General features: G+C 40.7%; 3 protein-coding genes across 3 annotated transcripts; all 3 read left to right on the forward strand.

The window, feature by feature from the left end:
* Positions 1 to 12,877: 12,877 nt before the first annotated feature.
* LOC111228637 (protein piccolo-like) lies at positions 12,878 to 41,124 on the forward strand. Its single transcript, XM_022754630.1, has 30 exons — positions 12,878 to 14,469; positions 14,601 to 14,705; positions 15,805 to 16,681; positions 18,227 to 19,478; positions 19,986 to 20,738; positions 20,883 to 21,553; positions 21,775 to 22,040; positions 22,425 to 23,235; positions 23,613 to 24,663; positions 26,718 to 26,786; positions 28,793 to 28,881; positions 29,027 to 29,102; positions 29,207 to 29,332; positions 30,720 to 30,828; positions 31,029 to 31,096; positions 31,199 to 31,276; positions 31,331 to 31,437; positions 32,366 to 32,413; positions 32,518 to 32,648; positions 33,649 to 33,675; positions 34,118 to 34,211; positions 35,194 to 35,265; positions 35,599 to 35,743; positions 35,780 to 35,911; positions 36,294 to 36,488; positions 38,690 to 38,831; positions 38,931 to 38,989; positions 39,747 to 39,884; positions 39,987 to 40,132; positions 40,919 to 41,124. Exons 1-30 carry the CDS (start codon positions 12,878 to 12,880, stop codon positions 41,060 to 41,062), a joined length of 9,573 nt encoding a protein of 3,190 aa, XP_022610351.1. The 3' UTR covers positions 41,063 to 41,124.
* Positions 41,125 to 48,551: 7,427 nt separating this feature from the next.
* Positions 48,552 to 104,972, forward strand: cacna2d1 (calcium voltage-gated channel auxiliary subunit alpha2delta 1). Its single transcript, XM_022754220.1, has 38 exons — positions 48,552 to 48,617; positions 54,978 to 55,059; positions 55,343 to 55,459; positions 69,378 to 69,437; positions 70,175 to 70,210; positions 71,132 to 71,261; positions 76,606 to 76,737; positions 77,675 to 77,744; positions 78,383 to 78,433; positions 78,652 to 78,751; positions 82,531 to 82,689; positions 83,587 to 83,691; positions 84,358 to 84,436; positions 84,726 to 84,775; positions 84,895 to 84,984; positions 85,094 to 85,168; positions 85,282 to 85,356; positions 85,734 to 85,808; positions 89,775 to 89,846; positions 90,084 to 90,155; positions 90,891 to 90,952; positions 91,415 to 91,491; positions 94,145 to 94,205; positions 94,299 to 94,390; positions 95,488 to 95,569; positions 96,119 to 96,181; positions 96,793 to 96,900; positions 97,437 to 97,519; positions 97,633 to 97,700; positions 97,799 to 97,837; positions 98,030 to 98,101; positions 99,224 to 99,376; positions 99,740 to 99,792; positions 100,191 to 100,246; positions 100,408 to 100,537; positions 101,281 to 101,393; positions 102,260 to 102,342; positions 104,643 to 104,972. Exons 1-38 carry the CDS (start codon positions 48,583 to 48,585, stop codon positions 104,712 to 104,714), a joined length of 3,132 nt encoding a protein of 1,043 aa, XP_022609941.1. The 5' UTR covers positions 48,552 to 48,582; the 3' UTR covers positions 104,715 to 104,972.
* Positions 104,973 to 118,583: 13,611 nt separating this feature from the next.
* Positions 118,584 to 137,277, forward strand: hgf (hepatocyte growth factor). Its single transcript, XM_022754374.1, has 18 exons — positions 118,584 to 118,721; positions 120,355 to 120,514; positions 120,815 to 120,927; positions 121,568 to 121,682; positions 123,469 to 123,617; positions 125,100 to 125,220; positions 126,290 to 126,408; positions 128,886 to 129,051; positions 129,150 to 129,283; positions 130,081 to 130,174; positions 131,429 to 131,559; positions 132,343 to 132,372; positions 132,957 to 133,062; positions 133,662 to 133,736; positions 133,984 to 134,133; positions 134,251 to 134,357; positions 134,869 to 135,011; positions 135,531 to 137,277. Exons 1-18 carry the CDS (start codon positions 118,673 to 118,675, stop codon positions 135,708 to 135,710), a joined length of 2,142 nt encoding a protein of 713 aa, XP_022610095.1. The 5' UTR covers positions 118,584 to 118,672; the 3' UTR covers positions 135,711 to 137,277.
* Positions 137,278 to 144,179: the final 6,902 nt, after the last annotated feature.

Consider the following 144,179-nt stretch of genomic DNA (forward strand, 5'->3'; position numbering starts at 1 on the left):
AAAAATTACAAGATTGTATCTTTACAGTAGGCATGATTAGAGTTTATATAAACCAGTGATCCATGAAAAAATACATGTGATGTGAGGATAAGCTCAGTGATGAAATAGCTCTAAATATATCCTGTAAAATATTTGCCCCTTGTAGTGATGTACGGATGGAAGTTATATCCGCAGGCACTGTGGTTAATCCCTGGATCGGGTGGGCTGGGTTATAAAAATTTAAATTCTGATTAACAGCGGATGGGTGAAATAATATAAGTGAATGAGGAAAATATGAATTACATTTTCTAACATGAACATATTTTAAGCTTGATTTATAGAATTAGACTCTGTGTTTGACCTGCTGAACTGCTTATGATTTATTATTTATTTTGGGCAGCAGCCAAACTTAAATGTGAACTTTTAAATGGTTTGTGTTTGGGAAGTAACAGTGACATTCAGAATTTTAGCTTGAATAGATTAAAATTGTCAGCCTTTGTTCAGGCTATTGTGGTAATACCTGTTACCAGCCTACTCCAGTGTAATGTTACTATATCATCATCATGCATAATATCCCTCTGACAAATAATCGTAATGTGTGATCGAATACAAGTGGCTAAATCATGGAAAATAATTCATTTGGGTGGGGGGTGGGTGGATTATTTATACATACACGTGGATTTGGACTATATTAGAGTCCGCACATCACTAGCTCCTTGGTTTGTCGATGAAAGCACAGTGATGTTCTTTTATAATTTTCATTGTCCCTCTTTTCAGGTAAAGGAGTGGCTTTGTCTGAACTGCCAGATGCAGAGAGCTCTAGGAGCATCTGAGCCCACTGGACCTCCTGTAGTTAAACCACAGCCTTCCCCAAGCAAGGTTGAACAGAAGGATATGCCAATATTAGCCCCTAAGGAGAAATCTACAGAACTTACAGCAGTCAAAAAACAGGTCACTGAACCAACTCCACCCAAAAAAGAAACCCCAAAAGTTGAGGCCCCAAAGCCAACTGCAGTCCAAGAAACAGACACATCACGAAAAGGTTCTATGCAAAAGACACAGGTCATTTCAGGTACTGAAAAAGGACAGGCCCAAGGTGTAGCCGGTCAGCAGCAGCCTGTTGGAAAATCCCCACAAGGGCAGCTTTCTCAAATTACAAAGCCAGAAGTGAAGGCCAGTCCAGCAAAACAAGAAGTTGTGAAACCACCATTACAGCCCCCAAAATCTCCAACTGCTCCAGCCAAATCTGCACCACCACCAGCTCAGCCTGGTAAACAGGAGTCAGGTGGCTTCTTTGGCTTTGGTGGTCCTAAAACACAGCCTGCTGCAGCAAAGCCTGCTGAGTCAGTGACAGGAAAGATGTTTGGTTTTGGGTCATCTTTCTTAAGCTCTGCATCCACTTTGATAACCTCAGCTGTCCAGGATGAACCGAAACCTACACCACCAACTCCACGTAAGATGTCCACTATAGCCCATGTCTCTCCTACAACTACACCTCCAGTATCTCCCAAGCTGCCCCCAGCAAAGGAGACCAAACCACCTCCTGCACAGAAATCAGAGCCACCTCAACAGGCCAAGCCTGCTGCATCAGCACAGGCCAAAGTGGAGAAAGCTCTACCTGAGCCTTCAAAGTCCACAGAAGTGACCCAAGCTGCTCCTAAAGCAGATCTGTCCACCTGTCCACTCTGTAAAGTTGAACTCAACATGGGCTCCAAAGATCCTCCCAACTACAACACCTGCACAGAATGCAAGAACACTGTGTGCAATCTTTGTGGATTTAACCCCATGCCTCATACAGGAGCGGTAAGTGCTATAAATACTTACAAGTGTCATTTTCACATGCTTTATGTTATGTGCACATTTCCACATCATTTAGAGCTTAAGTATAGCAACATTTACTTTGTATAATTCATCACATGTAGCAAACATATTGACAATGTTATCAAATACACATGACAGAGGGCATACAGTAGCAGTTATTTGAAGATAAAGTATTGGAGATTGGAGGTATAGATCAATGAACTGGTGAATATTTAAAAGAATGAAAAATCATCATTAATAATTATAGGTTTCATAGTGTCTAATGTCTACAAAGCTCCTCACTGGCGTTTACTCCATTCTACAAATTTCATATTCACCTGGACAAATTTGAACATGTTCAATTTCAGTAAATCAAAATGTTGTGGCTGATACATGGTTTTCTTTCATGTCAAAAGTAAAGCCTATCAAAGCTCTGTATATTAATAATATTAATAATCAACTGCAATATGTCCTGTAATACGTAATGCAAGACCTTTGCTTGCCCGTCCATAAGCAATGCCACATGGGCATTTGAGCATATGATTGACATTAGTAGCATTACAGTTTATGAATGCTTATTTTTTTTTTTTTTAAAGTATATTTTTTTGGGCTTTTATGCCTTTAATGGACAGCACAGTGGAGAGTGACAGGAAACGGGGAGGCAGAGAGAGGGGGAATGACATGCAGTGAAAGGCCGTCCGATGCGGGATTCGAACCGGGGCCGACTGCAGCGAGGACTGTAGCCTCTACACATGGGGCGCCTGCTTAAACCACTACGCTACACAACGCCCCTATGAATGCTTATTTAATAGTTCAAGAGCAATATTTATTTTATTATCAGGTTACAACTGTATACTTGTTATTGTTCTCACTGTTTATTGTTGATTCTTGTGCAGTCAAGCACACCATCTTTCGGGTTGGAGTGTGCGAGCTACACAATTGAGTTTGAGGACTTTTTTGTCTTTCTTGCTTGTCTTTTGACTCTGTGGAATATTCTTCTGCAGTGTAAAGGGTGGGAAACTGAGGGACTGGCTGTCTAACATCCTTTTGTTTCTATTGAAAATACAGCACACAATAGGCAAAATCTTGCTCCGTTGCTGACTTGATTTTCTTGACAAAGAATATGAATTACAAGTGTGATGGAATAATAGATGAAGGTGCCACAGCAGAAAAACCTAAGGAGAGTGTGCTTGAATTGATTTTCAGACTGTGACTTTGAACAGTACTTTGTGTGCATTTAATTAACATCATCTATTATTGACTTACTTTGAGAGAGCTCGAATAAAATTCAAAATATACTAAAATGCTGGCTATGTGGTGGCGTGGCTCTCTCCACTCAAGTGGCCCGAGTTATTACATAACAGCTCATGAGAAGAGTGCTCTGGCAGACCAGCAGCACTGAAAATGTATTAAAGTGATTGAGGGTTGTGCAACAGTATTAGTGGGATGGGATCTGCTGCCACGGCAGACCAGGGACCAGGGAATCTCCAGTCCCTGTGAGGGATCTGAGATGGCAAAGCCCTGTGATATGCCAATAAGAAGAGGTGAAATGGATTAAGTCCAACACAACACGGTGCAGTACATTAAAGCAGCAGACATTTCCTTTCAGGCCATCTGCTATCTCACAGATCAGTGGCTCCACATAATTCAACAATTTCCCCTTCATTTTATGTGGGTGGTCATAATACACGTGTACCTGCTTTGTGACGTACCCACACATGCAGGTCATTGTTGAATACAAGGCTGTGAAACCTTGCCTTTTTAAGATCCTATATGTTAGGTGTGTTATTACTTCCCTCCCTACACCCCCCTTTTTCGGCTGAACAGCTCACATTTCCATGTGGGGTTAGTTCTATGGCAACAGTATCAACAGTTAATACCTGAAATAATTTGTTTGTTTTTTTTGCCAGACCTGTCTAGAAAGATTTGGTGAAACTATTTAAAGCTTTTATTCTGCTCTCATAGTTATTTCAGTTGTTAGTTTAAAGAAGTTCAAATGATACAACACTGTACTGGAAGTGTTTAAAATGTGGGTATAATTCAAAAATGTGCCATGTCAGTCCACAGTGTAAATCATTTTACTGGAGGTTTTTGAATAAGGTCATCTTCGATGGTAGTGCTTTTATAATGTGAGAGCCTATTAAACAGGAAAAACATTTGGTTCCATTAAATCATAAGAATACGTAACAGATGCATTAATCAAAATGATGTGAGCCTTTATTCAATTGGTGGTAATAGTAAAGTCTTTCTAGGAAAGACAAAGTATTTGTGGCTGACAGTTGTTTGCATGAGAATAGGGACAATCTCATTTCTTTATTTCTGCCTTCAGTCTGGTTTCCAAGAGACACTTGAAGGGGGGAAGGGACAAGTATGGATGACTGCTGCGGTGTGTACAATTCATTCCTCATAATAGCTGAGGAAAACAGAAATAGCTTGGCCTTAACACAACGGGATAGGATGAGTCTCCATACTTATTGTTGTCCTATAACATGCTTTACCCAAAGGGGCTGTGCCTGCCTTGAATGTGTGTGGCTTTTTAGTCGAAGGCCAGAAATGCCTCCTTTTAAAATATGAAAAGCACTTGTAAGGTTTAAAAGAAGGGGAGGCCACTTTAGGTAAAGTGAGTGCTAGCAGCAAGTCTATCCATTTTTCCTTTTGCCTGTTCTGCTTCAGCTGATGCCATCAAAAGCCTGGGAGTGACTGTTGTCTGATAAGTAGGACACACGTGTTCTGTGCTTTGCCAGCTGAAGCTTTGTGTGTGACAGCTGAAAAAGTATAAATGATTTTTTTTAATAGAAATGTTTTCTTTAGTGTTTCTGATGCAAAGCAGTTGGCTTATATGTAAATTTCATTATATATTTTCTTAAAATATTAGTGTATTATTGTAACCTCCACTGGAATTGTACCTACCAATTAAAGGTAAAAAAACAACTGACAAACACATTGTAAAGCTTCCATGAGAGACTGATTTATGATGAGATGCATTATCTCTGACACACAGGCAGCAGAAATTCACCAGCATTAGCATTAACAACTGTTTACTAGCAGTCTTAGCAAGAGTTTCAGTCATTGTTGCATTTATAAGACAAGAGGTTTAGCATTTGGTCAGAGCAGTATTACCTTTTCAGGGCAGAATGGATGCTACTGCAACTCGCTTTTCAGAAAGTGATGTGAGATGGTCTGGCCAGACCGGGACTAGCTTGTTAGCATGCTAACTTCAGTAGAAGAAAAGAAGTGATAGAAATTGAAGCAAAAAATAATTAACAGTGACGTCACTTTCCTGCGCTGGAGACAGCTCTTAGGAAGTAAAGGAATGAAATTTGATGCTGAACAAGCAACATTTCTTTAGACTGGTAAGAAAACAGCTGTTAACACTAATGTTGGCTATGCAGCAATAGCTCCTTTAGACCTGCAATGTAACACTTTTTAAGTCTTTTAATCTAAGGTTTTGATATTCTTCACACACATCAGGTCTATGTGTAAGACGTTTTCTGCTGTAGGCCGGCAGCCACAGATTGTTGACACCCCCTTAGTGCACTTACACACCTAGGAGAGACCAAGCACAACCTACCTCCTGCATCCTTGCTCTGTACTACTCTTTTCACAGCCTCCTTTAAAAGTTTCAACGAGGTTAGCAGTGCAGGAATCAAGGATGCTTTGGTCTTTACGCTGCATTAAAACTTGAAATAGTCAAACCTAAGTGAACAAAGAAGTCATTGCCATTTATTGCCACTGCTCTCAGTAAAGATTATTATATTGCTCTATTTGCTTTTGACAGGATAGAGTATGCTTGATGTGTCATGACATTTTAAAGGCTGTGACACTTATCCCTCAAGCTACATTGAGTTCACTGAACACAAGAAAGGGATCTATGTTGCCATTTAATACATGCTGTGGTTTTCTGTCAGAGGAAAAGGAATAAGACCTCCCCTAAGAGGTTCAGCTTTGTCAGAGTACCTCCCAGTCTTCATTTTCTGTGTATTTGCTTTCTATTTGCCACACCCTCTTACTCCCTCGTCTTCTCCAATCTTTGCCCCATTGCATGCTGCCAACGAATGAAAGTTTGCTGATGCCCTATTTGTCGGACTGAAAAAAGCAGGGGGTGTATTTCCTTGTCTTTATAATGAAGCACTCTGCTTATTAGAGATTAGTAGGTCAACATTCTCTATTATCAGAGGGCTTGATTTATGAGGAGTTCTTCTCTGTGGGGGCTCCTGAAAGCCAAGTATATTAGCCAGCTACAGCTTGTGCCAAAGGCTTTTGCCAGAAAATCAATAAGAAACTTACCAGCTCCAGTATCAACAGCAGGAAAGCACTGAAGAGAGGCTGAGAAATAGTGATGTAGTCCACGGCTCCAAGGCCATCCCCTCAGTGTAGCTATCATAAAATGTAAATTAGAGGACCACTTTGATCCCCAGTTACTGTGTCTCATAAGAAGATGTGAGTTAGTGCAAAGAATACAAACTCAAATTACTGGATTGATTCATTTGGGTGGAAATGCAAGAGTGACAGGTCTTTACTGATAATTTTACATTTGACTTACAATGTCTTTGTGGAACCACACACCTGTCATACCTAATGCTGATAGTGAACAAGATTTATTCCCCTTGTCAGTTATCCATAATACATGGTGGAATGTACCTAATGTGTATGTGGGAGATGAATACCAATATACACATTTGTGTAATTTGAATGAAAGTAAGCCTGATGTGGGTTCTTCTACTAAGGTGTTCCATAAATGCAGAATGTCTTTAGCTGTGAATAAAGTGAACTGGGCAGTTCGTTATAAAGCTTAGCAGATCCAGCCTAATGCAGCGCGCCTGTGTGTCAAGAGTATAATTTCCTGACTGCTGTCATTGTGAAGGTCTGGTAATCCAGCTCACAGGCTAATCGTGGGGAGCAGTCTCTCCCACAGCTCTCTGCTTGGGGCTCCTGCTCTTTACTCATAAAATAGATTTAATTAGACAAAAGGGTGATGGCGACTTTCCAAACCCTGTGGCTCTGATGCATGGCTTGGAGACTGTGTGGCTGTGACTGGCTCTGGAAGGGAGTGTGATGGGATTAGGTCTTTTTGATGACTGAGATGTTTTTTTTGTTGTTTTTTTTTGCACTTTGGTTTAAACAGACACATCTTTGCTGATTTGCTTGGCATTAATTTGGCTTATGATATACAGTGCAGATGCAAAAGTACAACCCCTCCCTCATTTGCATACTTTTGTAATTGCTCTGTCCATCTGGTCTCCACTTGGGTTAAAAAAGGTCAGTTATCATGCTGAGACATGGACTTGTGCAATACCAGCACCTGGAGAGGTGTGAGGGGCAGGGCCATATTTAGATTGGAGGACAGGGAGAATACAGTAGACCAGCAGAAAGATCAGGAATGCACTGCCATGGCTCAGCCATCTGTGAACACTGCTGTTTCATCCTTGGTTGTATGTCTTAAATGATAGGTCCTTTCAAGTTTGTCCTGTCAGGGGGAAGTAGAATTAAAATGGGGACTACACCACAATATAAGTGGTTTAATGAATTATGCAAACATGTTTTTGACAATCCTGCTGTTTATTGTTGATATGTGTTAATTTCATTGTACAATTATCCAGTTTTTTATATAAAGTACAAGCTAGGACGCAACTGATGTTAGGAATGTGAAAGTCCTCTGTAATTATGTTTATTTACACACCACTATCTCTAGAGGAGAAAAAATGATCTTGTTTGTCATTCAAGTGTATTTCTAAGTAAAATTGAATGATGAGTTGTTCATTTCATGCTTTTTTATATTTTCATATTGTCCCAAATTCAGACAGCTCAGGATTTCATCTACAGACAGAGGAATATATTTTTAAACATCTTTTCCATTTTACAGTTATAACTTAATTTCTTTCCATAGATATAAATCGGTCCATATGAGCTGCCTCTGATGAGGCCTTTGTGCTGGGTCTATAAGATGATCAGAAAAATAGGAAGAGCTGAAGTATGTGATACTAATTTATCACCTGAATGGCCTCGGTAGTGACATGATTTTGCTGATTAGCATATGCATGCGACAGGAGTGCATTCCTTGTTAGCTGTGATTACATCCTGCAAGCGTGACAGAGGAGAAGAAAGAGAAGTGGAGGGATGTGTGGGAATTATAGCTTCGACAGATGTTTAAGGCAGAATCCTTGCACATAATAATCAACTCTATTTTATCAACTCTATTTATTTAAGAAGTACTGATTTATGAGATATTCTGTACTCTAGATGAGCGAAGTGCTATAAACGGCAGTGTATTAAGTTTTTACAAAGAAAAATAAATTACCCTCTTTAAGATTTTATGCGAACCCATATAACTTAGTAACTTCAAAGTTAACGTCAGTGAGGCTGGGCTTGCAACAGATCCCAGGAAATTGAGGTTTAAGTGATTTATTGGTTTACGTGATTATCAGCATCATGCACTATGCTGATGAGGCTTTGTTTGATACTGTAGGGAACAAATAGGATTATCATATTCCTGACTGAACCCACAACTGACTGAACAAAAGCATATCAGTATCAATCAAGCTGGATGCATCAGTATCACTTTTCTCCAAAGTCAAGTGATGTTTTGCATTAATTATGACTTTAAGACTATATGTATTATGTTTTCATTAGCTCTAAGCTGTCAGTGAAAGCATTTTACAGCAATGCAGTTACCCATGCTTTTCTTGCAGTGTTGTTGCTGCACACAGTCTCAGGGTAGGATAGGAGAATTTATATTTTCAACGATGCTCTATTTGCAGCAGATCTATGTAAACATACTTTCTAAATATCTATTCTCTGTAAAGCAACTGCTTGGAAACAGAGACAATAATAATAACCATTAGTAGGACAAAAAAGTTACACATTAATTAAAGTGAACATATTTAAGTGTTCCCTCTAGTCTTGTCTATATGTTTAGGAGTATGATCACAACAGGTCTTAGCAGTGTGATAATTTAGGCTTGTTTATGCGAACAAAGATGAAATGTCCGGCACAGCTGGATTGTAAGAGCAAGATTAAGCCAGGGTATGACTGAGGGCAAATTACATCACTTGCTAAAGCTCAACTCAGCACATGAGCCCATGAACTATGTTATTCATTACGTCACTGCATCCTGAACCAGTGCTAATCTCCTAGACAATGTGTGTGTTTGGAGACACATCCTAATACTTCTCTGGTTTATAAAGTGCATCAACATTAGTGGTTACATGTGCCCATTGCTGTTCCATATTTAAGTATTTTGTTAAATGCGTACAGGTTAAAATACTTTATCTTATGCCTAAAGCAATTAACACTTACTGGTGTTTCACAAATAGGGTATGTGTGCGATATAATCTCCTCCTTTGCCCTGTGTATCTGAACTGCTCTCCCTGGCTCTGCAGAGGTAGGCGCATTGCTGTGATTTGGTCTGCTCGGCTGCTACAGACACACTGCTTTATCTGTTGACAGCTTACGCCTTTCCTCTCCTCCTTAACTGTTCATTAATGGAGCTTAGATGTGATAAGAAATGTGTCTTCAGAGGATTAAAATTTGAAAGTAGTAGCATTGCTTGTAAAATGTGATTAGTTCTTTTGGCAAGGTAAGCATTTTTATTGCTATCTTACAAGTGTCGTAAGTTCTAGTACAACAGCAGCAAGCATGATAATGTTAGAGACCAGAAGATTCTATTGAAAATGTTATGTTGAATATCCCCGTGTAAATGCTTTGGTTGTTTGAATTGTCCAGCAATTTAAGTGTGTGGTTAAGGTTGTATTTATTTTACTTTGAGTGCTCTGGTATTACTCAGCATAAGAGATCGTTGTATTGTACTATGTTTATATTTTCAACAAATCAAAGATGTCTTTCATAGTTGAAAATGTGAAAACTATGAGTTATTATCCACTGCAACACACGGCAGTACATCATGTAGTTAGTGTGTTTTTTTTTAACTAATATTTCACCTCCATATCATTTCAACTCTCAAGTTACAGTCTGAGACCTAAATGTGTCCCCACATAATTGGAGCCTGCTCTTACTCACAAATTTAATGATAGGCATTTTAATACTAGACACTAAACAACTCGGTATAAATTTGCAATGTTTTTGCTGTATGTTTGTTTGTTTATGTAGTATTTATAAAAACTAGAGTAGAATTTAGAGGTATGTGACAAAGGGTTAAGGCAGTATGTAAGGCTTGTTTTCAGAAAGTCCCATCCACAAAGCCAGTTTTAGAAAACTAGAGCTATGTTAGAATGGCTATCATTACAGTTTTAAATGAGGCTTTACCAGTGTAACAAACAGTTAGACTAAAATGCTGGTTCTGTGTGAAAGTTGAGCTTCAGCCCTGCTACTCCCTCAGTGCTGTTATTATGGTCATAAATCAAAATAAAATGCAAAGTTAAAAAAAAGTTAAAAATACTGCACTGCAACAAATACATAAACTGTATTGGTTTAATGTATTTCAATTAAAAAAACATTTGCCCCATGTGGAGGATTTCACTAGTACAAAATAAATAGCACATGCACTTGCTTTTGTTCTCAATCAGAGCTTACAAAAATTCTGCAAGGACTACAAATCCACCCTTAACAAATACATACCAGTTAGTCAACAACACCAAACTTACAATATGAGGAGGGGGGTTGTAACAGTGGAGGGAGCTGCAGCAGCTAATGGCACTGGTATAAGTGTATCAGCTTTGTAATAGTGAAAAGTTGCGGGTTACAAAGCCACAGCTGTGCTGTTCACCTGTACGAATATAATTGTATGCTACTAGTTAGCTGATAGCCAAGCAGCTGATGAATGAGCCACTGATGGTAAAGCATGAATGAAGCAGCTGATGCTAATCATGCAAGCATGACTTCAGTGCGCTACAATGCTAACACAATACTTAAGTTATCTTGCAAAACAAATAAATTGCTTCAATAAAGGCTATAATAAGTCTGATGACATTATATCACATTCACATTTGCCTTTGTGGAATAGCTTAATGCTGGATCAGTTAGCTGAATTAGGGTCACTCAAGCCAATTGTCAGTTGGATATGTGATAGTCCACAAGGCTAAAACAAAATAATTGAGTCTGTAAGATGTTTTTATGTTAATATTGGTATAGTGTTTCCTAATCATATAGTGTGTTTGCTTGTTTGATTACAGAAGGAATGGCTGTGTCTGAACTGCCAGACTCAAAGGGCTTTGTTGGGACAGCTGGGAGACTCAGAAAAAATGCCGAAGCCTTCACCTGTGTCTGCCAAGCCAGAGACCCAGGCCACACCTACAACCAAAACAGCAGAGCCCAAAACTGCCCCTCCAAAGGCAGAGCCCACACCTGCGGCCCCAAAAACACAGCCCACACCTGCAGCCATCAAGGCAGTACCAACAGATACAACCCCAAAGGTGGAACCTACATCTGTGAAGATGGAAACCACACCTACAGCAGCTTCCACACAAATCGAGCTCGAGACCGCACTTATACCCACAACAGCAAAGATTACACCTGTTACAGAAGAAAAAGAGCCTCAAACAGCATCCACAGCACAACCCACTATACCCACTATGGCCCCTGTGCAAAAGACAGTAGCACCACCAAAGGCTGACATGTTGAACACAGACGTTCCCAAAACTGTGACAGTGGAAACTAAAGAAGAGGCTGTGAAAATGGAGCACAGTGTGGCAGAAGTTCTTACAGCTGAAGAGTCTAAACCTGACCTTCCAAAAGTCAAAGTTGAAGCCGGTGTAGCTGTAGCTTCATCTGTCTCAGTGACAGAGGCACCAGTTGAACCCACCGCCCCTATTGCTGCAGAGGATGCTCTGGCTGGAGTTGTTCCAGGGACTGAAACAATGCCAGAGTTGTCTGCTCAAGAGATGATTATTAAAGAAGTGCAGCCCGATAATTACATCGAACTTAAAGAAGCAACAAAATCTTTACAGCAAGAAGAGGTGCAACCAAAGACACAAGAAACACAGCTGGCATTGGAGATAGAACCAGTGATAGAAGCAGACAGCAAAGTGGAAGTGGCTGATAAGTTGGTTGAAAAGATTATTGATGCCACCTCACCTCCAGAGACACAAACAGTATCTACAGAGAGCATCATCATAAAAGTAAGAATGGCTCCTCTCTCTAAAAATTATTAATGTAATGACAAATATTCAATTAAACATGATAAAATCAAAATTGTATATAAAAACTATATGCTAGGATGATCCTTCTGTTATCCCTTAAAGATTAAATTGTGCTTCAAGAGTAAATATGAATGTTGTTGAAACATGTAGGCACCTAATTCCTAGCTGTGCTGAAATTAATGTTTGGCTACAAAAATACTTGTAGTCTTCATATATTTCCTCTAACAGTGTTGGAAAAATGGCATTCGCTGCTTCATTAAATGCAAATGTGAAGCATTTGAAGTAATGACTTGTATTTATTAGTCATTACTATCTTATTGCATTGCATTGCAGATTTTTGTTAATGTCACTTTCATTATTTGCTCACCCATTATTAATTAGTTACTTTGTCCCTCATTTTCAACTTATGATGACATTAGTGTGGTAACACCGAAAACTATTGATGGAATTTTTATGACTGCTGTGGAAAGATGTGTCTTACAACTACACTCAGAGGTTTCAATGACACCAGTTAACACGATACGTTCCGTTGAGCTTGTTTATGTGTCTTCTATAATATGTTGACCACATTGATTATTAATAGTTGTTACGATTTGGGTGAATGATACATCTTCCCACTGTATTACAAGTAAAAACAAGGTAAAATATCTGGCAGTTTGTCTATTTTGGCCATTTCATCAAGAATGTATTTACTATTATCTTGTCTTTTTTTGTTTGTTTGTTGTTTTTTCACATTTTAGGACCAAGATGAGACCAGAAAAGAGCCAATGAAAGAAAGAAAGGTTTCCTTACCTACTGGGCAGGTTTTCCCTGTGACAGCTACAGAGCCTAAATCCAAAGGAGAGGAGCATGAAGAAGATCAACCTCAGATTTTACCTATATCACGGGAATTAAAGGATGAGCAGGTGGTTAGTGATACAAGGAAAAATGATATAAAGACAGAACCATCCATGCCAGTAAAAGAGGAACTCAAAGCTGAGAGAAGGCGCCTAAGTTTCCAAGCAATGAATGACAGCAGTGAAAGTGAGCTCACACCTTCACCCTCGCCTAAAGTCCAGAGAAGGAAGCTGGAGGTGACAAATATTTCATCCAGCAGTGAGGACATCAAAACTGAAAGCGCTGGCTCCTCTGTTGAAGATGAAGAGTTCATCCGCAAACAGATAATGGGTATGGGTGATGAAGAAGAAATGTCTCTTTCAGAAGATGAGAAAGAAAGGAATTTGGCCAATGAGGAAGCTATCAAGGAGGCTGAGCTTGATAATGCTTCAGTGACAGCCAAACCTCTATCTAGAAAAGGTAGCACGGACAATGAAGACAGCCCAGCCAGGAAAAAAGACCTCCCAAAAACTGGCACTGCAACTGCTCAAGATGCTCCTGAAACAATGCCCAGCACTACTTTCAGGAAAGCCATTCCAGTCACAAGACAGAGACAAAGCACAGATGAAGAAGTAGAGAGCATCACAGAATCCGTATCAAAGGGATCATCTAGTGTTCAGGCATCTAGCTTTACCCCAGGATCTTCACCTACATCAGCTTCATCTCTGGAGGAGGACAGTGATAGTAGTCCCAGTCACAGGAAAGTCAGTGGGGACAAACAGCATCGCAAAGGTAAGCACAGGCAGCCAACCCAGCCTCTCCCAACTATTGAAGACTCTTCTGAGGATGAGAAGAGAAAGGAAGAAGACAAGCCTAGGAAAGACAAAGATGAACTTAGAGCCCGTGGCCAACCACTGTCTCCAGCTGAAGATGCTTCCTCCACAGAGGATGTGAGACAGGTCACTGTAATGGATGAAACCAGTGGAACATCTGGCTCTGAGTACTCTGCCAGTATAGAATCAGAACCAGAGGCTAGGCAAGCTGTACAGAGAGGAGACAAGCCTTCACCAACAGTGATACCATACACTCCTACTGATCCATTTAAAGAAAAAGATACTGTGACAAAATCACTGAAGAGTGCCGAAGAAGCATATGAGGAAATAATTCAGAAGACAAAAGCTATTCCTGGGGAGAGTCCTCCTGATGTTGAGCCGCTCTATGGGGGAATGGCAATCGAGGACTATCTTTATGAATCCTTGGTTGAGGAGCCTGAAATTAAAATGAGTGAATGTCAAGTGGAAGAACCCAAACATGATACTGGCTCTGAATCTCTCAAGAAACTTAGGTCACCAGAGGAGGTTTATGAGGAGATGATGCAAAAAAAGAGAGAACTGATGATGATAGAGCAAGAGTTTCAGCAGGCTCAGACTGCCATGGAATCTTCCTCACCAGGGGCTTCAGTCACTGAGACCTGTGTGGTAACCATGCCCATGGAGGAGACTTTCCTCACTGGGCAAAGTGATATGCCTCTTACAGAGACTGAAACTTCCAGTGAAGTGCCAGTAAAGAAAAAGAAACGTCCAGCTCCACCACGCCCTTCTGAACCCCCTAAGCGACCGGAGGTGACTATTGTTCCAAGTACTCCTAGTGGATCTATAGGTTTTGTTAGGCCTATGGTTCCTCAAGATCCTGCACTCAGAAAAGCATTGTTCCCCATACCAGACCTCAAAATTACCCAGTGTTCATCTGGGGAGGAAGAGGATGACAGTCTTGCGGATGAGTATGGTGTTGGTATTTCCTCTGACATTACCCCCAGTGATGACTCTGAGACTAAAGAAGATCCATCCATAAGCCCACCTTCGTCGGAAACTACTGAAATGGAGCCTATATGTGTGGTCTGTGAAATTCCAGAGCCAAAACCCATTCCAACTCCAATATCAGCCCCAGAACTCACTACTACACCTTCCCCTGTATCACCTATGTCCCCTCCAACGTCACCGGCCACTCCAGATTCCAGTTTGGCTTCTAATGCTACATCTTCATTCTCATTTCAGGCTCAAACCCCTCTGTCATCAGATTCAACTCCACTGTCTACACCCACACCTCCAACTAAATTTGTAACCCAATCACCTCCAGAGGTCTCACCACCATCGCCCACCACAATTGCAGCAGTACCGTCAAGTGTGGGCTCAGTCTCTCATCCCTCTCCAACCACAGTTATAGTTACAATACCAGATGTGGTTTCCGACCCATCCAAAGCTCAAACAACTGCAGTAGTTCAGGTTAAGCCTTCTACAGCTGAATCCCCAAGTCAAGCCCCAGTGGAGATGTCTACTGCACCTGTTGTGGTCCAAATGCCAGACTTGGTTTCATCTCCATCTCAGGTGCCTATTGAGGCTCCAGCTGTTATACAGGTCTCAGCACCAAGTGCAGCACCTGCTGTTGTCTCAGCTCAACCTACAACCCTAGTTACAGCAACACCTGTTGTGGTCTCCACTCCAGCTTCAGCTCATGTTGTTTCTGCTTCTGTCACTCTGGCCTCATGCCCTGGGCCAGTCATAGTCCAGATGCCAGACCTGGTTTCAACTACATCTCCAATCTCTGCACAAACCCCACCATCGGTCTCAGCACTTGTAACAACCCCAGCTCAAGCCCAAGCCAAAGTGGTACATTCAGTCGCTGTACAGCCAGCTGTCCCATCAGTGACCCCAGTGGTAGTTCCAATTCCAGCTCAAACAGCCCAGTTGCCTGCTCCAGCTCCGGCATCAACTACTATAGTCAAAAAGAAGGTTCCACCCCCTCCTCCACCTCGGTCTACTTCAGTGTCATTACCTGAGCCGAACACCGAACTGCCACTTGAAAGAACTGTTCAGCATGTCACCCCTACTATGACCACTACCAAAGCTGTGGGAACCACAGTATCTGGCCAACCAATGCAGTCTGTAGTTGTGGATATACAGCCAAGAATGGAAGATATGCAACCAGATAGCATGGCTGTACCTCATATAGTGACCCCAACCAGACAAGGGCATGTAGTCATTATAGTGCCGAGTGGGGAAAATATATCATTGCTTGGTACTCAAATAGCCACACACATTGCTTCCGATATACCCAGCCCAGATACAGCTTCACTACCCACTAAGGTGTCAGCAGTGCCCGTAGCTTCAGCTCCACCACTTCAGCCTAAACCTATAACAGAGACAAAAGCTGCAGATACAGTAGAAATACCTGTGGCAGATACACCTCCACCACCTCCTCCTACATTACCCAAGACAATGTCACCAATTCCCACTGCAGTAACAATTGCCGCAGTAACAATTGCCACAGCAACAGTAGCACAAGTTTCTGTTACAACAACTGGCCCTTGTCAAACCACCAAGCCTCCGCCACCTATACCACCTAAGCCTATATCAATTCCAGCTGGACTGGTTTTCAGCCACAAGCCAGGAGAGACTGTCAAACCACCACCTCCTCCAGTGGCCCCTAAAGCTGCAACACTACCCAGGACTAAAGAACCTCCAAATGCTCTGACACTTAGCCTGACACGACCTGTGGAGTCAAAATTAGGTGCCTCATCTCCTAAGTCACCTTTGTCTCCTAGACATGCCAAATGTTTGCAAACCTATGTGGTGATAACCCTTCCATCTGAGCCTGGCTCACCAACAGAGGGCATAACAGTCCAGGCACCTGTAAGACGAGGGTCTATCCCATCTACCAAAGTGTCAGGGGTACGGACCACACCTTCAGAGCAGAAAACACCTACTGAGGCATTCTCAGCACAGGCTACAGTTAGGAGAGCCTCTGTCCCCACAGTAAGGCATCCACCTCCAATACCTGTACCTCCAACTGTGGCAGTAGAACAGGTCACACCCTCTGAGGTAATAGCTCCCAAAGTGCAAACCAGGAGAGACTCTGTGCCTTCTGTAGTGCAACCACCACCATCTGTGGCTGATGTCATCACAGTGTCATCAGGCCAGGACACATCCATTCAGGTACACAGTGTACCGCTTCCAATTAAGAAACCATATGTGCAACAACAACAATCAATTGTGCCACCACGACCACCACCACCTAAAACAATGTCTGAGGTCATCACAATGCCCTCAGAGCCAAAGGTTCTTATTCAACCACTAACAGTCCAAGCCACAGTAAAGACACAGTCTATACCATCTCCTGCTCAGCATCCGTATATAGCAGGAGAGGTCATAACAGCTCCACCAGAGGTTATGACTGAACCACTAGCTCATCAGGCCCCAATACCAACTGTACATGTGCAGCCACAGCCACAGCCACTGACAGAAGTTGTTGTTGTACCACTGCATCTACCACCATTAGATGCACTAGTTCTCCAAGATAGACCTGCTGCAGTCCCCTCAACTATTTTTTATCCACAAGCTACAACTCAAATAGAAATGCTACAAAAAGAACAGGATATGCCTACTGATGTCATTGTCACTGAGGCAGTTATAACATCATTGATACCAGAAGTGAGTCAGCAAATTCCTGTTCAAGAGCAATTTGCAGAAGCTGAAGCACTGACTCACTCTACAGAGCAAGAATTTTCAACAGATACTCACACCATTGGTGAACTTCCATCAGTACTACAAAAAGTTCAGCCTTTTGAAGTTCTGCCTATAGTGACACAGAGGCTATCTACACAGCAACCACAACTCATAGCTGAAGTGGTAACTTTCCCTACAAAGTTTGAATTACCTACTGAGGTTATTACAACTGACGCTGCTGTTAGAATACCAACAACAGTATCTCCAGTACCACATCCTCTACCTGTAGCAACTGAAGTTACCCCAACACCTGAAGTAGTTCAGTTAACGCTACTACCTACAGTTGATAAGATGACAACTCCTACAGTTTCTGAAGTAACACGAACACTTCCTGTGATGCAAGTCCAACAAATGGCAGTGCAGCCAGAAGTCCCTCCTGTTACTTATATACCACAGGTCTATGGAGCAATTACATCTTCAGTCAGTTCACATTCAATGCTTCCACTGGAAGTTATAGCATTGCAGCCTGAACGTGAGACACCCACAGAGATTATTACAAAGGATGCTGATGTAAGCAGAGCTACAATACCATCGTCAGTAATGCAGCCTCAGGGAGTAACTGTGATGCCAGTTGGGGTTATTACAACTGAGGAAACCAGAAGTAGGAGAAGGACATCTATATCATCCGTAGTACAGCCAGCATACACAACAAGTGAGATATTTACTTATCCCAAAGAGTATGAAATGCCCACACAGGTTGTTACAACTGAGGCCTTTGCTGCCACCAGGAGAGAATCCATAACCATGCAGCAAACATTACCACTGGCACAGGTAGTAAGCATGCCAGCTGAAAAAGACATTCCTATCGATGGTTATGGTGTTCAGGTCCCCTACAGGAGAGGATCTATTCCTTCAACAGAACAACAACCACAGGTGTTAAGTTATTCATCGGAATATGATCAGCCTCTGGAGATAATAACCACGGAAGCATACACCAGGAGAACCTCAGTGCCTGCTGCACAGGATATTCCACAGTGTGTGTCTGTGGCTCCAGTCACCATCACTAAAATTCAGCAAGAGTCTATTGAGAGCCAAGAGATTCGGGGACCAGAAAAGGTGGTCTCCAGTATGAGTCACATGTATTCTTCTTCAATTTCCACCTCAGGTCAACCCCCTGAAAGCCTGCCTAGTCTGGTCACTCAGGTGGTCACCACTGAGGTCCAGAGGACCACTGTTTCTGTTGTCCATGAAAGACTTCCACAGGTTCCTCCACCCAGTGTAGCAATCACTATACAACCAGATGTAGCTAAAGTACAACCTCTGCCAAAACAGAATGGGAAGATAATATATCCTGGTGATGTTATCGATTTACGTACTATGAAGGTTGGCGTAAGGATGACTGAACAAGGCATGGACCTAACACCACCTGAGTCATGTCGACAGTCTTTTTCAAGTGACTCTAGTGGGCGTCAAATCACAGCAGTGCAGCCTGAGATAGTAAATCTCAGTGCAGAGATCACCCCTGCAACCACACTGTCTGTTGTCACTGACAGCATCACAATAGTCACATGCACAGCCACCATTGCTTCATATAAGAACACTCCAGCAGAGAAACCACTCGATTTGCAGGGCCCTGTTACATCCTTACCTCTGCCTCTCACCACATGCAAACCATTCGAACCACTAGCACAGATTGTATACAGACCTGTGAACTCTCAGCCCATAGTCAGTGCTGTAGGATCCACAGCTCAGGACATACCCATTAATCTTTCCTTTGGAGCTCTCGTACCCTCAGGAGTCAAAGAGCCATCAGCAGCCATCAGCAGTGGAGGTCCTGTCCTTTCTCTAGAAACCACAGGGGCCATGGATCTGTCAAACTACAGACCAGTGAGAGCTATGGTAGCTTTATCTGGCACAAGCCCAGGAGTGGTGACCACTGTTGTGGAAGAAGATGGGACACCAGTCGACCTTACAGCTGGTAGGAGGAGTGTGTGCTGTGATGTCATTTACAAGCTACCATTTACAGGAAGCTGCAGAACACAGCCTCCGGTTACAACCCAGCCTGACAACCGTTTTGGCTACAGAGATGACCACTACCAATATGATAATGCTGGAATTTATGGTATCAAAGGCATGAATGGTATAAAAGCATCAATGTCTGAGACCAACCTGACGGAGGCAGGACTTTTCTCCTATGATCCCAAGAATGATTATGACTATCTCAGTGGATCTTCAGATGGCGCTATAGACCTCACTGCTGCCAAACTTTCTGCTGGTGAGTATTGGGGTATTTCAGCATGTTTACTGCCATGCTCTGTTTGGTTTTTGGGCTTGCATTTGATTGATTTAATAAATTGTAAACTTTTATTTACAGAGTGTCTTTACTCTTTTTCTTATACTGTAACAGTTCAATACTTTGCTTGCTGAAGATATACATGATAGTTAATGTTTTCCCCCTTAAATTAGTTTTCTTCTTAAATTCATGTTTTCTTTAACTGTTACATTTGTTTTGGTGTTTAATTTGCATGTTTTCATCAAATATTAACACTTGCTTGTTTTTTTTTCTGTTTTTTTTTTTTGTCTTGTTACAGATGCATGTGTGTGCCTGCGTGTGCTCCCTCAGTATTTTGGTTTTGCTTCTTGCTAGCGAAAATTACTGCAGATATGCATGTGCAATAGGAGTCTTTTTAAATCCAAGCTGCATGACCTTCAACTTATAGAACAGTATGATTGTTTGTGAAACTATAACGTATTTGATAAAGTAAAATCTATACCTCTGGACTTGTTATGACAGGTAAAGCTCTAGACTACACTAGCAAAGCTACTGGAGTCTACCCTGGGATGACTACTGCTCCATACTCCCAGGTCCCTGCTGCTGGGTTTGGTGTAAATAGTGTTCTAAGAACCTCAGATGGAATAGTTTACTCCTCTGTTTCTGCTCCAGTTCCATCTACATATGCAATTACAACTCAGCCAGGCTCCATCTTTAGCACTACCTTAACACCTACATCAACAGTCCAGAACCAGTCATTGCCACATCCATACGGCTTCATTCCCACAACAGACCCAGGACAGATAATTCCTTATGACACTGGGCTACCTAAGGAGCTTCTACCCACAGCTTTGGCTGACATTATAACAGGCTACCCAGACATGTACTCAGACACCACCCTGGAAGCAATTGCTGCCTCTTTGGATGCCTTGGCTTCTTCCCCAATATTCCCTGGCTTAGACAACACCAAGATGGCCCAGTATCAGATGGAGAGGGAGTTTTTAGAGCTAGAGAAGCTTAAGCAACTATGTCTTGCTGAGGAGCTGGAGTGGGAGAGGCAGGAGATCCAGCGTTACCGTGAACAGGAGCAGCTTATGGTCCAAAGGGAGCTTGAGGAACTTCAGGCTCTGAAACAGCAGCTTCTCCTGCAGCAAGAGGAAGAGCACCATGCCCACATGGTGGCCCAGCAGGAAACCTATGCCCAACAGAAAGAACAGCTGCAGCAAATCCAACAACTCCAACTGCAACTCCAACGCCAGCTAGACGAGCACTATGGTAGCACTGGTACCACAGGAAACCTCTTAGATGCTAAATATGCAGGTGTCGGGGACAGTGGCCAGTACTGGCCTGTTAAAGATGAGTCTACAACTCCATCTACTGGGATACAGTTAGAGGAAAGTCGGGACCAGCTTAGCTTAGTAAAGAAGCTTCAACCTGATCAGGACACAGGCAAAAAAATAATTGATAGTGGAGTACAGACAGATGATGAAGATTCAGCAGAGAAGCAGCATGTAGGAAGGAGAAAGAAGAATAAGAGAAATGTTGATAGCTCAGCTCAAACTGATGATGAGGACCAAGATGAATGGGATGCTCCCACAAAAGCTCGACGACGCTCTCGAAAACATAGCAGTGATGGGAAACATAGCTCCAAGGTCTCTAGCATTGCTATCCAGACAGTAGCGGAGATATCTGTCCAGACTGACCACTCTGGAACGATCAAACGACCCAATGTCCAGATGGACACTAAGGTGGAAATCATCAAGCATATCTCAGCTCCAGAAAACTCTCAGAGAGGTGGCAGTCTTAGCTGTCAGACAGACTCAGATAGAAGGCACACACCTATTGAGGTGGGATACAGCACACACCTAACAGCAGATGCCCCCTCTAAGTCTAAAAGCTTCTATACTGTAGTCTCCCCCCTGTCCCCGGAAAAGTCACTTGGAGGTCAGAGAATGTTGACTGCTGACCCAACCAGATTTTCTTCTGGCCCTCGGATATTAAAGGCTGGCCATAAGTCTCTGTCTGATCCTAAATCCCTTAGTCCTACCACAGAAGACAGGATGGGTGGATACAACGCAGACAGCTATTCTGTAAGTTATAGCAGAATATAAGTGGAAAAAAATGTCTTATCATTGCTGATAACGATAATTTCTGTGCTTATTATATCAGAATTATGAAAATGCGTTATATACAAAAATGATAGTAAAGTATGCAGCTGTAGTGAATAGTGAATTGCAATTCAAATTCATTCTAAAGTGTTTTAATCATCATTCAATGATAGACAGATTTATGATTTGTTTTTATGTTCTAGGGCCGCGGCTCTCCCTCTGGCACAGGTAAGAAGGTAAAACGGACACTACCAGACCCCCCTCCTGAGGATGACTCTCTGACAGGACGATCAGGCTACAGCACCAATTCTGCTCGTCGCCGTCTTGCCCGCAGTACAACAATGGCTCGGGCAAAGATCCTGCAGGACATTGATAAGGAGCTTGATCTGGTGGAGAGAGAATCCTCTAAACTTCGCAAGAAACAGGCTGAACTAGATGAAGAGGAAAAAGAGATTGACGCCAAGCTACGGTGAGATGCTACAGATTTAACATTAACAACACAGGATATATGCATTTGTTAGGGCCCTATGACATTAGTTCATTAACAAATAATTTTAGTAACTAAGTAATATGCCATAAATAGATTACAACCATTATCATTGCATTCGTCCCTCTCATGCCATCACTATTCCTAATTCATCTGCATGATTCCCCTCTTACCTTGATAGCTTATGGGCTAAAAGGCTGCCTTGACATCACTCAGTGAGACCTCTCCACACTCACACATAGTAAAAGGTACTAATGTGTGCGAACCTGGAACATTATTTGCCTCTTTGGTTGTAATGTTAAGTGTTAGTGTTGTTAGTGGTTAAATTGTAAAACAATATGTGTCTTTTTTTTGCTATCACTGTAGGTACCTGGAGATGGGTATCAACCGGCGTAAGGAGGCCCTGCTGAAGGAGAGAGAGAAGAGAGAGAGGGCCTATCTACAGGGGGTGGCAGAGGAAAGAGATTATATGTCAGACAGCGAGGTTAGCAACATCAGAGAGGCTAGGGGTGATGGCCTGGAAAGACCACGGACGGCTCCACAATCAGAGTTTGACCAATTCATCCCCCCACAGACAGAAGCTGATTCCCAGTACAACACACTAACTAGTCCCTACTCTCACTATGCCCAGTATGTTCCCCAGACCCAAACCACCAGCCACTATACCCAACAGAACCTATATCAGCAGCAGTCCCTTTACCACCAACAGGTGTCTCCTTACCCAACTCTGTCCCTCTCCCATGCTCAGGCTCAGTCTAACAGCTACCAACATGCTCTGCTCTTGCAGCAGGGAAAGCAGCGACAAACCACCCTGTCTGATTTAGAGCCTAAGATCACCACCAACTATGAAGTGATACGCAACCAGCCTCTGCTCATTGTACCAGCCTCCACTGAAAGTGGCTATGGAGTGGCTCACCTGGGGGGCAAATATGGCAACTTGGACTTGAGACTAGGACTAGAGGAGAGGAGCATGGCTTCAAGCCCCATGTCTAGTATTTCTGCTGATTCCTTCTATGCCGACATTGACCACCACAATGCCAGGAACTACGTGTTGATAGAGGACATAGGGGAGCTCACCAAGGCTTCAACGGGGCTGGGCAACACTGGCTTGGGTTCTGGATTCAACCTGCCTGATAAGGAGCTGTCCAAGGCAGACAGACTACTCAGGGCAGCAGAAGTTAGGCGCACAGCAGAGGTAAATACTTATTTATATACAGTACAGTATGTATATTTTTTGGTTGCTTTTTAGTTTCACTAATCTGTCACTGAACAGCCAGAATTTCAAAATATTAGAACATTACTATGAATATATATACTATGCATTTTATAGCCTGTTAAAAATGAAACAAAATGTATGACAGCAAAATAGTGCTTTAGCTGTTGAGCTTATACTACACTTCTCACAAAAAAAATGTAGACACAATGGATCTGTCTGGTCACTTCTATACGCCATTAATCACCTATTCTGGAGCTATATGTAACACATAGTGTTTACTACTAAGTCGCATTACTATTCAGGAAACACTAAATGTGTGTCATATTTCTCCCTTTTAGGTGGCAGATTTTTTAGGTTCATCTCGGCTTCAGGGTTATGGTAAAGGAGAAGACGACACTATGGAGGAGCCTTATGAGCTGAAACTATTGAAGCAGCAAATCAAGCAGGAGTTTAGGCGAGGAACCGAGGGGCTAGAACACTTAACAGGTCTGGGCCTACCCCAGTATCTCCCCAGTGACAGCAGTTTTCGCCACTTTCCTAAAGGAGAGAAATATAGCATTGGCAGGCTCACCCTTGAAAAACAGGCTGCGAAGCAACTCCCAGCAGCTGTGTTGTACCAGAAACAAATGAAAAACAAAAAGGCCCTAATAGACCCGAAGGCCGTCACTAAATTTTCTCCAATTCAGGAAAGTAGGGACCTGGAGCCTGACTTTGGCAGCTACATGGGATCTGGGGCCTCCTCTGTGACCAATCTGGCTGCTAGAGCTAGGTTGCTACAGGATGAGATTACATTTGGGCTAAGAAAGAACTTGTCAGAGCAGCAAAAATATTTAGGTTCCTCACTGGGGGCCAACCTAGCTGGTTCTCTTAACCTTGGACAGTCCCTTGGACTGGGATCCACTATCAGGGCCACTGGCCAGGATGATGGCACCTACCCAAGTGGTACTCGTTCCCGACCTTCATCACGACCCTCCTCCCGCCCCTCTTCTGTCTATGGCTTGGATCTATCCATCAAACGGGACCTATCCAGCTCTTCACTCAGACTTAAAACAGAGGGAGAGGTCCTGGATGCAGCATTTGCCCCTGGGGTGGCCAGAGCAAAGCCCACTAGTTTACCTATCAGCCAAAGCCGGGGCCGTATCCCCATTGTGGCTCAGAACTCTGAGGAAGAGAGCCCTCTGAGCCCAGTGGGGCAGCCTATGGGCATGGCTCGAGCCTCAGCTGGACCTCTCCCTCCCATTTCTGCTGACTCCAGGGACCAGTTTGGGTCTAGCCATTCCCTGCCAGAGGTGCAGCAACATATGAGGGAGGAATCACGGACACGTGGCTATGATCGAGACATTGCGTTCATCATGGATGACTTGCAAGGTGCCATGTCTGACAGCGAAGGTAAATGGAGCCTCAGACTGTTTCAGCAACTCGACTGTGTGGACCTGCTTGTTATGCATGCTAATGCTGAGTGGTCTTACTGACTTTGTGCACTAACTGGTTCTTTCTCAATCATGATCGCTCTATATACTTGTTGTTGGTTGTTCGTCACTATATATTTTCCTCTGTCACAGTAAATGTCACATTAGATGTTTGCATGCTATTTCTTTTCTTTTTAATTTGTTACTCACCGATACATAACACTCCTGGCCTGAGTTTATGTATGGCACTTATCAGTTCTATCCATGTTTGTTCTGTTATTTCATCAGCATGCTTTGTCTTTTTATTTTGCTAAAGCTTTAGTCCTTCACAGTAAAATGATGATCCTTAATATTAAAACTCAGTGGTGACAGAATTGCTTTGCAAAAACTCTATGGGCTTGAATACATGTTGTCCACGTTATAGCTGCCTTATTCTTAGTGAGTCCAAAATTAACTGAAAATCCATAATTATGGTTATGATTATTATTATTATTGAAAAATCATATTTTGCAGTCACCCTAAACAGAATATCATTATCGCGCTGGGCATATAATGCATGGCAGATGAAACGCAGTTATTGAGGATTCACTCCTGCATAAATATTCAGTTATGAGAGGTTGTGGCATATAGTGGCAGACACTGTTGCAGAGTTGTTTTTTCAGAAACTTACTGACAGAATGAATGAATGGTAGATTCTAATAAGAGTATTTTTTAATCTTTAAAAATGAGATACCAACTTTTAGTATTTTTTAGTAAGCTTTGTGTTATGAAAAAGCCCTAAAATGTGTAATGTGTAAGTCATTGTTAAATAGCAGAAACAATCTTAAAACATAACAATGTAATATTTAATCATCTTCTCATATGCGAAGTGCCTCATAAACAGAAATAAAATGTTTGGTTAATGGAATTTAGAATGTCGGACGTGCTGTATAGACCATCTGGAAGCTGTGTTAGCTGCAGAGACCTGTGGTAGCAGACTTTTACATGAAGGTATGACAAGGAGTGTCTGGGGATTCTCAGCCCTCCTCCAACAATCTGCAGAGCAAAATAGTGGCTTTTCAAGAAGTAGGTCAACTCCTCAGAAAGATGTATATATTTACTTTTCTAAGTCACCCTTCCTGCTATTTTGGAGAACAACTAGCAGCAGTAAGTTTAAAGGAATACTGCTGAATCATGGTGTGGTGTGAGTGTACTTTAGTATTCTGCACAATCAAGGCAATCACTTTGTGTAGATATTGCTCTTTAATTCTTGGCAAGTCAGTGATGAATCTACCAATTTAAGAATAATCCAATTTGCAGGGTTTTTTTTCCACATGTCAACCCTCACTGCAATGCAATGACCTTCTCTCATGGACTGTCATGCAGTTATGCGCACTATTAAAATTTACATTTTGCATCATATTATTATGTCTCATTTGTGTTGTGTTGACTGTATGTCTTTGTTTCAATATGTCTTTAATTTTCTATCTGTATCTGATTTTGCATCCTTGCATGTTGTGCAACACATGTTCTCCATTTCCATCTAAATAAAAGTGAATGTTTTCTGCTTGTTGGTTGTTGCTGTGGATGTCTCATTGCTATGTGAGATGTCCATGTCCCCTCGTAATTAACAGAAAATATTGACATATATTATCTCCATCTTCGTAAGTGTGGAATTGGCAGTGTTCCATTAGGTTAGATAAATCAATTTCTGTAGATATCAATATGCAGTATGAAAAGTTAGGCAATTAGATACAGTGTGTTTTTCATTTCGTAGAAACAAGTAAACTTAGACTCTGCAAAAAATACAATATTAAGGCCAGTGGCCCAAAAGTGAAAAGCACCTGCCTGATTAGGGATAAGTTTGAGAGGGTTTAATGTGATCCACATTGATTATCAGACAAGAATCACTATGCATAATAGTAACAACTATGTCTTGTCGACTTTAGCTTTATTCCTGGACCATTTACGAAGGATCAGTGTAGTTGAATTCTTGATGAGAAGGTGATATTTGTCCTGACCCCACATAAAAGTGTCCATCTGCCTTGATTACAGCACTAAGTGAGTCCATGCTGGCTCTGAACAGAGATGATGCCAGAATCTTTCATGAAAGTATCAGACACGGTAGAGTATCTTACAGTACAAGTTAAGAACCCCTTACACTCATGGTACTACTGTGGCTCAATCTTACATTAATTGATAGATGGCTTTTTCCCCCCTTAAACTGTATCATATATGTTTTTCATAATGCTTCTGCTTAAATTTGTAAACATCCGACAGTCTTCTAATGTCAGACTTGCAGTAATTTCAAGCATGCCTCTTACATTGACTGCTTTCAGTGCATGTGCTGAAGTATACTCACAATACATATCTAGTCTGAGCACAGTTCCTGTAGTTTGTTAGTTTAATGAACGTATGTTGACGCATTTCTAAAAACAAATATACAACTTTGTACCCCAGCTGGAGGCCCAAACTGGAATATAGAAGGTGAGACAGCATTCAATTCCCATGTAGTTACATAGAGACTGTATGCCTCCATGCCGCACATCATGGTTCTGAATGATCCACTTCTCTGATTGATTTCTGTAAACATACCAGACTCATTCTGGAATGACCCATATCTCAATAGTATACAATACATGTCATTTAGCAGATCTCTAGTAGCTGACATGTCAGATCCATTCTGGAATGAAACCCATCTTAATGGCACTAGATGACTTTTATGTGTCACATATTGTAGTGATTTGAGTTACACATCATTTGGAATGACTGTGGTTCTGTAAGCATATCAGACCCATTTCCAGTATTCATGTTCATGCACTTTTGCAAAAAAAAAAAAGAAAAAAGAAAATCACGTGTATATTGTGTGATCATGCTTAAGTGTTACGACAAAAATATGTTTAAATTGCTTTTCATATACATGTACGGTATGTTAAGGCATATTATCCAAAATTCTGAAGGTCGATGCTGCCACTGTTTAATGATTCTAGATCAGAAAACTCTAACTCTGACAAGAACTGATAAGTGCTTTCTAACCCAAAATCACATGGGTAACAGGCAACATTTACCTTCAGCATAAATGGCCATCAGGCCATTTCTCTTCATCATTATTGGTGCATCTTCTTGGAGAAATTAGATCACTGATAATACAAAGAGACATTTGGCAAACCTGTGCACATTCTATCCTTAGTGACAATCTATTACATTGGACACCAAAGTGATGATGACTCATATATCTAATGTAGAACATTAACCACCAACCTGACTTGTTACCATGGCTTCAATTGAGCTGAAAGTTGAAAGTTTTCTGAGATTTGCAAAGATGCTGGTAAAATGTGGCACAAGGCATCCAAAATCTTTCAGATGTCACATATCATTGTTAAAGTTTGACAGCACACTGCACTTACAGTACTTACTAAATATATTTACATAGTACAATACCACTTAATTTAGAGTTATATGATTTTTGATCCTAAACTACAGTGGAAGGTAAAGAATTAGATACATGTAGATATATCTTCCCCTTGTCCGCTTAATTATTTTGTTAAGAAAAATTACATTACAAACAAGTGTTTGGAGATGGCTACATAAATTAGGTTTATCATCATTATTATTATTATTATTATTATCACTGGAGTAAAAACATACAATGGGACAACTCCAATCCACAGTGTTTTGATTGAAATTATTAAATATCGTAATAAATAATTTCCAAGGGCTTCTTTCAGTAACAATGTTTCATATACAGCAGCTATGAAAATGTGGACCAAAAAGAGCCCTCACACTCAGACGAGGAGCACTGCATGGGATCAAAAGCATGCCGAACTTAAAATGCTCTTGAAATGTATTCATCCTTCATTCAGTGCTTGCAGTGATCATTTGATCTCACAGACGGTATGGATATGATGGAGCAGAGTTTATATACCTATCCAGTCAGGACAGATCAGTGATCTTCCTGCATTTGGGCAAATGGGAGGATGGACAAACTCTGTGATGCATACTAGAAAAGATTCTCCAAAAGATTGATCTCTGCCCAAGTTGCCCAAGCAGAGATTTATTACACTATCAGGGGCACAGAGGATTTGTGATTGTGCTTATGTGACTTTTAACCTCCACCTCTCCCTGCCTAGCGTACCACCTGAGGAGAGAGGAGACAGATTGGTTTGATAAGCCAAGAGAAGGGCATCCGCAGGGTGGAAACATTTCAGACCGGAGACAGGTGAGATCTAAACTAACAACATTCAACTCAACACCACATCTTCTGTGTGGTTTTCTTACTGAAAATCTCTGGTATGTAGACCTTTCTTTTTTATGAAAGGAAACCTATTTTCTTCATGCTGTAAATTCTTTAAAATCTCTCTCAGATGAAACTGGTCCCTTACGCCTTCCCTCACACTCGCATCAGGCTTAAGAGAGACCTGAAGGACACCAGTGTGTCAGGTATAAGGCAAACACGGAGCACACAGACATACAAGAACTATGCACACAATCATTATTATCACTGTTTTGCTAATCAGGATTTGGTGTGTTTATTTTCCCCTCAGGGAATGGACTTGGGATCCGTGTAGTAGGTGGGAAGGACATTCCAGGGAGCAGAGGAGAGATTGGAGCCTACATTGCCAAGGTCATCCCTGGTGGTGTGGCAGAACAAACAGGAAAAGTTGTAGAAGGTGAGAGGAGAATAAGAAAAGGAAGTGATAAAAGTGCTCCTGTGGGCAGTCCCATGACTATTATCATAATTGGCCATCAGTGAATGTAAATCTTTAAACTATTATTAGCAAACTATTCTTATTCAGTGAAAATCCCTGCCTGAATCACTGAATTCCAGATGGAGATGCGAGAGGCTGCTGTAGCCTTCTGTGTTGTGGTCTGTCATGTCTCATTCTCTGAGACATCACTTCCAAACACAGAAAAAGCCTGTCAACTCACCCTCCGCAGCACTGGGATGTGTTAGTCATTAGGCTATATTTAGCATCGCTATAGACACACGAATACATAAAAGCAGGCATACTCAAACACACACACAATAATTAGCTTTACAACCCTTCAAAAAAAAAAATCCTATCCAATTTGTATCTTAAATTATTTGAAATGACTGAAATTATTGATTTAACTGAGAAGAAATGGAATATTCATGGAAATTCCCACAGTTTGAAGATATTTTTAGGACAAAATTGTTTCTAGTTTCTCTCTTCACTGGCAACTCCACATTAGGGACTGCCATGACTTTGCTTATTTGCACAAGGGAGGGGCTGAAAGTCAGATCAGCGAATGTATTTTCTCTTCGTCTCATATATTTCATTCTTTTGTTTGTGTGTTTGTTCGTTTTCCATTGAAAGACTAAAAGAGACGAGGTTAGATTGGGTCCCTTCATGGCATTGTTAGTTGTAATGGAGGAATAGTAACAGTGGTCAGGCTGGAAATGTTTACTTTCTAGCGTATGCCGAATTGTAATTATACAAATGCGATGCTTATGTTTCACTTGAAGAGAATAGCAGCAGAACATGGCTTTAGGTGTAAAGAGAAATAAAGCGGGGGAGGATACGGAGAATTATACAGAGAGAGCGGAGGGAATAATCTAAATGTGCACTGGCTCATGCAGAAGGCTATGGAGTTATTAATTCAAGCCTTTATTGTCACAGCAGCTGGTGAGTTGCTTCATAAGCAGAAGTCTAATCTGAAGACCAGTTTTCATTAATGTAAGTGAGGCCTCATACAGCTCTGGCCTTGGGGTGGACGTTTGAGTTTGCTGTGCACTGACTTTTGTCTATAGTATATCATTAATATACTGGTTGCTGTGCTGTGTGTGTAATAATAGGGTGTCATGTCAACACAAAAACTAAATAGAAAATACATTTTCCCCTATGTGTGCTACAAATTGAAGTGTTGCTTCTGTCACATAAGCATGTACGTTGCTGCACTATCCAGACTGTAACATGTTTCATATGTAGAAATGGGGTGAAATGCATTTGGCCACCAGGCCATAACATACTATCCAGGAATTGATAACACCTCTTTTGTCTCTGAATCTGCCTGCTTGCCTTCCTCACACCACAGGAATGCAGGTGTTGGAGTGGAATGGGGTCCCTCTGACAGGAAAGACTTATGAAGAGGTGCAGTGCATCATGGGCCAGCCATGTGCAGAGGCGGAGCTCTGCGTGAGACTGTGAGTTACATCTGTCATCATTTATCCCCCCGTCCCACTGAAACTCCTACATGTTTAGTCGCAATATGGTGACTCCGCACACCTTCTCTCCTCCCTCTATTCATTCCACACCCCTTCATCTGACAAATATCACTCGATGATTACTGCTAAGATACACTGGTTGATATTCCATTATAAATTTCCTGTATGGATCCAAACAGTGACCTTAACATGCTGTCTGACCCTGAGCACCCACAAGCCCTGGAGCACCATGTCCAGCTTAAGGCTGGTATGTACAAGGATTTGCTGTTATGTCTGCATGCATGCATGTATCTGTGTACCTATATCACAGAAACACAATGTGCATTACTATACACATTTGTCTCAATAGGCGGGCAGCGTTCCCCTGGTGTGGATCCTAAGCAGTTGGCTGCAGAGTTGCAGAAGGTGTCCCAGCAGCAGGCTCCTGGTGTGGCTGGGACAGGAATCGGGCCTGGAGGTTTGGGGGTCCTCTCTGCACTAGAGCGTTCGGCCCTCCTCCACTCGGGGACTGGATCGGCTGCCTCCAGCGGTGTGCCGAGCCCTGGTCAGCCTGCATCCCCTGCCATAAACAAAAAACAGCGACACAAGGTAGTGGATTTGACTTCTTTGCATACTTTCTGCTCAGACACACTCCTCAATTGTGAAGAGTACAGTTTACAACGTGACTAGAAGAAAAAATATAAATAGTCTATAACTATTTCATATGTCAGAGGTTGGTATTTTACGTAAAATAAAGTCTAGACTGAATAAATAAAAAGATGGATCTGTATTAAGCAGCTGTCTCTGGAACCCTGTGTGATCTGTCATACACCCTGGCTGCTGTGATTCCATCAGTATTACATCACACAACACTACAAAGGGGGAGGTTGCATGGGAAGGTCAAATGGTGTGACTGTGTTCATCAGAGAGTGACAGACCAATTATAATGGATCAATAACACAGCGTGACAGAGTGCATGGCCCCGGCTGCAGGTGTGCTTTACACATGACATGGGCAATATGTGCATAAGTGCATCATTATGAACAAATGTTTAAATGTTTGATTTCTTGAAACACATTTCACATTGACAGAAAAAAGAAGATGCATTATGTTACACAAATGGTGATGAATACCTAGTATAAAACATGAAATAGAAAGTAAAAATACATTTGTACTTTGAAAATGTTCTAAACTGAATTAGACTTTTTTTTCTATTAATGTTTAAGAAGCTCAAATAATTGATTAACCTTCTCAAACTTCACTGGAGGACTTTTCCAGTCAATTACACTGCAGACATAGTCAAATCTCTCCTGAGGCTCATAGATCTAGTGAGAAATCTTTACTCTGCATCTCAGCAAGGACAACCCTTTCATCTGTTAGCTGACAGCACATTATATATTTCAAGAGAGCACTATTTACTGCAAGCTATTGGCTGAAGTCTGTTAGGAACTTTTCTTTGTATATCAGGTCAGCGTCTATTTAACTAATCATGAAACAATCAATTCATAACCATCGCATGTATTCTTTCCTGTTTCAGCCAACAGAGATTATGAAGATGCCTCATCCCATCACTGGAGACATTCAGGTAAAAGAACACTTTCAAAAAGCACTAGAGCAATTTTGGACAGCGACAAAATAAAGATGCAGCCCAGTAGTTTGGTCCCCACAACCGCTCTCTTTTCCCCTCAGCTCCAGATCAATTATGACAGGAACCTAGGAAACCTGATCGTCCACGTCCTGCAGGCTAGAAACCTAGCCCCAAGGGACAACGACGGCTACTCTGACCCTTTTGTCAAGGTCTACCTCTTACCAGGGAGAGGGTGAGTTCTGAGTGTGTTCGAGTGTTCAGTGATGTCTGGTCTGTGTCTGCCTTTTTGCTTCTGTGTCTGTCTTATCCCCCCCACCCCACCCCCCCACCCCCCTCTATTTCTTTCTGACGTTGTACTGACTGTGCTGTATGGAACTGACTAACTACTGCAGTTTGTATAAGAGAGTGAGGCAGGACATGATGGTATGAGGCAGTCATTTGTAGTGTCATTTGATTCAGTCTCTATGAATCAATGGATGGGTGTTTTTGACGCAGTAACAAAGCAGTGAGAGGAGATCCTTTGCCATATTGCTACATTATAAAGTGTCAGATTACCTGGTCATACACAGCCTACATGTGTAAACATATACGCTGAATTCACAAGCCCTTCTTTCTCTTCCCACGTTTGACTAGAGGGAATACTTCAGCATTGTCCCCTTGTATTACAACCCAGGCTTCCTCCTCTTATCCCTATCTGCTCCACTGTCTACCCAGGAGCCGAGTGAATAGCGAGAAAGGAGAAAGGATCGATACAGCCTTTATCTGCTCTGTAGCAGTATCTGCTCTTGGATAATGACCCTATCAGACCTGTTTATGAGATTATAAACCCTTTCTACTTCTGCTCTATAGGTTAGAAATGAAAGCTCTGCAGGAGAGCACATTTGTTCCGCTGCTGTTTCATTTGAAGAATATTTTGAAATCCATTTGTCTGACATTAGCAGTGAAGTGCACAGCCAACAGTTCAGAATAGTGAATTATAAATTCACCCACGAGCCGATTGTAATCATTGTGAGTTTTTTTTTTCTTTCTTTTTTTTTTTTTTGGTCTTGCGTCACATACATTGCTCCGGCACAAAAACAGTGATACACCCTGCATAGAATATTGATTGCCTCAGCTCTCTATCCTCTACTGGCTTTTCTTTGAGCTCTCTGGGCTTCTCTGACTGTTTTTTGTGTTTTTGCTTTTCTTGTTTGTGATATCTGCCCTCCTCTTCCTCTTCTGGACTCCCTCAGCCAAGTCATGGTTGTCCAGAATGCAAGGTAGTGTGGTGCTGATCTTTGCTTTTTAGTTGGTGTTATGTTTTTTCTTTCTGTAAATTACGTCTCCAAAGTGGTTTTTCCATCCTTTTGTTGTGGCCTTTGTTGTTTGTCCAATTATCTGCTGTATTTCATGGTGTTTAAGAACACTCCTATCATTGCTTTTTCTCTCTGTGCCTCTCACTTTTAACGTTCCTCAGCTCCTATCTCTGAAGTAATGTGTGATTTTGTATCTTAGTCAAAACGGAAAAATTAAAAAAAAAAGAAAATTTGAATTAGTTTCTTTTGTCTCCACAAAAGGACTGTGACCATTTTTACGAACATTTATTCAGTCCACATTTATTGAGTATATCACAGTTTGGTGAATGTTTGCCATGGGGTCAAGCAGGGAAGAGAATTTTTTAATTTATTACTGATAATCATTCTGAATATCATGACTTATCAGTGCTGATAACAAGAGAAGGACCAAGTACGCCCAGAAGACCATGAACCCGGAATGGAACCAGACTGTAATCTACAAGAACATTCATTTGGAGCAGGTACTGTGCAGAATAACATTAACACACCCACACACCCACCCACCCACACACAGACACCCACACACGCACGCACGCACGCATGCACGCATAAACGCACGCACGCACGCACGCACACAGTCCTTCACTCTGTCTTCCTTGTGCAGTTACTGTATGTGCTGCGGGCCGCTTTAGGGCAAAGTGGATGTCTTATACTCTTATTACGATTCTGACCACATGCGTTGTCCCGTGGTTCAGCTCAACAGCCATAATTTCTGCTCTCACACACTCTCAACACAGAAAGCCTAACTGAGTGTTGTTTTAACTAAAAGAGTTACAGAAACTTGGTAATCATACACCTGTGTGCTCATCTGTCACTGTGCAAGCGTTACTGTGTATTTGGGTGTATGTGTTTTTTTTTATTCTTGGGCCTCTGTGTTTGTCGGGAGCAGTGTTGTTTATGACAGAGACACCACCCAGACACTAATTACAGCTGTGAGGGATGAATGCAGATGCAGTGGCTTTTGTGGTCCGAGGAAAGAGGCCTTCTGTGAAGGCAATGGATTCATCAGTTCCTCTGGGGCTGGCTTCTGTTAATCATGACTCACTGCTGGCTTTAAAAATGCTGCTGCATCGCTCATTCACCCACTCCCCAACCCTTGAGATATGTGTCCGTCTCTTCCCACACAGTCCTATACAGACATACAGTATATAAACATTCCCAGGTATGTGCCCACATGCATGTACATATATTTGAACAAACCAAATCGAGTGTAACCCCTCGCTTCTTTGCCCATTACAGTATCCCTCCTAGATTTGCGTTCATTCATGCACTGCACACAGTGTGCCTGAGCTGTTTTCTTTCACACTTCTTCCACCCACATACACACAAACACAGGCACTCTCACACACTTATACACATTGCTCTCTCACACATACATATTCACACAAGATCCCTCATCTTAATCCGTGCCCCTTTCTCCTCTTCTTCATTCTTTCTCTCCAGTTAAAGAAAAAGACGCTCGAGGTGACAGTGTGGGACTATGACAGATCCTCCTCCAATGACTTTCTTGGAGAAGTGAGTGCTTTTGGAATTTGAATCCTGTGTGTGAAAATGTCAAATGCATTTTGTATTTAAATTGCACAAAAGGTTTCTGGTGCTTTATTTTCTGTCCTTAAAACAACCTAATAATATTAGCCTGGTGTCTCTCCTCTCACAAACTCTCATAAGCTCTGCTTCATGCCTGTAAATCTGTATAGTGAGCTGTTCTATTTATCTTGTGCTAAATACATTCCTTTCCTTATTCCCTTGTATCATTTAATATTTATCTAGCTGATGTAGCTGATTGCTGGGCTTGGACTGAGGGTCATATATTTTCATCTTTGTGTGTGTATGTTCATTGTGTCTCAGGTGTTGATTGACTTGTCGAACACTGCCCAGCTGGACAACACTCCTCGCTGGCTGCCTCTGAAGGAGCAGAGTGAGAGTATTGAGCACAGCAGAACCCACCATGCTACTCAAGGCCCACCAGGGTCTGGGTCAGGTCAGGGTCATGGTCAGGGACACGGCCAAAGCCTGGGCCATATGTCAGGGCCTGGGATGGGGCCTGGGCATGGTATGGGACAGGGTCAAGTGCCAGGACAGGGAGATGGGAGTCATGATTCACCTAAAAACTCTGTAATCAAGAGCAGAAGTCATGGAATCTTCCCTGATCCAGGCAAAGGTAAAAGAGTCCACCACACAAATCTGTTTTCAGCTTCATACACATCCTCAATTTCCATGAATCAGTTTATTCTATGAGACTATTCTGAATCATGACACTGATAGCATTATTCTCAGCTGTTTTTCATTTGTTAGAAAACCCATCATTTATAAGGTGGTCACTCGGTTGGCATAGAGCTAGAGGCTGTTGCCACAGAAACTGAAATGCTAATAATTTCTTGAGACCTGTAAATGAACTCCATGTGCTTGTCAACTGCAACACGGCACAATCAGGGCTGCAACAGAGCAGAAAATATTAACTACACTTAACAGCAGATTAAATTCATGTACAGTTTGCTGTTGTCTCCTTAGCAGCCATAAACCCACATTATGTCTTCCTCCAGACATGCAGATGTTGCCTTTGGAAAAGTCACACAGCAGCCCAGGCAGCTCCAAGTCTTCCTCTGACGGCCAACTGCGCTCCCACGGCCCCTCCCGAAGCCAAAGCAAGAGCAGCGTCACTCAGGCTCACCTTGAGGATGCTGGGATAGCCATTGCCGCCGCCGAGGCTGCCGTGCAACAGTCCCGCCTGCAACCAAGTAAATGCTGCCCCTACCCATGATTCAATTCCTCTGACATGCTTCCTTTTTTTTCCTGCGCATGCAACGAGATTGTTTGACGAAAACCTGAACTGCTGTGAGATCACCTCCTTAACATTTTACCTCTGCCTTCTGCTCTCCTCGTCTTACGTTTCTCTCTGACCACAAATTGATTTGATTTTATCAACGATCTTATTTTAATTCAGCCTTCTCCAAGTTAGATCAGACTTAAAAATATAATCACTACACAAAAAATCCAAGGCATATGAATAATGCAATTAACTGAGGTACTGTATGTCAAAACCTAACTTGCTGTAAAAATCTAAAATCTAAAATTAAATATTTATGAATCTGGAATTCAGTGCACTAAATATTCCAAATATGGTATTTGACATTTTCCATTAACAATTTGCTACCTATTTGTTACTTACTTAAGTAGGATATAAAGTTGATATATTACTGTGAGTTACTAACACAGTTGAACAATTAATAACCAAACTAAGGAATAAATATATTTAATTAGCTCCAAAATTAGAGCCGCTAACCCCCTCTGTTTCTACATGGAGTGTGCATGTGCCAGTCCCAAGCATATGGTTTCTACAGACCCTGAGTGTGGAGACCTCCAATCCCGATATAGAAACCAAGCTGGGATGGCAATCCCTTACATGTCTTGCACCAGATTAAAATGATTTAAACAATATCTATTCATGTTTAGGCGTAGTCTTTAGTGTGATGTCCTCAAGATGAAGGATTACAGTATGCTGTCGTCCCTCTCTGGGATAAGTTAGCCCAGTGTCAAGAGCTATTTCAGCATGCAGTTGCAGCTTCCCTGGCTACTGCTCCCTGGCCACTGAGGACTTTGTGATGCTGCTGTCTGTCTGTGTGTGTGCATGCGTGTGCCATATGAATGAACCCTTAGAAAAAGTCACAAAATACACACACAGACACGCACAGGTATGGCACACAGTCTCCCCTCCCTACCCGGTCCTTTCCCATTCCTGCCACTTAAAACAAAGGAGACTCAAATGTGAGACTGAACCAGTCAAACCAGGAAACACAGAAACACCAAGAGGTTCAAAAGTCAACAGGAGGCTCACTCTGCACTCACCGGCCATTGAGAGTAAAGCGGTCAGCTAACCATGAGAGGAACAGAAGTGTCAAGGGAAGGTGAGACAACATAGGAAAAATGTAATAAATATTACTAATCCTACCTTATTAACCCTAATGCAATACATCTAAAAACTAAAAAACAGATAAGAAACAAAATTAAGTCCATATAACCAAATGTGTAAATAAGTGAAGTAATAAATTAATTCAGTTATCTCTCATTTAATGATTTCCATGTATGTAAGTCTGTCAATGTCTGCGTGTGCATATGCAAGTGTGCTTTTTTTTTTTTTTTTTTGCCTATAGGAACAGAATTCCCAGCTTTTGCTTTTGAGTCACAGATTATTTTTCAAACCTAACCACACATTTTTTTTTTTTTATTATTGTAAAGCAGATGAGCATTGGACACTGTGACCATGAAGGCAAAGAATGTTTCTAATCTTAGTCTAGACAGAAACACTTCACATATTCCCTGAACTAATCTCACTCTTTCATACTGTACAGTATGAGCATAACTCAACAGCAGCCAAGAGCCAAGAACAAATAATTATTACAAGTCTACAAAAGGACATTGATATTGTCTCATACTAAATTCATTTTCATGTGTGAATTAAACTTGGTGACCTTTATTTCGAGTAAAGGGATTTGCCGTGTGTTAAATGAGGTCTCACACACACACACTCACACTCACACTCTCACACACACACACACACACACACACACACACACACACACACACACACACACACACACACAGCACTGCTAAATTCAAGGACAAACTGTCATCTATGCTGATCTGTTCCTCCCTTGATATGCTGTTATGTGATGCTCAGTCAGTTATGTGTGACAGACAGCGTCACTGGCAATGAGTGATAGCTGAGTGTGAAGTGTTTCAGCTTATCTGTTGGACATGCATGTGTGTGTGGTCAACGCTGTGTCAGTGGAGGTGCTCTGTGTTCGTGCACAAACAATTTCCTAAAATAATTTTTTATAAGATAGATAGATAGATAGATAGATAGATAGATAGATAGATAGATAGATAGATAGATAGATATATATTTCCTCACCTGCATACTTGCTCTTCTTACCCTCAGGACCAGGACACCGGCTGGCTGATGTCTCAGGTTCAGTGGTGCTGTCTGCCCCAAGTCTTGTAGGAGACGCCTACGGAGGTCTGGATGGGGAAGAGGGGGCGGGCACTGGAGTGGACAGTGCCATTTTCCAAGTGCCACGCATGTAAGACCATTTAATGACTGATTTCTAGCACAGATGTGATGTCTTACAAATAAAGCAACGCTTATATGTTTGTCTTTTTTTTTTTTTTTTGTGCCGCAGTGGTAAGACTATTCCCAACGGCACCGAAAAAAACCAACTAGGGACCCCAGAAAATGAAGGCAAGTTCCAGAAATGTCCTCCTTTACAGTAAAAATCTTGAGGCTATGTCCTGATGTTTTCTTACGTGGTTGTAGGTCTCCACCTGCTGGGTACATTGTGTCATGACACTTTTTTTTTTTTTCTTTTTAATGTACTTATTTACCCAGCCACTACTGAACTATCTCTATACTGCATTTTGATAATGGCACTATTCAATTGTGGAGTCAAATGCTGAGTTAAGTGCTTATTATAAATTAACAATTTTTACCCAACATAATGACTTAATGCTTGGCTAGAATAGTGGATGAGATGTGGATGTCACACTATCCTACCCGCTGTCATAACTATATCTACGTTTCATGTAGCTCAGGTGTCATGATGCCTCGCTTCCATCTCTAGTTTCAATTTGTAACAAAGAGCCCAAGGACATTTTAGGCTGTGGCCTGAGAGCTGTTACACAGATGAGGGTCATGAGGTCATTTCCATGGTGCCTGACGAGTCATTTAACACATTTTACCATTTTAACACTGTCTTAGTAAAATGATTTAACTTACAATAAAATTACGATAAGACCCATGTGAAGCTGAAGGGATGTTCTCTGACCTGGTTCCATTCTGCTGTGAGCCCAGGTTAAGTGATGCATCATTGTTAAATAATTCAAATAGGTTTGAGTGACACTAGGAGGAAATGCTTCTCTGTGCAACTGTAGGAATCTGCCTACAGGTACTTAGTGCACCCACCCACTCACCCTTGTCTCTCTTTCATTGTTGCTTTTAGCTGGTAAAACACAAGTGATGGGGGAGATCAAGGTCGCTCTCAAGAAGGAGGTGAAGACAGAAGGGGACCAACTGGTCTTGGAGATCCTTCAATGCAGAAACATCACGTACAAGTTCAAGAGCCCAGACCACCTACCAGGTCTGGAAGTAGTGTGTATTTGTGCACACCAAAATAGTTTGCATTTTCACCAACTTATATTCATATCTATTTATACTTCTAATCTATCTAATTTGCCTTCAGATCTGTATGTGAAGTTGTATGTGGTGAATGTGGCCACTCAGAAGAGGATCATCAAGAAGAAGACCAGAGTTTGTCGACATGACAGGGAGCCCTCTTTCAATGAGACCTTCAGATTCCCTCTCAACCCAACTGGACACGCCATACAGGTACAACAGACACCCGACACTACGGATGTGGCTCCGTCTAACTGTCACACAGGATTTGTCATACTGCTCAAATTTTATCACATTAAATTCATTTTTTTCAGATATTTTGGTGTTAAAATATACTTATTAATCTAATAATCATAGCATATAAATGGTTCTTCCCTTATGGTTGACAGAAACAACCTTAAATCTCTTAAATGGCTCATTGCAGTTAATTAAAGCTGGAGGCTTGTAACGTCTGACAAAACAAGCCTTAAACCTCATTAAGGGAAGATTTATAAACTGGTCCGCTGCCTCATGTAGCAGCTGGGAGACTGAAACACCTCCTGTGGGCTGCAGGATATGAACATCTAAAAGTAGCTGGTAGTGTCTTTAAAAAGATAATTCTACACAGACAGTTGTAGTTTAATAAATACTTACAAATTGCACAATTTCATGCTTACTAACTTCTTTCTCAGTCGGTGTTAAATGGAAAATGAATGGAAATGTGTAACAAATATAAATGCATTTATTTATAGTTGTATATGTAATAAAGGATCGCACAAATAAATCTATATTTTTTCATCAAGATTTAAAGGTTAAACTTGCTTATTTCTTTCTAGATTGGTATATATCGATCAATAGGCCACACCCTGTCGCTTGGCCCAGTGGTGCTTGCATTATTCATGCTGGATAACATGCTTTTAAGGGTGCACTTTTCAAGATGGAATGGGTGCACGAGCTAACACTCACAAAGCAACAGAGTGAGCGATGACAAATGTGTTCCTCTCTCCACTGTATTTCCAGCTTTTCTTGGTGTCTAATGGAGGGAAGTTCATGAAGAAGACCCTGATAGGGGAAGCATACATCTGGCTGGACAAGGTGGACATGAGGAAGAGAGTGGTCAGTTGGCACAAGCTGTTCGTCAGCTCGACACAGACCAACCCCTGAATACTGCACCAAAAAAAGGATTAGCGGGAGATCAACGAAAGGTGAAGCCAGACTGTATTAGTTCAGAGATCCAACTTGACTAAAATGGATGAGGAAAAAAAAATGTTCAAGAAGGGGAAATAAAAAGATCCATTTAATTTACTTCCTCAGTTTATAAGTTAAAAGAAGGAGGGAATTATGTGCTAATACCATAATAAATGTATCAGTCCAACACTGCCAGCACATGTCCACCTCTTCCCATGTTCAGTCTCTGTTGGTTGTGGACTTTACTTGTAGGATGCAAATGTGCAAATGCCACAGCAGGCACTGAAACAGACTCAGCAGCCACATGGCTTTGAGAGCAGAGACGTCGTTCTTACCTTAGTTCCACTTCCATGATCCACATGAGACATTGTTGTTTTGGTGTCCAACTGAGCTAACATATCTATCAAAGGGAAAGATGGGGATACAAAAAAAAAAGAAGGTGAATTTCACTTTGATCACAAAACCATCAACTGAAATAGCATTGTGTTTTTTTTGTCATGTGACAGTCATCGTCGTAATGCCTGAATGACGGTAGTGATGTGTGTGAACATCAGATGTTATGAATATTTAAAGATGAAGGAATGCATAATGTTTGTATGATAGTCAATAAAGAAAAATCATATAACAAAGCCTTTATGTAGAACTGAGTCAGACAGCTGACCTTTGCCATGGGATGGAGATAAAATGTACAGCACTTCAGATGTAGATATCACACATGCAGATTACAGAACATATCAGAGTCACATTGTACAGTGTGATGTTTATGTAGTATACAAAGATTATCAGATTCAGAATATATCTAAAGACAATATGCTGTATAAGAGTTGTTCTCTTGTCATTAGATTATATATAGTAAAATATACACATACGAACTCTGTTAGACTGAGGCTGTGGGTGGCGCACTGACAATCCAGTAGGCTACTTTAGTCTATGGTGTAGGCAGTCTTAATAATTGTTATGTGAATATGGACCTATGTGAGCTCAAGGATCTTGTTGAAAAATGGCTCCTTTGGTCCACTGATCACACTGACGCACCACTAGATATTCAACAGGGCTGTGAAGGATCAAAATAAAGGTCAAGGTCAACATCCAGTGACATATTGGTATTTCACTGGCATGCTATTGTGTAGGGAAGATTAGAATTACAATAAAATGAACAGCATCTCGTGCTCTGAGGCCCAAAGCACATGCTGCGTGTTGAATGTCACAAACCCAACTGTAGAGGATGACAAGAGTTTATCACATCCGTGTCACGTGTACAGCGTTTTACTTTAAGGCTGTTGTAGTTGCTCAGAGTATGCTGATTTCTCTTTCTGCGTAGCCCACCATGTCATTACACTGTTGGAATGGACATGTAATTCACACAAATTGTGTCAAAAATCATACGTAGATCTGCAACTGTCATCACTTCAGTATGACAGCTCTGCTTTCTGTGTATTAGTGAAGCCCCCTGGTCTGAGTTTCAACTAAAAATAAAAAGAAGAAAAAAAACAAAACGTTCTTTTGTCCAGTCACATGTCAAGGTTCCTCTGTGTGTCTGGCTGTGCTGTAAAACTCATTGTTTTGTGACAGTAACTCCCTTTTGCAACACCAGTGAACCAGCCTCTTTCACTGCCTGTGACCAAAACACTCACTCAGGCCCACTGGGGTTCAGTCATATTTAAGGTTTAGAAGAATGCATGGGACCGAGTCTCAGCACTAACGTGTGAGCAGGTGACCCATGTATACATCATGTTTTGCCACCATATCTACAGAATGACAAAAAAAAACAAAAAAAAAAACATGTACACTATCAAGTGACCCTTTGTCGGTGTATTTAGGCATATCACAGGGCTGATGCAATTTTTTTTTAGAAATAAATATATATCAGAGGAAACAACAAATACACTTAGAACAAGATGTCACTTGAATCAAAAAAAAAGAGGATATATAAAGGAAGGGAACATGGCTGATTTTTCAGATAATTATTTTGCTGTGCCAACCCTAATTTTTTTTTTTTTTTTTTAGACCCATTGGTTCTTTTGAAGTACTTCTATGCAACATAGATGTGTTTGAATGCATTTGTTTTTTGGAATTAAATGTTGTCTGTGAACATATGGTCTTCTAGAAAATGACTTTAATTTGTACATCACTGAGAGAAAATATTAAATAGAAATTAAATATATGATTTTTTTACTGATTTTAATATATATTGATGTTAACAGCCGTTAACATCTACATGGAGCTTGTGCACTTTATTATTACATTATTTATTTTCTTGTCTCATTTTAAACTCTCATGACATGCAAGACTATGTGTTTTGTGTTTCTGCACTGAAATGAACTGACTCATGGTGTATGTGGTGGCAGAAAATATTGTGGTGTACATTTTGTATCTATGTGGCAAAAGAAAAACATGCAGACATGTTGGGGTTCCTAAACACAATGCACAATCTGGGGAGAAATCACCCTTACTACATCATGCTTATAGTCCACTGAACAGTTGGTGTAAAAAAGACATATTCCCTCAATGCTCAGTCATGACTGTTTAGCCCCCCGTGTTTCATTAGACTTCCTTCAAGCTAATTACTGTTTGTTCAGATCAGCTGTTGCCTGTAATTGTGAAACCATCCATTTGTTGTCGTTCTGAGGGGTGTGAATGTGACTCAAGTCCTTTGACATGTGTACATAAAGTGTTTATTTTCTACAAAGATTGAATGTTTATATTGTCCGAAGTTTGAGCATGTGAGTGTCGAAAAAAATCACAAAAGACTTAATAACTGTACAGCAATGCGTGTCTATAGTTGTATAAGGGGAGTTGACTGTGTAATCAAAACATGTGCTGTCAACCAATGACTATCTGTGCAACCACGTCCTGTAAACGGCTGAAACAACACAAAGGGAAAAAAAAAAAATCTATTCAACTTCAATAGTTGTCTGAGACTTTATGTTTTGGATGTTGCATGTTTTGTTGATGGTTTGTCAGTATATTTTGCTTACAGATTATGTTTAAAAAGAGACAGAGTATGTATAGATTTATCTGTATGCTGACTGTAAAGAAATATGCTTGTAAAATTGTCTTGTTTTTCACTCAGTGTAAAAACAAAGAATCTAATGTTATGGTTTTGTGGTTGTACACAGGATGTGTTGAGATATTATGCAAATTGTGCTGTAAAAAATCAGCTGTTTCCCCTGAGTCTAAAGAATAAATATTAAGAAGAGCTATATTACACATGCAGAGCTGAGCTTGGTTTCATTTGTCATGCTAATAGGTCTTGTTCAGACATTTTGGCTTGTCATAGCAAGAACAGCAACAAAGCTTTCTTTGATGCTGCCACCAGATGGTGCCAAAGTCATGCACTCTGTGGTTTTAATTTAAGAACATATTTGCAATAAGAAAGTAACCCCTTCTCAAAACCATTTATTATTGTCATACTTACTATTATTACAGTCTATTTTTTGTAACTGGCCATTTTCTTTTTTCATCACCTTTTTTGACGAAATTATCCTCCACATTACCATCTCTATCTGGTTTAACTGAGAGTTTGTGCCAACATACTCTGTCTTCCTTTTTCTTGAGTTTAAAGTCAGGGTATTTACTGCAGCATATCAGAACCCGGGACTAGTACATCCCAGATTTTATCTCTGCAACAACAGGCTTGGTCATGTCTTTGATGCTTTATTTAGCTGCAATATGAAGACATGGCCACGGTGAGGCAGCACTGACTCAGTGTGTGGGGCAGAGCAGCTCTCCTGGTTCTACGGGTTCTAGAAGAAGTGCATGGTATTATACTACAAAATTAAAAAAAAATTCATTTATGATGTTTATCATGATCTTTGGGCTTTTCATGAGGAAATATCAAAGAAATTCTAAAAATATTTTTACATTAACAATTCTGTTATACAGAATACAACAGTAAGACTCACATTGTTTAATCAGTGACATCAGTGTCAAGCAAATCTGCCAAAGAAGTGACCATTGTTGGAATTCATTGATTATTTTTCCTGATCCTGATTTAACAAATGAGGGATGGATAAACCTTAAAAAAGGATGGGCCAAAGGCAGATAAAGTATATGTAATAATCATTTTAAACTAACTCTTACATTAGTTTTTTTTTTTTATAGAGTTGAATAAATGTAAATATGATACATTTTTTGTAACTTTTGTAACCAGCCAAGAGCTTCTGTTCTTGTAGGTCATTGTAATAAATAGTGAAATATACTATTCCATTAAGTAGGAATTTAATGGAAATAAATAACAAATGGAACAGAAATAAGAACAAATAACACTTTAGCAGTTACACAACACTGATGTGTAGCATCTTAAAGTCATCATATAATGCAGGCCCATGAAGATAATGTAAGACGTAAAACAGGTTCCCCCAACTTGGATTAGTTATACTTATTCATAATTATGTCAGATTGATTATTTAGCACTTTTTCTAAAGGTCCTTTTGTTTGCTGTTTATTTGAACAGATGATGAGTCTAATGAATTGCTCCAGTTCACTGTCATTGCACCACATTGGTCGTATCACAATTTTATATCTTAAAAGTGCTTGTGTGTGGTTTGGAGTTTGCTACTGCTACGTTATGCTACAATTTCACAACAAAGCAACCAACTAGGCCTATTATACATCTTATAGGACAGACATAAAATTTGTTCTGCATTGATGAAAGTGAATTTGATTCCAATGAGTCTGTTGGGAAGAATGTGCCTTCTCCTGCTCATATGCTTTCTGGGGCCACTGAGGGCTCAATACTTTGAATCTAATGTAATTTGGCTTCTGCTCCCGCTGGGTATCATCTGTTATGCTGATGACAAAAATGAATGCTTCCTACTTTTCTCTATCAATAATTGGATATTTTTAATTTTGTTTCATTATTACATGCTTGATGTTGAGAGGTAAAAGCTCCATCATGGTTAGATAAATTCAGAGGAATAAAGAAGCAGATACTTGGCAGTTCCTGACTCTAAATATTTTTATTTTTTTAGCTTTTGATTTTGTTTATTACACAGGTTTCCTGCTTTCAAGTCAGGTCTTTGGATAGATATCTAAAGAAGTCTCTAGTTCCTGTTCTAAAAAGTATTTATTTATGTTTATATAAGCTTAGTAGATTCTATCTAACCAACACAAACACAGTTTAGAGTCATAGTGGGTCATGCCAAAAAAAGGTTTTTAATCAAGACTCATGTGGCTGGGGTTTTGGAGATTGAAAAGGACTATTTAGTACTTCACAGGCACTATATATAATTATTTACATTTGGAGTATTGGTTTACATTGCTTGTTATACTGTTATTACGGGTATTCAGGTATGAATATGTACAATATGTAAATGTACAACACGTGTGCATGGATATGGGCATCTTTTATAAATATACATTGTTTATGTTTGTGAATTTTGAATATTGTTATTGTACGTGCACTCTTCGTACAGAAAATGAACACAGCAAACTAAGGACTATGTAAAAAGACTATGTCCCAAATTAATAGTGCATTTGCTTTTAAGTATCATTTTTGTGATTTTAATGCATCTCCTCCAGATGGCAGTATCCTCTATCAAATACCTCCAACTTTAACTGTACTGTGTAAGTGATCTTTAACTATTGGTGCTTTTACATGTTATAACATTAACATCATTACCAAGGATGTCCATGTCTACAGGTGGTTCTCTCTTCTGAAGTCGGGATTAACTTGAGACAAAGACAAGTTGTCCGACATATGCCATGAGTTTTTATTCTCCTCTTCAACTAATCTAACATCTGTTTCTTATAGGTAGTCGGTTGGTATCTATAAGAATGTGATTAGAGGAGTAGAAGTGCAGCTATTAGTCCGACACCACTCCCTTTTCAGGATGTAGTGTGAGATGTTCCCAAAAAAAAACTACTGAATGGGGATGTCTGCAGAAGAGGCCTCCTCCTCCCCATCCTCTCCACACTGCTCTTTGCTATTATGTTCTCCACTCCACGCCACCTCTCCAGTTCTCACCATTCACTTACTTTTCTCCATCCCATCAGCAGGTGCATCTGTTCCTCTGCCGGGGGAAATGAGTGTGAGAAAGGTGTAGTGAGAAAGACTGTGGACAGGGTGATGTGACCAGGAGTGAGAGGATGAGAACACGGGAGAAAACTGAGGGGGGAAGACTCACAGCGTGGTACAGTGAGAGGAAGGGGAGAGGTGGGGATGGGAGAGACAAAGAGAGAGAGGGAGGGAAGGGATGAGGGGAGGGTGAGAGGACACGAGAGATGGTGTGTGGTTGCCAAGCAACGATTGATAATCAAATCCCCAAGCATCCTGCTTGTGCTGCCCTGCCCTCCCTCCAGGCCTGAATTACACACACATGCACACACACACACACACACACAAACACACACACACATACATGGGTTTTATGTTATCGCTTTGTTATTCAGTTATTCAGTCAAATTGTTGATGCTCCTTTAATTTAAAATGATAACAGTGATTTTATATCCTGCAGTGGTGCAGGAGCTTGTATATGTTCTATAATTTATACATTCATGTTAGGATGCGCAGCACATAGCCACAAATTCAATCTTATAAAACAGGTATGATTGATGGCACTGCGATTTATTGAGCTTTTACTCTACTTTGCTTCACACATGTGTGAAGTCAATACAGCTGTCAGTGTGGCAGTGATTCCCATGTGGGACAGTTTCTCTGCCTGCTGCCACTCATGCTACCAGGATGACTGGCAAAGACTATGCTATCAAAGCCAGTAAATTATCCCATCCCTCCTGGTTGTAGGCATTGCAAGGTTGTAGGGCATTTTAAAAAGCAAAACCTGCATCTGTATTCTGTGTGCGTGCGCTTGTGTGTGTGGTACTTGTAGTCGGCAGACATTCCTTTTATCAAGTGTTTCTTTATAGGGAGGTTAAAAAACAATTTGTTGCTCCCAATATAGAATGCTGTACACCTGGAGGGAAGGTAATATTGGCCATACTGATGGTTTTAAGATCAAAACAAATATCACTGCTTCTATTGAAATATCATATAAAATAGTCACTATTAGACTGAATAATATACAAAAATATGGATAGTTTAAACTGCATTAGGTTAAGGCAGTAATGAGTAACACATAGAAGTCCCCATGAGAAGATCTGAGGAGCATGTTTTTTTTTTCACTAGATTGAATAGGAGGGGAGGCAAGGGGGGTGAGAGAGAGAGAGAGAGAGACAGAGAGAGAGAGAGAGAGAGAGAGAGAGAAAGAGAGAGAGAGCGAGAGAGAGAGACTGAAATATCCGGCTCCAGTACCTGTTAGAGCGCTGGATTGCCGGGTGATCAGATTAGAGGTGTCAGGGTTCGTTAATCTGTGAGGGAGCGACAGACTGCCGCTCACGCTGCTGCTTCTGCACACCGCTCCCATTCATCGGCGGCGAAGGGGAGCAGAGCACATTTGGTGTTGACGCGCGTCGGGGAATTTCCCCCCTCTTTTTTTTTTACAATGGATACCTGCAGGGTACGAGCCTGGGTGTTTCTGGTCCTGTTATGGCAGGACATGTCTTTGGCATCGCAGTTTCCGACACAGCTCATGTAAGTACAGCAATTATAATCCTACTCTGGGCAGTAAATGTTGTGATTTGCAGACTCCTTGTTTCAAGTGCTCGTCGTTTAGAGACAAGTGTTACATCTAATGAGCCACTCGCGGTGTGTAGGCTGCTCAATAGGTGCGCGCATGGAGGTGTGAGAGTGTGGTGGGCAGGTCGTTTCATTCATGCACCGGTGGTCATCTTTGGGAAGATGGGCCCCACATTTAAGGGTAGACAATATTTCAGCTTTTCTCTGGCTGCCCGCCTCCAGGTGATGATTAATGTTGGCTAACATAATCAGCAGTTTATCACCGCTGGATGACTGTGGCCATGCCACACCGTGACAGCTCCTCTATGAAGTTGTTGAGGAGTTACAGTGGCCTCGTCTGTTCCTGTTCCTTTATGCAAAAGGACAAAAGTTGCATTCTTCACCTGAACACCTGATTCAGAGCCTCTCTACAGAGTTAAAGGCCACATAAATTTGAGGTAGGCTATATTCATTCAAGAGTTTGAGTCATAGATGGAAAATCAACACATAGATAGATATTTAAAAAATGAACAGCATCAGAAAATATTTAACTGTTGTTAAAAGACAATTATAATAGCAGGTTTTAGTCATGTGTTTAGAATTCTGATGGGGATGCACCTTTATTTACATTAGAGTCAATGATTAATGCATTTAACTACAGATAAAAATACTTTGTTATTATTATTATTAATTTAACCAGGACATCTCTTAACACACATGACCTCTTTTTCAAAAGAGACCTAACCAAAAAAAATGTCACTGAAGGCTGAATAAATATTAGAATGCAATCCAATTGCACAGCATCAAACAAATGAAGTTACAGAAACACTGCTGATATTCTAAAAATTACATATCACCAATTCAAGTCCACTCTCCAGTGGCATGTCCTCTGTAGGTTGTAGCATGAATCCTAAAAATGTTTTGGATTCGAGTGCTAAAAAAAGTTCCAGGTCCCAGTATCCATTATAATTGCACATTACATAGGAGGCTTTTCAGACCTTTCAACATCACCATCTTTATATTTCCATGTGCTTTCTCCTTCTTTGAATTGTTGCTGTTTTCAATTTCTATTAGAAATAGAGGAGGTTGTTGAAGGCACTCCCTTTCAGTCCCCAGCAGAAGAAAATCTATGGCCTGGATCGTTTGGCATATACTGTACTCCTTTTTCATTACTGCTGCAGTCCAGAAAAAAAAACAAGATAATCTTTCTTGCCTAACAGATATTCATTAAAACTAACAAGCACTAAATATACATGATTGTGTCCAAATTAATCTTTTAAGTTAATGACCCTGCATGCTGTCTGCATGACTAGATACTGAGAGGGATATATCTAATGATGGCTCTAATACATCTCGAAGGAAAAGTGTGAATGCGTGTTTGAATATAGATAAAATGAGCGAAAAGAAATTAAAATGAACTAGTTACAACACTCAAGTTCATTGAGTGCATTCCCCTGGATTACACCGATCAAACCGATGGAGAGAAAAACACTGATTACGTAAAGGGAGTTTGGCAAACTGTAACCTGTAATTGTGTCTCGTCATGACCCTAAATATCTGTTGTTCCAGTAACTACTCAGGAGACTTAACATTTTGCACTACCTTAGATTCTCTAGAGCAACATTTCAGTGTCACTCTATCACTCACGCTGGCTGTGCCAGGAATATTTCAGAGTCACATCACCAACAAGCTGAACTGCACAGAAAGACAGAAGGCACTGGGCTGGTCAGAGCTTGATCCAAAAACCCTACACTTCATGTCATACCACTTCTTGGTATCTGAGCCAGTCTGAAGCAGGATTGAATTGGCCACTTGTGTGTTAGCGTATAGGCTACAGAGCTTGAGCAGAGCACTGTGGGTTGTTTTGTTGCGTTACTGTTGGTGTTTCCATGCCTCACTCTGCTTTGCTGTCTGGACTGGACCACTTCTGTCTTTGCCTCGGTAATGATGTGTAATTAGACTGTAGTTTAACACAGCCTCCCACTGAGATACACACTACAGTCCAGCTCATTACTTTCTCTAGTTCCAAAGTGATGGTACCACAACATCTGTCTCTCTCCTTCTTGTATTGTCTCTCCGCCTCTCTTTCTGTTTTGCTCTCATTTGCTCTTCCTGTGTCTGAAAAACAATGTAGGGCAGTGTCTGACCCAGTTGCCATTTGTATGTGCATTTGTGTGTGCGTGTGTGTGTGTGTGTTTAATTATCCAGTGTTGTACCAGAGGCTGCAGTAATCAAAGCCCAGCAACCAGAGCAGAAAAATTTTGCTACTTCAGCTCAACAACATTGACTTTATGACTATACAGGCCTCTCTAAATCATCATGTTATTTTAGCCATTGATAAGAGTTTACAATATGTGTGATAACAGTGTGACAGATTGCCATTAAACCAGGTTGGGACCTCAAGGGATGCTTGGAAATGCATAGTTTAAGGATAAGAATTAATGTGCAGAGACTTTCCATGCCTATGGATAATACATCTGATCGTTTAACACCTATTTAACAAGCAAATGTGACTGCGAATATTCATTTAAAGCAACAGGCTTATAGCTTTGGGGGGTAGCATAACTTTCTAGGTCCTTTACTGTATGAGCTAGGTGAGAACTTTACAGCCAAGACTTCTTTGTCTGAACATTGCAGTGTTTGGTATTTACACTCACAGGCGTGCACGCACACACACACACACGCACACACACACACACACACACACACACACACACACACACACACACACACACACACACACACACAAAGCAAATATACATACATGAGATTCAGTAACGTGAGGAATCGGCTGAGCTATTCTGAAGATCAGACAATTCTCTAAAGCCTTCAACAAAATATTCTAAATAGATTTTTTTTTAAAAAGAGAAAAGTTCATGTCATCCATATTGGTTGTGCAGAAGAACACATGCACACATACTGCACCACAGCCTGTATTGTCTCATCCATTTGTCAGCACCTGAGAGTTTTTGTTATAGAGATTTACACTGGTAGCAGTTGATTTCACAGAAGCTAAACTCTGGAGAGATAGCCCTCTGCTTCTCTGAATGTCAAGCCCCTGGAAACACACGCACACACACACACACACACAACACACACACACACACACACACACACACACACACACACACACACACACACACACACACGCACACACACACACGACCCACAATTGTCTTGTCAATGCTTCAGGCTTTGAGAGCTTAGGGGTCCAAGGGTCCACTAAAACACCTTACAATCAGCTTGCTGTTAGGAGAGTTGGGGACACGGGAGAGTGGGACAGAGGGGAGGAGAGGATCAAGAGAGGAGAATGTTAAAGAGAAGATAGTGAACAAGAGGCAAGAAGAGGACAAAAGAGGAGAGGCAGTTTCAAAACATCTTACTGTATAGCAAGAATCATGAAGAATTTGTTATATTGGCCAAGTATGTTCTCATGTAAGAAATCTAAATGGTCATGTTGCTCTCAAATGCACATTGGACATACATCTACAGTCACTGTATCCCCACCAGAATTAGGGATTGGAATTGATAGGATTTATTGATATATAAGCCTATGGGCTATGACAGCAGCTTTAATTATGAACTTTATCAGCTGCATCAGGCTCCCCCAGATTTCCTTTTAGAAATGTTCAAATACAAAACACTATTTATTCTATGGCTTGTTAATACATAATGGTTATTGTTTACTGAGAGATGTGCATCCATATTGCCCAATATGCCTAACCAACAACAATTTAAGTTCAATGTTGAATCAATAGTCAATGCCTATCCATCTTGCAAAGCTCGACTGAGAGAATAGATAGTCATTGTGTTGTTTTAAAATTATCTCCGCCATGTATTATGTGGACTAGTCCCCACAGGTTGCTGCTGCTGGAAAGTACAAGTTTCATTTGGTAGTCGCGCGATGTGGTTATCATTTCTGAGCTGCAGTCTGTAAACACAGTTGCTAGTTGGCGTTCACTCTCACTTTTACCAGACACAAAGTCACAGAACAGTCCTGGAAGTAGCAGGTAAGCAAGAAACAGACAAAACAAGAGTCGCTCTGCCAAGCTAATTTAGCGGGGCAGACAGATTAGAGAGATGCACTGCAAGCTAGCACCTAAATATTAGCATACTGTTATTTGCTAACATCAAACTTGGAAAGCAGAGAACACGTTTACCTGTTGCTGTCCCCGCAGTTCACTCTCACGATGTTTTCTTTTCTTTTCGTGACGAGAAAGATAGTTCCTCTTCGTCCTCCCAAAGTTGTAAACATTGACTCCTGCTTTAACACACGGGGACCTTGCGTAACTTGCGGAGGCCTACGCAACTTTCGTAGTGAGCGTATGGGCCTTGAAAATTATGCAGGCATAGATACAAGGAATTGCTTGAAGTTAGTATTATAGTATTAGTATTATATTTCCATATGTTTCAATAAAGTTAGGGGCTCGTAAGAGAAAGAATGGTCAGAGTTGGAGCAGCAGAGGTGGAGATAGTCTGGTGACTTTTAGTTGCTAGTTTGGTTTAAACTACAAAAACTCTCAATCCTAGACTTCCCATAATGCAACTCGATACAGTCTTTTCAAAAACAATGTGTAGAAGACTCCAAGCCTGGCTGAGATGACTGGTGTCTGATGACATCACTGTTATTAACGGCTGACATTAGGTTATTACTGGTATGTCATTATTATGACAAATAACAAAAAGTTACAGTATATAAATACCAAAGAGTAAATTAAAAAATGGTGATTTAATTAATAAATACTATTGATACTACACTGTTTGTCCGTTACTATAAAATGTCGGTATAGTTTGGTCACAACTCTTTAACCAAATTTATTATTTATTATTTGGCAGCAAAATACCCAAACAACAGGAATGGTGCTCTAAATCACCAAAGCATACAGTATCTGAACGAATGTTAATTTCCCTTCACATAGCCATAAGGCTCTGCCAAGTCTGACTCGGCAGTGTTGTTCACAACCCCTAAACCATCTGGCTTTGGGAATAACAGGATAGCATCTGAATTATGCCTGACCCTGCTCTAATATCTCCACCTTCCTAAACAGATTCACATTGTACTATCCCCTGTGGTATTCTCTCTCTTGCAAAGTGTCTCATCTTTCTCCACAAGTGTTCTTGCTCTGAATTTTCCTCATCCACTGTGGATTTTGTGTCCCTGATGCGTCTTTGCCACTTCTTTTCTGGCTTCTTCATCTTCTGTACCTTTCTCTTTTTGTTTGTATCTCATCACCTCCCTCAGCTGGATATGTTTTGCATAACTTGCATGACTTTCATTGCTCTGCTGCAGTGACAATTTTTGGGGAATATTTTCTAGGGTATGCATGCCTGTTCATTTTTTTTTTATGTTCATTTCTTATGTTTGAATGGGGGTTGGGTGGAGGGTCACAGTTGAGTCTGTGTTAGTGTGAACACATCATAATGACTGTATCCAATGCCAACCTGTTATCATTCTCATGCAATATTAATGTCATTGTCTCTGTCCCTGTGTGTGTGTGTGTGTGTGTGTGTGTGTGTGTGTATGTGTGTGTGTGTGTGTGTGTGTGTGTGTGTGTGTGTGTGTGTGTGTGTGTGTGTGTGTGTGTGTGTGTGTGTGTGTGTGTGCATGCATGGCAGCATATATGGTGAATTAATGCACCTACATGCACACAAGTATTTTGCTACTGCAAGCATCTCTTAGCAGGATTATTCTAACAAGTCATTGTGTCACTTAATGCATAGTGTCTTAGGTCTTTGTCATTCTCCTCTCATCTATCTCCTTCCAAAGCCACTTTGTCCAGGAGTCAAGGAGGGATATACTATGTCAGTATATTATCATACATGCTGTGAGCTTATTGTTCTCTGACATGATGATTGGAGGAGGATGAGAGGAAGGTATAATCCAGTGTGTGGCACCAGCAGGCTGGACCTGATGTCCCTGGAGTTCTTTGATGCACAGACAAGCACGTCGGTCCTGGCCACCTCCTACCTCTCACCTGTCCACTCACATCACCCTCACCAGTCACAACACTGGCTGACACTTATCTGATTGGTTGACTTCATGTTTGAACTCTGAGAGAGTAATGGTATTGGTTGACACCCAGTGACACATGTTGGATTAGAGGACATTGTATTTGTTCCTGGTCTGATTGGTTGACACTTTGCTTGACCTATTGGCGTGATTCTCTTTGGTCTTGTTTGTTTTGGCGCTGTGTGACTTGGATGGTCTCGTTAGATGATAGATGTCAGATAAGTTGATTGACAGTTTAATTGCACGGTGAAATGTCTGTGATGTGTCATCTAAACTGGTTACATCTGAGTTACAAGATTTATTGTGTGCATTGCTTTCTCCCGTAGGATTAAAGAATGGGTTGATCAGATGCAGAGAGAGCTTGTCACCCTGGCAGACACGGCCACAGCTGGGAAGAGCCTCACTCAGGTATAAACACCCAAACACTACACACACATGCACAAATAAGGTGCATAATCCAAATTTAACATTGTACATATCGATGCACAAAGGACGTCACATTGCACATGTCCTTGTTTAAAACTTTAATTAAGCCCTAGAATTTTCCGAAAATAATATATTGTTTGTTTTCAAGCAAAATTGGATTCATCATCTAAATAGAAAACAACTAAAAATCTGACACACCAGGTTTTAATAAATCATCAAATGCATGTGTAATTGTATACTATCTCTACTCCCTGTATGTGTCTAGATTTTCCTGAGAAACCAGCACCTCTACACTGTGGAACAAAACGACGCAGAGGAGCTGGTGGCCAGAGCAGCCAGGAACATTGAACAGCTGCTGCGGAAGAGGTCTGCTGCCTTGAAGGTACGACTCATCCCACTCAAAGGAACCAACTGTCAGTTTGTTAGTCTGAAAGCTGAGCAGGATGGGAGAGTTATTAACAAGGGCTGTGAGAGAGAGAAGTTTTCCATCAGTTCTTGCTGTAGTCCTGACTATGTACATTCAGTAGCCAAAGTGTATGTGGTGAAAACTCTGAAGATTTAATGAAGCGCTGATGCAGCTACTACCTTTATTAAATTTGCATGATTAAATTTGACATATGACATATTTGTGACATTTAATCATGCAAATTTCATAAAGGTAGCAGCTGCATCAAGCTGGAATACACATATACGGATATATTCTTGTATTGAAGAAATAGTTTGCCATGATGCCTCCTGTATTGAAACGAACAAGCTCAGTGCATTTAGCTTACATGTGAAACTTGGTGGACAGATTATTTTAACTTGATCATGGACTATGTTCTTAGGCTGGCAGTCCAACCAAAGGGCTCTTGGAGAGATGGGATAGGGTTAACCAAGAAAAAAGATTTAACTGTTCAGACTTGCCAGTGGAAAATAAGCCTGTTGTTCTTGGCTGTTTAACTTGGAGAGGATTGGATTGAACCACAACACCGAGCCTGAGGGCTTTAGCTGCAGAGTACAACACCTCTTATAATTTAGTGTTGGTGGGAAGATTTAATGGTAGAAATGTAATCCTGACATCTAGTCAAAGTAAAAAGATTGAAAATACCATTTTAAATGTATAGTAACTTTATCTTTTTATTTTGTATTTCTATATTTTACATTTACAGGGCAAATTTACCACCCCAGTTGGACAACTAATTGCTATATTCCAATACATTAAATAAAGTTGAGTTGAATATCTGTCAGATATCTAATGGTCTACGATCCTCCATTAACCAGCATAATTGACATAATAATAAAGATTTTGAAAAATATTTTGGTGATAAATTATATATTTTTTTTGGCCAAAACATAAAGTATCCTATTGTACCACCATCTGGCTTTTATTTATTCATTTAGATATTCATCTCCCGTGCTTGTGTGGGTTCTCTCCGGGTACTCCGGCTTCCTCCCACAGTCCAAAGACATGCAAATGGGGACTAATTGGTTACTCCAAATTGACCATAGGTATGAATGTGAGAGTGAATGGTTGTTTGTCTCTGTGTGCCCTGCGATGGACTGGTGACCTGTCCAGGGTTTACCCCGCCTCTCGCCCGAAAGGATGCTGGGATAGGCTCCAGCCCCCCCGCGACCCTACTAGAGGATAAGCGGTAGAAAATGGATGGATGAATATTCATCTCACTGAGGTGTCACATCTCACGTGTGATTGGTGTGAGTTTGGTTGAAGTGATCCTTTAAATGAGGAAGTCACATTCATAACATTTTTATGATTTTCTGGCAACAGGTTCTGGGAAGTTTATCCATAACAAAAGGTTTCCTCTGAGGGAAACAAATATTTGGAACAACAGCCTTCTAGAGGCCTCTACATTTTCACAAGTTACTATCTGAATGGTGTGTATTATTTATTTGTAGTTGAGGTCATTTTGTAACAGCATACCAGTGGTGATATGATATGTATAGAATTGATGTACTTACTTGCGTGATGTTATAGGTCATAGATATAGATTGTATGTGGGTAAAGCATGCTCAAAGAAGAGTAGAAAGTGGGGACTGAGGTCTTCCTTTTGCCGGATTCAATGTGATAATGAGAGCTTTGACCCTGGGGAGATTCTCCTTTCTCCCCCTCCCCATTATGCCCAGAAGTGGGTCAGAGATGCTCATTAATATCAGGAGATTGAACTGTTTTTATACATTCAGAGGGGGTTCACAGCATCCCCTACTCTGCCTTTATAAGGCGTCATCATTGTTGTCTTACTAGGAATGGAGAGGGAGTATTTATGAATGTTCATAAACACATCTACTGCCAAGTGTCTGTCTTGTGTATGTTAAGTAAACACCCCGGTGTTCTTATCATTTTTCCGAGTACTGGTGCCATGAGACGCGTAAGCAGCAAGGAGAAATTGGGCTTCAGTGTGCAATCCAAGTGATAAAAGAAAGAGACGGTTAGGAGGTCAGATGGTGTGTTGGTGTGTGTGTTTACAGTATGCGTATATTAAGGGTAGGTTGCAACTGGGGGGGGGGGGGGGGGGGGGGGGGGGGCAGCCAGCCTGACTCTGACAGTACATCGAACCTCTGGACATCAATCACTTCTCACTCTTTATTGCGTCTTTGTGTCTCATCTTCTCCCGAGTAACCTCAAGGCACACAGATATTTGATTCTCTGTCCTGAGATGTATGGATGCAGAGATAAATGGATAATGTGAAAGAAGGGCAAAATGCATGAACATGTTGGATGACTGGATTGATGGACAGATGAGCAAAGGAAGATGAGTGCACAGGATGGTAGAATGAGAGATGAGAGAAAAAAAGGCTTTGAGCTCAGAATGTAAAATGTTTTTTATTTTTTCAAGTGTCACTCCGTGTCTTTTCTAGGGCTTCTTGGATAAACCACAGTGAACATAAACCAAACAAAAAACACCAGCAAAGTCAAATCGGAACTTGATATACATAGACCGTTCCAGCAGACATAGTGGTTTTTCTTGGAGCTGATTTTTGCTGACCAATCTTCTAAGTTAAGTGAAGTGATTTGGCTGTAAAGTTTATCAGACAGAATACAGGAAGAGAACCTTCATTGTAGTTGGGACTTTCTTGTTCAATGCCTTTGATATGAGGTTGGGAGTGACTCTCAATGTCAATATAATTGGAGATAGCCCAAGGCACTTGAGCCACTTTCACTCAGTTGTCGACTGCTTTCAAACTTTCATCCTCTCTTTGCCTCCTTTCTTTCACTCTCTCTCTCCTCGTCCTCCCTGTCTCTCCGTCTCTGATCTCTAACTCTGTATGATGGATGACCTTTGAAAGGCCACAGTTTACCTAGCCACAGGTGTGTGACACAAGTGTGTGTCTATGTGTGTCTACTCATGCTTCAATAAATAAGTGTGTGGCAGAGTGTAACATGCATTATTAATGACTACTTGGCTGCACACTGTTAGGGAGAGATCGCTTTATCAAAGGTTTTACAACTTATACTGTGGCTTGATCTCAACAGGGAACACTCACACACTTAAACACACACACTTACTAGGAGACGTTCACACATAGAGGCTTTAGGGGCTCATTCTACTTCCCTTTTCACCTCTCTGAATGAAGTGCCCTTTTTGACCAAGTAAATAATTATCACCTAACGGTTGCTTTTAGTTAGCTAGGGTAAGGTGGTGGTTTTGCTAAGGAGACAGTAATGATAAGTCTTTTAGCCCAATAATACTAAATGAGTTCAGATAGCTCTGTTGCTTTGCCATTTAGTTTAATTTACATATCCATATCCACTTATTTTATTATAGGTCACATATAGTATATGTACATCTACTTTACTTTTCTGTAATAAAATCCATTTACCTGAGTGTCCTCTCTGATTCTCTGGTCTGAGTCGCATTTATGTCTGTCAACTCAGCACACTTACAGTCAATTTCCAGAGGCCCCTAGCCTATATTATAGTTTTTATTAGACTGAATTAAGTGGCCAGTGTTATTAAAGAGTATGAATAGGCAATAATATAGACAGTGCAGTGCAAGTCCCTATACTCATATATACACGTACATTAACATGGACATGTTTACTTGTCCTAAAAAAGCATGGAACTATGCGGAGGTGAAGAGTCAATATTTACCACTTTGAGAGAGAGAGAGAGAGAGAGAGAGTGAGAGAGTGAGTCACCAAAAATGTTTGTCAAAAGCAGTTGACCACATTGTGAAAGTGTTTGATGTGCCTGGAGCTAGATCCAATTATTTCAACGCATCTCTCCCTCCCCTGTCCCCAGCCTGCTCTCTCTTTGTCTTGCTGTCTGTGTACACTGTAATTAAAAACTTAATTATTGATGCTGCAGAACTGCTAAAGTAAAAGGCGATCTGATAAAACACTGAAGACAGACATACAGAAGCTCATACATCAAGGTACCGTCCACAGTCCACCTTTTCCTCTCTCTCTCCTCTCTCTCTCTCTCTCTCTTACTAACAACCAGCAGCCACATATCTGCCGCAGTTGTTTGCTTTTGTTGGAACAATCTGCATGAGATGAATGTGTGTGGGTGTGTGTGTGTACAGTATTTGTGTGTATATGTGTGTGTGTGCAGTTCCATTCTCCTGAGGTGAAGAGCTGCTCTATCCAGTGACTAATGAGCTGGTCTACAACATTACTTAGAGTAATACCTCAGCCACCACCACTAAAACTCTACAGGACACGGGTGGCTCACTACTCTCTGACTCTGTGTGTGTGTGTGTGTGTGTGTGTGTGTGTGTGTGTGCGTGCGTGCGTGCGTGCGTGCGTGCGTGCGTGCGTGCGTGTGCGCACACGCGCAAGCACATTACTGTGTGTGTGAAGTGGTGTGGCTATGTGTAGGTTAGTCTGTGTGTCTTGAAAATGGTGTATTTTCCTTTTCCAGTGCTGGCATCATGATTACTGGTTACATTCATTATTGAAATTTATTGAAATCGTACATTTTCATGAGGCTGTCATTTTTGTACTAAACATTTTAATGGATGCAATCATCTGTGTATTAAAAGTGAACATCAAGTGATTGCTATTATTTCATAATGCCAGTCTTAGATACTTGCAAGCCTGCCATGGCTTGCATGTCCTGCAGCAGAATCCACTTCTCAGCTCTTCATGAAATCAGTATGTAGCAAACAATATTAGTCACCACAATATGCATCTGTGTTGCACTCCTTGAAGCTCTGAAGCTACCGTAAGTAGTGCATTTAGAAAAATATTGGCCAGAAGATGGTTGTTTTTTCATCAATTTTAATCATTTCATCAATTTCAACAGTCACAGTACTGTGAGTCACAAACCATAACAAGGATTTTGCTGCAGAGATAGATTGATAGATATATAGATAGATGATGCAAGTAAGGTCTCATCATTTACAGTCAGTGGAAGCAGATACACTGTATGGCCTATTCTGTGAGAGATCTCAATGTTACCTAGTATGGCATGGGCATCACACAGAGTGATCAAACTATAATATTGTGTCACACCGTTTGATAATACACAGCACATTTACAAGTGCCGTTTTACTGGAGAGGGTAAGGTCATTATCACCATATAACTGCTTTAAATAACTTGCAAAAACAATTGTCAGAAATATCTGCAATGAAATGTTAATGTTCTGTTTAATTTCGTACTGTTACAGACAGTCTCAATGCCACTGCCCCAGTTAACGTTCAGTCTTACAACACTGACAAAGTGATCATACATAATGTTGTGAAATAGTGTTTCTCCTGCAGATGTTCAACCTTCGTTTTCACTGCAGTAGCTGATTCCCCAGCTTCATCAGACATTTTGAGTAAAGAGCTCATGGCTTACAGGATCTGTCTCTTAAATGGGTGTCACAGTCACCACAAAGCTCTTCAGCTATGAAGCAATCCATTTTGTCACCAATAATGTCCCTGACACGCACATTACATGACATAACCAGACTTGTTGTCTGGTTATGTACTTGTTGTCTTTCATAAGATTACCTCTCCCCAGAATTTCCTTTTTCTTTTTTCTTTGTACACAATCTACTTGGATTTCCAGTCATGATGCCACCTTAAAGTCTACATTAGAGAGGAAAATCTGGTAAAAAAATTTGCTACCAATGTGTTTTGTACCTCTATGTAAACAACACATTTAGGATGTATAGTAGTTCTTCCAGCATATTTGAAAGAATTCTGTAAATGAACTTAAATAATTTTACTTGGCAGACACTCTCCTTTCATTGTAAACAAGACACAGTTCAGCACTCGTTTCTTTGCGAATTGTAAGCATGTCAACAACTATATCCTCTAGTAGTTATTTGTAATGTAATCCTAATCAGTCCCCTCCCCTTAATCGGAAGTGTGTGTTTCGTGTGTAATTTGTGCATGTGTTTAATAGAGTCGTTGTGCCCCAGGTGTTGGGCCATATTTTTATTAATCTGTTGCCTGCTGTCACAATGTTATAATAATGAGCACAAGATGTGACTTTATGATGTTGTCATGTGTGTGTGTATGTGTGTGCGCTAACGTAAGGCAGTAATGAGCAGAGGCTATGATACGATCAGAGATATTCCAGTCTCTAGAGCAGATGTTACTCAAACTCCCATCTCCGCTCTGTGCTGATCATACTAAGCAGACAAGAGGTGTCTGCATGTGTCTCTGTCTGTGTGCTTGCATTTGTGTTTATGAGTGTGTGTGACAGAAAGAGAGAGAGTGGGAGGGAGGAGTGCAGATGGGGAATTCTAACTAGACTTATGGTAGGCCAGGGGCAAATGTCCAATACATTCATGGAGAAGAAATCCAAACTGTGTTGGTAGATCAGGATGTGCTCACGTTGAATACTTGATTTGGACACAGCTATGACCTTTTGCTCTCAAGAGATGAGTTTTTTTTTTCATATCTGATGATAATCAACACAAATTAAATGTGACATGTAGCATTTTTCAGAATCAATATTGGGATACTCTGTTATAATTACAGTAATCGAGATGTAACAAGATAATTAGTAGTTTCTGTCTTACACCACTTTGAGATAATGTTTCTAAACCACAATCCATGTCAACTTTGTGGCTTTCTGACACTGTTTCTAAGCATTTCCTTTTGACTGGTTAGATTGTTTGAAAATTTAAAAAAGGATATCAAAAAAGGACTCAAATGGCTGTTTGAGGCTGGCTCCAAAAGTGAGAGTCAATCCTCATAGACTCCCATATGATAATGTGCAACTTTACAGCAGGAATAAACATGTTAACAGCCTGGGACAAAAAATATTGTTGGTCTCTATAACTAATTTCCCCCTTCATGGCAACTGTATAGAGTGTGAATTTTTATACAACCCAACCATTTTAATTTTATTAAGGCTTAAAGTTCTGTATAATTGAGGGTGTTCTGCTTTGAGCGACAGGTGGGTGAGCGTATGCTTGCCACAAACACCTCTTCCATCTTGATATAAGTGTATGAGATGAACTTACAGAAAGTTTCAACTGAATCTGCAGCTCATCTTGGCTTTACACTTTAAAGTGAGTTTCAGACAGTTTGAGTTTGGACAAGAAAACCAACTGTACACTACCTGCAGCATCAAACAACTAGCTGGTGAACATAGTTAGTGAGAGATCTCTGCCATCGCTCTGCCACCAGGAGATTTACTGTGGTTAGAGGAGCAAAACATCAATGACTTGTGGTCCCCAGCTGATGACCTGATCAGGCCCATCGAGGTGTTCATTCTGGCTTCCCCTAAGCGGAGGCCTCACTGGAAGAGCACTCCAAGGCACCAGTGGAGGTGCGGCAGGCAGCAATGCCCAGCAGGCAGTCATCAACTTGTATGGCAAACTGAGTGAAGCATTTAGCAGCTAAGGAGTCAGATATTTCCCTTAGGAGACCAAACACACCGCAAACAGAAGGGTGAAAATTGAATTTACATTTGCTAGGGGGCCAGACATATGACTCTAAATGAATGCTAATGTTGCTCTGTAACTGCTGGATGAGTAAAACAACCAACTATTTGCTAACAGTTTGACACCTTAAAAAGTGATGATATGTCAGTGTTGGGTTCACAACTTCCGCTGACCTCAAGTGGCCCAAAAAATCGGTTGTTGCAGGTTTAAAGACATTTATAACTACGGACTCAATGCCTTATTAAAAAGGGAACAAAAAGCCAATGAGCATTTATTAGTGATTACTAACATTTAAAACTGCATTATTACCGAATAACAGAGCTAGTAGGATTTTTCACAAATTGGAAATACAAAAGTTGTTCCTATTAAAGGCTTATAACTGGTGAATAAAGTATCAGTAAATTGTCATAAACCATTGATGAATCCATTAGGTATAACTTTTTCAAGAATGCCTTTTTAAAAAGTGGCCTCTTCTTTTCATATTTTACATCAGAAGAACATTAGTCTCAGTGATTCAGTGTTGTTAACAAAGATTGCCTGTGAAATTTGATCAGGTGACATACTATATAATATGCTGTTTGAACAGCAGGAGATACACACGTTTCTGACATACTCATGTGTAAGTAAAAGAGTCAAGGGGAGGGGATGAAACGGGGAGCAGCTGTAGATTTACTGTTCCCATCGGAGGGTTTGGCCTCTGAGAGAAGCCATGTGGAGCGGCACGGCTCTCCCCTGGGCTCTCACAGCTGCAGATACCTCTGCTCTTTCTGTCTGTCTGATGCTGTCTCTCTCTCTCTCTCTCTCCCTTCACTCATCTCTCCTCCTTTTCCTTCAATCCTTGCATCCCTTTCTTTCTGTCGCCCTCCTTCTCCAGTCTCCTGTAACTCTCCTGTGTCCAGCTCTTGGCCTTTAGCCACAGTTCTCTGTCAAACTGGAATTTGAAATCAACCTTTCTTTATCTGTTCTGACCTCTGTCTCTCTCTTATCATGCTGCCTCCTTTCTCAAACGGAATATATCTTTCCTTTCCCTACAACTCTCCTCTTTACTCTTCTGTACCCTTTTGTATTACTCCTCTCTGACACTTTCCTCCTGTCTGCCCTGTTCTTTCATTTGACACTGTCCATCTCCCCCATTCTACATTTCTTGTCTCACCCAGGTTTCCTCTTATTTCCTGCGGATCGTTTTTCATCTCCATTGCTTCTGTTATTCGTCTTTACATGCGCACAGTAATACAATGTATACATCAGACATTTGTTTGTCCTTCTCAAAAGCTAGATAAAGTCTCCATCATTTTGTATTATAAACTCCCACCCACCCTTCTATATATATCTGTATCTCTCTCTCCATCATCCCTCTGTTCAGTCTCGTAAGCTAAGTTTTAATGAGCTACGAACACTGCGATCATGCTGAGTCTGAGTACTGTTTTTCTCTCTTTGGGCTGTCCTTTCCATTAATCCATCTGCTCATAATTTATGTCTTTCCCTCTTTCCTTTTCAGACTCCTCTATCTTCTGCTTCTTATGCTGACCCTTCAAACCTCCCCCATTTTTTTTTTACTTTTTTTTGCCATCCCTTTGAGTTTGGACTCATTATGGGGAAAAGATAACCGGCATTCATGAATGTGGACACGCTGTCAGAAAAGAAAAAGGGAAAGATAGGACTGGATGTGGGTGTTAATGATCTTTTAGACCGTTACAACTCTTGTGAGTATTGCTTTGTTGTCTGTGGGAGAAGGCAGTGTGCTCTGAATGGCCCATTGATTTCAGGTGTGTGGAACCTTTAGTCACACACACACACGCACACACGCGCACACATACATGCACGCGCGCGCACACACACACACAGGGAGTCTGGGAGGCTCTGTGAGGTTTAGCAGAGCCTGTCTCATCTTCCCTGTCTATCCTTTAAGCTGTGTTCTGCTTTCTCACTAAATGCATGGCGGGCTGCCCTGGCAGAATGAGCTAAGACTGGTGAGAGCAGGGCTAGCAGGTAGGACCCCAATTGCATCCAACACTCAGGCCAGCTCCAAATGTTTCTGTGGCTCTCGGTGGCTGCAGCATAATGATCTCATACATCAGGCCACATGGAGAGTGGAAGGTGCATGAAATGAGAAATACTATATTATGCGCCCTATTTGGCTCTTGGAATATTGATAGGCACAACAGTTGTTGCGGTCATCATTTGGCCATTTTTATGTCCAACTGGGATTAAGATATAGCTAACCAACTTGTATCAGCAATGCTGCCTGTGGATAGTATTGAAGGTTTTTGCCTCCTAGGATTAGATTTCATGATTCTTAATGAATTTCTTCTCTTCTTTGCTCCTTTTTCTCACTCAAGCACCTCATTCCTTTAACAGCTCCACCTCCCTACCTCACCAGAGCCAATTTCCTGGTCTCCAATCTATGAAGCCCTCTTTCCCCATTAAGGCTGTAGGGGAGTGGTGGCTCTCCTTGGGTCTCCAGTGGTCATCAAGTGACAGAGTGGGCTTATTATGGTGTGGAGCTTGGGTATCTATACTATAGTAAGTGAGAGGAAGACTAATGAGCGGTTAGATCAAGCATGCTACAGGGAGTGTGTTATGTACTCCCATTAAATAAACCATTGTAGTGCTACATTTGTGTGTTTCAATAAGGCAACTATGCCTTCTAATCAACTGGCAAAGACGGAAACTTGCAGTAGCTCTGTAATGAACTGGTGAACTGTCACTCAGGAAGCGGCCTCATCGAATCAAGACTCTGTAGTCTAGAGAGGATTTGATTGTGCTATTGCTTTCTTTGGGTAGCCTGATAACCTATCTGTGTGTATGTGTTTGACAAAGAGAAAGACAGAGAGGGATGCAGAGAAAAAGAGAAGGGTAATTAGGTATCTTTCCTCACACACTCCTCCTCAACCTCCCCCATATCTCCCAGAGGGGAGAGGAGCCTCGTCAAAGCCCTGTCATGAATTTTTAACAACCCTGTCGGTCTGCTCTCGTGTGTGTGTGTGTGTGTGTGTGTGTGTGTGTGTGTGTGTGTGTGTGTGTGTGTGTGTGTGTGTGTGTGTGTGTGTGTGTGCGCGCAGATTTACATGTGCATAGATTTACATGTGCACGTTCATATACAGTGCGAAGGAGAAGGGTATTTTGACACAAAATACTATAGGCCGATATTGTCCTATAATGTCTAGACATGTTCCGGTCCCTTTTTTTCCTTACCGATTAAAAACAATTTTAAGAGCTGTATACTACTAACCCTGTAGGGATGTGAGATGATTGCTGCCATTGCTGTATGACATGGCACCAAAGGTTAAACATGAATGCCAGAGAATCTTTCTTGTTACAGTTGAAACTGCTCATAGTGATCACAGTTGCAGTGATCAGCTTCTTGTATGGATCAAAAAGCGCTTGGTATAGAATCAGTCCTAGACGAATGCTGTTAAAATTCTTTGTTTGTAGTAATCAAGTATTCCACTTACAGTGTTCATTTTGGGTGTTTTCACACTTGACAAAATATGGAAGAAGAATTTAAAACTACTGCAAACTGTCGTGCTCTTCGACTGTCTCTCATCTCACCACACGTTTCTCAGTCAGTAATTCGAGCCACAGTGATTGGCTGAGTGACATCACGTGACCAGTACCTATTAAAACAGACACACACAGTCAACATTTAATAATTCTCAGTAATTTAAAGGTTATAGTCTGGATCCAGGACAGTATCTGGACCCAGACCGCTGTCTGCCCATGAGTGACCTCAGCCAATGGCAAATGTTACGCTATTATCAGAAATCAATTATTTTTGGCGGCTCTATAACGGTAGCTGCCACTGGCTGCCCAGCTCAACTTCCTGTGTAGGCTACTGTTTTAGATCAGCGAGGAAGAATTTATTCCCAGGGAAACTGCTGTTTTATCTGGGTGTGAAACAATAAAGTTTATCAGTACATTACATGGTATTGGATCGGTGCATAGACTCCCTTACTTTCCGATTCCTGATCCAGTATTTTAGGCAGTATCAGAGGCATTTCTGATACTAGTATTGGAATTGGAACAACTCTATTAATGTCACATAAATTGTTAGACTGTATAATATATGAAGTATTGAACAGCAGTTGCTAACACTCATTTATCATATCACATACAACATGCCGAGAGAGAAGTCCTGGACCAAAGGAAAGATCTGTAATCAATATCCATATGATCATGTGCCTCTCTGTGTTTCTGCATGCATTTGCCGTGGTACAGTGCTATAAACATATAACAACATATTGCAAGAGGTGGTCTTGATTTATACCCAGGTGATAACACTCATATGTGACATAATCATAATGTGATGTTACATTGACATTAGCTGACATTCGACATTAGCTCAATGACAAGACCTCCTGCAATTGGCCTTTTCAGCATTGATATGAACTGCTGCCCTCGCTCTCCCTCAGGTGGCACATGATTCCAGCCTTAAATCCCATCTTCTCTTTTTTCATGAAACCATTATTGAATAAAAAAGAAAAATATGAAGAACCAGGGTTTTGTTTAGAAAGTTGTCAAACCTTGGGTGTATCTGCAGCTGAGGTGCCACTGAATTGAATTAACAAGAACAGAATGGGATTTTTATACGACCACCCAGTTCTATCTGGGTTCTTCTTACATACACTGTAAACTGTAAAACATTGGTAAAGCAGTCTCGTACTGATACTTGTTCTTGCAAAGTTACATCTTGTTGGTGCAAAGTTATCATAGATGTGGAGATTCTAAAAGAACAAGATACTAAATATCTGTTGGAATTATGTGGCTCTACATCACACATTTTCAGATTAATCATAAAATTAAATATTTATTTATATATAAAATACAAAAATATTTCAATTACAGCAATGGATTCAGACCTGCAGACCAAGTCACCGAAATAGTTTTAACGCCATCTGTGTCGGGTGAAAACAACCGTCAGCGTCGTGCATTTGATGGACACACTTTGTAAATGGAAATCATATGATTCAGTGCTTGACGCGGTGATAGAACACATTATTTTTGTGCATGGTGAACATGGTGCGTAATAATTTCATGATCACTATTTTGTGTTGGGGCGTGTGTGTTTATGGCTGGAATAGGGTGTATATTTAGCTGCTGACAGCCAGTGCAGAGGAGGTGGAGACAGGTCTGGAACAGAGCCCAGGACTCGAGGCCAAAGGGATGGGACTGTTGATCAAGAATGGAACCATTGCCGACAGCAGACACATGGTCACAGACTCACACATACACATTCATACCCACACTCAGTAAAAGCACAGAATTACATATACTATAAGCATCGCATCCAGGGTTTACTCCTGCACAGGTCTGGCATGCCTGATGTTATGCTTTCCTACTTTCGCAGTCCAACAGATGAATATCAGAATGACATTCAGCTGTAAATACAGTTTATCTTCATTAGTTCAAATAGCTTTGATTAATTCATAATACATCCCTCAGTGGAGTTTCTCTGACACCATCCCAACCTTGCTGTTGTGAAGGAAGGCAGTGTGTCAGACAGGTTGATTTATTTAAGGGCAATCCTTTCCTCCACAGGCTTGTCATTACCCTGTAGAGTCTGAGCAGGGCAGGCCAGGGCCAGGCCAAGGTTTGATCAGTGTGGATTTGCCTGGGTGAACATATATACAGTTGTGCAAAAGGGTTTGTTTTGGTTTGCTTCTTGGCCTTGCTGTCTTCCTTGGGAACACGCTGTTATTTTATTCAAGCCCCTTACCTTTTCCATATCAATGTACCTGCCAATAAAAGTGAAGCTTTGAGGAGGAAATTTAAGTAATGATGGTTGAATTATTTCACCTGTCAACTATGTTTCATTATGTTCTTGTAAGGGTTATTCTTAATTTTGCAGTTACAGCCACCATTTGTTCCCGCACTGATAAATACAGTATGTGCACTTTAGTTTGTGTGTTGTCCTTTTTATTGCTTGTACTATGTAATATGTTTTCCAGTGCGATAAATCGTATCATTTCCCAGTACGAGTGTGTGTGTGTGTGTGTGTGCACGGTAGAGAGATAGAGCAAAGGTGAGGTCAATTACATTTATATCCCCTTGTTATTTAGAAGTATCCAATTTGATTGACAGCCTCTCAGTTAGTAATCCACTTGCTCTTTATTCAATGATCTGCCATTTCTTACACTGTTGACCCCCCTTTTTCTCTTAATTCCTCTCTCTTTCACCCTCTCTGTCTCTCACACACACACTAACACTATCCTCCTACAGTACAACCTTTTCATTCTGACATTATGACACTCTGCGGTGTGGCCTTTAGCGAACAGTGCTGTAAGACCGTGATAGCCCTGTGGTTTGAGCTGTGCGAGTGAGATCATCATCATTTCTCTGTCTCTGGGATGGTCTCCATCGTGCCTTTTAACGTACTCTCTTTTGCTCAGGTTTTCTATAATTAGACTGAAGCAGTGAAGGAGGCATGCCTTGTGCAGTTTCCAATCTAAATCCCTGTCATATTTCACTCCCCAGAAACTGGCCACAGCTGCTGAGAAATTCCAGATGGAGCATCAGTGGAAAGACGAGTTTGAGGTAACAGAAAGACACAAAAATACAGACAAATGCTCGCACAAGCATGTAGGAATACCTACATAATATACATGTGTAGGTTTTATGTGTGTGTGTTATATATAGTATGGTGGTAAAACGGGGAGATACACAGACACACAAACATTACAGAGGGGTGTATTCTGGATTTACTGGCAATAAATTCATTTGATTGTCCAAGTAGGTTTTATTATGTTTGCGTTTGTCATCAGCAGTGATTACAGCTCCATTAGTAAATAGGCTTATTGCATATTATACACTGTTATGACACACTATGCCTCTCATTTCAGATGACAGATACTCTGCTTTCTAAGAACCACCGTGGCAGACTATTGTAACGGAGGTGGTCAGGAAAAATACTTGTCAGAGAGACAGTTATATATGTGTTTAAGATGTGAATTACTATATTGCTTTCTCAATGGCAGGGAAATGCTTCCCTGGAGCATTGCAAATGGCTCCGGGCGCACAGACACAGATGTAAAAAGAGGAACACTCTGCACACTCAGCTTAACTCATACAGTATTCATTCGACTGGTGGTGCAGACCAGTGTCTATTAACATAAAACTGGAGAATTAACTAATGGAGTTGCCTGCCAACAAAATAAAGAACTGTTTAGAAATGTATTAAGCATTTCATCATTACATAAATGTTACGTGTCTTTGTGCAACACCCTAAAGCACACACTGAGTGATATTTGTGCTTGTGTGTGACTTGTTTACAGGATGATGAAATCTCCTATTACAACGCAAAGGACAATGTGAGTGTGCTTTTTTCCCCCTTCTGCCTATTTGCTCTCCTTCCATTTAAGCCCTTGCAAACACACAGGTCACACTTGGACATGGGCCAGTAATATGGTTTTGCTACAAAGCACCCTCTCTCTCGTGTCCTCCCTTTCACCCCCTCATCCTCCCTCCTCTCCTCCATTTTTTCTTCCTCTATTCACGTCTTATTTTTTCTCACTCTCAGTTTCTATCATGGCCTCAGCCTTTTACTGCAATTCCTCCCTCTTTTGCCTCCTCTCCACGCTTTTTTTCCCCCATGTAGCTTCCTCTCCGTCATCCCTCCTCCCTCCCTCTCTCAGGTGAAGAGGTTTCTGCCATGTTCTTCTCTAATTGACAGATGAGATGTATGAGCTGGCTACACTGCTGCTTTATTAGGAAGTAACTGTTCACACTCACTCCCCCTCCCCCCAGCTTGCTCTTTCCTCTCTCTCTCTTCCTTGCTACCTCACTCCCTCTCTACCATGCATTCTTTCCTCCATATCTCATCATGCTTTTCTTCATCCATCTCCTACATTTGTCTGCGCTGCTCTCATTGATGTAAATTGGTGAACGCACGGCAGGAGTTATAAATCTCCACAAGGTGCACAGACAATCTGGCTGTCTCCTGCTTCCCCTCCCCAGTGAAGATGATGAAAAGAAAAAAAAGCAAGATTTCATCAAGCATACAGTTGATGATGCTATATTTTCTTAAACAAGTTGTGAGGGTTTGAAAAGTGCAGCGATGACATTATCATGTCAGACTTATCATTAAGGCATAAAGCTTTTAAACAAACCCACAAATTGTGGGTACCTCATAGCATGCCTCAGCAAATAGAACAAAGAGGCTCTGTATGATGTCTTAAACTCATGGTCAGCATTACTGTCTGCATCTTGATTGTTTTTTCTTTCCCTCCCAGCTGGATGCAAATGAGACAGAGGGAAGAAAATACAGGATTCGACCAGACTTTAAAGAGGACCCATCATTTAGGCGTTTGACTGATCACAATCACACAGCTGTCCACATCCCAACTGACATCTATGATGGCTGTGAGTACACATCCAACAACACACAACCCCAGTGGTAACCATGGATACAATTGACACACCCACCCATTATGAAATGTTGTTTACAGACTGCGCCTCTAGCAAATTTGCCCGTAGCTAAATGATGGTTTAAAAAAAAAAAAAATTGACACAGCATAATCGGATCTTCCCCTGTGCTCTACTGTATCTTGGCCGAGTTGTGTGTCCTTGGGATGTAAATGAACACCCTCTGTTCTTTTCTAATGAAAGAGATTGATGTGATGATGATGATGATGATGATGATGATGATGAAGGTGATGATGATGATGATGATGATGATGATGATGATTTCAGCCTTTGTCTCAGCAAACCTCCAAGCATGAGTGTGGGAATGCATTTTCTTTTCAAGAAAGGTTTTGATAATGAGTCCTTTGATTGAACCTGTTCATGTGTTCTGAGGTGTGTAATTAATAGCTTTTAAAGCATAATGCAATTATAAATAAAAGTTTTGTTTGATACAAACTCTAGCTGTGATCTCACATAATACACATGGCTATATATTTTACATAGTCCTGTAGGTTTTCTACATTTTCCAAGAGTACAAGAGTAAAGGTTCTATTTAGAAATGTGTCTTTTCTTCACAGTATAATAAATATACCAATTTTATATTTAGTTATAGATAGTGCTTACACTTTATTCTGTGAAATCAAACAAGGAGCCTGTACTATATTTTCCCTTGCTCTGTTAGCATTTTTTTTAGCATTACTGTTATAAAGTAGAATGTGGGCCATTTTATGTCTGATGGTTGTGTGTATGTGTAAAACTATCCAAGATTATATGAAACATATGTGCATCTGTTAAAGAGTGTATTTGCCCAGTTTTTTATAAAAGTACATTTCTGATCATTTCATCATCAGGTGCTGACATTTACCTTGAGTGGTTCAGAATAATTTGATACTCCAGAGTCCATCTGACATTAGCACAGCTCAAGTTGAATGTAAATGACTTAAGGATGGTCTGTCGAATATCTTAACTGTGGCCTGAATTATGTATTATATTTGAATGGCTTTCTTTTCTTCTATTTTTACATTTGGAGCACTTGGGTGATGCATTTATCATAGTGTGACAGGAGAGAGAAAGAAATTCAGTGCCTTGCTTCAGGATACTTCACCAGGACACACAGTTCATGATAAGTTTAAACACAAGACCAATTACAGGAGAGTTTCTCTAACCACCAGGCTACACTGTGGCTGCTTGGCTTCATGATGTGTGTCTTTGTGAGACTGGCTATCTGTGTGTGAGTGTGTGTCTGTGTGTGTATGTGTGTGGGTGTGTGTGTGTGTGTGTGTGTGTGTTTAGATATTCAGTAATTAGCGTACAGTAGGATGTGGTGCGTCAGCAGTGACTTGGAGGGACAGCTGAATGGAGTGACGTCCTCAGCATGGCCCTCAGCCTGCTGGGGAACCGTCTGGCCCCAAGGTTACGTACTTCACCTTTCCAGTGACCCCAGACACAAGGGCAGAAATGAGGGCTGGGGATTGACACACACTGTTGGCAGGGTCTGCTATCTGTAAAAGTGCAAGCCTGCTTTATTAGCATGCTTTTGAACTCGTTGTGACTTTGTCATTTTTTTCCCAGAGACACCTATCTGGCCATATTCTGGGCTGGGTGCCATGAATGCTCACACTCCCTTTCTTTCAAGGATGCTGTTTATTGGTAACCTGTAATGAGTATGCATAGATACACTGAGCTGCTAGTGTGTGTGTGTGTGTGTGTGTGTGTGTGTGTTTTGAGTTTGAGACCAGGTTAGAATTAGTTAGGCTAGAGCAGGAGTCTCCAGCCTCTCAAAGTGAAAGTGACTGAGAGCTACTTATGTCTATTATTAGTTACATTTATTCACATATTGTATCAAAACACTGATATCCAAACCCAACCATCTGCCTTTTAAACTCACATAAGTGTTAATTTTTGTGTCTAAAATCTGAGTCATAATTAATTCAAACCTGAACATACAGACATGATACACATATTCTTAGATTCAATGTGATTTACAATCTCCAGTAATACAATTATGTCTGATGTCCATTGCAAATAAACGGTTGATAAATCTGCTAATGGATCTGAGGAGAAAGAAGCTCCTTATAACCCCAGAATCCTCACGTTTTGAAGTTTTCTTCAATATTAAAGTAATCCAGTGATAGTTGTCACTGCATCCGATGGTGCATAGCAAACAGGAGCTTATAATAGCTAATTCAGCATGCTTATGTTGTACCTCAGAATGTAACTCACTTAATCCATGGCAATTTATTTCCTGTTCCTTGGAAAGGTTTAGTTAATATCTGTTCTGGAGGTGACTTTTAAGTTTTAATATAACATTATTCAAAAGAGTTGCTAACACTGCACGTCACCTGCGGTATACCTCACGTGAACAAACTTGACAGCAGCATAACTCCATTTTGCTAAACGCTGTTTAACAAATAATAATTTGCTGTCAGAGAGTGGTGAGGCGTCTGTGTATTTACTGTTGTACTATACATCCATGATTTGTACCTACTATATTCTCTGAACCTCTGGATGAGCTACTCTAAGACAGGGCGCAAGTTACTGGTGGCTCACGAGTGACATGTTGGAGACCCCTGGGCTACAGTTAGAGTAGGGGTTAAGATCTGGCATATAGTGCTGATAAAAAATGAATGTTCTCCCCATATGAACAGTGAGAAAGTGTGGACACACATGGAGGAGAATGTGTTTTGTATTCCTGGGGAAAAAAAAAAAGAGACAGAGGATTCATACGTTATTGAGGTTTCAACTCTTCAATTTGATCTCCACCCTATAAATGTTCCAGGAATAGCCTTTGCTCAGCTGGAGAAAATTGGATTTTCTGAGTAAAGTGGAAGGCAAGTTTATGAAATCACCTTCTATAGGCAGCAGCACATCACGTGTGTGGGACGAACGTACGATACGAGACGGACCTTCAGATGACAGACAGATCACCACGAAAGCCACATCTGGTGGTCCAGGGAAGGACAGAGTGTATGAGACAAAGAGACGGAGAGATACACTGTGCGACAGACAGACAAGAAAATGTTTGAATTCAGCAGTGTTGCTTATGGTTACAGAAGCCAAAAATGTATGTATACAATATATATGACACCTCACGGCTAGATACCGTTGAACAAAAAAATTGAAGAGTAGATATATGATATTTCTCTCCTTCCAGATACCATGCTAGCTAGCAGTTTTCATTCATTCTTCCAGATGAACAGAAAAAAAACAGCCGACAAAAAAGACATCAACCCTCAAAGTGACAGAAAGAGAGATGGAGATTAAAAAGTATTCAGTCCAAAATGACACTTGTTTTTTAATGTAGGAAGAATGCAGTTTTTAAAATTTAATTTTATTGAAAAAAAATACATTCTTTTATTCAGGCTGAGACAGTCTGATATTCCCTAAATATTTTTTATTGTTAAAATATAATATAGTCTTTTATAGTCAGCATCCCTTGTTATTGATAGCCCAACACGTCTGGCTGTGGCCCAGTATACTGTACACACCAGCCTGTGCTGTGAGTGTTTTCTCACTGCTCTACTTTAGCAGTAACATCACCTTGCCCAGGCTTCACTCTGCTCTGGTTTGCTGTTGTGACCTTCTCATCACAATCAGCTCAAGCTTTGGTTCGGTTTTTTAAATGGATTAAACAAATGAGATATAACATGTTCACTCTGAGCTTAAGAGGTGCTGGCAGTCAGGTACGGTTACCTTTGGACAGACCCAGGCTAAATGTTACCCCGTATTTTCTGTTTAAATGCTAAGCTAAGCAACAAGCTGCTGGCTGTAGCTACACAGTAGCGTTGTGGATGACACATATCACTACATCAGAGTGAGTTTTTCTTTAGTGGACCTAGCATTCCTTCGTAAGTAATTTGATGACTGAGTACATAGGAGATGTACTACTTATCCGTATTTAAAGCACTGGAAATAACGTACTATTCAATGTTAAAGAGAACCCATGTTGCATTTGTAAGTGAATTATACTGCACCTGTGATGTCCCAACTAGATGAAGTCATCACTGGGTGTAGATTCAGTGTGGCATCAAAGCCATGCCGAGTGGAGCCAGGGAATTCATTAGTGTCAGTGGCAATATGGGCGACTGGAGGATACTGTATCCACGATGAAGCAGCAGTGGAGTTTAGTTTATTAAATATTATGACTAACTCAGGAGCACTCAAAAGCACTGGAAATATATAAAAAAAACAAAACAACATACAGTATTCTATCGGTAGTATTACTACTGGGTTAGATGTTGGCATACTTGTGTAGCACTGTATTTTGTACGTATATGTGTATCTTCTGTATCTTACTATGTAGCTATAGTCAAATAGCTATTAGTGGGCCTGTGTGTAGGTAGCTATCTACCTGTCTGTCTTCATCAGTCTTTGTTTTAAAATCACAGGTACAGTTTGTAATTTTCTCATTACTTAACAAGGCATGTGGTGTTATTTTCTCTCCTTTTCCCTTTAAAACTACACTTAATGAGGAAAACACATTAGTGAGCGCACACACTGCATGTTCTCTCTTTCTCTCTCTCCCTTTCTATAATAAAAAAACATGCACTCCTGGCAACCGGGGCTTCATTAACTCTCCCCTCTAGAGGCATGCATGCAAATGAACAGTATTTGCTTTGCACATCAATGAGCCACGTCACACTCAACACAGGATACCAATCTATCTCACACATACGCACACTTACACATACGCACAGGCATTCTCATACAGAGTCACTTAAAACAAATACCTGTACAATATTATATACAATACTAGTATATAGAAAAGAAGAAATGAAAGGAGGGGTAAAAGAAGAGCAGTAGGGAGACAGACAGAGCAAAGATAGAGTTGGGGCAGAATGTGCTGTGTCTCCATCCATCATAGTGAGTGTTATGTGGCTCTGAGCTGTCTGGGTGCTGTGTCATTACATCCATAATGCCTGTTGCCTCTCACAGCACACACCATCAATCACACACATGCACACATACAAACACGCACGCACGTGCACACACAGGTTATCGGGTGTTTCAGGTACCATTAAACACAGTTTAATTTTTGTCAGTGCAAACCTACTACTTGCCAGAATACTATTCCTCAGTAATTGTTCCTAAATATCACCACTGGCTATGACTGGGTGCTGCTGGCCTCATATTTGCTCATGTGTCCCGCTGGGCGAGTAGGCCAACACTGAGCGGGCCTGTGTGCGAATTTTAATGAATGTGTTAATCTAAGAAGTCCACATGTCTTTGCTGCAAGCTCACCTGCACTGCTTTTTGTTTATGTGTATGTTGTGTGATGTGTTATGTCTGTGTGGTTTTCCAGCTACCATTGTTCTGAATGAGCTGAACTGGACGGAGGCACTGGAGGAGGTGTTTAGAAAGAACAGAGAGGATGACCCGACTCTTCTCTGGCAGGTGTTTGGTAGCGCTGCAGGCCTGGCTCGCTACTACCCAGGTAAAAAAAGAAAAAAAATTCATATCTTCTATCTTCCTATCTTCAATTTGATGCTGTGTGTGTCCTTCCTTATCAAATTGCAGCTTCACTCTTCAGCTGATTCTTATTTTGTTGACCTACGATACAGCATGTAGCTTTTAATCATAACTAGGGAATATATTCACAAGTTTGTTCACACATCACTGGGCAAATAACCTCAATAAGTAATCTCCATTGCTCAACTTGCACAGATTTTATATGTGATGCCATAGTGTCATACTATCTTTAACTGCATTAGTGCAGTGCTGCTCTCTGTCGTGATTGTTTCCTCTGCCAAGCTATTTCTATTCATGAGATTCCAGTCATCATTGACTCTATATCTTTATGGCAAAAGTTTATGTCTAATATTCAGGAATTTTCATTGGCCATGAATTTATTCCTCTCTGTTCCTTTTTTTTTTTCTTTTACCTTTTAGCATGCATGATAGGCAGTCACTCTCACACTGGTTTGTTTTCATGGTGCCCCTCACTGACAGCATACAGATAGAGAGCAACTGATCATTGTCAAAGCAAGTGAATCCAGTGCTCTGTGCTTTGAATCTCAGATGAATATTTTATCTTATTTCCCGGCTGTTTACCTCTTCAGGAATAATTTTAGCGAGCCTAAAATGTGTTATAATATAGATGGTGTAAGAAATGTAGGGTTCTATCCCACAAGCCAACTGTCATTATGGCAGATATGTAAGTGTTTTTTTTATATATCCTCCCAAAAAGTGGCGTTTCTTATCTACATAATGACTGACAGCGAGTCCTCACTGCTGAGCTGAATGTGACGCTGCATATTGCCAGATATTTGCAGATCAGCGATGTGTCAGAAATCAAACCAAAATAGGAATGAATTTTATTCCCTTCAATTATCAAGACATTATGATCAAAACACATTCAATCTCTTCCTAAAGCTTCTCCCTGGATGGATGCTCGTAAGACTCCCAGTAAAATTGACCTGTATGACGTCCGCAGGAGGCCATGGTAAGAAAACTGGCACAAATATAGAAGCAAGGAGCACAATATTAATTGAATTTGAATACAACCCTAAAATTACTGTTGTTATGCATGTAACTATTTACTTTTATGTTGTGTTCTGTTTGATAGTTTGGATATAGTTGCTTATCACGGGAAATAAATGTAGCTTTTACTTACAAATGTACTAAATATATGAGGCACCACTTTCAGCGGAATTGCATTATGACAATATAATTATTTTACACAACTCTGATGTTTAATGAATAACACATCCAAGCAATATGTAATAATTTTATAATGTTATTTACAGCTCTGAAAAGGTTAGAAAGTAGAAAGAAAAGAAATGCATATCTGTAGAACACAGTTCATTGCATTGGACACCTTTTTGTTTACATTTGCCATATCATATATTGATGTCTGAAAAGTACTGTTATTAATACTGTTATATTGAATTCAGAGATATTGCCCAGCTCTATATGTATGTAACACTCTAATAAGAATGGTTCAAAGTGTATAAGTAATGTTGTGTTGTGTTAAAGTGTAAATCATTGGCCTTAAACATATTTTAAACTGCTGTTGTGCTGTGTTGTTGTGAGTGTGTGTCTCAGTCCAGCTTGTCTTTTCATTCATTAACGTCCATCTAGGTACATCCAGGGAGCTGCCTCACCCAAAGATATGCTAATCCTCGTAGACGCGTGAGTTACATTATAACCTCATTGATCCATAACCTTCCCACATCTGTCATGATTTCCCTTGATTATAATGCATAGCATTTGCCTCATAATGTAATGTATTTCCCAAGGCAGAGGCATTTCTAATTACATTGAGTAAAATCTCACAGGACAAGAATTACAGAGACAGATTGCAGTGAGAAGCTGTCAGGTATGTTTTTTTTGTTTTTTTTTCCTTGCAGGAGCGGGAGTGTGTCAGGCTTGACTCTCAAACTGATCAGGACCTCCGTCAGTGAGATGCTAGAAACTCTGTCTGATGACGACTACGTCAATGTAGTTTATGTGAGTATTATTAAACCTTCCACTTGCTGAGCACTGGGTGGTCTGTTTGTGTGAGGCGGCGGGAGCATGATGCACGCTGAGAAAAAGGACAGAGTGACAGACAGATTCAGAGTGTGCGCATGAATGGGCTTGTGCATTTACATGCCCATTCACGTACTTTCAGACACATTTAAATGACGGCACACACAGGAAGACGTTGCGAGCATACCCACACACACACACACACACACACACACACACACACACACACACACACACGTACACACACAAGAGAGATGGAAAGATGGATGACAAGTAATGAAATATGGATTTCTCTCCGGTCTGGCCACCCTGAAACAGACCTTTAATGAAATACCCACTGCTCTATTTGGTGTACGGGATTAAAACACTACATGCCCCCACCTCACCTCTTCACCCATGTGTGTGCGTGTGTGTGTGCACATGTGTGCACATTCCCACTGCCCCTAAATGAATTAAAACTGCACCTCTAACAGGAGTGACTCATCCATCACTCTCTTGATCTCGCCATCACTTTTTCCTTTCATCACTGAGCCATGCAATTCCTCTCAGCATTTTACCATATACCTCCATTCATCTCCTCGTGTCAATGAATGATCTCCCTGTACACTGTACGCCTCTCCACCTCTATACACAACACCACAACTTTCCTCTTTTCACTGCGCCCACTTTCTTTCCCTTCATTTTTACTTTTCACACCCACCAATCACTTCCGTCGCTCCCCCCCTCCACCTTTTCATTCCTTTACCATCTATTCTAGGCCTTCCATGCTTGCGATTACACTCGGAAAGAGCCAATCAGGGGACTGTGTGATACGTAGATGGCTGTCTGTGGAGGTGTTTATTGAGACGGGTCTTTATAGAGATTGGAGCTGTCTTCATTCTGCTCGCGCAAAGACAGCCATTCACACATTTCCTCTCCCCATGGGACCCTTTGTCTTGGACACAATGTATTCTGTTTCATGGTGGACTTGTGATTCAGCAAAGATGTGCAATTATCGGAATCTGTCGGGGACCTCAATGTGTGTGTGCGTGTGTGTGTGTGTGTGTGTGTGTGTGTGTGCTTAAGAAAGTGAGACAAAATGAGAGAGATTAGTTCAAAGAGTAAAGTACAACTCACTTGGAACTTTTTTTGGTTTGTTTTTCTACTGTCCTCTAAAACAACAGTGCAGTGGCTGCCATGCATCAGTGGTGGGTCTTAAATTTGTAGCTTTTGCCAGTGTTTCTATGGGTTACAATAACATTGTCCTTACAAAAATAATTTCGGATATCTGGGAACACAGTGAAATCACTAGTGACGTACAAGAGCATAGAAAACATGAGCAGTTAGACTATCAAGTAGGATTTAAACAAACCTAAAGTTTCGCCAGGATATCTAAAACACTTTATCTTCAAGTGAGAGCACATGCGAAATCTATATGTGTGCACAACTACAGCAAGTACAGAAGGTCAAAATTGACCAGTATGGTCCTGTAAATTGCATTGCATGTTTATAATAGACAGTCTGGTTCATAATTTTAATGTTGTTTTTTGTTTTATTTTCTAAATAGGTTTGGTTAACCTGATGGTTTGTTTACAACCTTTATGATCTCATGATCACTTTAGTTTTTAGTTTTTTTTGCTCCATCCTGACTTGTATTTTTTTTTTCTTTTAGCTATATTGCCACATTTTCAGATGAGCAGGAATAATCCCTTAATTACCTTCATCCTGCCACTCAATATATCAGTGAGCAAACTATAAATCAGTGGAGGTCAATTTGCTCCTCCTCCACCAAAACTCATTATTCTTTCTCTCTGTCACCCTCTCTCCCTTTCCCTCTGTCATTGACTTACTTACTCATACACACACGCACACACACATACACAGCGCCCTATGTCTGGCCCTGAGGGTGTTGTAACCTGACACTAAATCATTAATCTCTGATATTACCCATAAATCCCTCCTCATTAACAGTAGCCCAGGGACTAAGTTGGCATTTGGTCATGGAAGATGCTCACAAACTTCCTCCACAGCTGCGGTAGGTCAGAAGAATGCTGATGGCTGTTCCTCTCTGCTCATTCTTTCCCTCTCCGTCCTCATCCTCTTTTTTTTTTTTTCTCATTTGTGTTCTTGCTTTCCCTCACCCTCCCGCCTCACCGAGCTGCCGTCACTTTGATCCGGCCTGTTCAGCCGTGTTAGCCGGTGTCAGTGCTGTTAGCCAGCGTCAGTCCACTTGGCAAGCCAGAGTACCAAACCAGAGTAGCAGAAAGTCCAGTGGGATTAGGGCTCGAAGATTAGCCTTCTCTCTTGTGTCTTCACTAATCCATTCCCAAGGCCTGGGCCATCCCACACACACACACACACACACACACACACACACACACACACACACACACACACGCACAGACATACACACAGATATAAGAGCTGTTGTAATAGGATCACAAGGGAACAGTGGAATTTGTAGTAGATTATATTCACATTTGCATGCAAGGCCAATAACAATATCTTACAAAGCCATAATGTGTTTTCTCAGTAATATGTTCTTTCCTTTTTTTGACATAATGGGCCTATCTACAAAAATACTGCCTTTCTAATCAGTATATGATTGATTTGTTACATGCAGCACGTGAGCTCATTATTTTCTATATGAGATACACCTCACTTTCCTGCTATTGAATCCCGTATTCACATCCCCCACCTCACCCTTCTCTTTTTCTGTCCTCTTCCTCTCACTTTCTGCTCCTCGCCCTCCCACATTCCTGTCTCACCTTCCTCACTTCTCCTTTTAATAGATAATGTGATAAAAGATCCCCCGTGTGGTCTACGTGGGCAATTATGTGAACCTCCATTATGTTTGTGTGTGTGTTTATGTGCTGTCGCCTTGATTCAATCTTTTTGTTAAAGCACAGCCGTCGTGACATTGCCTTTCAGTGCAGAGAAGATGTGTATGTCTGTTACTGTCAAGGTAAAAGGAACTTCAAGGTTGGCAGGCTCATTGGAAACACACACACATATGCGAAGGCATCACACACCCATGCATTCATATGGTCAGGGCTCTTTTTGCCTCCCTGCTTGTCTGTGCAGATCAGTGTTTTCAGCCTCCCTATACTGGCCATCTAACAGAGACACATTGATTAGTTGAGATCGATGAGGTGCAGTATTGTTTTAGAAGAGTTCTACAACACAATAGATGTGTGGGTTTACTACTCTGCTGTCTCGTGTCCTTCATGCACACTTATGATATATATTATTTTCGATTATATTATTCATTTTGTCATTTGTATTTATTATCATTGTGAGCTTTTTGAAAATGCCCTTTGTGTTCATTCCAGCATTAATTAAAATTTTCAGCTCAGACATTTAACAAGAGGAAATACGGACCATCAGTTTGACTTGTAGCACAGCTCAGTGTATAAGAAGTCAAGTGTGTGCGTGCGTGTGTGTGTATGTGTGTGTGCGTATGTGTGCTGTGGGGTGAAAATGAGGAGGTCTCACCTTTAAAAAAAAAAAAGATGGTGTTGCTGCCTAACCTCGTTCTTATATAGCAGAATCTTGTTTCCATGGGTACCAAATCGTTGAGCTCCAAGGATGTGAAGCAATTAGTGGGGTTTGATGAATGTGTCTGTTTACCACTGCCTGATAACAGCCAAGGCCAGGTGGGAGTGTTTGTGTGTGTGTGCGCGCGTGTGAGCTGCATTTATATCATTTGTTGCATATGCATACATGTTGTAGTTGTATGTATAATTTGTAGGTTATAACTCCTTGCCCTTGCTTTCCAGTTTAACACCAGGGTGAAGAAGACGGCGTGTTTCGATCATCTGGTTCAAGCCAATGTGAGGAACAAGAAGGTGCTGAAGGACGCTGTGCAGAACATCACAGCTAAAGGGATTACAAACTACACAAAAGGCTTTGAGTTTGCTTTTGAGCAGCTCTCTGCGGTGAGATTTTCTAGTTTCCTTTTTTTTTTTTTTTTTTTAATGAAAGAAGAAGTTATTTTGTGTTACTGAGTGCACCAGAGGCTTAAAACAAGTTTTAAATGAAAGTGATTTGTGATACCCTCACATTTTCAGCAGTAGCAGAGTATTGTCTTTTACTGCCATCTGCTGGTTAAATTTATTATCTTGACTCAACTGTCTAGACAATGAAAAAAATATTAGATTGTTACACCCTAAAATGGCAAAAAGAATGAGAGCTGAGTGAGGCTATATAACAATACAGCTTTTAGATACATGTGTGACCAACTCTAAACCTGGGCTTTGACTGAGTATTAGTGATAGAGTTAAATATGTTGCACAGTTAGGTATGGTTTGGTAAGAACTGCCTAAATCTGAAGCCCTGCAAATGGGTTCATGAGGCTGCAATGTTCATAGGAGTCTGTTTGTGTTGGACTGAACAAACAACAGTGGCACAAGGTGAAAGGCAGGTTTTATCTCTTGTGAGCGTGAATGTGTGTTTTACGCTTCATGGCATTCTGCCCATTAAATTATGAGCAATGTTTTCATTTTAAGCTGGTTACGAAATAAAAGGAAAGTTGTTGAGGTCACCAAAATGACAAGGGTTCATCCACTGGGGATTATACACATATTTAAATGGAGAATGGCGGTGAATGTTGCCTTGAACCGTTAGTTTTGGGGGTATCATCATAATGGATTCTTTGACATGGAGTTTTGATGAAGCCAAAGTTTATGGCAGTAGGAAAAAGATATCTTTCAAATTTTAAGAAAAGGGCAGACTGACAGAAAGTGTCCTCCTCAGGCCACGCAGCTACATGGGCGAAGATATATAACATATGTACAACAGCAATCATAAAATTCTTATGTATTTCCTTTGACTAGACAAATGTTAGCAGAGCAAACTGCAACAAGATCATCATGCTGTTTACTGATGGAGGAGAGGAAAGAGCTCAGGCTATACTGGAAAAATACAATGCTGACAAAAAGGTATGTAGATATCACACACACACACACACACACACACACACACACACACACACACACACACACACACACACACACACATAAAGGCCATATGATACTGCAGTGTGAATTGTTTGCTTTTATCTACGTGGATATGCTCCCGTTGTAGTTTTTATTAGACTCAGCTTTTTGGAACTCCCTTTGGGTTGAAACTTCCGTGTGCATATCCTCTGTACCCAAAAGTTTATGCAGAAGGCAGATGAGGTTTTCTGCGTATTATGTGAAACAAAAATCTGCTCACACACACACACTCACATACACACACACACTCCTGCACATGAATACCCACAAATGCGCACATGCACAAGGTAGAAAATATGAGCAGGTTGCACACACATATGACACACAATGTTAAAAGTTTTTTCAGGTTAAAATGTATCACATATTTCAATTGTGACTGATTGAATGTTAATTGTAGTTAATCGGAAGTGTATGATGCATCATAGTGAGTTAAAATAATCGAATAAATCTAAATTAACTGTCGGTTCAACATTATATTAAACATCAGCGTATCTAATGACTTTATACTACTAAAATAAATATGTCAGTTAACCTACAAGAGAGTATTTTTTTTAACATTGTGAGAGTTATGTCATGATAAATGTTGTTGAATTTAATCTTCTGCTCCAGGTGAGGATCTTCACCTTCTCAGTAGGACAACACAACTATGATAAAGGACCCATTCAGTGGATGGCCTGCTCCAACAAAGGTACAGCACGGATCATAATACACATTGGTACTGAGTATTGTTGTCAGTTTGTAATGATCCAAGAATTAGATTAAGTTGATCAAGCTCAGGTTAGATCTCAGGAAATGGTTTCAAATACATTTTTATACATGTCTAATAATTCACCTATCACTATGGAAACAGTTGTGATGCAGTGGGCTACACTAGACATTTGCATCATGCATCATTTGCTCGCATTTGGTCCCTTTCCCATTATGTATATTTGTTATCTGTCGCCTTCTAAACACTTTGTGTCTGTTCATTTTTCCAGGTTACTTCTATGAGATCCCGTCCATTGGGGCCATCAGAATAAACACGCAGGTGATTTTAGAAGATGATTTATTCATCTATACATTCATCGTCAGGCATTCAAGATATGCATTCTTTCTGCACTGAAACATTAATCTGGGGACTAAGATGGTGTTGTTTTTCTAATATAGGAGTACCTGGATGTCCTGGGGAGACCCATGGTTCTGGCAGACAAGCAGGCCAAACAAGTCCAATGGACTAATGTGTATCTTGATGCTCTGGTATGGCATCATTTATTTTTGTCATCTAATTAACAGTTAAATGATGCAGAAGTGTTGTTCCTGCTTTAACGTGATTAGATTCCTGAGCTGAAGAATGTGTCTCCATCAGGAACTGGGTCTGGTCATCACTGGAACACTCCCTGTCTTCAATAAAACCAAGACCAAAGATGACAGGAACGGCGAGGTGCAGTGAAAAAATGCCTGAACAAATGCTTGAAAAGTAGGCGGAGCCAGCAGCATGACTTGATAATTATATTTGCCTCATTCTATCTCCCTCATATTTTCTCTCAGCACCAGAATCAGTTGATTCTTGGCGTAATGGGGATTGATGTGTCTCTGGATGACATCAAGAAGCTCACACCACGCTTCACAGTGAGTTTAACACCCATATGTGATCACATGCACACAGACAAAAACATGTGTCAAACTAAAGTCTTGTGACTTCCTCACTTGAGAAGAAGATACTCAGAGTATTCTCTCCAGGGCAGTTAGTGAGTGATGTGATTCCATTAGATGTGTTGTTCTTTTTCTAATGTCTGTATTAAATCACCCTCAAATAAAACTGTCCTTATTGTTAAATACAGCCCATTTGTTGCATCTTATAGTCTTGTTTTTTAGGAACAGTGACGTCCTTCTTTTACACACTTTTTTACAGACATTCCCCATTTATACCATACAGCACAAGTACTAACATCATGTATGTTTCTGGATATCTAAATCCCCTCTCCTCTGTTCATCTTTTGCATCAGATTGGTCCAAATGGATACTACTTTGCCATTGATCCCAATGGATACGTCCTGTTGCACCCAAATCTCCAGCCAAAGGTATGGCAGCTGACCCTGTGCATCACTTTCTGTGGCTCAGCAGGTCCATGTCTTGAAACATTATGTTATATGCTGACTATTCCACATGGTTGCGCAATCACCGCTTGCACTCAGTGAATAATACGCAGACTAGCAGATGGTGCAGGCACTTTTCAAACTTTCTCCATGTGCCGTCACCTCATCAATCTTCATAAAGAGAATTGATTCCGCAGTTAGAGTATGACTTGATATCGTCAGTCCTCATATGTCGGCTAGAAGGTCACTCATTACCATGAGATAAAATATGTATGTAGACTGGGCAGCGAACTGGCATATATGTTTAAGAATGAAGGATAAAAAGAGGTACTGTGGCATATAGTAGAGATAATGTGTTTTAAATTGAAAATAGTATATCCCGCAATATAAATGAATTTGCTCCACCATGAAAATTTCTCATGCTGCTGCTGTTTGCATTTTCTCACTTAGAAGTAATGTGTTTTTTTAGGGTAGCTTATACTGTACTTTCAGCTTACTTTTAACCACATCAGCTATTTAAACATTTTTAATAATAATATTAAATGTGTTTACAAGGCTCACATTTGAAATAATATCTGTGTTGACCTGCCAAAGGCCCCGATTAGTCTGACTTCTCATATGAATGCAGCAGGACCTCTAGCCACTGGCAGGTTTTAAGAGTCGACCCAGTAGAAATTAGCCATGACCCCACAAGAGGTTCCAACCCTTCTCTCTGTGAATCCCACCACAGCTCACTACCTTCAGCCCGAGGCAATGCGGGCTCTGACAGGCTGCATAGTGGACATGTGCTGCCTAGGACTGAGTTCTGTGTCTGGGGTCATACTGTTAAAAGTGGCACCTCCCTGGATCTAAAACACTGGATCCCTGAAGACACGCACTCACATCCCATCTATCAATCCACAAGTCTCCACAGTGTAATCCATCAAGACAAACACTTATGGATCCAATTATTTAATTCTCAGTTTAATAGGTTTTATTGGTGTGGTAATTCAGTTGTTGTAAAAGCACAATCAATTTGGTTTTAGTTTTAGTACAAACTATGGCTCTATAATAATGATAAGGTAATGATGTTCTCGAGTAGATTATGGTAAATAGACGTGCAGGGAATTTATAAATTTCCATATGTTTATGTCCTGATTTTCCCTTTTAATGCAGTGGTAAGAGATAGAGCATATAAACCCAGACTGGAAAAATGAATTCTGATCAAAGCTGCATGTGTCTGTATGCATAGAAATACTTTCCAAAATAGCTTTGAGTTACAGTTGGAAGTGATACAGTGTACTGTATGTAGTACAGTAAACATGTTTTTTTTCCCTTTTGTTGACTTTTATTATTGTGATTATGGCAATTTCCCTCTCCGACAATGTGACATTCTGCAGACTTTCAAATGCATCACTATGAATCTGTCTATAATTTTCCTAGAAAAGGATTCGTAACAGGAAGTTCAGGCTCAGTAATAAGTACGCTGTCACTTTTCATGAGGTGAGACAAAGTAGAAGGACAGTGCTGTAGATTGAAATAGCAGTTCCTAAAGATAGCCAATGTAGAGTTTTGTGCATTGCAGTCCCATAGATAGAAGTTTCAATAGATATAGTAGCAGTCACCGGAGGTAACCATCACTTTTTGCAGGGGCTATGGATTACGAGATCTGCAACCCTATGTCTGAATTCCCCTACTTTGCTGTGATCATGGAAAATTTTACAAATGTGTGGGTTTTGTAATTGTGCACATGTGTTTGTGTGAGTATATTTTGTGACAGGGTTGATACTGAAAAGAATTACCTGACAAATCCTGGTGATGCATTCTTGTCACCTCCACAGGTCATACCTAAATGTCATTCTTAATGGTCTAAGACATTTGATGATAGCTTATGGCACTTTTTAAGAATTCACTCTAAATGGTTTCAGCATTAAATTATTAAGATAGGAACTTATCAGTGGTAAAGTCAAACTGACAATGGGACCTCAAGGTTTCCTCTCAAATTAGTATACAAAGTAATGTAATGTCAGCTTAGAGCAACTTTAGTATTCACACATACACATGTGCACACATGAAGGCATGATCAGAATTATCTCAGTTTAATGTGGCATTCAAGCAAGACAGGATTGCTATTATTAATATTCTTCCATTAGCCCTGAGTACTGTGTATGTGTGTGTGTGTGTGTGTGTGTGTGTGTGCCTGTCAATCACTTACTGAATCAGTCAAATGGGAGATTGTGTGAATGCTGATGACGACCTTGGGCCCTTGCAACATTTTCCTCTCTCTCTCAATTCAATTCATTTCAAATTCTATTTGGTTCAAATAGCTTTATTGGCATCAACAAAAACATGTTGTTTCCAAAGCAGTTTAGAGATTCAAGTACACGTGTCACATACTGATGCTAATATCCTGATGCAGTCCATTGTTTGATTTCTGTACAATAAAACACAACACAATACAATATAATACAAAACAGTTTAATACAATCATTTAATATCATACAGATCTCTGAGTCAGGGGATGTTGTTGTGAGTCCCTCAGGCTGTGGCAGGCAGATACATATTTAGCTGTCATAGGAGCTGCTGGCCCTTCACTCAGGAGAACTGCTAGTTTCTCCTCCTCCTTTCCTCTCTCTCTTTCTGTTGAACAGTGGTTCTCTCTGTATATGATTATGTTTGTACATATTTCTTATTCATCACACAAATCTCCCCTGTTGCAGCTGTGTTTTTATTTTAATCTCCCCTCAACAAATCTTTTCCTGACGTACAGTATTCTCTCTCTCGCTAACTTTTTTTATTCTGTCTTTTTAATGTTATTATTATTATTTGATCTTTTGCACTTCCTTCCTGTTTTTTTTTGTCCTTTTCATATTCTCTACTTTCTTGTTTATGTTTTTGATGTTTCATTCTGTATCGCCCAGTGTTGTTCCTCTTGATCTTTTACTCTTTCTTTTCTTATTTTCATGTTGAGATGCATCATCTACATCATCTTCCTTTGCTGCTCCATTTCATTTCACTTACCATCAAATGTAAGGAACTCAACTCATGCAATTTAATTGACTGAGTGTTTCATTTATTGCTTTTTTTGTCCATGCACTGATTCACTCTTTATCTAGTGGTTGTTGATTTTAAAATTTAAGCTTTGCTGTGACAAAAGCTAAGCTTTATTCCTCATTCTTTCTCTTCCTTTATAACTGAAATACATTTTCATTTATTTTTGGAGCGACTGCTTGCATATGTCAACATAAAAACAAGAAACACAACTACTACACAGCACGAGTATGCGCTCACCACATCACCCCACGTTGTGAGAATGCTGTGGAGGACAGAGATGGTATCAGATTCCATGTACCGCTGTTTTATAGAGAAGCACTAGATTACTGCTACCATTTTATACCACCATAAAGCCACTCAGACGTATAGGGTTTTTAAGAGAGGACATTAATAGGGTCCAGTGTCACTTTGTATCAAATCTGATTCAGCTGTGTCTGGTGTCACAGATATGTTGTCAAAACGGTGCCATATGGTACCCTCTATTTTTCATACCCTGGATTTGATTAGAGTCATGTGTTAAGGACGATGATTGGCATTGCTCCTGAACTGAACACAAAAGAGCACTGTGGCCCAAATTATTGAAGTCCACTATTTTATGCAATGGAAGTACTGATATGTAGAGGGATATTCCTCTCTCTGGCTGATTGCCACGGTAAGAACCCATCTCTGAATAACAACTGTAAAATGGTCCATTGCTTTTTATAATATTTTACTGTATTAACTCAGCAGGCTTTAGATAGAGTGATCTGAATGTCAGTTATTACGTAATAAACTTTGATTCCAGCCTAACTCACAATAAACCTCAAGTACAGGGTTCTTCTCAGTTTTGTTCACTTCGATCCTGTTGTGTCACTTGATTTGCGTGTAGCATTTTTAAATTGTGTCACGCCTCAGACTGAAATATAATCCTTTCCACAGAATCCTAAATTCCAGGAACCTGTTACCCTTGACTTCCTTGATGCTGAGCTGGAGAATGACATCAAAGTGGAGGTAGAGTATGCAAATACATGAACACAGACACAAATTCGAGCAAAGAATCACATACAGACATACAGGAAGGAATCATGATCAGCCCCCGCCAGTGATTTACAGTGGTTAGTGTCCCTAAATCCTTAGTTTGACGGGATGATGCAGAATGTTTTCATATTAGCTGATACTCACTGAATCAGATCCAGTGTCACTGGAACTACATGTGCACATGTCTGCTTCTTCGTCCTCTGCCTGTAGATCAGGAGAATGATGATCGACGGTGAGATAGGCGAACGCACCATTCACACCTTGGTGAAAACTCAGGATGAGGTGAGAGAAAATACTTTAGGGGATTAAAATATTACACTAGAGTATGTTCAGGAACTTTAAATGTGTTTGGATCATTTTGTATAGGTCTGCTGTCATACAGTGATGCTGCAGAGTTGTTCTCGACAAACTGGGGCTGACATAGATATATAACAAAAATATTTCCAATGCAACATTACATTCATTGTATGAAAGAAAAAAGGACACTACTGTTACGATAATATCAATATAGTTTTGTCACTATAATAAAATCATTTAGCCAATTCATCAACTTATTGTGTAGTATTTATTATCTGACATTTGTCTCTTAAACTCTTACATTTTAACGCTCTGCTTTCCACTTGCAACTTTTGTTTCCTCACGTTTAATTTAAACTTGTCATGTTCCCTGCTACAAGACATGGTTCACTGCTGTTTGTAGTAATTAAGCTCCTCTTGCAGTGAAGATAGTTTAGAGTGCCCATTAACTAATACAAAGGGAAGAGGAACAGAGAAAAAACAAAAATGAGCTGCTGATTATGAACCAGACTTCCTTCAAGAGTATTTATAAACTACAGTTTGAGCTGAAAATTGTTTCATTATAATCTCATTTTATCAGGATTTTCACATATTTTTACCATTTAAAATAAATACAGCTTCTGTCCTGGGTTGTTTTCTAAACACTAAATAATACAAATACTTCCACTTAAATTACAAAGCAGTTTTAAATGCCGGTTCTTGTGTGTATTATCTCTGGCAGAGGTACATAGATAGAGGAGTGAGGACCTACACGTGGGCACCAGTCAATGGAACAGATTACAGGTGAGCAAGCCATCTCAAAAATTAAATATTATTTTAGTGGTTCATTAAGCCTCCACTTCTGTCACTGAAGACTATTCACTGCCACTAACTACTGAAGAGTGCTCCACTTGATGGAGGACACAACTTAAGCCAACAGGGGTCACTCTCTTGTTTCTAACATCAGGCTCTGCTTGGATACTGTGAGAGATTATGCTTTGCATTTCACTCATAGACTTCAGTTGTGTATCTTTTTTTCTTTTGACTGATAGAAATTCCCTTTAATCACATGCAACTAAAGCTTTTAAAAAGTGCTTCACACAACATTTTGGAAAACACTGAATGCTTTGATCGACCTTTGATTCAGAACTTAGCTGAGTTTGAGTTTTCCAAAACAAATTATTGACTCAAATGACTTGCAGCACCAAATTTCTATCATCATCATCATCATCATCATCACTCTGACTGTGATTGCCTTCTCCGCAGCCTGGCTCTTGTTCTGCCTAAATACAGTGAACACTTCATTCAAGCTAAACTGGGGGATGACATGAAACAAGCGATGTGTGAGTATAGCATACACCCTCGTGATAAACGGTGCACAAACAAATCAGTGAGATTTAAATGTGCCTCACAACTCCCATGCATACTTTCTTTGGGTCGTACTCTTGAGTATCTCCCTTTGCTTTGTATTACTCGCTCCTCACTGGAACCACAACCACTCCTTTGTATTTGCTGCTCAGATCAGCAGATCCCCACGGTGCTTTCCTTTTGTAGTATAACCCACTGGTCAGTCGCCCTGCACTCCCACACACACTCATCCACATGCTTTCCCTCTCCCACACCCAGCCCTGAGCACTGGCTCTTTTGATCTTGTCTACATTTTGCTCTTCTCTCCTTCTTTACTCCCCTCGTCTGGCCCTCCTTCTGGCTAAGAAGAAGACAAACCCTCCCTCACCTCCTCTCCCTGCTCATTATCGCCTCTCCTACAGTACCAAACTTTTTTTCTTCTTTTACACTCTTCTGCACCCTTTTCAGTATATTTCAGCGCTTAATTCTATCTCTATATGTCTGTGTCCTTACGTGCATTTATATCCAAAGTAGACATATTTAACTCTGGATTTTTTTTTCTGTCCATCCTTCTGTTTTTTTCTCTCTCTCTATCTAATCTGTAAACCTGTCCTCACCTCGTTTTCTTTATTCCTCCCAACATCCCTCTTCACTCCCTCCTTTTTCTTTTTCTTCAGCTCATTTCTTTGCTCTGTGCTCTCAAGGCTGTCTTACTGTGTGATACACTCTGGCTGCTTCTCCTCACAGCTCAGAAGATAACTAATATTTCCTTATATATGCCTTACTATACATGCAGCTGTCACTCTCTGTACAATTCTTAGCATTTTCTCATGCAACTTATTCCCTCCTCTCCTGCCTCTACGCTGGAATTTTACAGCTTCTACTTGGGGCAAGTACTCACTGTTCTGTTTCCTCTGTCTGATGCTCCTCCACAGCATGAACATGTTTGTTCTTTACATGTTTGCACGGTTATATTTCTCACAATATTTAGTAGAGTATGATTGCTAATAATGACTTTATAGAAACATGGGTGGATGAACGCTTCAACCAAGGGATGTAATTAAAAAAACACAGGATTCAGCACATAACCATCTGGCTTTAGAAGATTTTTCATAACTTTGATGTGGCGCCACAAAGCATAAACTCCTAATGGCACAGTTATTCCAACAGATGAGATTTTGACTGAGTGTTTCGGCCTCTGTATCACTCCCTCTCTGCCATAACGAGTCTGTCGCTGTGCCATAAAGGCTGTCAGAACGTTTACAGGCCTGTTAAAGAAAGTAACACACCATGCCTTGCTGCCACAGACTACTCCGATAGGGAGTCTGGGACTCTAAAGTTCTCTGTGCAGCCATATAGAGTTTCATACTGGAGCCAGACCACCAATACCTCGATCCATCTTACCACTTTCCTGCAGTAGGTGGTTCCTGCAGCCACCTGTCCTCCTAATACATTAGGGACGTTCCCAAGCCAAGGGTGTGATAGATGAACTTCGATTTTTTTGGGGTTTTTTTTATCCATTTAGCAGGAATGTTGTATTTGTTGAATAAATGACCTAATACTTGGGCTGAAGAGATGGTGACGGAGAATGAGTGAGAAAGAAGAGAAGGAGTGTATGGTGTGGAAAGCAATTGGACAAAAGAGACACCCTGCCTAGTCTATAGTGACAGAAGGACAATGAATCTGCCTGTTACGTTTTATGTGAAGGACATTGTTTCATCCTGCACCAGATTTCCATGACCCCGAGGACACTCAGTGCTCAGTAATTGTTTTTGCAGACTGCACCACACGACTCAATATATTTTAAAGCCAATGTCAAAAATGTCTTCATTTTAAGAGACTAGTGAATGATGGCCATCGATGCCTGTCAAGTCATTTATGAGATAAGAATTACCAGACAGCATTTGAGATGAAATCCAGAGCCAGGGCAGACAACGCATAGAGTAGAAGAAATTTTCCTTATTACTGCTGTGTGTTTACATGTTGCTTCCTTGCATGCCTATGCTGTAAGTCCCCTTCTGATCATTTCATGTTCTGTGTTTCTAGACAGTGCACTCCTACTTTATATATACTTTATATTTCATATTGTCTATTAGATCCACTGCAGAATAGTACCTTATTACCTGCTGTGGGAAATATTCACAAATTTCAGCATATTTTTCCAAGGTATGACATCATTTGTCAGATGATGAATGAATTTTTATCACCCTTTGTCTTCCCTACTTCCTTCTCCCCTCATTTCTTTCTCCCTGGGGTCACAACAGGGCAAGAAGGCAAGTATTTCTCAGTCACTTATTCTCTTATGTCTCCCCATTGCCTCAACACTCTCTACCTTAATCCATCACCTCATATCTGTCCAATATTTTATGTGTCTGTGCGTGCGCACGTGTGTGTGTCTATGCGTATGTGTTGGGGCATTTTAGCTAGTGTATGTGCACTACTTTGTCCATGTATCACACACTAGCATTTTTTATAATTTGATACGACCATCCACAGCACAAACACCAGTGTATTTTCATAATTTCATCAATAGAAATCACACTTCATTGCTCTTAATCTGCCTATTGTGATAATATATAGCAGAATGCATCACAATTTTATCAGTTATGAGCCTGAACCAGGTTTTCTTTTTTTTTCTGTTTTCAAAAGCTATGGAGACCATACAGCTGGACAAGTTTGATGAGTTTGGTTATACCTATATCGCTCCAAGGTGAGTGATCCCCACGCTGCTGCACAAACCACTTTCACGATACAGGAACAAACAAGGGGCCCAGATTGAAACTGATCAATAATGTTTCTTCAGGGGGTACTGCAAAGAACTGAAGTTGTCACTCAACAACACCCAGTTTCTTCTCGACTTCAACCAGTACATTGATAGGAACACTCCAGATGCATGTGAGTCATGCATCTCTTTCACTTGACGCACTTGCACGGGTTGTAATGTCAAGTTTTCTGCACTGTATGCGTTCATACGAGTATTGTAAGACCACTAACCCACACAGTTTCACCCAAATCAATATTCAGTATGTTGCATTCTGATGTGTGCAGAAATAAGAGTGGAAGTTTGTGAGTATGTACAGTATACATGCATGGTATGGTTTATTTTTACCCATGATGGAGTTTTCCATTCTCCTGTCCTCACAATGGTCAACATCTGGAGGTCAGAGCATGACTTTGGTCATTTGATTAGTATGATCTAAGCACTGTGACATCAGCCAGACCGACTGAGTTTCCTAGAAGCGTGATGCTGTCATGCTACACAGTGACTCACAATGTTTGGTTTGTCATCATCTAATGGATCTCACCCCTAGTATGGTTTACCGCCATCATCCAGCTAATGGATCAAGGTATCCTTGATCCATTTTAACCCAAGGTCAAGTCATATACTGAGGCATTAATGCTCTTCCTGCTGCCATTTGTGCAGCATGTTGAGTCTTCATCAAAAGTTATGGACATGATTCAAAGCAACACTTGAGAGGTTGTGTTGAAGCTGTGCACATACTTTGAACAAAATGTGCTCCCATGATTCCTTTTTGGAAAAGTACCTTTCTTGAAAATGGCTTTTAAACTCAATACTTGCCTCCCTCTTATAGCTACAACAGCCAATCCTTCACAAAGTACCTCCTAATATCTAATGGTCACTCTGAGAGGACCTACAAAAGCATGTCTCCTGGCTCGATTGTTTCCTGACATGTGCCATGAGATCCATTTTTTCCCCCTTATTTATTCAGGAAGAAGATTTGGCTGAACACACCTGCTCTTTTTCAGCCCCTGACTTTCACCTTCATAAACTTAATCACTGGTCTTCTTTTACTGCTGGGCTACGTGCATTGCTCAGTGGCACCAATTCTTGTGCATAGCTTATCCATTTTGCCGTGCCCAGATTTGTAAACAATAGGCTGCCATTGCTTCCATTACCATATTTCCATGTAAAGCACTGTTATTGTGGTGTTGTAATGTCTGCAATGTGTAAAATGTATCTTGTCTTTAAGGTAATGTGTCCCTTGTGAGTCGACTGATCCTGGATGCAGGTCTGACAGCTGAACTGGTTAAACTTTGGAACGAGCAGGCAGTGTGAGTGCCAAACCCCTCTGCTCTTCTCTGCCTCACGCAATGCAAAAACATAACCTTCTCCTTTACCCTGTGCTATTTAACGGTACTTGTTCTACCATACAGACGCTTATTTCATGCACAATTTACTGATTGAGCAAGACCCTCCTTTCTTTCTTTCTTTCTTTCTTTCTTTCTTTTCTACTCTGGGTGAATTGATCAGATCTAACTAGTGAAACATGATGAAAGCAAAGCACAAAATGCATATCACAGCAAACCATACTGAGCTCTGCCAAGACATGCTGTTTTACGAAGAAAATAAAATAATTACATCAGTGTGTTTCCTTTCATGGTATGCCCACTTGTCTGAAATAATGTGAACACACACTCGCACACACTGCAGGGTATCTGTTTAACATTAGGGACATACTGTATAGAGACAAGTGATTCTGTGCATAAAACAATTTGTGTCGTGTCTGCAGCTCGGTTTCACAGTTCACAAACACTTCTCCCTATTATCATGAGCGTGATTGACTTTGATGTTTGATTGGCTGTTGGTTTCCATGTTCTCAGGGATGGGATAGTGGCCAGGTTTGTAGCCACAGATGGAGGAATCACAAGAGTCTACCCCAGAAGGTACTCTCCCCTCGTTCTTCTCAGTTTCACTTCTAGCATTAGCTCTTGGGTTGTGAAACAGCACACAGCAAACTTTGCCCAAATATGCAGTGGTGTAAATGTGTGAGATGGAAATGGATACAGACTATGATACTCTTAGGTTGAGCGCCTTTGGCTGCTTTACTCACCTGCTCCACTGGGTTATTTTCCAGAACATGGAGGATTAGACACTTTCAGCTGAACTCCCAGAGTTTGCCAGATCAGTACAGGACATGGGTCAAAGCCACAGACCCAGCAGCCAAATGTGGCTCATTTTCCTCAATTTCCTACTGCTACTTTTGTCTGAACTACATTTAGGGGTTCCACTTTGTCAGGATATAACATTCCAACTGTAGATTAATGTATATTCCTCCTGACTATAAAACATGAAATACAATCAGTTATTGCTTTTACTGGATCATGCCCTCGTCATATATCAGCTGCATTGGGTGTGACTCTCATTTCGATGACTAACATTTGGCTGCAGATTAAAATATAAATTGTTCAGATAGATCAAACACACTCACTCTGTGTTTTATGCTCATGATTTTCCATATGTAATATTACGTGACTGACTATATTAATGTTTTCAGCGCTGGGGAAGAGTGGACTGAGAATCCGGAGACATATGAGTCCAGCTTCTACAAGAGGACCCTGGACAATGAAATTTATATTTTCACAGCTCCGTCTTTCAACAGTAAGTTTTTTGAAAGGGTCACATGTGTGTATGTGTGCACACATTTCTGTGCACGGGGATCTTCAGTGTGGTCTGGCACCGAGCCTATCCTGCTCTCTGCCTTTGGACGTCATCCCAACCCTACTGGCAAAGATCACACTCTCAGGCCTCTGATATCACTCTCTTTATCCTTCTCCTCTTCCCACTGTGTCTTTCAGCGCTCATCCCCACCCTCCCCTCCCTCCTGCCCTATACACTTCCTGTTATCTCCACTGATCTCTCTAACACACACCAGGACAGGCAAATGTCAGTGTAATGTAGCGGTGCTTATTGCTACACTTGACTGGATTAACACATGTACTGGCTTCGCAGGCTCCACTCCACTGGCATGAATTACAAGCAGCTAAATATGCGTGGAATTTCCCACATTGGATTGTGATTATTCCCATTTAAACTGTGGTTCACATTCTCTCCATGTACTTTTCAACATGATTTCAGCAAGATTGCCATGATTACTGTTTCTCTTCCCTTGTGTATCCCTTTCTCAACTGCAGCAGAGAGCAAGGAGCCTGTTTCTGAGTCAGGTATTCTAGTGAGCAAAGCAGTGGACCTCACCATTGACAAAGTCACACTCAAACCAGCAGGTCAGTCTTGCTAATGAGAGATTGATTGTGTCTTGTCATGCAACGCAAATGAAAAGACTCAATTGCTATTCATCAGAGTTCTACCTCTGCCTGTTTTGTGGTTCGTTCTGTAGTGGTGGGAGTGAAACTCAATATCTCGTACTGGATGAACACTTTCATGAATGCCACTCTGAAACTGAATGTAAGTTGTTTTAAACATTTATTTGTATTGTATAAACTCTCTCTGACACCTTCAGCTATTGGTGTGTGGTATTAATTTCTTCTTTGGCTCACTTTTAGTGCAAGGATGAGATCTGTGGCTGTCTGAGGAATGACAAGGTAACAGCCTTGATTATATTACCTTACAGGAGAAAACCATTATGATAAGACCATTGCCTGCAATGTAATTACATATTTAAGCTTGATTATTATCTCTTTTTGCCCTAATGGCCGATGATTTTCAACTTCCACATTATTACCACTTGGATTTATTGCATTTTTAAACAGTCGTTCTATTTTTTCACCCTGCAGCATGTGGATTGTGTGATCCTGGATGATGGAGGATTTCTTCTCATGTCCAATCAGGAAGAGTATATCACCCAGGTGAGCTACCAACAACCATTCGCTTTACCTCATCACAGCCATGTATGCATCAATCATCTGTCGTCTATCTTCATATAATCAGTAATGAATAAATCATCAGGCAATAAAAAATTAAGTCAGTCATAATCAAGACTTTCATATTGAGCATTCATATTTCATACTTTTCTCTACCTCTGGCTTCTCTTACCTTTGTCACGGGAATCCATCAATCTCATATAGAGGTCAAATAAAGGTCTTATGACTCAGCTAAGCTTATGAGAATGGCCTGTTAGCTCAGAACTGTTTGAAAGCTCCTGTAGCACAGCAGGACATCCATTTCTCCAGTAAAGTAAAGCACTAACCACTGGAGGAGGATCAAAGGGGAGGTTCTGATGGGTTTTAGTCAGTCATGGAAGCTGCAGTGAAGTGAGTCCCCTGTGTTTCCAAGAAGTCAGCTCGGCTCTCTCAGGCTGCTATAGGCCCCTGTGTGTCAGTGGTAGAATATACAGTGAGTCTTGCAACATTTCATGTCAAGTCAAGACAGGACGTCTGCTTTCTTCGATCCATTCGAACCATCACATGGTCTGGCATACATACATTTTATGTTATTCAAGCTTTTGAATAGGCAACCTCCTATCTTGTTTTCACAACTCGTGATATATTTGGTGTCCGTTGGGATCATGTAGAATTTTTGGCTGACTGTGGTTCATTGTAGAACAACACTTACTGTATGTAGTTCAATTATCACAGCCACATTTTTACAAACTTTATGCTCAACCAGTTAGAATATGCTAATTCATCCCTATAAAGGCTGCCACAAACACTAGATTGCTCATCCTCCTCCTGCTCTGTGCAAGCAACATAACATCAACACATGTAACGGGTGACACTGGAACACACCGCTCCACCCAACTTGCTTGATCCGAGGGTGAAAGGGAATGGCAGAGCTCACTCCATGACATAACATGACATCGTTGTCGAAAACAATTGAATGGGCTCATCCTGATTGGCTTGTAGATACAGATTTTCTGTGTGCTATGGTGATTGTCAGAGGAAAATAGCATACAGCTGTATTCTTTTCTTTTTTTTTACATTGCCTTTACTGACCGATTTTGTTTTTTGTGCACATGTGAACTCATCTAGATAGGTCAGTTCTTTGGCGAGGTGGATCCAGTGCTGATGATCAACCTAGTCAACACCTCCCTGTACTCCTTCAACAAGACCTATGACTACCAGTCTGTCTGCGACCCAGAGAAAGACAGCAAGGCTGCGGCAGGACCCCGCTCCGTCTTTGTGGTTAGATACTGACTCATACAAGTTTGTCATTCAGCAGTCTCTCTCTCTCTCTCTCTCTCTCTCTCTCTCTCTCTCTCTCACACTCACATAAGTTAACACATTTATGCACTGAGAGTACCCCAGCCTTTATTCTGCCTACTGGTAGGGCAAAAGAACTGTTCATACAAAACTATATTCATTCTTGACAATTCTAGTTTGTAACATTGTGATTCTATATCACACTTGTTTTAGATTTCTGGATTCATAATAGTAACATAAAATGGTCTAAATCACGATTCATGACTGATGTGATTGTTTTTTTCCATCCCTAACTGCTTTATTTTGGAATTCACATTTGGACTTTCTTTTCCCGTCTCTCTCCAGCCTACCATTGCAGACTTGCTCAGTATTGGCTGGTGGGCCTCCAGTGCTGCCTGGTGAGTGAGCAGTGTTGTGAACCTGTGTTTTGTCTCTGTCACGTTTTGTGTTTGTGCGTGTGTTTTAGAGTGGGAGCACATTTGTAGTGTAGGGTAGGAGTTTGTAAGGGAGTGGGCTTGTATGCTGTTGAAGGATGAAGCTGGCTGGGTCATTGTGGGACAAGGGCAGTTACACAACATTATACTGCATTACCACCTGCATGACTTTCCAACTGCAATATAACCAGCTTTTGGAATAGAATGACTGATACTTCCCATGACATTTACATCACCAGTGACTCCAGCCTCTAGGTTTTTATTAAACAGTGTTTGGATGCTCAATGTAAATAAGTTAAAGATGGTCTTTTGACTCATACATGACTCATTGTGGGTTTTTGCTTTTCATTCTCTGTGTCTAGGTCAATACTCCAGCAGCTCTTCTTTGGTCTCATGTTCCCAAACCTTCTAGAGGCAGGTGAGCAATAAAAGCTGTGACTGTGTAAAAATGTAACCATCAGCTTTATTTAGATAAGACAACAGTATGTGGCTACCCATCTCTTTTCAATTTTAATCCCACCACGTTCTCACTAATCCTCTCCTGTATTTTTCTTTATTAAACCTGTTTCATATTTTCAGTGGAGTCAGCAGATGAAGACATACCAGATGCCATGTTTAAGGAGAGCTGTATCACAGAGCAGACTCAGTACTTCTTTGACAATGATGAAAGATCCTACTCAGGTGTCCTGGACTGTGGAAACTGTTCCAGGTATGTGCACATCTCTTCATGTACAGTATACGCTCTCATATCAGTGGTCTTGCCTATTCATATCGGAAATGGGTTGTGTTATTAAAGATTTTCCACCTCTTACTGTATCTTCTTCCTGGACATCCTTCTGTTTAATGGTCTGTGGGGATGGGTCCAGAATAGTGTTAGTTTCCTGGCCTCTTCTGTTTTCCAGCCTGAATTCAGGCAGCTGTTTTCTGATGAGTTCTGATCAGACACAGATTACCTTGATCTGTCAGTGACCGGAATTACAGAGGGAAGCACAAAAGCCCTTTTATCTGTTTTTCTTCCTTCTCGCTCTGGCTGTACTTCAAACTCACAAATACACACATTCACGGACCACTGCACATTTGCTTTGCTCTAACCTCCTTTTGTGTCAATTTGGGCTGTCTGAGGGGGTTAAATATGGCTGTAATTACTGGGTATTATGAGTCCCACGTGTCTGGTGTTTTACTCCCCAATGTTAACGACTGCAGACACAGAAACTTTCATGACCACCATAAAAAGCCAATCCCAGAAGGAGGGAAGAGGTATGGATGTGTATATATGTGCACATCTGCACACATACCTGCATGCGTGTGCAGGCTACACTGTGTACTCTATATGTAAATGCAGTCTACTGTAGGGGGATTTATTATTGCATGTCAACTAGAGCTGCATGATACCCTTGCAACACAGGTATATTACTGTATGAATACAGACTAAATGTGTGTTTGGCTCTCTAGGATGTATCGTGCCGAGAAGCTGCCTAACACCAACCTGGTGTTCCTGATCACAGATGCCAAGGCAACATGTTTGTCGTGTGACCCCAGACCGCTACGACAGGCTGAACAACCCTGTATCCTTTCACTCAACTCGTAAAAATCGAACACAGAGTTACACTTCCTTTTTACTCTCCAGCCCTCCATCCATCACTTGTATGACAGCAGCGCTTTAAACTCTCAATACAAGGACACACACCTAAGGAGTTTGCAGTAGGTCCCTCCTGAATGTTCACGGGTGAACAGTAAACCAGATGCACGGCATATGAAAGCCAGTCTCGAGTTACTCCCAGATTACATTTCTTTGTTCAAATTCATCTGGGCTGCATGCTGCCATCAGGATGAATTAAGGTTAAGAGCAGGGGTGTGTTTGTGTGTATGCACAATGTGTGTGTGTGTGTGTGTGTGTGTGTGTGTGTATGTGTGTATGTGTGTGTATATATTCAGGATATCTGTTTGACAGATGTGCCTTGAATGTAGCTTCCTGCTGGTGTAACAGTAAAGGTGTCATCATCAGAGGTTGCAATGATGTCACAACAGGGGTCTCCAGTTGCTAATAATGACACCACTCAATACACATAAACCCCCAACACACATACAATACATCCATATGCCGCTTTAAACACATATGACATGTCTTAAATATATAAAGCTTTATACTGCTTGACCACATAAAGTAGCATGTCTAATGATTTCTATGACTGCCCTTTTAAAGTTTATTTTAATCTTTTATGTGTTAATAGAAGTTCAGAAATTATATTAAAATAATAATAATAATAATAATAATAATACATCAGGGTATCTCTAGCCAAGGCTGATGAGTTGGAACTTCATAAGATTTTCTGGCAGGGAGGTTAACACACAGAACATCATTTAACTGTTGTTGTTAAAAGTGTTAAATGTGTACTGCTGATTGTAAATTTTCCTGAGAGTCTGTGTTCAGCTGAAGGTCCAGATCCATGCGAGCTGGCTCAGAACCCCAGATACCGTAAAGGGCCGGACGTGTGTTTTGACAACAATGAAGACGTAAGAAACAACCACACATGTGCCGCTGTGCAGAGAGTATTGCTGGAAACAGCCCTATTAGTGAGGTTTTGCAGTTGGCCTCTGTCAATTTCTGTCTGGTTTTAATCAGCATTGGGCTTTCTGCATAGATTCAAAGCAGTGTCGGCTGCCTGCTCTTCCACTCTGATCCACACTTGATTTATTCATTTAATTTATTTATTTTCATCACTAGTTTGTCTTTACTTCCGTTGCTTTATATGATATTTTCACTCATCACCTGTCATTCTTGTTTTATGATTATGCATCCCAATGGCTACTGCTCTTCTCTGGTAGGATGAGCCCTTGTGCCCAATCAGCAGAGGTTCTGCACTGAGCTCAACACCGCTCTTCTTGTTTCTGCTCCTGAGTTCAGGGTTGGTGTCTCTAAAAGCTTCACTCCTCACTGCCCTGACACTAAACACAGATCTTACACAGTTACATTGTGCCTGGCAGGGGCAAATCAGGCATTACAGTGACAAGTCAATCCTCACAGCTGGTTTGATGTCATGTAAATGTAATATTTATTTATTAATATTTGTTATGTAATATTTGCAAGGTAATATCTGGGTTATTACCCATTTAACCTAACCCATCCCAGTAACATGGACTCAGGCTTATCCACTTGAATAACTCTCACATACACATAGATATTTACTTACATTTACACATTACTTACATGTGTTTATATAATTTATGTGGCATTTACCCTTTTGTATTTTTTTCATACACATTAAAATAATTCGAGAAGGAAATGGCCCACCATAATAAGTAAATAACACACTGTAATAACAAATGGTTTGGATTGATTTCTTTGTTACGTGTTTATGTCCCTAACACAATGCTACGTCTTTTATTCTATTGGCATGTTGTTTTTCTTTTTACCCCGACAGATGGAGAGCAGATTGAATCTTGGCAATTAAACGTGTTAAATCATTTCGATATAATCATAGCACACCACCACCACTCGATAATAGCAGCACAAAACTATGTATAAATATATCTGTAGCCATCACTGTTTTATTCATCTCTTAAATGCTGTGTCAAACAAACATATTTCAGGAATATAAAAGCACATTCGGATATGTTTTGCTTTAAATGCGGAAGTATTTTAGAGTTTCAGGGATTGCAATGTAACATTAAGACCTGATACAGTAGAAAATGAACTGATGTCGATTCCCTTGAAAAAATCTAATGGAAACTCGTGGCTAAATCAGTAAAACAAAGGATAAACGTGTGTGAGATCATTGCATCACCACCCAACTTTGAACAGTTTATAAGACGTCTAAATATTTTGAAAAAATATTTCCCATATCTTTGTGAACTCAGCCTTTCATTGTGTTGTGAAGGCGTAGATCACACACATAACAGGCCACTAATTCATGTGCCTGTGTGTTTACATTGTGCGGAGGCTGTGCTAGGAAGCAAAGGGAAGGGTAGGAATAGCTCAGGAAGTAGATGAACAGAGTAAAAGTAGGCCGCGTCCCTTTTTCGCTTTCCATCTGTCCCATTACTTTTGGCTCAGCTCCTCATAGGAAGACTGTCTGTGTCCAGGCCGGTCCATTTTGTCACTGGGGTAAACAGAGGAAGCTTCACATGGCTTTCTTGCCCTTTGAGCACAGAAGACTCCCACCTCTCTCTCCTAGGCCTTTGGCATGCACGGATATCCTGAATACTCCCATCAAATACAGAACAGCCTCACACAGCCATAGCCAGGTGTATGTTCAAACATACACATGAACAAATAGCGAAATGAGGGCTTGAACACCTCTATTACTGCAAAAGAGCATTTAAATGAAGAGTTCATTTTGGAAAATATGCTTGTTGCTTTCTAGCAGAGAGTCTTTATGCTAAACTAAATTGACAATGTCCTGGCTCTAACTCTATTTCCCTAAAATGTCGAACTGTGCCATTAATGTGACAGGGAGGCTTATGTGTGTGATACAATACAGTAGGATATAATAGAATAAGTTATAAAATGATCTTGAACTGCTTCATAGAAGAAGTAGTGATGCCGGTGATTTGTAGTCGCAGTGTAGTTGTAGTAGAGCTATTGGATGCAGGAGAATCTTATCCAATGTATTGACTTACGTGATTTGTTCAACAGGAGGATGATTCTGATTGTGGAGGAGGGACCTGCCTAAGCCCGTGTCTTTGGCCAATGCTCGGACTCCAACTGCTGCTGCTGTGGCTCATCACATCTTTACAACACTCATGACCCCTACACACACACACACACATTCATACCACTTACCCACACTGATGCACACATCATCTCATTTCAGAAGAGGCCAGAAGACATTCCAGTTATACCATCCAGGATGTATGCAGAGTATTTGCGACAAGACTTTTTTTGATGACCAGCCCAGCATCAACATTTCCATTTTCCAATGCCAAAGGGTGCTCATTCATTTCCTACTCATCTTTTTCAAAAATAGAGACACATTTACTGTGCTCAGCTGCACTCATTTCCATGATATACTCATATATTCACTAAATACTCTCCAATGGTGCAAGAGTAAGAGCTAACCAAACCCTTTAATTCTGCCTCATTTGTTTCCCTGACTTATTTAGCGGAGGGTGAAGAGTTGTCCCACTATGCCAACAAAATATCATTCAAAGACTGTATGTTCACTGACAGCGTTGATTTGTGTAGTTGTCAATATCGTTTGTTGCTTATTATATTTATTGCGTATGAATCATTATGCTGTAATGATTGTTTATTTCAACAACCTGTGCAACTACAGTATGAAGAATATCCCTTTCGTTTGAGTGTTTTTGAAATGTACTGTACCTATCTATTTATCTATTTCTTTTTTTGTACTCCAGAATCAACAAGCATTTTGTGACTAGCTAGGTGTTGTATTGTAGCAGCATGTGCTCAGTACAGAGCTAAAGACAACACCAATACTCCGACACCAAAGCTCCACACAGTACCAAGGACCACAGATACACACAAACCTACAACAGAGAATCTGCAGGCTAGTTTATTTTAAGAGATTCCTCAGATGTGGGTGTACATCAGTATTCAAGTTACAATGTTAGCTAGATAGATAGACACCTCACTGAGGAATAAGTGAGGTCAGGGAGCACTCGTGTGAATCGAAATCTGGTAGGATATTACAATTTCACATGTTTGTTCTTGGTCTGACAGCTTTGGTTGTCTTCAATTTGATGCATCAAATTCCCAGTGCCTAAATAGTAGCTCAAACAGTCTGTTATTTGAATGAAGCAATGCATCAGAGTTGTATTCTTATCATGTATGCTTCTATGCTAATGCTTGCTGCAATATAGCAGAGAGGGTAGCCCTTGAAGTGATGTGTTGTGAAATGGGCTGAATCTGCTACAGTTACTCTTCTTTATGTGGCCCAGACAACAGTAGAAACAACCAGTGATTTTGATTATGGAAGAGGAATATCATTTTCCTCCACGCTCAAAAGAAAACCAGACTTGAGCTTGCGTTCCAACACCTCTCATTATTAGTCCTGTTTCTGTTCCCTTTCTGGATCACCAGACTCAGGAGCCAAGATGACTTGTGAATGAGATCAGCATATCAAAATGACTGTTTCTTTGTTTTCTCCTCCTTGGCGTTCTCCTCCTTATGCTTGTTTCCTCTTTGTGTTGCTCTATAAGTGCTGTGAAGCAGATGCTGAAAGGCTCAGTGTCGAAACGCTGCAATGTCATGGGATGAGCTTGTTCTGTGTTTGAACACTGTCTATGCCCCTGGTCAGCATCAGGGCCGGCTGGAGAGAATTTTGAGAATACACTACTACCAGTAGGAATTTTACATAGCCTTACTTTACCACGAGTCATAAAGATCACACATAAGTGTTTTAGTTTTCCTTTTGTCTTATGCTTTATGTTTTAACCAATTAAAAGTCGATTTCTCTCCACCTCGCCTTCATGGTGACCTGCTGGTATTGAGTGGTCAGGTCATGCCTGTCTATCAAAGTCGCGTGTTGACTTGTGTTTTACCCCGGGGGTCCCGTGTCTATGTGCAGGCATGTGCGTGTCCCTCCGATATCTGATTGTGCTTTAATACTGTACATGAATTACTCTTTTGTGGAACTTGACTAGCCTGAATAAATTTTGTATACATTTGTACACTAATACTATTTACTGTATAAAAGAGAAAATGAAAGAGAAGAAAAATGTTTATAATATGGTGTTGATTATTGTGCAAATATAATATATTCACAATAAAAGTGTTGTATTGTTATGATCTGAGGTGCTCCTTTTTATGCTGTCACATCTGGCCAGTTGCTTTGGCTCCACTGGGAGTAGACCAAACATGTCGTCCTTCCTGCAGAGAGAGACAGCTGTTGAGAAAGGGACAAGCATCTGTATTTCACAGTGTCTGTGTTTGTGTTTGTGTATAAAATAAAAGTGTGGGTGATAGTGAGTCAAGATAGTGCTGTACATTCTGAAAGTTTATCACAATATCAAATAATAAAAAATAAGATTAGGGTATAACTTGACATCAGGCTGAAAAGCAGAGTTTCACTACCATCTCTGAAAGTTCCAGGACTTTGTCACATCTGCCCACACCCAGCATCACTGATAGGTGATGGTAATTAGTGAACAGGTGTGATCAGAAATGTACTACATTGCATCTGTAACCACGCCCAACAGTGATGTCACTGTGTACTGACACACCCTGGGGTACACTTTACATCACTACAGGAAGGTGAGAAATTAAACCAATCAGCAAAAATAAGAACTCCAGGGGTTGTTAAGTTACACTTTAAAGTTAAGTATTCATATAGATAATGTGCTTACTGCTGAGGGTTCAGGAAATGAATGGAAATGTTTGCAGTTTCAAAGAAGTTGCTATTGTTTTTTTTGTCCCTATGTTATATAATCAGTCTACAACCCACTTGGACTCACACATGAGTGCATACAGTACATACACACATTAGTGTACAGTAGAAATGGACTCCCAGGAGAATACCTAATTGCTCTTTAAAAGAAAATTCATGAACTGGTTACTTCCTGTTTGCTGAGCTCCGCGACCTCCATCCTGGAGCACAAACTGATTCACACAGACACACATGCATGTATTTGCACATGATTCAGAGTGAGAGGGACACCCAGAGCTCCCTCCAAATTAAAAGCAATTAACTGCATGTATGATGACACACAGCACAGCAGTGTGTCCCATTGAGTTCTGCCTGAGGACTTATCCCAATGTTTTTAATTTAGTGACGCCTCTGGTAACATTATTGACACAGACAGCTCTGCCATCTCCTGCCTGGAGCAGCAGTGGAAAGCCAGATGCTAACACCAGAGGTTCAGGGTAGTTGTATATAATGTGCGCTTCACTTGATGGTATTTGTGTTTATCTGATGGTAATCTAAGAATCAATATGGCCACAGTTTGGGGTGGAGAGTATAAAGACGTTTGTTTTTCTTGGAGATGTGTCAGACTGGGAGGTCTTCGTATATGTGCTACATAGCGATGATCTAGAAGGGAGGTTGTAACGGGATACTCTTGTAAATGGGGATGAGGTCGTACCCTTTAACATGCCTTGTTTAAGAAGTTACAGATGCAGGAAAAAGCAGGGACAAGTTCTACAGCTCTTTTCAATTTGTTATTTTGAATACTTCATACATCAAAAAACCACAATAAGAGACTGAACTCCACTTAAAATAATAATTGCATTGTAAAAATTAAAATTCGGAGCTTTTTTACAACTTGTGCCTTATTTTTGTAGTTTGAGGAAAGGCCGGCCCAAGGTGTAAGCTAACTAAGCGGCTGCTTAGGAACCCCTGTAGCCACCAGGGGGTGTCGAAGAGCACTTGATATATATATATATATATATATATATATATATGTACTGTAGATATGTATTCAAACACATTGCAGAATAAAAATGATCAACAAAGAAATAATAAAAACATTTTAATTGACGCAGCACCGCCCGACACAAATGGCACACACGCCCATACCTATGACACACAGCTGCATCTGGAGACAGTGCACACTCTCATTCCAAGAGCCTCTGTTACTGTTCACTCTGAGATTTATTGGATTGTTATTTTTTGTTAATTGTAAGTTGGTGTTTGCATTTTACAATTGTTCTGCCTGGAGATTACGAACAAGATCTCAGAGACAAACTCCACCCACCACATATAAGCTCCACCCTTTCTGGATGGAGTTTGTATGTTCTTCCTCTGCCTGAGTGGGTCCTTCAGTTTCTCCAGCTTCCTCCTACAATCCAAAACATGCATGTTAGGATAATTGGCGACTCTTATGTCTTACTATACTATGACATTTTATACCTTACTATAATATGCCGTTTTTATGCATTACTATACTATAACTTTTTATGCCTTAATATACTATGACATTCTTACATGTTACTATAATATGACTTACTATACTATAAATGTTTATGCCTTACTATGGAATGACTTTTTATGCCTTATATGATTTTATGCCTTACTATACTATGACTTTTTATGCCTAACTATACTATCATGTTATTATGATAGCTATAAATTTTTATGCCTTATTATAGAATGACTTTTATGCCTTACTAAAGAATGATTTTTTATGCCTTACTATACTATGGCATTTTTTCCTGACTTACTATACTATGACTTTTTATAATTTATTATACTATGATTTTTTTATGCCTAGTATAATGTTTTTATGGCTTACTATACAATGACTTTTTATGCCTTACTATACTATGATTTTATGCCTAAATATACTATGGCATTTTTTATGACTTACTATACTATGACTTTTTATAATTTATTATACTATGATTTTTTTATGCCTAGTATAATGTTTTTATGGCTTACTATACAATGACTTTTTATGCCTTACTATACTATGATTTTATGCCTAAATATACTATGGCATTTTTTATGACTTACTATACTATGACTTTTTATGCCTTAATATACTATGACTTTTTTATAACTTATTATACTATGAATTTTTATGCCTAGTATGATGTTTTTATGGCTTACTATACAATGACTTTTTATGCCTTACTATACTATGATTTTATGCCTAAATATACTATGGCATTTTTTATGACTTACTATACTATGACTTTTTATGCCTTAATATACTATGACATTCTTACGTGTTACTATAATATGACTTTTTATGCCTAACTATAGAATGACTTTTTATGCCTTAATATACTATGACTTTTTTATAACTTATTATACTATGAATTTTTATGCCTAGTATAATGTTTTTATGGCTTACTATACAATGACTTTTTTATGCCTTACCATACTATGACTTTTTTATAACTTATTATACTATGAATTTTTATGCCTAGTATAATGTTTTTATGGCTTACTATACAATGACTTTTTTATGCCTTACCATACTATGACTTTTTTATAACTTATTATACTATGAATTTTTATGCCTAGTATAATGTTTTTATGGCTTACTATACAATGACTTTTTTATGCCTTACCATACTATGACTTTTTTATAACTTATTATACTATGAATTTTTATGCCTAGTATAATGTTTTTATGGCTTACTATACAATGACTTTTTTATGCCTTACCATACTATGACTTTTTATGCCTAACTATACTATGACATTTTCGTGCCTTACTATACTATGGCATTTTTTATGACTTACTATACTATGACTTTTTATGCCAATATATACTATGACATTTTTATGCCTTACTATACTATGACTTTTTATGCCTTAATATACTATGACATTTTTATAACTTATTATACTATGATTTTTTATGCCAATATATACTATGACATTTTCATGCCTTACTATGCTATGGCTTTTTTTATGCCTTACTATACTATGACTTTTTTATAACTTATTATACTATGATTTTTTTTTTTTATACCTTACTATAATATGATGTTTTTATGCCTAACTAAATGATAACATTGTTATGCCTTACTATACTATGTAATTTCTTTATGTGTCACTACACTATGATGTTTTTATGCCTTACTGTACCATGACGTTTTTATGCTTTACTAAACTGTGACATTTTTTTACTTTTTTATGCCTTACTATATTATTACCTTTTTATACCTCACTATACCATGACGTTTTGATGTTTTATATAACCTTACTATACTATGAAGTTTTTATTACATTTTGTGCCTTATTACACATATAATGTTTTTATGCCTTACTATACTGTGACTTTATGACTTACTATACTATGATTTTTATGCCTTCCTACACTATGGGTTTTTGTGCCTTACTATACTATGACTGTTTATGCCAAAAATATACAATGACATTTTTATGCCTTATTAAATTATGATTTTTTGTATGCCTTACTATACTATGACTATGATATTGTTGCAATTTCTAACAGGTTTCACATGTAATTTTTACATATATAGGCTATACTGTATAAACATATGATTTTACTTCATATGTACATGTATTTCATATATGGAGATTTAACACATGTACATATATTACATTTGCATATGGGCATTTCTGAATGTAAATTCAGATTTTATATGTTAATGAACCGTTTGGTTGAGAGCATTAAAAAGTCAATCTCTTCATTTTGGAGGGGTGGCGGGGTTGTTGCGTCCCTACCAATGTTGAGACCAAACCTGCGCCTTTGGCCAAATCAAATTCTGCTTAGGGCCCCATAAAGGCTTGGCTATAGGCATCAATCTTCTTAATTATGACAACTTTTCAATTTAATTTCTGACATATGGGAGCTCAGTAACTGATAATTACAGCTTAACTGAGGCAATTTAGCACAGACTACAACTGCCCTTTTTCTCCATTTTCTACTCTCTTTTATTATTATTCCTTTATTAGATAGTTGACAGTGAAAAGTAACAGGAGACATGGTTGAAGAGTAAGAAGGGAAGACATGCAATTAAGGTTGCAAGCCAGAATCAAGCTGTGGGATCATAGTTATGGAATGTGACTTAGACACAAAACACAAACCAATTCCATATTTTTAGAATGATTTTTTAAACCATTTGTCTGGAAAAGAAAACAAAGTTGAACATTAAAGTCTAATCTCATCATTTTTTTTTTTTGATTTTCTATTATTGTTTTATCTTCTGGTTTGAATTACAGCACAACAAACCACATCCACAGCTTTCCAAATTCCAAATGAATGGTTTAGATGATTGCATTTAATCAGGGATTTTGTTTAAAACCTTTCTGCTTGGAAACTCTGGTCTGACTTCAATCAAGCTGTTGATGCAGTTGTTCTGATATTGTTCTGATGTCAAACAGAACAATAACTGAAACAATAGCGACATTTTAATTTGATTGACATGAAGTTTTTTCAAAACATCATTACCAAATCCCCCTTTTTGCAAAAACTGTTTTGATGTTTTTATTCTGCCCCAGCAGCTGTTCTATACAACTGTTGATCCAATATACCTATTTCTGCAAAGCACCATTAGTGTTAGGTTCCCCAAGGAAGAGCATTTCACCCAGTCTAAACCCTTCAAAGTGGGAACTGTATGACTCACTGGTGGTTAAGTTAAGGTCTGAGAGTGGCTTTTTGGGTTTGTTCCACTAATTGCAGGAAGTGACACATGAGACTGATGCTGCATCAACAACATGACCCGTGACTGGATCTGCTAGGATCAGCATTAGTAAACCCCTCCAAAGTTCATTAACATTACTTTGATAGTAGCCTATTATAATATCCATTTGCGTAGACTTTTACCAGCAGATGCTATTTTTGGAACAGTATAGCAACTCAATGACACCGTGATTCTACCATTAGCTCTAAAGTTAGCCACAACACTCTCAGCAGCCTCTGGGTCATGACACTCTCGGGGCAATCAACCCAAGTCTGAATAAACTTCCCCGAATCTGGCAACTATAATGTGGTTTACATCAACTGCAACATTTTTAATTGGCACCATTTGTTTTGTTTTTTTCTATTTATGAAAAATAAATAAATTAAAAAAACTTCCTGTAAGTTGCGACAGAGGGGTCACAGTTTTCCGTCACCATAAAACACAGCAGGGCCGGGGCATCAGGGTCACTAAGGTTCTGTAGTGGAGCTCTGATGTCCCATAAAAAAAACTAAACCAATCCCTAACAGTGCACTGAAGTCCTCCAGTATTGTCAGTGACTGCTGCCGGACTGAGTGCTTGGGTACATCTACTGTGTGTTTTCCTGTATGAGGCAGACTCCTTCTCCCCACGCTTGGATCAAACAGTGTTTGTAGATAAATCTTAATGTTTTTACTAACCATTATGGAACTCTGAATGGGTTTTGATTGCCACAAAAGGAAAATACAGATAGCGTCAAATAAGTTGTTAATCACAGAAAAGGATTCTAAATAGTCTTCAAATATTTTCCTGTGATTGTTCAGACTTTTTGGCACCTGTTCTTATAAACCCCCACCCAACAACGTAAGCCAAAGAAAACCTTTAAATATATTAGCAAAATGGTGAAAGAGAGAGCGAGTGAGAGAGGGGGTGTTAGACAAAGTGAGGGTAGGAAAGAACACCAAACACACATTTGGCATGGGTTATCAGGAAATGCCACGGGCTTTTCCAAACCTATAAACATGACCACACACTTGTCTGTTCTCATTACCTTGGTTTCTCTCTCTTCTCCTTTCCTCTCCTCTCCTCTCCTCTCCTCTCCTCTCCTCTCCTCTATCAGTTGGTAAGCATGCTGTGCATGCTTTTGAGTGTGTGTGTGTGCTTAGTGTGATTGGCAGGCGTGACACTGGAAAACTCTGTCCAGGTGAACAGTCTCAACGGGACACATACCACTACAGTCCAAATCGGGGATTGATTTGTGGATTTTCTCCGTCTTTAGAGCGGGGCCAAACATGCATTAGCTGGTAACATGAGGTGTTAAATTTGTGGTTGGCATGCGCATTCACCAAGGTTTAGGAGTAGTAGGTAATATGTTCAGCCACTTTATATAATAGCTTACATGTTTGTGAATGACATTAAAACTGTAAGGTGTTTTGATGATGCCCTGGAGCAATGTTTTTATTAGTGGACCCCCATGTTGATGGTACTGTGCATACGCATGAAGACGTTCCTGCCACTGATTTCAAATTATTCCACTTATCGACAACTGGTGGCGGTAAGAAACATAGATGTGCCAACAACAGCCTAAAGAATAAGACTTCATACTTCTAAATATACATGTAAACAATGCAGCTTTTCAACTATTCAAAAAAAAAAAAAAAAACTATCTTTAATAAAGAGAAAAAGTAGTCAAACTTTTGTTAGAGCTCAAAGGTACACACACTGTGTGTTGTGCTCTGTAGCTTAATTGCTTCTCAAAAAGTGAGTATAGTAGTATAGTAAGTATATAGTAGTAAGTAGTAAGTTCAGTCAATGGTCACAAATTTTAACGTTCACAAAGCAGTTATATAATGAACCAATGAGTTTGCGCTGGAGGAGGATATACACCAGCTAAAGGGATTTGTGACAGTCTGGCAACTCAAATGTTGCTCTTATGGTTTGCCACTGATTTATAAAGTATTAATAAATCATTTGTCAACATTAATTAAGTCAATATTCAAAACTTACACTCATAAGTATTTCTTATAGAAATAGTGAAAACCAAGCTGTTTGTATTTTTGATTTTTGTTTGTTTTGTTTTCAATGTCCCACACATACTGTACACACACACCACCAAGAAAAGAGTTATAAAGCGAAACAAGTTAAGTCAATAGAAAGAGAGAGGGAGTAAAAAAGGTCATCTGGTTAGAGACACTTTGGTGAGTGGAGTGGTAAAACTTTAGCAGCTGTCTCCAAAAGCGGGTTTGTGTGTGTGTGTGTGTGTGTGTGTGTGTGTGTGTGTGTGTGTGTGTGTGTGTGTGTGTGTGTGTGTGTGTGTGTGTGTGTGCATGTTTCCATGCACGTTTCTGTGTGTGTTCATGCTTCAAGTTACCTGTGTGCGTGTCTGGCGAATCACTCAGGTGGGCTCTGAAGACCCAGGCTGCATGCAGTCCTGCCTGCCCTACGCCATGTTCACCATCAACACGTAAATTACACGTATGAGGTCTGACACAGACACATGTGGGATGAAATGTACCTGCTGCCCCAGAGCAGCTTTTTTTCCCCCTGCGTTCTTTAATTTTACCGACCACCGTCCCTCCCCTGTGTGTCTCCAGTTCTACGTGAGTCATGTGGGGGTAAATTAGCAGTGAGCAGCAGACAACACAAGCTGACTGTTAGCAGATGTGTAAGAAATGAGGAAACACAGGTTTAGGCACTATTTTAAGACCTTTCCCCTTGTCCTCAGGCAGTGTTTGGTTTCCTATCTTGGCTGTATGTTGCGACCATGCAGTAGTTATTCTTTTGTAGTTACACATGCTTGGAGTTTCAGTTGAGGCCAAATTCCAGGTTTTGGTCAACTGAAATTTTAAAAACTGTGTAAACTCTGTATCGCATATCTTCAGTGATTACACTGGATGATCGAGTGGAGCTCATTTCATAATGTGCGGCTAGCACCAAATTTCATTTTGAAAAGTTCTAAATTTCAAGCTCTAATTAACAGGTCCCAAAGGGAACTACAAGTATTATAATAGACCACGGTGATCTGGAAGGTCGTTTCAGAAATAAACATTTGTATCTGAAAAGCAACACAATAGCAGAAAATAGTCCTTCCTTTACAATATAGGTTGTGTGTGTAAACATGACCTATTTGTGTGTATTTTCCAGCTTGTTTCAGTGTTGTGCACTTTTGAATGACTGACATCTACCGTCAAAGGGCCGGCACAATAGTGTGCGTGTGGGATGTTGATGTGTTTGCGCGACATGCTTCATGTGTAGCATGCTAAAGGATGTGTCATTTAAACAGTTATGGTTTGTGTGCATATACAAACTCAACAGGCCATTTTGTCCATGAATTGTTCCAAGGTTCTGTCTCAAATGTTCACATCAACACCCATAAACACAGGAGGAGGGACAGACAAAAGGCTGAATGACGACTGTGCACTGAAGTGGGCATGCTCTGTTGAATTGAAGTGGTTTGTGTGGCTTAAGGCTCAATATCTCTCAACATAAGAATCATTTTGTTAAAGTTTGTCAATTTGAAAAGTTGCTGTCTGAGGCGAAAATGTGCAGACACAGAATATTCATTATTCAAGTTTTACTCAGAAATCCCATGAAATGTCCAAGACACGACTGCAGACATGACAACTTTGTTAAATCTATAAATGATTCAGCACTTCAGCGATGAGTCATCAGTCTCTACTTTCTCTGATCGATAGAGTAAGTTTCAATATGTCAGTGGCAATGACAAAAGCAGTTGTTCGCTGTTAGGGAGTGAATTATCTGAGAGAAAAATCAATGGCATATTGAGTGGTTGATATCTGTTAGGGTCCTCTTTAAAGCTATTTTTGGGGACGTGTTGGTGACTCAGTCTGCTAATGTGCATGATAATGAACTGATGTGTTGAAACTCCACTTTTGCGTTTCCGTCCTGCTGCCCACTCTCCAGCTTCCTTTCACTGTCACAATCTGAAAAATCAAATTAAACTGACTTGAAGGCAGACCACAGGGCTGCCATGAAAACGTTTTATCTGAGATGCCATATTTTTTGAACTGTTTGTACAGACAGACTGTCCGTATGTGTAGTTTATTTGTGTTGCCCGTTACTGTCAGCAGATCTCAATTACGAGCAGTGACTACAATCGCATGCACTGACAACAGGAAGTGTGTGTTTGTTTAAAGGAGGATCTCTTGACACAGTATCTGTGTTTACAGCGTCTATCCACACCACTGTCATCACTAACCTCAACACAAACACACACACAACACACACACACACACACACACACACACACAGTCCTAAATGTCTCTCTTTCCTCATTACAGTGAAATACCTGAGCCCCCTCTGCTCTGTGCTCCCACGCTTCCTCAGTCGGAGTCCCTTTCCACTTTTCTTATCTCACCCTGTCTCATTCAAACTATCACACCGTCTGTCCCTTATTCCTGTCATCCCTCCTTCCCATTTTCCACTTCACTCCATCCCCTTGTACATAAGGTCATATGGATGAAGTCTGGAAGAGTTGCTGGAATGATTAGAGGTCACAATGAGGTCCGGCTAATTTGCTGCAGCTGAAAACTTGCACACATGCACGCGCAATTACACCCACACACACACACACACACACACACACACACACACACACACACACACACACACACGGGGAAGTAATAGCATACAACACATGACTCACACACAATGCACACATTGCAACTTCCAAACAAATCTGCAGGAAGTCTATTAATACTCCGCACACTCCACAAATATGCACTCAGACAGAGCAGCCCTCACCACACTGCTCTGTATTGTACTTCCCTGCTTACAGTCAATCCATTTTTCTCAATTTGCTCTTCATCTACACTCTCTGTGTATCAACTTATTCATTCTCCATATCATCTCCATCTCCCACTGAACTTCCTGCCTCCATTACCAGCTGCATGAAGATATGAAGTTTCTGGCAATAACCGAGCACAGATGTGAGGAGTCTTGAATGGTGACGGCACTCATGTGAGCGAGGCAGTGGGCTACTGGGTTTCTCTAATTTCCATCTTATAGCAGAAGCCGTGGCTCTCAGACGCAGTGAAAACACCCACTGGATTCTTGCTGGGAGAGTCAGTAATGAGATTGTGGTGATGAGGGCTTTTTGTTGCGAGCTCAAACTGGTGGTGAAGGTTATCCAGTCATCTGCTGCTCATTAAGTGTGAGCATGCGTGTTTGCGAATGCGAGTGTATGTGTATTTTTGGAGGGGGGGGGGCTCTGAATGCATGTTTTCCTGTAAGGGACAGTGTATGTGGCTTTGTTGCGTGTGTATGCAGATGAGGGAAGGTAGAGAAAGAGAGAGAGAAAAGAGAGACGCAGAGATTTGCGCTCTGCTCCAGTGAAAGTATCTGACTCATGGCCGATTGTTTATAATTGCGAATGACTCTGTGGTCTTCTCAGGAAGCCGCAGGGGCATTACTCACTGAACCAGAGAGAAGATAGAGGTGGACTCTGCCTCCTACATATTTATCCATCTGTCCCTGTGTTTTGTTTTGCGCACATGGTGTGAATTTAAAGAAAATACTGGGAATCCCCACGATGCAGTGACTCTCAATCTGCACTCTGATAACTATTGTGATTCCTGTTTACTGTGCACCCACTCGCACAGTCACTGGAGGACAGGAGTGCTGCTGTGTGACTGCCGCATCAGACAAAATGCTAAGGCCAGCTACGTGTCACGTCTCCTATCTCATGCTGTCATCGCTGGAAATAGAGATGACACTCAGGAGATGGATAGGGATGTCTTGTCTTTTTCCTCCTCCCTCCCGACCAGTAACTTCACTCCTTATCTAACACAGGAAGGGAAGAAGGAAAGTAGCACAAACAAGCCCACACGCTCCTCGCTGACAAGTGCCTGCTGATAGCTGTTTCATTTTGCACAGTGTGCTGCTTGGTGATCTTAGAAATTAAAAAAAAAAATGAAAAAATTGAAAAAAAGATAATACAGGATTGAGTGGGATGCTGCTGTGTGACAGAGAGGGGTGGACACAGAATCTGGTGAATAAATAATCTAATTTCCCCGCAGGGACATATGCAGTATGTATAGCTCAGTCAGACGTAATCATAAGTGTAGGCCTATATGCGGCATCCTCATTGTGTTTTGTGAGATTTGTAAATGTAATAGCTAAAAGCTTTCCTGTTGGTTCTCGAACAGAATAAGTGTTGCACAGGGTGTGGATGCTGTCCCCATAGTTATACATTGAATCTCAGCTTGAGCATCTCCTACAAGCAATCTTTTTCTTCTACTGCTATGATAATAGTCCTAAATGTCGACAAAGGTTTATAAGTTGCTTTGTTTTTGAAAAGTACTTTTTCTAAGGTTTTGTTTTAGCCAATGTAAAAGGGAAGAAATTGAGGCAGGGGGACAAAATGAAGATGCAAAAAAGAAAGAAAGAAAGAAAGAAAGAAAGACAGAAAGAAAGAACCACAATTTTCACGAACATGTACTCATAATAGGGGGTTGGTTATGGGGTCTGAATACACAAACAAGAATTAAGACATTTTCACTGAAACTTTGTCAATAATATTTTCAGGCCATTAAATAACACAAAGAGAGGGGGTGATACAGACAGAAAGAGAAAGAGATAAAAGAAAGGGAGAGATAAAGTCATACACACACTCAGAGAGGGAGGGGGGGAGAGGGAGGGAGGCGAGGAAGTACTTAGAGAGGAGACGCATCATCTGTGCAGTGGTGGAGGCAACATCTCCTGGTTGCGGTCCGACAGCAACAGTAAAGCAGCATTTCCAATTTGTTCTCCCCCCCGAAACTGTTGTTGTTGTTGTGTGACGCGGCGATGTGGATTTACAAGCTCATTTTCGGACTCTTCCTCGTTTCTTGTTCTGGTAAGTTTTTGTGAGAAAACTATTTACAACTGCTCGAATAGCTGCCTGTCGTCTGCCACTGGGCTGGAGCTGCTTGTTTGAACGCACTGGTCTGCGCTCCACAGCCTCTCAAACACTGGCTTCATTAATACAACTTTATTATTATCGGTTGTAATATTCACATAACACCTCTGCAGTGCAGTAGCCTATTAACACTTTACAATGTGTGGGGCTACTGTTTCTTTGTTTGTTTGTTTTTTAACTGGGATGTTTCCTTTTGGGAAATTCTTAGTTATTTTCGCATCTATTTCTATAAGGGTAATGCAGAGTCAGTGCTTCTTACTTTGCGAAAACATTTCTCAAACTGGTCGTTCCTGGAAAACATAATCAGCTTTTGGACAGAGATGAAAATGATGCTGTTGCCATTATTCTGATGATCCAGCACGTTTTTTTTTTTATTTTTTTTATCTCAACTCTTGCAACCGCGCGCGTTTCACCGCATAGGGACGCATTAAGACAGAGGTGATCAGACCACGAGATAAATCAATCATATGATAAAGCGACTAGATAAAACTCACTGTCCCACAAAATGACCCATATTAAAATCAAATTAGTGAATCAGTCATCCAGGAGTCCTGACAGAGTGCGATTTCGCGGCTCATTGCTCTTCGGCACTCAGGCAGAGAAACTGCCGAGCCGGTGAAGTCAAGTTGGGGATTGGACAAACATGATGGGGCCGGGTCCTCTGCGATCCTCAGGTTGCTCACCCACGTCCCCCAAACACCCAGATCTACTGACTCTGAAACACCGGCCACTGATATCTGGTGATAAGTCCAAGAATCGACAGCTTTTCATGCAACTATCCAACACAAACACCGCATGATTCCTGTGTTGATGGAAGCTCTTGTAGACTGAAGTGCAAATAGGTAGAAAGTTGAAATAGGTAGGAGGGGGAGAAAAGAGGAGGTGAGTTTTCTCTCTGAATGTAAATGTCTTAACTGGCTCATGAGAAGTAGAGAACCTGACAGCAACCGAGGAAACATACTGACACTGTGTGTGTGTGTGTGTGTGTGTGTGTGTGTGTGTGTGTGTGTGAGAGAGAGAGAGAGAGAGAGAGAGAGAGAGAGAGAGAGAGAGAGCCTTGGTTTCACTGAGGGCAGTGATAAATGACTGTGCATCCTATTAGGTCCTGTAGATTAATAACTGTTGAAGCAGACTAATTCACACATTGTAATGCTGTTGCCGGGTGTTCTCAGTCTGGCTGGGCTCATTAGCAGATCATCCACTGTGCCTCCCAGGCCACAGAGTAAGGTTTGCTAGTATGCATGTGTGCATTTTCAATGATGAATAAATAAGAAAATAAAACTAACCGTACAGTAAACATACTTGCCTGTTGCAATGAGGAGGCTTGCATGCATTATGCCCATCAGAGCCATAAGCTTAGTGGTAGAGTTATGTAGTCAAGTTATTAGACTGTCACATTGTCCACCATGTCTCTGGTTTGATGCAAACAACAGCTTGTCTCCTGCCTGACTTGGCCTTGAGCAGTGCATATCTCTAATTTACACTACGTGTAGATAAGTGTCAGCTAAATGTGCATATAGAATGTAAAATAAACAATGCTGAATAACCATGTTATGTAACTGTGAACCAGAGGGCAGACGAAATGCACTCCAGGACTATCAGAAGACTGATGGTGTTCGACTGGTTGTCGTGTCTCCTGATTCCTCCCATCTGACCAAAAGCAGGAAGCTGAACATGGTCAAGTGCGCCAGATCCTGCAGCCGCAACAAAAGGCTCCCCTTCACCTGCAGGTATATCTCGTGTGTCTCATGGCGTTACCCTTCCAGCTTCATGGTAAGGTAACTCTCCTACAAAATGAATGGCTGTCGAGAGCAACATGGTGGTTCCTCAAGTTCCTTAATTATGCTTTTCAAAGGTACAATCCAGTGCTGTCCGTCTGGTCTGGTGGGCCTCCTAAGTGCTTTGCATACTTATGTAGCAGTTGTTTTAATTGCCCTCTGTTGCTTTTTGCTCCAAGAATTTAAAGAAAACCAACTATTTCCCTCATCCTCTTTCTCTCTGCCTCCTTTCCTTTCCTCCATATTCCCCAGAGCGTTCCTCTATGATCATAAAAACAGGAAATGCCAGTGGCTGTCATTCGACAGGAACTCACCAGGAGCTCAGAGCCAACAGGACTTCAACTACCAACTCTATCAAAAGAAAGGTGACCTCTACTCTTCCACCTTGTCTCTCTACCAGCTGATACCAAAGCAGTGTCTCCCCCTATCGCCATATCTTTCCAACAGAAAAAAACTTCTTTACAGAGTCTCACTTCTAATCAGCAACACTGCCTCAGTATATACAGTATACTCTTTGTTGCTATTTTATAACTAGAAATAAAAATTTTTCTCCAGAGTGATTTAGCTTTGTACTGATGGCAGTCCTCAAGAGGAAGCCGAGGAAGGGCAAGGACCATTGTCATGTTTATGGTGTCGCGGCACATTATGGTTCATTTTCTGTCATTAAGCAGTGTTTGTGTAAACGATGGAAACCCCCGCCCCACTTGACTCTGGACTGACCACAACACTGAACACACAGGCTGTGTAGCCTATTTCACTTGATCCAAATGTTTTGCAGAAGATTAGGAAAACAGATTTGGCTTTTGGCACCGTCAAGTCCTTGTTAAGCTCAGTGTTATAGCTGAACATCTTCTGTCTGTTTTCTTCATCATCCACGCTGGCTCTGTGTACAAAACAAATGCTCTCAGGTTGTTGGCTCATCACGCCCACTCACGCTCTTGTACTGTCATTTTGTCTCTCGGTCTGTATCTCCTCTCATCCTCGCTCTTTCTGCCTCTCTTTCAGACTACGTGAGAGAGTGCATTGTGGGTACAGGTCAGAGCTACAGGGGGCGGAGGTCGGTGACAGTGAGCGGGATCCTGTGCCAGGCCTGGGCCTCTCCCATTCCTCATGAACACAAGTAAGACTCCCCACCAACGTCAAACAAAATAGTGTTAAAGCTGCCTCTTACTGTTAGTGTTGGCCAGTTAGTGATGCAATTAGCTAGTAGCTGGAGGCTAGGCAGTATGTGTTTTTATGTGTATATGAGTATGATATATTAGGGGTTGATTAGGCTCCTGGGAGCAGTCATTCATCAGAACTGACATCATTGTAAGGCTTTACACAGTCACAGATCATTTCCTGCTACGGCTCTACTGTTTATCAAGGCATGTGTGTGCGCACACATGTGTTAGTGTGTTTTACCGGGATTAGTATCATATCTAATATGCAGCCTTTGGTTAAACTCTAGGTACATTCACCAGCTAAATTCCCAGATAAAGCTAATTTTTCGATGGGCAGACTTCCTGATACAGTGTAGCTCCGAATACCAAAAAGAACCAACTGAGTGGAGTCTGAAAACATAAGATGCAAGTAAAGCAATGTTTTCTACAGGATTATGAAAGTGAAAGTAAAACTTTTCTTGAAAAACTACCTGGTAAGTAAGAAAGGATTTTATATTCAGCCTACTACTACTACTAGTTTATCTTGAGTGGAAAAAAGTCCCATTATGGTTTCTGAAAGATGACAATCTGACACAAATGACTCCATTAATAAAAAGAAAACATATTACATGACATTTAATTAAACTGATTCAAAGGTATTCCTTTCCTATTCCTTGCATCTTTACACTGTTCTACTGTGGCCATGTTTGTAGTACAATATTTTGTGTCAAGGGAGGACAATCTTGGAAAAACAACACTCAGGAGAAAATAGCAGTAAAATAAGGACAAAGTTTATCTTGTGGCAGATATTTATAACTATTAGAGAACCTTAAACACAACACACACACCTCATCTTAGACCTTTATTATCTTTGAATCTCATGCTATCTCCCTTCGTCTGCATCCCCCTCTCCTCAGAGGTATTAAATGGCTTTGAAAGGCTTTGTAGTGAGTTGTCACTGCAGATGAATAAAAGAGGGCAGTGTACGTTTGTTCCTCCAGTGAACCTGCTTTATCAGACTACTGTTAATGTCTATAGATCAGGTAATTAAACCCAGGCGCTTTGTTTTATCAGTCAGCTTACAGGCATGGGAAACTCTCTCACACACACACACACACACACACACACACACACACACACACACACACACACACACACACACACACACAAGAACAAATTGCATTTTTATCAGTAAAAGGTTTCTCCTCTTTAGTGATTGCCCTGCAATGGCCATCTCATTTCTGTCCCCGTCATTACCCACTCCACTGAAAAAACTACTTCAGAACCTCATCTTTTCATCATCATGTGGAAAAACACAGCTTGACTCAAAGATTACACTATGCCCATCATCACAACTGGTGACCACAGCCATGTGCTTGCCTGATGTAGAAGATGTGAGTCATTTGTCAATGTGTTTACGCTACATTCAGAACCTGCTTCATGGAAAACCAAACATTTTCCCCCCATATTAATGTGTTTTCTCCCATTAATAACATCATGTCACCAACAGCTTGATCCTTCAGCATTAGCATCAATTAATTTTGCACTTGTTAATTTCCAGTGGTCATGTTTACTGGCATGTTTCAGCCATCAGAGTTAAGCAGCAGGATTTGTCATTCTGTCAGAGATTAAAAAAGGACAGCAGAAACCGTGGCCTTGGGTGTTTTTCAAAAAGAGGTTGCTCTGCATGCTAGCTGAAATATTTGGCAACCGGTCTTGGTACATGTGTGTCTGTTTGTGTAACTGCAGCTCTGTTTCTGACAGATTCATGTCTAAGAGGTTCAGGAAGAAGGACCTCAGAGAAAACTACTGTCGTAACCCAGACAACTCCACCGTTGGCCCGTGGTGTTTTACCACTGACCCCAGGCCACACCTCAGACACCAGGAGTGTGGCATACCACAGTGTTCACAGGGTAGGCTACATAAACACAGACACACACACACACACACACACACACACACACAAACTATGTCTGCATATATACGAGCAGACATTCATCTTAAGATAATGCCCATTCCACATTGCAAATTGCCTCACCAATTCAGGCTTGATAGTCTGAAATGAGCTGCAGCAAATTAGGCAATCACATAGTACCTTGGACTAAGCATCGCTGGCTGTGCTCCACTCTACAGCTGTGTGTGTGTGTGTGTGTATGTATGTGTGTGGGTGCACAGGTTTTCTTTATTTACTGAGACCAGCTGCAGCTGTTTCCAGGTGTGTGGTTCAGTTTATGCTGTCCTCTCTCATTCCATCAGTTTCAGGTTTTGTAAATGGTTCGACCTAAAGAGCCTGGTGCTGGAATGCAAGAGGATATTAATCCCTCTGTCGTCTCCTATACATAAAATGTTAGGTGTTTTTTGTCCCTGTGCTGCACATAGAAGGAAACCCGTTGAGTTCCAGTTGAAAGTCTGTATAAACAAAACTTTGATATTTATCCGGTTGTGATGAGAGAAAAGCACTTTCCCACCGGCGTTTCAGCCTCTATGTTATATCACACAATATTACTGTCAGAAACTGATGTCTCCCTGAAGAAAGGGATGATAATGACCTCTGTTATCTAATCCCTGGGGATTCATGCTGTCAGAGGGGGTGTTTCCTCTGCATGTATGACACTGGATCATGTTAATGAGGAACCAGGCTGTGGTTCGATAAGACAGGGCGGGAATCCTTCTTGCTCTGCGGCTCACATATGGTGTCCCACTGGGTTATCACAAGTTGTATAACAGAGATAATGACTTTTTATTGTGACAGAAAGCCTGCATTCGTTCAGAAGAAAATGACTGGAAGGGTTTGTCCAGAAATTAGCCGGTCCTAATAGGAAACATACACACAGACACGCAAACGTGGCTTGCGCAAGCACACATACACATGCAGCCAGTGGTATTAAATGTGCTCTGTAATGACAGCAGTGGACTCATAAACATCTGTTTCTAATCTGCATGCTCTCTGTTGTTTACACTAGTCAGGGTGTTCTACTCACCATGCACCCAATGGTGTCTTCTCTACATCAAAGAGAGTTTCACCTTCATTATAATATGTGCTTCCATACTTTAAGTGCTGTGTATATAATGTCTGAACCTAAGGGAGATCTATTAAATATTTATGAAAGGGTTTATTGCAAAATGTTGCATAACTATTTTGGGGCAAAATCATCACATAAAAATTTTGTGAATGGTGCAATTTATTCGAGTTTATTGCTTTGTCAACCCATGGCTATGCTACTAAAAAATTATCCTGATTTATTTTTGTGTGCCAAGTGTCTCTTTGTGAAAACAAAACCCTTCCTGCTGATAGTTTCAGTCAGTGTTTCTCTAAACGGTTTGTTCTGTGTGTTTGTGGATGTGTGTGTGTGTGTGTGTGTGTGTGTGTGTGTGTGTGTCCCATTTCTCCATAGTGGAGTGTATGAACTGTAATGGGGAAGATTACAGAGGACCCATGGACCACACAGAGAGTGGAAAGGAATGTCAGCGCTGGGACCTGGATGAACCACACAAACACCTGTACCACCCCAAGAGGTAACACACACACACACACACACACACACACACACACACACACACACACACACACACACACATGTATCTGCATCACTCTTCATCACACTAAATTGTGCATGCTCAATCACACTTAAGCCCGTGGATATATATATATAATGTAATAGCAAAAAGCATAAGAATACTTTATGTAATAATAGGTTCAAATAATAATTTCATATGGTCGTGGTGCACTAACTCTGGAGATGAAGTGATCTGGAGTCAGTGTGCCATTCCCTGAAGGAATGTCACAAGAGCTCAGTGTGTAATTTTGTGTTTTTAGCAGCGCTATGCTGGGAAAACTCTTCTCTCTGACTTAATTGGCCCAAATTCCTTTAAGCTCTCAGCAGATTATGAAGCAGACTCCAGCCATGAGATAAGCTTATACCTATTTTAAAGAGGCCATATATTTTAGTCTGAATTAATATTCCTTGCATGCTCTTTGTTTAGGTGTGTGTGTGTGCATGCCAGCGGTGTGCGTCTGTGTCAAGAGAGTGTTCCAGCTAGTTGGTTGGCAGGTGGTCTGGATTAGTGGGGACTCATTAACACATCCTTAATCATCCCAGTGTTTGTGTAAACGAGGTCCCAGACTGCTCATAGCACTAATGTAATGAGAGGGTCCCACAGCCTGATACTGCACTGCCTGGAGGCTGCAGGCCTGGAGGAGATGTGGGACTTGGGGATGACTTACTGTAGAACACCTGCAGTGGTGCAGCTTATTATCTTCCTCGCTCCCCTGAGCTCTGAACAGATTCACAGATGGAGTCCTTGCACCATTCCAGTTATTAATGCTTCAGTTGCATGCAATGCGGTGAATTGTCTCCCCGCCTCTACATCTTCTCATAAGGATTCAGTAGGACAATGGAAACATGATTCTCTTTTCAGGTACCGCTGGGCTTTAAGAATGATGTGACGATTAGCGTTTTGTGCCAATGTTACTCAACTTCAAGTCCGAGAGTTGTGCTGTGGGCCGTGCAGCAATGTGATTTTCTGCTGTGCTTTTCACTCTTATATATACTGAGGTTGTATTATACTGCATGTTTTGTATTAGGTACCCTGACAAGGGCCTGGATGACAACTACTGTAGGAACCCAGATGGACGCCACAGGCCCTGGTGCTTTACCACAGACCCAAACAAACCCTGGGAGTACTGCAACATCAAAGTTTGTGGTGAGAATGCATGCATGTTTGTTTGTGCGTGGTTGAATGCATTAGCATTTGTCATGCATGTTAAGTGGGATCTATACATGTCTGTGTGTGGGTTTGTTTGTGTTCTGAAGCGTGATTGACTGCACCAGGATTTACAACTTCATGTACCTTTCATTTTACCACTGTTCTCCATCTCATTCGCTGCTAGTATTAAATACACACAAACAGACACACGCACACACACACACACACACACACACACACACACACACACACACACACACACACACACACACACACACATACACACACACACACACACATAGTAGTTCCCCTCTTAGGTTTGGCTCTCTGTTATGTCTTCTCTAATAGCCAGAATGTTTATTTTTCTCCTGTGCCACTGGCCTGCTGTTTATTGCTCTATGCCAGCTCTTACGTGTAGTGTTCAAACCGCAGAGGGCTCAGTTACTGCTCCACATTAACTTCCTGTTACACACCCAGACACTACATAAGGGTCATTCACACTACAAGCAGATCACTTTCATCACAACTTATACACTTAGCGCAAGCAGTGTGATTGATGTGTAAGAGCAAGGTGTATGTGTCATGTCTGGCTTCACGCTGTATGTGTGTCTATACCAACAGATACTGTATGCTCTCAGTTGAGCCTGCAATCAGTGACAAGTCACTGAGACAGCCACTGTGGTCCTTGAGAACATAAAACAGACAGAGCAGTGGTGTTATTGTTGGACTCAGCTGCTTTCTCCTGGGTCTGTGACTGGCCTGTTTGCCTGCTAGAATCATCAGCAGTCCTGGCACCATGTTTACTAGATGGCACTCCTCCATGTGGACCCAGTGATTCACTGTTCCCCCCTGCTTTTTTCCCTTCTAAAAACCATCTCCCACCCTCCACATTCTCCATCTTTCTTGGTCTCTCACTCTTTCTCTCTCTCTCTCTCTCTCCCTCTCTCTGATATGGGAGTTTGTTGGGAACAGACCAAGTTTACGACCCAGTTAGCCTTAATCAAAACAAGGCAGAGAGGAGAGAGCAAGAGACAGAGAGACAAAGTGTTCTTTTGTCAAGGCCTGCTCTTTTGTTTACTGTCACAACTAGTGCATATCTATTTTTAGACGTATTGTATGTGCAGAAAACGTCTGTTTTAGAGTCTTGAAGATCTGCAGTTTTACACATTGTTGGATACAATCAGGCACAATGTTCAGGCTAATGAACTTGTGTTGCTTGTGTGTAATGAGCTGCTTTTCTGTAAAGAAAAGTAGAGCAGATAAGATTTCCTGCCTTGTTTTTCCAATGTTGGCCATATTAGCCTCATTATACTGCAGGTCTTTTAAACCCGTAGAGGGAGCTGCTCTGAGGAAAGCAGGTGGCCAAAACATTGAGGCTGTTCAGCTATTCATCATGTCAAAGGCACTGTCACACTGAATATTTCCTGAGTGCTAAATCATTTCCAATTCATTATTCTTTATAACTGTTTGTACATGTACTACAACAATATGATTAGAACCAGATAAAGGGAAGTATTAGCAACTCTCATGTTAACACTGGAAGGCCTGAAGGTGCACACACACTGGAATATTTGGGCCAAATGATTTGGCCGTCACTCCAGATCGGACCAAATTGTCTGTAACGGTCTAAACCATTTGGTTCTGACAGTCGAGAGATAAAATCCTGCACTGTGCGATTATTAGAACTGGAAAGTGGGACTTGGGAGAAATAATAATTAACTATCTACAAACGACAGGCGAATGGGAAACTGTGTGGTGTGCCATGAGTGTTATTTTTACAAATCTACAATCTAGTTCATCAAGGTTTCATTGTAGTGCCACAGTTCATTTGTCTCACGCTTACAAAGTTCACTTACCTCCACCTCTCTCTGCAGTTCACACTCATTGTTTTCCACATCTCCCCATCCAACACTTCACCCATGTTTGAATTTTAACCACTTCTTTGCCTTTTTTTTGTACAAATCGCAGGATAAACTAGCAAGCCAAACTATCTTTGATGGATTTCCTTATTTAGGTTGGTACGGCCACATGTAAAATTTTATCCTGATGTGGAATTTGGGGGTGGTCTATAACAAGACGAGTGTATTTAAAGGCTACCTGTTGTTTAGTGTGATGTTCTGTTCAAGATTTATGTACGCTGTAGTCATTTAGTGTGGATAGTTTGGTGTTTGTAAGTTTCAATCATCTTAATTGACTGTTTCCATTGTGAGGTTTTCTCAGTTGGCTCAAGCTTAAAATTTCTTTTAACGAGTATCCCCCAATTACAATACCCCAAGACCTAGATTCATAACTGCTACACACTATATATATTATATATACTATATACTACATTATTTTCTTCAGCCTTTTCCAACAACCCAAGCTTACACAGTCTTACGTGGGTTGTTGGAAAAGGCTGAATAACTATGTCACACATATTGTATGCTACCTTGACCAACCTAACCCACCCCTTGATTTGTTTTGCTCTTTCACAGAAACACCTCCCAAAAGTAACCTGGTGGAAACACCCGAGTGCTATAAGGGCAGAGGAGAAGGTTATAGGGGGATCGTGGACGTGACGCCCACTGGACTCACCTGCCAACGCTGGGACTCCCAGTATCCCCATAACCACACATTCTTACCTCAAGCCTACCTCTGCAAGTGAGTCAGACACTCGCATAAGACAACCATCCACTCACTCACCCACCTGCATGCACTTATATTCAAGCAGACTAGAGAACTTTATCTCTGTTTTCCAGGGACCTAAGAGAAAACTACTGTCGAAATCCAGATGGCCAAGAATTCCCCTGGTGCTTCACTACGGACCCAAGAGTCCGCACAATGTTCTGCACCAACATCCCTCAGTGTGGCACCCAGAACAAGCCTGTCAGCGGTGAGAGACTCAACAGCTTTAGCTAACACTCAAAACAGCAAGGGAAAAGCTGATTTCCCCCACATCGGAAGCAGAGAAATATTTGGCATTTTCATATTTTGTGGACCGTGGAGTTCACATGAGACCCTGTAACCACACTTATCATTTTGTAACCACGTTCACTCCGTCCCTGTGGAAAACTGTAGCCCTATAGGACTGTGGGAAGGACTGACCACCGCGCATCACATAAACGATTTCTGACAGCAGCTCAGGATCGTCAGGTCTCACTGGACAGTGAAAGATGGAGTGGAAGGATTAGTGCTGGATGGGATTCTTTCTGGGGTAGCAAGTGATTTGGAAGTAAAAGATGTAGATCTATGGCTGAGCACACAAATTCAAATTTCCCAAGGGATCTGAGGGGTATTTCTTTGAGATTGTGCGGCCTTGCTTTGGGATTAGAAACCCTCTCTGAGGTTGTGTTGTGGTCTGCCCTAGAGGGTTGAATACGTTCCCATATAGAAATGAGATGCAGGGTGACAGAGAGCTTCAAAACCTTATTTATGACCCATGTTTTTCTAAGATATCATTGTGCATGGCTTTTTTGTGTTCCCAGCTCTAGATCCAATGACAACCATAATAGCTACTTTTTTTTTAGTAGTAAAACAATACTGTGTGGCAAATAATGCACAAAGACGATTGTGCTCATGCAGGTTTTGTTCAAAGCTGTTGTTTGTTTGTACAGACATGGAGTATGTGATCAGAATGTCTTTCTAATTTTATTTCTTTTACTTCTTTCTTCTTTTTTTGTCCAAATCCAGACTGCTATGAAAGCTTTGGAGAGAATTACCAAGGAGAACAGTCAAGGACTAGATCAAACCTGCCCTGTGCTCCCTGGACAGACCACAGCAACAGGTCGGCCCGTTGGATCCGTGTTACTTTGTCACCTAATAACTTTCCCAAACCCAAACCATGATGTGCAAAACAGACGTGCACCATCAATAAACTGCAGACAAGAGTGTCTGCCCTAAAAATAGAGATCAAGATGTCACACAGCTCTTGTACGTATGTAACCCACAAGAGTCTATCAAAGTGTAGAGGTTTTTTTTTTTTAAGAGCTCAGTGGGATCAAAGGAAACTGCTGATAATGAGCAGAAAACATGCAAATTTTATGGGTTTCAACAGGAGAAAAGAGCTTGAGAAATTAGCTCTATGTGATACAGGCTTGTCCATGACAGTGTGCTGGAGAATGCCTTTGTGTTTTCAGGAACCATGTGTGCGAACCTGATACGTGCTGGTTAGTGCGGGGAGGTGCCCGAATATTGACCTCTAGTTAAGTCTTATTGTTGTTAGCGGATCAAGTCAGGCCTCTTTATTCTCAGAGGAGAAAACAGCTCCTGCGGGTGCCGTGACTAGCTTCTCCAGCATCTCCCAGTGGCTAGAGAAGTGTATCCCTGAAGATGACCTAACTCAGCAGGAATGACTCCCAGTGATAACTTGGCTGGGGGATATACACTTCACTCCTCACCTTTGACCCCAAACCCCTCCTATGTAGGAACACCTCAAAGCCAATCAGCTCTACCGCTTGGCTCCTGCCCAGAGTCAAAAAGTCAGGGTTAGGTAGTCAGAGTGAGAGACGGCAGTTATGCTAACTGCTAGAAATACAACACAGACAAACACAGATTTGAAAGTCTGGATTGCTTTCATTTGGTACCCATAATCCTGACCTCTTGTGGTCTCCCTTTTCTTTTCACAATTTCCCACTTTATCAGTTGAGGAATTGAAGAATTTTGTTTGTGGTTTTAAAATTCACATGAAAATACCCTCAAGTGTGGGATATGTTTGCATGAGCATGCATTAGGTATGTTTGTGTAGGTGGGTGTATGCTGTCTCAGTGAGTAATTCCTTTGCAGATCACCTCCTTATCTTGTCCGGAGGGAGAGAGCCTACACAGCTGTGTAGTTTGACTTTCCAGATCCTTTCTGGCTAAATTTGTTCAGCTTTTACTAATAGTTATAAATCACCGGCAAATCCTTTTTTACTTTCATCAGCAGCTGACTTATCTGCTTAACGGGGGGGGAAAGAAATTCTGTTTGTTTTGAAAATTGTCTTCATGGCTTACTGAATGTTGATGAAAGATTAGTTATTGGATCTTTTGTGTTTGTCCAGTGGCGAGAGGGGCATGCTGATGACTGGCCTGGAGCGAAACTACTGCAGAAATCCTGACAAAGACAAACATGGTCCCTGGTGTTACACCAACAACTCTGCCATACCCTGGGACTACTGCACTGTAAAACCATGTGAGCGCATCACCGACACACACAATCACACAGAAAGACACACCATTAGGAGGAAAACAATCTGTGAGAGTATGTAAAATTCAAAGTTTGCTATACCTCTGGTTCTAAGATAGAGCGTAGAGTAGATTTGTGCGCACTCCGTCTGGTTTTCCGTCTCACTTACACACACACGCACTTTATTTGCAGCGTGTAGATCTGTCTACACTCACGGGTCAGTGTGTGTCAGAGGAGATTCACAACTCATCAGGAAGACAGAGGAGGGTCCTTTCTAACGATTCCCACATGGACCCAAGAGGCATCATGACTGTGTCTTTTTTTTATATGTTAGTGTTTATATGAAAACTATGCAGGTATCTACTGTGCTTCTGGCTAATAAAAATCTACTTTATACACACACACACACACATACACACACACACACACACACACACACACACACACACAGACACACACACACATTTTTACTTATACTTTACATCACAAATCATTTGTTGGCCTGGAACTATGGGAAAAGAACACTGAAAAATCAAAACCTGTTTATCTTGTATTTGGAAATGGTCAGCATAAACATTAAATTGCTGCAACTTGCAGCCACATGAGGCTTGTTACATTCAGTGAAAGCACTCTAGATTCTGGAAACAAAAAGAGACCGTGACAGGAGAGACAAATACAAGGGCCCTGGCGGCTGTGGCTGTACTGTCACAGTGAAATTTACACCCCTGTGTGAGGTTGCCTCTTATCTTGTATCGGTTAATACTCGTTTGTCTCCTCTCCTCTCTGCAGGTGATGCTTCACAGAACACCATTCCACTGGGTGAGTGTCTCTGTCAGCTCGTCTGTCTCTCTCTGTCTGTCTGTCTCTGTGTGCGAAGTGGCTCAGCTGCTGATCTGTGTGTGATAGCCTCCAAGGCAAGTGGTGATGTTTCCAGAACCTGATGGAGTCCTTTTTATGTGCAGCTATTATGGTGCATGATGCAGGACATTATGTTGTCGCGGTAGCATCTGTTTCTGTGTACGTGTGTAAGATAGTGGGAGAGGTGTGTGCGTATGAGTTGGTCTGTGTGTGACTCATTCATCTCTACATAATACAACTCGAGAGCGGAGGATGAACCTAAGTCTCTTGACATACAGAGTTTAAATTACACTCATGTGTTATGTGAACACATCCAATAATTACATTAACTAATGGCCTCATCAGCATAACTCTTTATGTTTCAAATATAATGATGATTATGGTGGATCATTAGGCAGCTCAAGTGCCTCTTGTATTGAAACTGTGTAAACAACATTTCACCATTAACGACAGTATGTTTGTTAATGCGTATTTATGTCTTGAATTAAATATATATTTCATGACATGAGGTATTAAATGATCTGCCTGCGTGTTTCTGCTTCCAGGTGAGCTGTCCTCTGTGGGGTGTTTTATCCATAAGAGAACCAGGATCGTGGGAGGAGGTCCAGTGAACATATCAGAGGGTAGCTGGATGGTCAGCATACAGAAAGGGTACAGCGGTGCATTTAATATTCTACACATCTTCTTCCACCACTGAAGAAGAACAGGAGGCCATCCTGCCCAGACAGCCCTTGAATTCATAAAAAATGTAGTGGAGCTGTTCTTTCTTTTTGTTTTTGGAGCTCTCTAATGCTGTTTCAGTGGCCTTCCCGCTATGCTCAGCAACCACATGCATGCCAACATTTGAACAGGGATTTTTTTTTTTTTTTTTTGTTACGGGTTTAGCAGCCTTGATGCCATACATTTATGAGCCACCAGCAGCTTCACAGAGAAACAGAACTCACCTCACTTGTAAGGGTTAGAGTCCTTCAAAGCTGACGTTCACAATATCAAGTTTAGATAGAAATATATAAAACTCTTTCTTCTTCAGAATTCTCAACTACGCTTATCTGATAGTTAGCATGGCTGTCTACACAGTAAACGCTATACAACATTATACACACTATACGCAAGGAATATACGCACAACTACCTCTGTAAAGCTTGAAATCTCACGCACACTTGTTTAAAATGACAGCATTAGTCAAAGTACAGCTGCTGATGTGTTAGATGAAGCCTTTATGTGCCATTTGTATTTTGTGCTCTTTCCAGGTCGGTGCACTGGTGTGGGGGTTCACTAATACGAGAGCAGTGGGTACTCACCGACAGACAGTGCTTCTCCTCATGGTAACGCTCGCTGTCTGTATATGTGAATTCTCTCCTTTCATCTGAACCTTGAACTGTCGGTGTATTCCTCTGTGTATTCATCGCAGGATTTATTTGTTCAGTCTATATGTGTCTCTCTATATTCAAGCATAACTGACTCTTTTCATTTGCTACTGTGTGCACTGATCAGTCTGAGCAAGCTGCTCAGCGGAGAGTAATAAATGTGGAATATTTTACGAAGTATTAACTCTGTCTTCTGCCTCTCCAGTGTTCCAGACCTCAGTGAGTATCGGGTGTGGCTGGGAGTCTCTGATATTCGAGATGGTGCTCCTGACTGGTCCAAGAGACAGGAAGTCAGAATAGCTCATGTGATATGTGGCCCTGAGGGCTCCAGTTTAGCTCTTATAAGGCTGTCCAAGTGAGTGCCTGGAAAAATGATCTCAAAGATATATTGATATATTTTTGTGTGTGTATGTATGTGTGTGCGTGATGTTGATCATGCTTCGTATTTTCTGTGTTCATTAAATGTATCCAGGCCTGCCCTTCCTGCAGACAATGTCCATACGATTCAGCTGCCTGTGGCTGGGTGCTCCATCCCAGAAGGAACGATATGTAAAATGTACGGGTGGGGCGAGACCAAAGGTACTGATATTATATATTCTACATTCACTACCGCTGTTGTATACATACATATGCTGCATGTCTCCCAGGTTTGCAATATATTGCATTTATAATGCATTTTTCCTGCAGCGATCCGGATTTATTTTCTATATCCTTTTTTATTTTGAAATGGTATAAGGTGGAGGAGCAACGGAATATTGTAACACTGCCTTCTCTTAAATAGTTGGTTACTGTATATCTTTGGCCATATGTCTCTAAACCTTGGATGAGTACTGCTTGTTTGGCGGCCTGATGTACAGATGGGTTCACGAACAACTGATATTTTTAATAAAAGTTCAAATGTGCCATGAATTCTGTATAAATTATTCAGAATTGCCTCCATGCATTTGAAAACAAGTATATGGTCAATATGATATATCACTATATTATATGTATGTTATTTTACAGGAGTTCTACAGTACATAGGCAGCATTTGTATTGCATATGCTACAACAGAACAGAAGCAATTAAGTGCAACTTTTAACTCTTTCAGGCACTGGCCATGACGACATGCTAAAGGCCATTGACCTGCCCATTGTCAGCAATGAGAGGTGTAGAGAGATGCACAGAGGGAACTTCCACATCACCAACACCAAGATCTGTGCGGGGGGCAAGAGGAACGAGGGAGTGTGTGAGGTAAACTGTTACTTGTGCATATTATTTTCCTAGCGAGGTGTTTTACCGAAGAACTGTTTCAGTGACGAGAAAAAATCCACTCTAGAATTCATATGGTGTATTCAGTCCCTGTTAGTAAACAAGAACAAGCCTTTGGACCTTTGGATAAAGTAATTGTTCCCAGTGTGAATTTACGAGGATATTAGCGCCTTGGTTCTACATGGCGCTTTGAAAGCTCAGTTTGATCTAAATCTCAAACAAATGTTCTTTCAATCTGTAGGCTTAGTATTCAGTCTGTTGTAAATAGAGCAGCTGGAGACTGTTGCACTAAATTTCATCAGCGATTAAAGCCTTGGTTTTGTGGTTTCTAGCTTGGAAAAGATCTGTCCATATTCAGAAATACTGGTGGTAGTGTCTGTCAATGAGAGCGTAGAAATACATTTTGCTTTCATTTAACCCTGTCAAATATGTAAACAGTGACGACCGCCATTTCTTAACCACTGACGCAGAAAAATGTGCTATCGATTTCTTCTATTGCAGAGGGATTATGGCGGCCCTCTTGTGTGCCAGGATGGTGAGATAAAGGTTATTGTTGGAGTGAGCGTCCATGGCAGAGGCTGTGCTCGGGCCAACCAGCCTGGCATCTTCATCAACGTGCCCTTTTACACGCAGTGGATCTACAAGGTCTTCAAATATTACCCCAACCCTGAGAATGTTTAGCCAGACAGAGACAGAGAATAAACCAGAACCAGGGGACAAAATCAAGCCTAGAGCCTCTACTTCTGTAAATCCCGCGGTGCACTCAGGACACCTGGTTTCTATGTTGTCCATACTTACATAGCCCACGGATCAATAGGAGACTGGTCTGAGGATAGATGAATGGATGGTAATACTGTTCATATCTTAGAAATAGGAAATTAACTGCTGAAGCAGCTAATAGTAAAAGAAATCTGTCTTCGACTGAGTTCGAAGCAAACCAGGCAAACAAATATTTGGTTTTCATCCATTTTTCATGGTTTTCTCTTGGTAGCAAATCCACCAGAGTGGTATGCAAGCACGTGAATACTCTTGATTCCTGGCGTTACTTGAATGTTTTAAAACACCAAAGAGCAGTGGTTCAGCAGCTCCCTCTTTAGAGTACATCAATGGGCCACTTAGAAAACTATCCAGTGGTAGAGCAATGTTAAGGGCACTCTTACCAAGCTCCATGCATCCTGAGGGGCTTAAATAAAGTGGCCCTTACTGTACATAGTATTTTAATGAGTGTATTTGTGACACTCTAAAGGTGATTTGGGTCTTATAGATCTATGACAAGGGAAAATGAATGTCGTGTTAGGCAGATAAATGATGTACTGTGTGTTATCTACATTTCAGCTTTCAGTCATGTTTCTTGTCTCATACTGATGTCAGCTGTATGGTAACACCAAAATAAAATCCATTGTCAGTATTGTAATGTTATCACAATTCCACTGACTGTATATAGAAGGGTGCTCTTTGCATCCTGTGTAGATAAAAGGAATGTAAGGCTGGTCAGCCTTTATAGAATTTGAAAAAAAGCAGAAAATGTAACATGCATGTGTACACACAAGCTCTTTCTATACAAAATCTCATATTTCTCTAAACCTATGTGTTAATTCATCATGGGTGTGTGTGTGTGTGTACATCTGTTTTTGTACATTTTTTCTGCAGCAGTGTCTGTATGCAAAAAGACAACCGCAGAAGGAGAGTGCATGCGTGTGTGTGTGTGTGTGTGTGCGTGTGTGCGTGCGCGTGCATGAGCTCGTGCATGTTTGAGCCAGAGCTGAATGAATTATCCTCTCCCCACACTCAGGACTTGGCAGTCCTCCAACACCAATCCACTCTGGATATTAGCGTCACAAAGTCTGTCACTTCAAACTTTGTCGTAGAAAGGAAGGGATGGTCTTTGTAACTGCATTGTCTGTCTGAGACGACTGAGAGGCCTTTGAAACAAATTAACACGCCTCTTTTACCCGTGTAAATGATTGAGATCACTTTATATTATAACTACATTATGTTTGTGTAAAAGTGAGAAAATTGAGGCGTGTGTGTGCGTGTGTGTGTGTGTGTGTGTGTGCACTGAAAGATGCTGCAAGCTGCTATCCTCTCCAGGTTGTACAGTACTGTCTTTTGTTCTCTGCATAATGTAGATTCACTATAAATGTCATGTCATCTTACCCAGTATGTTAAATGTTAAACCTAGTTTCAGCAATTATTTGAAAAGTTTTATGATGTCTGTCACTATAATAAATGTTTTTTTAATCTTTGAGTTTCTTTTCTCGTTTGTCGCATTCTTTGAAGGCGCTGTTTGAGTGTTCTGAATGCAAATGTGTTTAGTCTCAGTCACTTTTCTTGCCTGCCGTATAATTAAGTCAAGGCTGTTGAGCTCCCCGGCCAGAAGATGGCACCACAGTAGCACACAGACTATAAAGACGTCTTGCTAATCTTACTAATCTCTCACTCTCTCTGTCTCTCTCTCCCTCACGCACACACACACAAACATATTCCCACATCTATGGTCACACTCATCCACACACCACCCATTTCAGCCTTGTAGCTGTTCTTGATCAAATACTATAACAGAATGGCAATATTCTGCTGTCACCCTATTGAGAGCTTAATAGACAGAGAGTGAGAGATAGGTGTGAGGGGTGTAAGTGTGTGTGTGTTTGTGTCTGTGTATGCGAAGGTGAAAGAGCGCAGGAGAGCGGGGACTGAGAGCTGGAGATTAAACGCTGAATCCATTGATGCTGTATTAAGGAACTTATGGAGCAAGCAGAAAATACACAGGGATCGACATTTTCTGTTGCTATGCACATTGTGTGTGCTGTGCACCGATGCTGACACAACACACACGTATATATTATATACACAAACACACACACACTCACAAACACAGAGAGACACACAAACAGAGCGTTCTGTGATAACAGATACTGTAGAAGCATCAAAGGGAGATGAAGCGTAAGAAGTTTGCTTTCATCTGCAGGTCAGCTGCATGGACAGAAAGATGGAAAACGTAGACATAAACAAGAAGACAGACTGAAGGACAACTGCATGCACACACACATACACACACACATACACATTCATACAAACACACACACACACACACTGAGACTGAGTGGCTGACTTGACCCTGGCTCAGTGCACCGTGAGATCTACAGCATACATGAGGCTAATGATCCAGAGAACATGGCTTGTGTCAGGGCTGTTCATGCTGGCGTGAAAGCACTTGTGCACTGCGAGTGTGTGTGTGTGTGTGTGTGTGTCTGTGTGTGTGAGTGTGTGTGTATTATAAAGAGAACAGACTAAGAAATGAACATTCATTCATGACTCTAAAAGGCTTTGTCTTTCATAGTGTTCCCCAATTCACCAAAGTGGTTTGATTACAAATAGATTTAGGATAAACCCCTCATCTCATCTCATTCAAAGGAGCTCCCAAAATAAAGCAAATAATTATGCTATGATTAAGAATAATAATCCATTTACAAACTATTTATACTAAACAACTTCATCAAAGCAAATCAAAGGCAAATCTTGCAGAGACAAAATGAATTTGTACCGCTGCACTATGACAAATTAAGAAGTACAGGGAAACAGGTACAGATGCATTTTCTGCACCATCACAGCTGTGAGTTTTCAGTACGTTGACACATTTTTCTTTCCTCTTTTAAACCTGTAATGTGGTTTGTTACAGAGGGAACAAGTACAGCCTGTACCGGAGATGTAAGGGTGCATGAGCAGATCCAGACTGAGTTGGTGTAATGGATAAATGTGGCATTTCCTGATAAATTTCAAACTGAATATGTAGCTGGCTGGCCATTGCATTTCAAACACAGTACCGGGGAACTCTCACATGCTGCCGTAGTTTAGCTGATGACTGCATGCAGAGATCTGAGTGCGACTGCTGGCATCTCTATCCCTCTGTATATGTGTGTGTTACATGTGTGTGAGTGAGTGATGCAGAGTGAGAGCGAGAGAGTGGTTAAAAAAGAGAGAGAGGAAAAATGAGAGGGACTGATTATTGCAGGGAAATGCTTTTATAAGCCACAGGACTCCCATTACAGATCATTGGGTTTCAGACTTAGTTAAGAATATCTTTCATAATTTAATTGGGCTGTCTTCATAACGTCATTTAACTTCTTTTTAGGCACTTTCTCTCCTCTCTGCGGACTCTTTTAGGAATCTGTTATGTTTAAGTGTGTGTGTGTGTGTGTGTGTGTGTGTGTGTGTGTGTGTGTCATGTGTACGATTGCTACAGTTGAGGAAGATAGGAGCATGTGTGAGATGATAGGAAACCTTTTTAAATTATCCTTCCTGTATCAGCGTTTCATCCTGCAACTTGACACACCATCCTACCCTCACACTTAGTTTACCATCAAGAGGAGTCTCACTTTTCACAGTGTGTTCAGTTGAAAAAAAGAAAGTATATGACCTTTCATACACACTGTACACTGTTTGACTTAGACAATAGCGTCAACTTCATTACATTGTAGGTATAAGGAATTTTCTCGCAGCTTAAAATATATTGTTTGAGCCTGCTAGAAATTGTAACTCAAACAAACTCGGTAATAAATCACAACGCTCATGAAATTAACTGTCCAAGTCAAACAAAGTGTTCAATAAACGTCTGGACCACTACAGACTGACTAACTGCCTGACTGATGTTTCATTGTAGAAATGCTCATGTGAGAGATGGTGCGTGCTGCGAGCAAGCTCTCGAAGAAAATACACGACCAATTGTCATTTATCAGATGTGGTGAAAGCTTTTACTTTGGAAATCAATAGTGCATGATCTTATTATACTCTTTTAATACTTTCTTTTCCCTGCTCTCAATGACCTTGTTTTCAGACACAGGAGGAAAGTGTTTTCAGTGACAAAGCTCCACCTTACCTCTCCAGCACAAAACAGCAGACACCACAAAAACTACTGGTGATAATAGTGGAGCATCCGGCAGCTGAAGAGCCAGATACTTCTGTCAGCAACTGGTGGAGGCCAAAACAGAGCTACAAGTAGAGTGGTTTTTGAAATTAGGTGGCCAGAAACACGACTTCTAACGATGCCAGTGTGTCTGTTGCTGAACATGTAAACTGTTCTCCATAGAAACTTTATGTAGCAGCACTATGTGAACTGTTTTCAATGTAAAGTTCCTTATTATTTTTATTTTTATCCCTAACTTGTGGCGTGACTTTTGTAAGGGAGATGTTGGCCCCTCTGATGGTCTGTTGTTCCAGTTTGGGGTAGCGTGACTTTAGCAACTGTAGCCTTTTTGCATGTAATGCTAGCGTCACCGTGTTAGCATAACAGTGTTAGGCGACATTATCATGAGTACAGCTGTTGCTGATAATTAATAATAACTTAGGGATATCTGACTCCTGACAAAGTGCAGCCTTATAAAAGTCTGATAATGAGGAGGTTAGCCTGATGAGCTGAGTCTGATCTCCTAAAATAGCTACTGTACAGGGGACGGATCTTTGTGATTTAGGTCAACTCTGGAAGAACCTTTAGGGAGAACTACAAGAGTTCACCTCAATCGCAAAGTTGTCTCTACATTTTCATCCATACAATAATTTTGTGTCCTGTTGTGTAATCACATCTTAATGTAATTGTCATGGACAGCTTGGACTGACAGAAGGGTTTATGCCTAGACACATGTTGGAGATATGCAGCTATTGACTCATCATTTTCTACTTAATACAACAGTGCAGACAATATTTGATAAGCTAAGACAGGCAGAAGGAAGAAAAGGGAAGGACAAGAGAGAGTCAATTATATCTGCAGAGATGAAAAGTGAGCAATAATTTGCTCTCAACAATTGGATGTGTAGTCACAAACATTAAGCTTCCATCATAATTTTATATTGTAGCAGCTTGCTCTCTAATCGTATAGCTGGATTGAACCAAGCTTGCCAAGTGCTGTCATATATTCATTTGGAAATCCAATTTTAAATTTTACCACAAATCAACTCTCAGTCCCAAGTTTGATAGATCTTTTAGTAACAGTGATGTGTTACCTCAGTGTGGCATTATCCTCATGTTCAGAAAAGCTAACTTGTATCCAAAAAGTCTCTGCTTCACATTTCTGTATTTAGAAAATCTGGCAGAGGGAAGTATGAGTAAAGTGCTCTATCTTTGCTCAGCAACTGCTTTGCAAACACCCTGGAGAAAAGCAGTTAATCCCCAGCAGCAAATGAAGCTGCTCATCGGCCAACAAATTGACATTATATTCATACTGGGCAGCAATCAGGTGTGAGTACATACACAATCCAGGACTTAGGCTTTATTTTTCATTGCACACCTGGTCAAATAAAGGATTTGATTTCTAATGCTTAGAACAGGGAAAGAAAAGTTCTGTCTTGGGCATCGTTTTTACCAATGCACACAGAATTCTGCTTGTCAAGCTCAGATAATTTAGTCTCACAAAACCTTGCCTGTGGTTAAATCTGTGCCTTTTTTTGTGACATCTCAAGGTCCGGATCAATGGCTGTGGTAAATCAGTCGCCGTGTCAGTGGCTGTGTTGATATTAATCATTAGTTATTCAATCTGGGGCCCTGGGAGCAGCACGACAAGCTGAGAGAGACAGACCGCCAGGCAGGCATACACACAGCAGGGTGAATCATCAGAGGTGGGGTGGGTGGGGGGCAGGCTGGGGGACATTAAACAGCATCGACTGGAAGATCACTAAATCCCAAAGTGACAACCAACTTCCAAGTTTATGCCCAGAAGTCTTTTTCACATCAAAAATTACTTTCCATATGGAAAACTAGATGTGTTTTGGATTTGACGATGATGAGATTCCCCCTGACACTGCTGCACACTGGTGAAACACGAATCTAAAATTATGATTTGGTGTGTAAATACATATAAATAAACAAAAATGTACACAAAATACTGTATATGTGCACATGCACATGCTATACCGTGCTTCCTAAATTCAAAATTTCATGCATTTGGATTTTCTTGTTTACTGTACACACATGTTGAAACTATTTTCAGACTTCGTATTATACACTTGTGTGTTCGATTTCTGCTGGGTCAACATGGTACCAATGCCTGCTCTGTCATGTAATGCGATGTTTGACATTAGGATTTGCCAAATGATACATTCTGCGTAACCGTATCCACTATGCTGTAACATGCATTTTTAAAAGGGAAGTGACGAGCTATTCCACCCGTCTTTTGTCTGTCAATCTGTCTGACAGTCTTTCTGCCTCTTTCCCTTTCACCTTGCCATTATCTGTCTGAGTCTTTCTATCAGAGACGCAGGGATGTTTTATCTGGGTAAAGTACACCACAGTGCAGTAATATCTCCCGAGACAGCCAGGGAGCTGATAGGTATCACTCTACAAACAGGCTGTTCCTCCCAGGACGCTACACAGAGATAATGTGCTGCTTTCTCTTTCTCCTATTTTCCCTTCTGTCTGTCTCTGTCTTTGACTCCGTCTCAGACCTTTTTTTTTTTCTTTCTCTGTCTATCTGCGTCTCTCTGTATGTGTCTCTCCCTCTGTCTCCATCTTTCTATCTATCTCTCTCCGTCAGAGTGATCTCATGGGGATAGAGGTGTGTTACCTCTCCCAGTTGGAGATTCTGCAGATATTAGCCTTCTGTGTTCTCTCTAACCCAGGATGGAATTAGAAACACCACCCCCTGTGTGAGCGAGACGTCAGTTCTGTATTCAGGTACAGTGGAATTGCACTGGTGTGGGTATAGGTGTGTTTGCGTGCATTTGTATTGGGTGCCAGCTGTCCTGTAGTGTGTGTGTGTGTCTAGTGCGTCACCCTGCTTTCTCCGGCCCAGGTTCCCAGTGGTGTTCGGCATATGGTAACCATGGGACACGGGCTACAGATAAGGCTATGTATGCCACCAACTCTCCTTTAACGTCATAGGCCGCCTCTTCTCTCCTCCATCAACCATAGTTTTTTTTTCTTTAACCCCTTTATTGTGTCGAAAGAAAATTACATCCATTATGTTTTGGGTCAAATTGGCTGGCATTATTAAATATACTCAATCAGATTATCATTTTAAATTAGTACAATTTTATTGTGGCTTCTCTGAAAGCCTAATGAGGAAATATCAAATTTAGCAACTATTTGGTGAACATTTCTCATTTTACAAACTATGACATTTTGACTACTCTTCTATTCACATATTGCATGGATTTTCTGAATAGCAGCATATTGTCTTATTTTTTTATGGTACATATCAACAGTATGTTGTGTGGAGTGAGTGAGTGTCAAGCAACCTCATTAGTTGATCCAACTTCTGTCAGGAGACGATTCGAAACAGACTTAAAGATGAGGCTGAGAGGAATCTACGGTCAATCTACAGTCAATGTTTAGCATCTTTCTAGTTTAGCGTCTTAGTTACGTAAGTTCTGCAGATATTTGATCATAAACCAAAGTATTGGACAAAATTAAAACTGTGATCTAATAATGGTGCGAAGAGGGTGAAGGTTACTTACATACTTAACATATTTACTAGACATCTTTTTTTTATCCCTTTGATTAAGCTAAATCCTTGATAATAAAATTTTTTAATTAGCTTTCATTTGGTGTACAGAGAAATTCTGTTATGTATTTAAACCAAATAGGAACTGCATCATATTAAACAGGAAAAAAACAGAAAGAAAATAGAAATAAATAAACCATACAAAAAAAAAAAGAAAACATAACAAAACATAAAATATGAAAGGGCACTTCAGGGACATCACAGGGCAAAGGGGCAGGACCCTCTGCACGTGCATGTTTACGAGTATGTGTTCTCTCTGCAAACATTTTGAATTCACTAATCGCTCCTTTTATATAAGGTCACTGCCCTGTGAATTGGCTCAGGGAAACATACTTTTATCTTCTGCTCATTTATCGAATGGTGGCACAGAAAAAACTTCTTCTTCTTCTCCTCTCTATCGCTCACTTTGTGGATTTCGCTGAACCCCCCCCCCCCCAACATATGATATTGGTGTGTGACCTTTGAACTTGAGTAAAGAGATCAGTGCTGCATGATGATTGTGTTCCTCATGTACTTTTGTATATAACATGTGCGTGCAACTTGTGGGTCTTGTGGTCACATGGCTACATGTGACCACAAACAAAGAGGACAAGCTATGGATCCAACTGCTCAAAAGCCATTGTGCACCTTGTCTATCCCCACAGCCTCAGAAAAAAAAT

This window comes from Seriola dumerili, unplaced genomic scaffold (assembly GCF_002260705.1).
Source record: "Seriola dumerili isolate Sdu_G_001 unplaced genomic scaffold, Sdu_1.0 BDQW01000219.1, whole genome shotgun sequence".
NCBI lineage: Eukaryota > Metazoa > Chordata > Actinopteri > Carangiformes > Carangidae > Seriola > Seriola dumerili.

What these genes read in the sequence shown, in the direction of transcription:
- LOC111228637 (XM_022754630.1), top strand. Translation starts at nt 12,878, where the DNA reads ATGAATGACAGCAGTGAAAGTGAGCTCACACCTTCACCCTCGCCTAAA. An exon ending in CCAGCTAGACGAGCACTATG is followed by an intron (nt 20,739 to 20,882) that starts GTAGCACTGGTA and finishes AGCTTAGCTTAG; the next exon opens with TAAAGAAGCTTCAACCTGAT. An exon ending in TCATGAAAGTATCAGACACG is followed by an intron (nt 26,787 to 28,792) that starts GTAGAGTATCTT and finishes CTCCCTGCCTAG; the next exon opens with CGTACCACCTGAGGAGAGAG.
- cacna2d1 (XM_022754220.1), top strand. Translation starts at nt 48,583, where the DNA reads ATGTCTTTGGCATCGCAGTTTCCGACACAGCTCAT. An exon ending in AGAGGTCTGCTGCCTTGAAG is followed by an intron (nt 55,460 to 69,377) that starts GTACGACTCATC and finishes TTCACTCCCCAG; the next exon opens with AAACTGGCCACAGCTGCTGA. An exon ending in GCTCCGTCTTTCAACAGTAA is followed by an intron (nt 96,901 to 97,436) that starts GTTTTTTGAAAG and finishes TGCAGCAGAGAG; the next exon opens with CAAGGAGCCTGTTTCTGAGT.
- hgf (XM_022754374.1), top strand. Translation starts at nt 118,673, where the DNA reads ATGTGGATTTACAAGCTCATTTTCGGACTCTTCCTCGTTTCTTGTTCT. An exon ending in AGGCTCCCCTTCACCTGCAG is followed by an intron (nt 120,515 to 120,814) that starts GTATATCTCGTG and finishes CATATTCCCCAG; the next exon opens with AGCGTTCCTCTATGATCATA. An exon ending in GGAACGAGGGAGTGTGTGAG is followed by an intron (nt 135,012 to 135,530) that starts GTAAACTGTTAC and finishes CTTCTATTGCAG; the next exon opens with AGGGATTATGGCGGCCCTCT.